At 38.6% G+C, this 138,193-nt stretch overlaps 2 protein-coding genes across 5 annotated transcripts; both read left to right on the top strand.

Moving 5' to 3' along the window:
• Positions 1-16,525: 16,525 nt before the first annotated feature.
• ESP1 (hydroxyproline-rich glycoprotein family protein) lies at positions 16,526-117,738 on the top strand. 4 transcript variants are annotated; one of them, XM_089403469.1, is made up of 9 exons: positions 16,526-16,889; positions 17,015-17,095; positions 61,806-62,014; positions 62,109-62,186; positions 115,496-115,534; positions 115,630-116,217; positions 116,414-116,509; positions 116,612-117,040; positions 117,145-117,738. In XM_089403469.1, exons 3-9 carry the CDS (start codon positions 61,832-61,834, stop codon positions 117,280-117,282), a joined length of 1,551 nt encoding a protein of 516 aa, XP_089259595.1. In that variant the 5' UTR covers positions 16,526-16,889; positions 17,015-17,095; positions 61,806-61,831; the 3' UTR covers positions 117,283-117,738. The 4 variants fall into 4 exon arrangements, with proteins under 4 accessions (XP_089259595.1, XP_089259597.1, XP_089259596.1 ...); XM_089403471.1 differs by having other exon boundaries at positions 16,527-16,889; positions 61,757-62,014; positions 116,456-116,509; XM_089403470.1 differs by having other exon boundaries at positions 16,527-16,889; positions 61,757-62,014; positions 116,417-116,509.
• On the top strand, positions 43,997-44,911 carry LOC149203504 (uncharacterized). Its single transcript, XM_089400202.1, has 2 exons — positions 43,997-44,129; positions 44,246-44,911. The coding sequence occupies exons 1-2, from the start codon at positions 44,005-44,007 to the stop codon at positions 44,715-44,717; spliced, it is 597 nt and encodes a 198-aa protein (XP_089256328.1). The 5' UTR covers positions 43,997-44,004; the 3' UTR covers positions 44,718-44,911.
• Positions 117,739-138,193: the final 20,455 nt, after the last annotated feature.

Here is a 138,193-nt window from a genome sequence, read left to right as displayed (position 1 = left end):
TCCCAATATTTTATCAGCTCCAATATTAATACTGGCTCCTCCCTTGGGAACTTTGGATATATTCTGAGCCATGAACGGAATAGCTTTTTTACATAAACGCCAGATTTTTTATGAGTCTCTGTTGGGAATATCAAGATCTAGCAATTGCTGTCTGGGGAAGTTCAAGTATTTAATCTCCAGTACCCTTTTCCACCAGGCAGAAAGACCATTTCTAAGCCTCCAAGAAATCTTCCCTCCAAAGGCTAGGTTTAGAAATTTTGGGGATCTAATTCCAATACCTCCTCTGTCCTGGGATTGAATGACCTGTTTCCAATTGACTAAATTGAATTTCTTTTTGTCGTTTTTCCCTCCCTGCCAGAGGAATTGGCAGAGGATAACTTCCATTTTGTAATGAAAGGAAGCTGGAGCTTGGTATAGAGAGAAACGATATAGGGGAAGAGAAGAAATACCTGATTTAAGAAGGATGAGGCGGCCTGCTGGGTTGAGCCAAACAGATCCCCATTGCTGCACTTTCCGCTTCACCTTGTCAATGATGATGTCCCAAGTTTCTGCCTTCAAAGGTCCTAGACTCACTGGCATGCCCAGGTAAGAGAAATGAGTCCACTCATAGTTGCAAGGGACTCCAAATATATTTGCAATATTGTGAATGACCTGATTTGTTGCATTCCATCCATAAATACAGCTTTTCAACTGGTTGACCAAACCGCCAGAATACCTCATAAATTTGTCTAAAAGAGTCTTGAATCTCCTTGCTATAGTGGTGGAGGCTCCTCCAATTAGCAAAGTGTCATCGACAAACTGTGAGTGGTTGATATTCTTGACTCCATTCCCAAATTTGATTCCAGTGATGAGACCCACCCTTTTGTTGAAGTCCAAAGCTTGACTAAAGGATTCAGCCATAAGAATAAAAAGATAAGGAGAAAGAGGGCAATCCTGTCTGAGACCTCGGGAGGATTGAAAAGCTTCACCCGGTCTACCATTAACCAGAGGGGAAATCCAGGGCCCAGAGATGCAAGCAGTGATGAGGCTAATAAAGGGCGACTCAAAACCCATCTTTTTTAAGACAGCTATAAGGTAGGAATGCCTAACTCTGTCAAAGGCGTTGGCAAGGTCAAGCTTGAGGATAAACCCTTTCTCCTTTCTAGAGAGGCTCGAATGAATGGCTTCTTGAACTAGGAGAATGGAATCAGTTATTTGTCTGTTGGCCAAGAACCCTCCTTGGTTTTCTGAAATCAGAGAGGGGAGGAGGGGTTTAAGGCGAGAGGCTAAGATTTTGGACAAAATCTTGTAGGAGGAATTGCAGAGGGAAATGGGTCGAAACCGAGAAAAGGAAGTGGGCCGATTTTCTTTAGGGATGAGAGCAAGATAAGTGGCATTGGTATATCCTCCTATTTTACCCTTTCGCTGGATCCATCTGATCATTTTTGTCAAATCCTTTTTGATTAGTCCCTAGAACGCCCTATAGAAGCAAATGGGAAATCCATCAGGGCCAGGAGCCTTATCAGGTTGGAGAGTCCAAATCGTTCTTCTGATTTCCTCCTCATCAATTTCCTTATTCAGGCTGTCAGTCATTTCCTTGGTGATTCCATTGGGTAAATATTGAAGAAAATCAGCATAATCCTCTTCTCCCTTTTTTTTTTCAGTTAGAAGTTCTCTGTAATGCTCTGTGGAAGCCTTTCTAATGGCCTCTTGGGTGATTTTCTGATTGCCCTCAGCATCTAAAATAGAGCTTACGTTGTTCCTGATTTTTCGTGTCGTGGCCTGTTTGTGAAAAAAGGTTGTATTCTTATCGCCACCTTACAACCAGAGTTGCCTTGACTTTAATCGCCATTTTAATTCTTCTTCTCTATTTATATGACACAGCTATGTATTGTTGAAAATGCAACAATATGATGGAGCTTAGTGGAAAGGAGTCGCCTTCACTAAGTGGGCCCGTAGGCAAATTATGGCGCAAAGTCTATTTTTAGACATATGGATCATGGTCTATGAGTTGCATGATGCTGTTTATGGATGATTGGTCATGTTGGGAAAAATAGATGGACTTCTATTTTTGGTTCACAGCGGAGTGATCAGAGTCTATTTTTAGACTGCCAAGCTAAAAATAGAAACAGTCAAATATTATTAGCCCTTAGTAATATTTGGACTCTAAACATTATCTTATTCTCTTGGAGCACTTTAGTTTGAGCTACAGATGTGGCACATGCAGCTGTTAGAAGGAAATACACTTTTCTTGTGAGTCAGTTGAGCTATTGCATGCAGGACATCAGTTGGAACTCATGCATGTGAGTTCTGTGGAGTTGGATGTGGAGTTGATGGAGTTGTGTTCAGTTTGACTTTGTTAAACTAGTTGTAATTAGTCTAACTACAAATAGACTAGTGATGAGTGATGTGAATTAATTGATTAAATTAATTCACTAATTATTAACTCATAATGCAACTGAAGAATACATCAGTTAACTCAGTGCATGTACAGTTCAGTGGAGACAGGTGTTAGAGGATGAGATTGCTATCAGTTGTGACTATAGTTGTGCATGAGGATTTGCACAAGCAATGTATTGAGTATGCCCATGAGGATTGCACAACATATGCCCAGTAGAATAGTCTATGCTCACGTGATTTCCAGTGTGAGTGATTTTCACAAGGTAAATAGGAGTTTGGATCAACCATTCATCATTCATTCTCTTGCAGGGTTGTGCAGTGGAGGCAGGCAAAGCAGTGGAGGAGATTTGAGCAGTGATTAATCAGATCTGAGCTAGTTTTGTGTGTAACAGGTGGAGATAGTGCTGGATACTTGTGAGGAGTATTGTACTATGTAATGTTACATGTTCTCAATCATTAATATACAAATAGTGTGGGGTTTTCAGCTGTAAGCTTTCCCCGGTTACATACTGTGTTAATGTGTGCATGCGATTGATGTTTCATTGTTTTTAATGCTGCTAAATTGATGATCAACGTAGAGGAGATTATGTATTGTGCATGTATTCTGCAATAGTGTATAATCAGGATAATCTCTGTGAATAAGTGTTTATTATCAAAATTTCTACATGGTATCAAAGCTAGATGATTTGTAGAAAAAGTTTCTACATGGTATCGGAGCTGTTGATCATCCGATCTATTATTCAGAAAGTGTTTACATTTTATTTCTTCAGGCAGAGTCTGTAATCGGGCCAGGTAGCTTCTGGATTCATCCTTCTTTTGGAAGGTGAGATATCCGGTGAATGCCCATACAATCAATCTCTGTACGAGAAATACTTTGTTCTCACGAATTTTAGATCAGAGGCAGTTGAGTTTGGAGATGGTGGAATTCGAATTTGTAGCAGTGTTTTCTTGGTATCAACGTGGCAATGTCTTTCAACGGATTGCGATTGGAGTATGCTCTTGAGGGCAGCTCGAACTATATTGCATGGAAGGACAGGATGGAGGCAGTGTTGGATGATAACGGGCTGAAGGAGTTCATAGAGGCTGATGTCCCAAAGCCTATTGATACTGCGTAAGTTGATGCTTGGCAAAAGAAGACAGCAAAGTGTCGAAGGATTCTGTTGGAGGGCGTGAAGGATCACATTGTGTCCAGCCTGCATGGAAAGGCTTCTCCATACTTGATGTGGAAAGCGTTGACAGATCTATTCCAAAGCAAGAGCGATCAGAGGAAGCTGGCGCTCAAAGATAAACTCAGAAACATCAAATGTGAGAAGGGAGACAGTATGCCCAAGTATCTCACGAAGTTCACCCAGTGCCGGGATGAGTTGGGAAGTGTGGGGGTGACTGTCGATGATGAGGACTTGGTGAGCTTGGCTCTCCTTGGTCTTCCGAAGAGTTGGCATTCCTATCAGGACTCTGTCAATGGTCGGGAGAAATTGCCATGATGGGAGAGACTTTGGTCGGATCTTGTGCAAGAGGAGATCAGACGGAGCACCAGAGACAGTTCTTCATCCATGCATGATGAGGAGAACTGTGCCTTAGCGAGTAAGGCGAAGAAGGGGAAGGAGAAGGGTTCTCTTTCTGAATCCAGTTCTTCCAATGATGGGAAGAAGGTTGACAAGTCGAAGGTGAGATGCTTTCGTTGTCATGAGTTGGGTCATTATGCTACTAATTGCCTAAAGAAGAAATCCAAGAAGGGATCTGGGGAAGGATCTGAAGGTGAGGCACTTGCTTCACAGTTCGAGTTGGATTTCACACTCTTCGCATGCATGGTTTCATCCATGGTGGGAAGTGGTTGGTTTCTTGACAATGGAGCTTCTTTCCACATGACCAGTGACAAAAGTTTGTTCAGTACTTTGGAGGAGAAAGATCTCTAGATACTCATAGGGATGGGTAATGATGAGAAGTATAGTGTCTTAGGTGTAGGCACGGTTATTTTTCAGAGGGAGCATGGAGATCGCCTTACCTTGACCGATGTCAAGTATGTACCAAGGACTGAAGAGAAACTTGGTGTCGATCGCAATGCTGGAAGATAGAGGCTATGATGTAGTCTTCAGTAAGGGAAAGGTTTTCCTTAGACACATCATCACTAGACAAGTGAAGCAGATTGGTTCACGGGTCAAGAACCTGTATGCTCTTGAGGTTCAAGATGCATGCAAAGCCTTGAGCAACGAGGCAACTGATGGAGACTTGGTGGTTGGGAGGGAGCGTATATTACCGCTCAACATGCAGAGCCAGAAGAAGTCTCAGACAATTGTGGAGGAACCATGATTGGTGCAGCAACTTCAGGAGGTTGTGGAGCAGCCACAACAAGGGAAGCTGAGAGGAGATCGAGTAGAGACATCTACTCATGCAGAGACCTCCAGTAGGGGGAAACTTCGAGCCAGTTGGGCTGAGGGATCGCATGCAGCCATACCTCCAGGTAGGAGGTGGGGTGATGTGGATTGATCGTCCCAAGGAGGAGGGGCAGGATCCTTGAGGTACCCAACCTCTTGGATGAGACCTTGCTACAAGAGCCCTGATGTGGAGTAGCAGGAACTAACTGATTGGGTAGAGACAGATGCGGATGGAGCAGCAGAGAGAGACAATGTAGGGAATCCCAGGATAGCGCATAACTAGCAGGCTACAACAATGCGAGAGGCACAAGTGTTTTACACAGTGCTAAGTGGCACAGAGAAGTGTGCAATGGTGCGAGATGCATGGAGATGTTGCAGTAGCGCAGATGTCAGAGAGGGAGCACTTGTCAGTAGCAGGTAGAGCTTTAGCATCAGAGTATGTTCCTAGCCCAACAGAGTGGTCAGTTGGGAGTGTTTTTGTTCCAAGTGTTGTTGGAGCAAGTGGATCGGGCAAATGTGTTGCATGCAGAACATTCCAGAGTTGCAGGATAGGGTTGCAAATAATCCATATCTTGTTGAGAGGGAGTGTTGAAAATGCAACAAGATGATGGAGCTTAGTGGAAAGGAGTCGCCTTCACTAAGTGGGCCCGCAGGCAAATTATGGCGCAAAGTCTATTTTTAGACATATGGATCATGGTCTATGAGTTGCAGGATGCTGTTTATGGATGATTGGTCATGTTGGGAAAAATAGATGGACTTCTATTTTTGGTTCACAGCGGAGTGATCAGAGTCTATTTTTAGACTGCCAGGCTAAAAATAGAAACAGTCAAATATTATTAGCCCTTAGTAATATTTGGACTCTAAACATTATCTTATTCTCTTGGAGCACTTCAGTTTGAGCTACAGATGTGGCACATGCAGCTGTTAGAAGGAAATACGCTTTTCTTGTGAGTCAGTTGAGCTATTGCATGCATGACATCAGTTAGAACTCATGCATGTGAGTTATGTGGAGTTGGATGTGGAGTTGATGGAGTTGTGTTCAGTTTGACTTTGTTAAACTAGTTGTAATTAGACTAACCGCAAATAGACTAGTGATGAGTGATGTGAATTAATTGATTAAATTAATTCACTAATTATTAACTCATAATGCAACTGAAGAATACATCAGTTAACTCAGTGCATGTACAGTTCAGTGGAGACAGGTGTTAGAGGTTGAGATTGCTATCAGTTGTGACTATAGTTGTGCACGAGGATTTGCACAAGTAATGTATTGAGTATGCCCATGAGGATTGCACAACATATGACCAGTAGAATAGCCTGTGCTCACGTGATTTCAAATGTGAGTGATTTTCACAAGGTAAATAGGAGTTTGGATCAGCCATTCATCATTCATTCTCTTGCAGGGTTGTGTAGTGGAGGCAGGCAAAGCAGTGGAGGAGATTTGAGCAGTGATTGATCAGATCTGAGCTAGTTTTGTGTGTAACAGGTGGAGATAGTGCTGGATACTTGTGAGGAGTATTGTACTATATAATGTTACATGTTCTCAATCATTAATATACAGATAGTGTGGGGTTTTCAGCTGTAAGCTTTCCCCGGGTTACATATTGTGTTAATGTGTGCATGCGATTAATGTTTCATTGTTTTTAATGCTGCTAAATTGATGATCAACGTAGAGGAGATTATGTATTGTGCATGTATTCTGCAATAGTGTATAATCAGGATAATCTATGTGAATAAGTGTTTATTATTCAAAATTTCTACATGTATAAAGAACGCTTTCTTGTTCCTTATTCTCCTGAGAGAGGCCATGCTCTTCTGTCGTTCTTTGGATGCTGTCTAATTCATTCTTGATTTTCTTTTTGGTCTCCTCAGGTTTGTTATAATTAGATTTGTCCCATCCTTTGATAGCATGCTTGGTTCTTCTTTGTTTGGTTTCCCATATGAAACCAGGAGAGCCTTCAACGTGCTGATTCCAAGTTCCCTGAACAATTTCTTTGACAGCTGGAACACAATTCCAGAGGGGACTGTATTTAAACGGGATGGGCCCAAGGGGGCAGTGGGTTTCCAGAGTGAGGGTTATGGGATAGTGGTCAGAGGCTGAAGAGGAAAGGATGCTAGCATATCCCACTGAGAAGGAAGAAAGAAATGAAACATTAATTAAAAACCTATCCAGCCTTTCCATTATGTTACCAATGCCTAGCCTGCGGTTGCTCCAAGTATACCTGCGGTTTTTTGGTGCAACGTCCACTAGTTCATGGTCTTGAATGATATTTTCCAAATGGCTTCTGAAGGGATCAGGTGAAAAGCAACCTCCCCGTTTTTCGTTGGCATGTAAAATAAGATTAAAATCGCCTGCCACAATAATATTAGAGTTTATTTCACCATCGATGCTAGCCTTAAGATCATCCCAACAGCATTCCTTTTCTCTGTAGTGGTTGGGGGCGTAAACATTATAAATGATTACAGTTTGGTTGTCTATTCTATTTTCCAGAACAGCTCTGATCCAATGCTAATGAAGATTTACTAATGTGCAGTTCCATTTACATGATCCCAAAGAGTGGCAATTCCTTCGGATGCTCCTCTTGAATCACTGGTACAGCCTTTGTACTACTTATGTTGATCTATTATTCCTCTCATTTCTTGCTGGTCTTGCTTTGTCTCTTGAATCAATAAAATTTCTAGTTTTTCACTGTGTATAAGTTCTCTGAGGGCTGAAACTTTGGAGGGGTGCCCTAATCCCCTGCTATTCCAAGACAGAATTTTCATCATTAGGTATTGGGTGTACGGAGAGGTGCTCACCTCTCTTGATCTTTGTGATTTGTCTCTTTCTCATGATGCCCTAGGATGAAAGATTCTATAGGGGTTTGAGTGCCCATGGCTATGTCTTTCTGTGCATTCTCGTCTCTATGCTGCTTGGCCGATTTTCTACCAGGTCCAGGTTTCTTGTAAGAGTCGCTAGAAGTTCCATGGTCTTTAGAGGAGCTTCTGGTAAGCCTGGTAAGAGGGGGGTCTAGAGAAGCTTGAGATGGGATAACCAAGGGGGGAGAAGGTTCAGAAGCTTCGGAAAGGATCAAGGGAGAGAGAGGGATCCACGGAAGGAGGTTCAGGGGGAGATAAGACTAGAAAGGGGTTAGATGAAGAGGGGAGGGGCGGATCAGGAGGGGGGTGGGCAGACAAGAGAGGGGAGGATGAAGAGGGACGAGATGCAGTGGGAACAGGAGGGCCAGATTCAAGGGGGGCTTTGGACGAAGAGGCAGACTTCTTCTTTTTGACAGTTTCCCATTGGTCTTCTTGATCGTCGTTCTCTGCATCAACAAGTTTAGAACATCGATTGGCAAAGTGGTCGTATTCGTGACATACCTTACATTTAAATGGTATCTGCTCGTAGTCCAGCTGCTGGATATGGCTCCACTCGTCCACTTTCAGTTTTATAGCTTCAGGGAGTCCTTTGCCAAGGTCCACTTCGACACAAATCCTCGCACAGGCCTGCATGTTTTCTTTCGGTTCGCTGCGATCAATATATTTGCTGACTGTGTTCCCAATGGCACGCACAGATTCATCTCCCCAGCAGTGGAGTGGGAGATGGGGGAGACGGACCCAAACCGGAACAACACTGGGGACATCCAGTTCAGGGTCAAAGTCTGGGGTCCATTTGTTGAGGTACAGGCCCCTGGAGTCCATGAAATAGGGCCCATTTCTGAAAATTAAATCCTTATCCTCTTTGGATTCAAAGTGGAATGTGAAATACCCTTTCCCACAAAACTTGATGGAGATTTTCCCTTGAATTTTGTCAGACCAATTTCTTTCTACCCATCTTTGAACAGTTTTTGGAGAAGGCCAGAGGCCTGTAAATTGACCTATAAGACCTTTTTCAGCAAGAGACAAAGCGGCCATGCGGGGCAAGACTGGAGGTAACTGAACTTCTTGAAGCACATCCAACTTCTTAACAAATTTAGAGAGAGTTGGCTGGGGGCGTTGTGGTGGAAGAGATTTCACAAGATCTGAAAAGGCACGTTGTGGATCAACCCCCTCCGAAGGAGGATTTGGAGGGGCCATGGCAGGAGGCCGAGGCCCAGGTGGCCGTGAAGCAGGAACAGCGAGCGCAGCAGCAGGTTCTCATAGGGGAGCGCGCGCGGTCTAGCAAATTCCAGAAGAAGTATTTTTCACCTTTGTTCTTCTTTGGCCATGTTGTTTCCCTTTTCTTTTCTTGTTAGCCATATTATGACAATTTGTCTTGAAATGTTCACATTCTTGACAACCATAACATTGTATCTTTGATAAGTTTTTCTTCTTCTTAGAGGAAGAGCATCCCTTCTTGTGTTGAGGTCCAAACTTCTTCTTTCCCTTGTTCTTGAAGCGAACTGCAAGGGCTTGAACTTCTTCATCTTGACGATCTCTGGTCATCAGTCTTGCTTCTTCTTGAGCACATGATGTCCATAATTGCTCAAATGAAGGAGCTTCTTTCCAACTGCTTATGCTTGCTACAAATGCACCCCATGGTCTAGGAAGACCATTGAATTGTGTAGTCACAAGTTCTTGATCGGAAATAAATTCTCCAATAGCTGAAATTTGATCTTTGATTTGTAAAATCCTTACGAAGTATAAAGCCACAGTGTCATCATTAATCATATTTGTATTATGGAGCTCATTCTTCAAACTCGTGGACTGACCAACATTCTTGATAGTGTATAGATTTGTTAGGGCATCATATATCTTCTTAGAGGTATCGTGCTTTGCAGTGTAGGGAATGAGATGATCTCTAATGGAATCCACTATTAGACTAATGGCAATAATATAATTCTCCTTGAATTTCTCTTTTCCAAATGCATCAGTCGGGTCAATAGTCTTTCCTATCACAATACCCAACACTTTATTTTTAACAAGAATAAGATCTATTCTGACTTTCCAAGATCTAAATTTTGATATTCGCTCTAGTTTGTTTTCAAATTTCATGGAGGAAGCCATATGTTCCAATGTACAAGAAGGAATTTAATAAAATTCTCTCTCTAGGGTTTCTGCAAAAGTGATCTCAATGTACCTTCCTTTCATCACCAAAGCTCTGATACCATGTTGATTTTCTAGTGCAATTAAGGTTAGCACAATATTTATGAAATTATGATATTTAGTTTTGACTTAGATCTTCTTTTAATTTATTTCAATGTATCATTCAACAATTATACTTCAGAAATTCAATAGTAAAGAACAATAAATTAGTTGGGATCATGATGCACAAAAAGAGAGACAAGATTTACCCGGGAAAACCCACTATGGGGAAAAACCCAACAACCTTTTCAATAGAGAAATTCTTCTTGTTCAATAAGAGACACACCTATACCTATGGTCAAACCTAGCCTTATCCTCCAAGCCAAGTCACCCAAACTGATCCTACACTTCGTTCTGCCTACCTAACCCATAAATTTTACCCTCCCAGGAACTGTCTAGTAGCCCAGAATTTCGGTCCCCAGTAACCTAGAAAATTTCGGCCCCCCAGTAATAGAATGCCTAGAAACAATACAAGTCACAGAGAGACTTATATCCACATGTGCGAGTTGATGAGAAAAGAGAGAGATAAACTCAACTTTCTTTTTTTTGTCCTTCTTCATCCTTCTTGACCTCCTTTGCTTGCCTATAAGTTGTCTTGAGTGAGGAGTGTGAATTGCCCAAATGAGGAGTTCGAGCTACATTTATATAGCAGTCTGTGTAGGGTGAATGGACGTGTCTCTTGGCTAGGACCGACTTGAATTGGAGGGAAGCCCACTTGTCACTTTTGGAGCAAAAAAATAATAATTAATTTTTTTTTTACATATTTTAAAAGTCACAATGGGACTTTGACTTAAGATAAATTTTCCTTTGACTCAAGCATTTATAAATATGCTTTACAATGATAAATACAATTACATCAAGTTACCAAAAGTACATTATGAAGACTGGCCATAGTTACAAATTCAACAACACATGGAATGTGAAAAGTCACTAGAAAGCCCTAAAGTCGTGTAGAAGCTCAATGTCACATAAATGTTCAAAAGTCACATGGGAAGCCCAAGAGTCATGAGGGAGGTAGAGAGTCACCTCATTTGTTATAAATACACCCTCATAGCTCAAGCAAAGGAATTTTCACCTTGGCTTCTCAAGCTAGGCATACGAGAGAAGATCATCCTTTTGAGGAGAAAGTGGTGGCTTAACATTCTACTATTGGAGGCAATGGTGTATCATTGTAATGGGGTATCTTGGGACTTTCACTTAATGATTTGAAGCTCTTAGAGTTGGTGCACTTTCATGCATATGTCATGAATGATTGTAAAACTATTCTTTCATTATTTCCAGTGTACACTTATGTTTCTAGATACTAATGAAAATTAACTATTTCTTTGGCTTTTGTATGCATCTTTGAATTGTGCGTCTCTTGCTTTCATGATCATTATTTCTTTGTGAACTATTTCACAATACAATTAATGATTCTTTTAGATATATGTGTGTGTTTCTATTAGGATAATACTATTACTTTTCTTCTAAAGACTCACTTTCTCTTCCCTTCCATAAAATAACCTTTATACACTTTGCAATTGAATAGTTCACAACGCTGAATTGCTTACTCATCTCAAAAATATATGCGTACTCTCTTATGTTGTGTATTGTAGCCAAGGAAAATCATGAACAATATGGAAGCCAAGCCTATTCCCTAGATGGGGCTCCTACTCCAAATGGTGTGAGGTCTAATTGTGACTTCATATCAGGGATGCCCCTTATATATTAGCAGTTTCTAGTACCTTCAACATTATGGCGCTAGAAGGAGGGAAGCCTTTTTATGGCTGGTAATTCACCACATTCACATAAATAACCTTCTATTCAAGGTAGCAATTGTTCGAGTCCAACTCCAACTCATACATATGAGAAAGGAGAGTCATCTCACCAAGGTCCGGGTTGTGCCTATGAAGTCACTTACGAGCAATTCCACACAATTTGACCTATTACTCGTCAATTTGATAGAGCTCTTGGATTACTTCCTGTCACATCCATTCTTCCTTGTAAGCAATCAAAGAAAGAGACAATCGGTTGTGGTGTTAGTTTCTTCATTGGAGGAATTGGTTACCACAACCCTTGAAGATTTAGCTAACTCCTTTGAAGAATATCTTCATCAAGGGGACATTCCACCACCTATTGGGGAAAATTTGGAGGGAGACAGGGACGATTTTCACTTTTCCGATGACAAACAACTGAGGGATAACGAACAACTAAACGATAACAAAAAAATTGAATAGTGAAGTAGAAGACTCTTCAGAATTGGAGGGTGAAGAGGAGGAAAATGAAGACATGGTTGATGACCAATTGGATTGGATGGCCCAAGGGCCTCTTACTCTTTCGGGAAACCTTCATCACCTACCAAAGTACCCAGAAAAGTCGCTTACAAAGTATGATCCATAAAAGAAAGCAAAGGTTGAAGATCACATTAATGACTTTTACTTACACCTAAGGATGTTATGGGTAAATTTTGATGATGTTTCTTGTTGATTATTTATGTATACTCTTGAGGGTATAACATTAGTTTGGTACCATAACCTTTCACCAAATTCAATCCATAATTGGAGGGAGTTTAAACAGTTGTTCTTATAAAAGTTTGTTGATGATAAAACTCCTGTTGTGTTACTTAAAGAACTCATAAAGATTAAGGTGGGGGATAAAGAAAAGGTTAAGGATTTGTATGAAATATTTACACGTATTTTGAACAAGTTCCCCATTGGTGTGCAACCTCATGATTCAATCATTAAGGTTTATTCTATTACTACCTCACCCACTAACATTTCCATTTTTGTGAAACGAGATGCGAAGGAAACTTTGGCTCTTAATTTTGCAGAAGTAATTATTGTTGAAAAGGACTTAAGGTCTATTGGAGTCATTGTTGATCAGGAAGATTCAAAGGGCTTTAAGAACATTAGAAAAAAGTCTTAAACCTTTTCCGCAAAAACTAAAGAGAAAAATAATTTTGACATGGAAAGCTTGACTAAGTCCTTGAATTTGTTAACCAACAAAGTATCTGAACTCAAAAGGAAGTCAAGTGAGGCTTCTACTAATAATAAGTCCTTTATGCTGCAATTTCAGAAGAACATTAATCAACTGAACAAGTTTGCACAAAGCTCTACTATTGTATTTAATGTTGAAAACCCGGGCATGGATAATTATTGTGCCTTTCATCAAGAAGCACATTCTAAGAAAGCATGCCCATAATGGAAACATAACATGAATGCTCTGGTTGCCAATGTCATAGAAATTTTGTCAGCAGAAGAGCATTTAGAGTAGACTCAAGAGATTGATGAACCAACCTCGACAGAGGAAAACACAAGTGTTGGTGATTCAATTTTCACATTTGATCTTATTCTGAATAATGATCGACAAGGTGCTAGTGAATGCCCAGTGGGTGAAGCTCTAATTCAACAACATACTAAGCAATATAATTTGAGGAGCAAAGGATTGGTGCCTAAGCAAGATGGGAGGAAACAACTGTTGAGATTTTTTTACCACCAAGCAATCCTGCTCAGAGCTCGTAGACCAAATTCGAAAGCACTCAACCTCAAAAAAATGCTTTTGGGAATAATAAGAACAAGTTTGTCACTCCTGAGGTATATAACGATGTTTCACCACCTACCACTTTAGCACACCCAACCAAGGATGAATACATTGAGTATAACATCATCGAGAATATGAAGAAGGCTCGTATTCATATCTCCATTTATGAGTTAGCAAAATTGGCAGGCCAACATGAGTTGATCATACAAGAATTTACATCTCAACCTCCATCAAGTAAGACACTTCTTGCTTCCCAAGCCTCGTTTTGTAAGTCTCCCACTATTCTTGAATTGTTAGTTAATGTTGCTAATTTAAATTCCAGATCTACTTGCCCACCTTTTCTTTTGACTTTTGAAATTTTCAATTATAATGTCCATAATTTCCTTGTTGATTATGGTGCATTTGTGAATGTTATGCTTTTATTTGTTGCAAAGAAAATTAATGCGAAATGGGAAAACACTAAAACCAAAATCATACAATTAGATAGATCTCTAATGGAAGCAATTGGTAAACTAAAAAATGTTATAATTAGTTTATCTTTTGAACATAGAGTTCACAAATGTATTGATATTGTCACTGTGGTCATTCATGAAGCTTATGGATTGCTTTTAAGTATAGATTGGTTTAGAAAGTTGCACGGATACTTTTCTACTCACTGGTCGCATTTGTGGCTTCCTTATAAGGGCAAGAATAATCATATTCGAGTTGAAAGTGAACCTTTTTGAATGATACCTTTATGGTACTTGAGGCACACAACAAGTTGTTAGCTTTGCATAAGCCATCTTCATAAAATGTTTTTTAGAAGTTGATCACGGATGTTATCTTGCGCAACCGTCTGCTTTACCACCAGATACATAGTTGGAACTCCTTCCTTACAATCTAATGAAAATGTGCAGGCCAAAGGGCGAATTGGATGCCAAAATGGAATGAAAAAAATTATAGTTGTAGGCGCTACAAAATGATTTAGTAGCGCTCTTTTAAAATCATGTAGGCACTACGAAATGATTTCCTAGCGCCTTCAAAAAACTTTGTTTTCAGACTTTTGGGAAGGTGAAGCGACTTGCCCTCTTCAACTCGACTATCGTGGACTTGGCACATCTCCCAACTTAGGGTGTTCTCTTCTCGCATCTCCTCGTTAATGGTTACAATCTCGCTCACCAATGGTCTGCGTTCCAACCAAAATGGGTGTGTCACATTGCTTGCAAAAAAACAGGGGCGTTGTGCGATAGTTGAAGGTTACAACAAATGAAACACACATAGATAACCACAACTCTAAGTCTAATTATGACAAGCATGTAACATCACAGAGATGGTCACAACAAATTCTGAAATGTAAATAAATGCACACTCAGTTCGATTGGAACCAGAAGGGGAGAAAAACACATATTTATGAATATTACACAATTTCATAATTTTTCTTTCATTTACCTCAACATACATGCTTGAAGGCAGGAGAAGAGAGACCCTCCTCCCCATTCAATGCCTCTTTTATTCACAACTTAAGAAAATGGTTCGTTTCTCCTTCCCTCCAAATGAAGGAAGTCGAAAAGACATTAGTGAGCTGGAAAATAACTCCCAAAATATAACTTTTCAACTTACTCCAATTCTACATTTGCATTAAGTATTTGGACTTCTAACAAAAATATAACAAAATCAATTTGTGAGCTTAACATGTGGCCAGTGCACCACATTGTCAAGCTCTGCTCCATTTCTTCATCTCGAGCTCGGTCTAATGCTTTTGCATCAAACTCCCCAGGAAGGAAACCTCATGAGCTCCTGCTTATAAGGTCATCTACACAACAACCTGCCTTCTGTAGAGCTGCAATGCTCACCCATGTAGAATCCTCCATCAAACTGTCCTTCACTTCACAAAAAATTCTAGATACTCCTTTCCCTGGTGTGCTTTGCAACTTTGGTGTCTAAGATTCTCTCAGCCTCTAGATCCTTTGTCATAAACATCTGCTTAATCCAACTCTGTTCACTAACTTCTCCACTACTCTCGTTTGATGTAGGTGCACCTTCATCGACAACTCGATAGGGGTACAAATCAACCACATTGAAATTGGTAAGATACCTATGCCCATAGGTAACTCCAATTCATAAAGCATTTGTAGAAAATTTTCTGAGTATCCTGCTATATTCCATAATCATAAATTCTATATTCAATAACATTAAACTCCATTATTAATTAACACAATATTAAAAACAAAAGGTTTTAGTTTAAATTTACATAAATTTAATTTCTTGTAACATCAAATTTATAAATAATAACAATTTAATTTTTAAATCACAATTTATCTAATCTTAATGACCTATAATCATCATAAATTTTATATTTAATAACATTAAACTCCATTATTAATTAACATAATATTACAAAATGTTTAGTTTAATTTTACATAAATTTAATTTCTTGTAACATCAAATTTATAAATTTAATTTTAAACTCACATTTTTTTAAAGCTTTGGTAGGACTACATCTTTATCATGTCCAACTTCTCATGGGGATAGCACAAAATTTGAACCCAAAACTTCTGGTTCGGTGAGACTTCATTTAAATTGGCATTGGCAATTAAGCTATTCCAAGCAGACAATTTTAAAGTCATAATTAATCTAATCTTATTTACAAAATAAGAACTTAATCTTATTTCTGAACTAGACTTCTGTGATTCATAATGATTAATAAAAACTCTTTCTAAATAATTATATAATTTTTTTCTCAAGTCAACGTTTAGAACCCTCTACTAAACTTCATCATCAAAACATTACAAAAGTTTATGAATACACCTATTCTCTTCCCTCTTAATTTAAAATTATTATTATCCAATTTTAAGGTCATGGCCAACCCAGACACCAAATTGGTGTACAAGACCCCTTTGTTTGTGGCGCAGGTGACCCACTTCCATGTGGAGCGATTTGAATACTAAGTCTACAAAGACATACATGCGTACATACTCTACCCATGTAGTTTTGAACTTATGACCTCTTAAAAAAAATACATGCTTTAAACTATAAAACCCACTCAAAAACACAAATTGTAAAAAAAACACAAATGCTTAAAATAAAAAAATTGAAAAATAAATATTAAAAAAATCATTTATTTAAAACATTAAAAATAAAAAATAAAATCAGAAAATAACTGTTGATATTTATTTATTAATATTTTTTTTTGGGTTAACAAAGGAGGGACAAAAACTTTTGACATTCAATGAGATTGGATTACCATGTGACATAGCTTGGGCGGGTTTGTATTTAAGGGGAGGCAAATTCTCTTGTTCCCTATTGCTCCTCCATGGCTTCGGCGGGTTTGTGCTTCGTCTAAGCTTCTTCGTGGTTTCGCAGTCGCTGCGGCATATTTCGTTGCCTGAAGGAAGAACGATATTAAACCACGGAGAAATTTTAGTAACTTGCCTGCAGAAGAGCCAATAGTTCTGTCTTTCGTTAAAGAAAGCATAGATATAGACTTCCGTGGACTGGTTCGTTGTGACTTCTTGGTCTGGTTCTGGATATGGTTGGGGAGTGACTATTGCTTGAATTTCACTATTGGCAATTTGAAAGAGATAACTCGTTGAAGTGAGAAATCTAGTTTCATTATGGTTTAGTTTCCTTCTTGGATATTTATCGGAAAAACAAATTTTATTTTATTTTTTTCCTTCATAAAATAACAAATGTGTGTGTTGAAACGCATGTATGTGCAGGGGTGTGGTCCTTGGTCAATGCGATTGTCAAGGGAGGGAGTTCAGAGGTTTCTGTTTGCATAGGTGTCTTCTTCCTTCGAGGTAAATGGTGTTCATGTTCGCTGTTGGCATTGTATTAATTTCCGCTTTCCATTGAGAATTTAGTCCTTCTTTGTGGATTTGGAATAGCAGTTTTTTTTGGTCCAGAAAAAGGGTGTTGTTGTTCAATTTTTTTTAGTGCCTTATATGCATCTGTGTATGGATATTCCTGACGGATTAGAGGAAGACTGAAAACCCCTTGATATATAGAGAGGCCAAAAACACGAGAGATGTAGAGGCAGAAAAATGTAAACCCTAATTGACGCGAAAAGATACAAGTCGCGGAAGTAATGAGGAGTTCTTTGGTTAATATAGCATTCAGAACAATGGTTTTCTTACATGGCTTCAGAGACATCGTGATCAACACTTGGAATTTGGATGGCCATGTTTACTTTTGACCTTGTATTGATAGGTGTTTTGTAGTAAGATTTAGCTTTTTTTGGCTGGATTTATATTACTAGTTTTGCTGTCAATCATGTCGGTTTCTGTTCCAATTATTTTGTTGGTAGCATGTTTATGGATAGTATTTTGGGGGCTTATACAGCGCTCTCATTGAACAACTCTGCTTTGAATTTTCCATCCAGTTGGTCTGATATTCTTGTTCTATTAGTTAGCTGCTTATTTACCTTTTCGTGAAGATTTAGATTAACATGTTTCTAAAAAGGGAAAAGGACTTGTTTAATAATTTCCAGTTAGCATTTTTGCAAATGTAGATAGTCTTGATAGCTTATAGCAATTAGATGCTTGCTGCAATAGCATCTTTGGCCAAAGTACTTAGCGTTTTAGAAACTTCTGCTGCTAACAACTCTTTGATGCATTCTAAAATATCGCTTTTGCGGCAATATTTGTGCTGAATAAGTGTTAAAATAAGCCTTTGATGCTACAATAGTATGCATTGTCAAAATCCTTAGGGTGATCGAAACTTCTGTTGTTAGTAGTCCTCCGACAGCTTTAAATTATGCCTGTCAAAACAATTTGTGTGTTTAATAATCATTAAATTAATCATTTCAGCGCTATTGTTCTTTAGCCTTACGGATTGTCCATGGTCACTGAGGTTATTCTATTAATGGGTGCTTTGCAGTGAGTTTATTTTTTTGTAAATTTAGGTTCACAGTTTCATTGTTAAAAATTGCACTTGTGCTTTGATTGTTTTTTCATCGTTAGCATCTCTCCAGATATTGATAGTCCAAATGAGTTAGGGACAGCCAGAACTGTGTTTCAATAATATGTGTAGCAAAAATGCTTAGGCTTTGGGGGACTTTGCATCCTAGCAGTGCTTTGGTTCTTGGAGAAAAATAATTGCATTTATAACAGTAGTTTTTTTTGGATGGTTTCGTAGTCTCTGTAGCCAGCAGTTGGAATTTTTATGTCCATGTTTGCTTTTGTCATTGTATTGATAGGTGCTGTGCAATAAGATTCTAATGCTTCTTTGCATGAATTTTGATTGCTGCCTTTGCTGTAAAAATATGTACGTGTGCTTCAATTACTTTGTTCCTATTATGTCTATAGATAGGCTCTTGGGGGCTTTCCTAGGATTTCTTGTTTGTGCTCAGAATCTTTGATTAAATGCCTTTAGTGTTTTCATTAAGTGCTATTAAATACTCACCGTTTAATAATTTTGAGTTCGCATTTGTACAAATATAACTAGTCTTTATAGCTCAGGCTGAGTAGGTACTTGCTACAATAGTGTCTCTTGCAAAAATTCTTGGGATTTTAGAAACTTTTGCTGCGGGATGTTCTTTGTTTCCTTCAACAAAAGTGTCATTTGAAATAATATGTGTTCAATATTTATCATAAATAAGTGGGAAAGTGATTTCATGGCGATATACCTATTATGGTGAGAGGATGGACACCCAATTACCAGGGCATGGATTGGAGATACCAACCAATATGAAGGGCAATCTGCAGTGGATGGCCCTGACCAACAGCAAGTGTGGAAGAAGCAGTGTTATTGGAATCGGTTGATCTGATCTGTTTTGGGGCAAGACCAATTCGAACTGGCCCTCTGAACCGAAAAAGACCAGTTTGGTACCAAACCGATTGATTTTGTCATTGAACTGGTTGGTTCGGTACCGAACCGATCTGGAGACCGGTTCCATTGGTTCACAAGGCCTGTTGCCGCACACTACTCTAACCCCCCCCCCCCCCCCCCCAAAGCTATTTAAACACGTCCAACCCCTTTATTTCACTCACACTATTCATTCGAGTCTCTTGCAATTCTTGAGCTGAGTTCGGTGAGGAGAATTCAGAGAGTTTTTTGCAGGGTTGTTCTGAGGGAGGTTTTTTGCAGAATTGAAGAGTTGATTGGAGTCTTGGAGAGTTGTTGGAGAATGTGTTTGAGCGTATACACACTAAGAAGAGGAACCGTTTGGAGCAAAAACGGTTAAATGACATGGTTTTTGTTCAATACAACCTTAGGTTGAGGCGCAACCAATTGTTGAATAAAACCCCTGAATCAAGCAACATTGTCTTGGGTGACTTTGATCCAACATCAGAATGGGTTGTGGAGAGTCAAGCACCAACATTTGACAATGAAGACCTTTCTTGGTTGGACTTGGACCCACCTCCACAGGATGCAGAGGCAGATATATCAGAAGCACCAGTAGCAGCTTCAGGGCCAGGGGAATCAAGCCATAATCCCATTGCAGACTTGGATGCTACTCATTCTTCAAATGAGGATGAGGAGGATGATCAGGAATCAGATGATGATTGATGATTTGATCATTGATTTGTTGTAGCTCATTCTTCAAATGAGGATGAGGAGGATGATCAGGAATCAGATGATAATTCTGATGATGATTGATGATTTGATCATTGATTTGCTATAGCTGTAGCTTGTAGTATTGTAGGCTGTACTATAATACTATGATCTATCATGTTATTATGGACTATAAAGGCCTTTTAGAGCCTGTTTCTTGATGTTTGTAACATTTTTGGTTCAACGATGTTTTGCACTAAGTGCTATTTTGGTTATATGCACTATTACTTGCTATATAAATGAGTACTTTTGCATATTTGTGTAAATGGGTTGGATTCATATGGATGCACATGAATATATTTGTTTTTTTTTGAATATGAATATTTTATGTGTTTTTGGTAAATCAATTTTTTTGTTTTTGTTTTTGTTTTGTTTTGTTCAGTTTCGGTCCGGTTCCCGGTCCACAAGGTTTTTCGGTTTGATGACAGGTTCAGTTCTGATAACATTGGGAAGAAGTGATAGATTCTTTAAAGCAGGAAAAAGTGGATTTTGGGAATCATGCCCACCGCCAGCAAAACCTAGTGGCAGAGAGAACAGAATCACAGACATCCAGAACATTGCTACTTAGCAAGATAAATTAGCTAGACAGGCTAAAGAGACCAAGGGAAAGTTTATGAAACAAATATAAACAATCACAAACACATGTATTTTTTCCCCTCGAATTTTCTGAGATGAGCATGAACAATCATACATGGAAGTTTTTTTTCAAGAATGCAAGTTTTCATTTTTTTTTGTTATTTCTAGAAGGGTCACACACAAAATTTATGTTAGAATTTTTTGGGAGTTTTTGTAAATAGTTTGGCCTGGAAACAGTGTGTTATTGATCCCAATTATAAATTATTCAGCTTAGCTGTTGATAAGTTATCCATAATTTTGATTTCTTACTCTGAGTTGTTGATTATTGAAGGCAGGGGAAATCAAATAAGGTATAACTTGGCAGAGATAGTTGCCTAAGTAATAAAATTATGGAAATTCCAGTGATTCAGGAGTTTAGGAATTTGAGAGATCCAGGAATTGATCTGAAGTTGGGGCTTTGGGATTTCAACTCGATGGAATACCTGCAAGATTCGGTAATTGCAATGCTGGGAAGTTACTGAAGAAGTTTTTTGTCATATTTTTGTTGTTAGCCAACTCAATCTTTTAGCATCAAGAGGGTTTGTTGCAAGGTTAATTAACTATTTTCAGTTAGAGATAGTTAGGTATGTGGGTAACAAAACTACCTAATGAATGGTATAAAGGGAAGCACTTCCATTATGTTAAATGACTGCGTAGAATAATATTTTATACATTCTACCTATAATATATCATGCATTCATCTTCTCGACAAAGACCAAATCCTTGTGGGGTTGCTAGCTCCACTTGTTAGTGAAATTCCTTAACAATTGACCACCAAGTAGTTTATGACTATTTTGCTTCTTGTGTCCCCACAAATTATATTCAAGAATCTGTAACAATCTTAGAATTTTTTGAGTGCCCACAAACAAAACATGATGTACATCTAATTGCCACATGCTTGTAGTCAAAGTTTTGCTGTTATGTCTTTTCAGTCATCTTTAATTGGATTTCCTCAAGTATACTAAATTTGCAAAGTCCACTTCAACACACAATCGAACATAATCTATAACATGTGTTTTAATATTTTAAGGGGAACATGAATGAATCTTCCTTGTAATGCTAGCAATGAATGTTAGGTAGGTTGTGGGTTCCTCAACAAAGACAAACTTCACAATGGAAAATCCATAAGCACATGGATAGATGTAAGTGTCTTCCTTAATAACGGGTTCTCGACTAAGTTGCACTGATACGGGGTTTGAAATGGATACGACAAATTTTCAAAAAATCTGGATACAATATGACAGGAAACGACATATATATATATATATATATATATATATATATATATATATATATATATATATATATATATATAGAATCTAGATTAGATCTAAAGACTAAAAATACATAATCAATTATCATCTATGATCTGCTGTGTTGCACGGGTACCCGCACCCGGGGGTGGGGTTCTCGAACCCGTCCCGGGTTCCCGCACCCAAGTCCCGGATTCGGGTACGGGTTCTTCTCAGACGCACCCAGAAGAACCGGGTTCTTCTGTGAAGAACCGGGTTCTTCAAAAAAAAAAATTGGGTTCTTAGCCTTTGACGGGTTCTTGGGTTCTTGGGTTCTTCGGGTGCTTGGGTTCTTGGGTTCTTCAGGTTCTTCGGGTTCTTCAAGTTGGGTTCTTCGGGGTTCTTTGGGTTCTTCATTAAAAAACTAATGGGTTCTTCAATAAAAAAAATAATTTTTTTTTATTGAAACAATGAAATTTAAAAAATAAGTTAAAACACCCTAAATCTTAAAGGCAAATATCATATATGAAATATCAAATATCTGATAGACTTAGTCAGATACCGTGATACGCTATACTCATTGTTCTTGGCGGCAGAGCACCGCGACATACCAGTTTCGCAGCAGTGGGCAGCTTCAGCGTGGACCGTGGGCAGCGTCCGGCAGCAGTGGGCAGTGGACCGTGCAGCTTCAACGGCAGTGGACGGTATTTACAAGTTCTTTGTAGAGTCTAGGCCCGTGTTCTCTGTTTTCAGTATAGGGTTTTCTAAAACATGCAAACAGACTCTTTTTCTATGGTAGAATCTTTGAAAGGCAGATGATATATTTTTTATAACGTATTTGATTTGTTTTAATCGAGAGGGGAAATAGAAGTAGAACTTCCAAATTCTGCGATAAAACATTTTACACAACTATATAAAATTATTCAATAGATCAAATTTACAACATAAATCGCCAGATTTGCTCTGCGGCTAAGCCCATAAGGAAATTTTCAGGCTTAATATCTCGATGAAGGAAACTCTTTGAATGCACATATTCAATCCTATTAATCTGCAAATCGAAGTAGTAAAGAAGATAGTTTCAATTCATTTCATGAAATATTTCCATGGCCTCCTATATTTTACTGATACTTCTCTTGGTGAACACCTGACTCAATGGCTAGTGCTACTGGTTTACTGTAAAAAAACTGAACTAAGGAGAGATCCCAAATTAACCAGGAATACCAGGACTGAATAGAGATATCTAAGTGGTTGATGCACACCCTTCAAGTCACATTATTTGCAGCCTTATATGTTTCAGTTTTGGGCTGTAGATAGTTTATTAAACAACATCTACCAATGCCACAGATCACAGTATTTGCAAATGTTCCCAGGCAAACGTATTCAATAAAGTTTGATTTCATAAATGGATTTAATAATAAATACAGCAAACAAAATCACAACTTAAATTTAGGAAGAATAAGCATCATGCAAGAATATACGTGGATCTATATCTAATTTTTTAGAATGTGGGAAATCGCTACTTGAAAGTGGAGAAAGTGAAGCACCAAACAATCACTAAGTTATCAAAACAAAACTATAAAATGAATGATTTGTTCAAAGCAATAAAGCTTTAGGATTAGACGCCCATCAGTTGATCAACAAGCATCAAAACAGTCTTCAATGAGAATTCCCTACTGCAGTAATTAAATAAATCCTCGAGACTTGGTCCAAGTATATCTAGGACCATCACATTAAAATCACCTTCAACACTACACAGTAAAATCGAAATCCGTGATTACAACCCACCAGTATAATCGTAATAACAGATCTGAGATTATATTAGAATTTAGAAGGAATTGGGTTCTGGTTAGAAGTTAGAACAGCTAGTTGTATTGTATCTTCTTTGTAGAGAAAAGGGTATGCCTTCTACAGCCATCTCTTAGTTCTGTTTCTGGCATTCTGCCATATATTACCATCCCACAGTGAAGTAATTCACCCACAAGACTGTGGGAGTGATTAGTTGCCGTTGGAGTGATTACTGATAAATTTTGAAATTTCAATGTCAATGTTGAATGTTCAATGATGTGCAATGTTTAAATGATTATCATTAAAGTTTTCTTGTTTAAAGTTGAAAAAATATACAAATTCAAATTTCACATATATTATTAATTATAAATTATAAATTTATAAAATATAATTATTAAAATTTAATATTATTATATTACCCGACGAACCCACACACCCTGTTTCCAAAAATGCCATCCCCATCCTCGCACCCACGTTTCCTGGCAACATAGATGATCTGTCATGATTCATCATCATCAATTCAACATAAACATTGTCATCATCATTAATGATTATTATAACATTCATGATTCAACATATCATCAAGTTTTTGTTTCAAATTTCAAATTTCAATCATCAAGTTATCAACATGACAAGTTACAACTTACAACGTCATTACCAAAATTAATAATGCATACTACATAGTACAAAGTACAAAATTAACTATGACTGGCAGTCTACTATCATTATTCATAATTCATAATTCATATGGTTGTTCAAAAGTTTAAAAGTTAAAACACCATCATAAATTACTATCATCAAATATCTCTTCCTTCATGCCACTAAAAAGTTCCACATCCTCTCCAGAAGTAGGACTGGGAACATTGCTGCGATGTCCACTTGAAGATCCACCTATTGGTGACTCCGCATCAAACAAATTCATAGGAGACATGGCATTCAATGTCATATCTAAGCCATGCAACTCTGGTTCCACGTCCCATAATTTGGTGGGCCCAAATTTGTATTCATCTCTCTTGTGTGACAGAAGGCGAAGGTTTGAATGAACATACACTAGTTCCTCAACTTGATCTTTTGAGTCGACTTGAGCTTTTGAGGAGAGTCAACTTGAATTCTTGATGATTCCGACTTGACTAGTAGAAGGCTGATTTCACTTTTGGAGCCAAAAACTATAATTTCAAAATTTTCAAATTTCTTTGTTTTTCAAAGTTCAAATGGGACTTGACACAAATTTTCTTTTTTTTGACTGTTAACACTTAAAATATGCTTTACAAATAAATTTATGACTCAAATATACATTATGAAGATTGACTATAGTTACAAAAATCAACACTCTCTCTTAATTAGGGAGGTATTCATAATGACCATCTAGATGTTTCATGTTGATAGAATTTCTCTAAGAAATGGTTATATCAAATCATCATCATCATCATGATCAACATCCACTAGTGGCCATATCTGGGGTGGTACCAAACCCATAGCATACAACATACCAGGACTCACTCCTCTGGAGTGATTGATCCTCAAATCCCAAGGTCTCTCACAAGGCCAAAATGCTGAGATCTCAATTGGCAAGCACTCACTCATCCTTCCTAGTGAGCACTTTGGGCCAAGACCTCACTCAACCCTTCCTTGGTTGGTGATCGAATCTAAATGTTGAAAGGACCTCACTACACCCATATTGGTGTGTGATTAGGTCTAGATGCTGAAGGACCTCACTACACCCTTCCCTAGTGTGTGATCGGGTCCATGACCTCACTACACCCTTCCTGGTGTGTGTTTGGGTCCAAATATTGATAGGCGTCATTACACCCTTCTTGGTGTGTGTTTGGGTCCAAATATTGATAGACCTCATTACACCCTTTCCTGGTGTGTGATTGGGTCCAGACTTTACTCAACCCTTCATGGTGAGTAATCGAGTCTCCTCTGAGAGGCAATCACTCAACCCTGCTTGGTGAGCACTCTGGGCCTCTTAGACCATTCTCCCCATCAGAAGAATGTTCATCCATGCTAGTATCAAAACAACACTCCCTCTCAATGAGACATGTAATCTCCACAAGCCCTAGCTTGTCTCTAAATTACACGAACTTCTCTCTGGGCAACGACTTCGTCAAAACATCAACTGTTTGCTCATTGGTGGAGTTGTATTCGAGCCTTATCGCTTACCTTTGTACCATGTCATGGATTGTGTGGTGCTTGATCTCAAGGTGCCTCATGCTGTCACCTGCACCTGATCAATCAATTTGTAAGTTGCAGTGATACTACTTCATAACTTGTCGACCAAGTTGCAATATACTCTACCATTGAGTGTAGCAGATTTCTGCTTCTTGCTCGTTCAAAAGATCATAATGGAGCCCAAACTAAAGCAATATACAAACTCTCTCTTTCTTCAACACTCCTTGCCGAATTTAAATTCTTGCAGCTGTACTTCTCTGTTTGAGACACCTCTCAAACTATAAATGACTGTGCCATGACCAACTATAGCATGCTGGTGCTTCAACACATGTTAAGCTAAATGCCTTGGCTCAACCATAAAATGATGTGCTTCCTTCATTTGATCCAGTATCTTGATTACATAGGATACCCTAATTGGGTATTCTTTCTTAAGCAGATCTTACCATGGCAATGTTGATTTGCTCCCTCTGACACTAATGCTATCAACTATCTAGTCAAGATCTTTCATCTTGAATTCAACTCCTTCTGAGGCTAAGCAAGGGCGTTCCTGGAGAAGCCTTGACTTCTCCTTCTAGAGGAAATTTTCTGGTCAATGCAACTTCTTGACACATGCTCTTTTGCCTTCGTCAAAGAACAATTCATTTAGGATTAACCTTGATCCATTAATCCACTTGCATCAAATTTGAGGAGCCTGTAGAAAGCCTTCTTTCTGTAGCGTAAGATTTCTTCATATACCTCACAACTTGGGGTAGCTCTCACGTACACTTCTATTTCATTAGAGAAGATGATCTCTACATCCATCTGATGTAATAACAAAAATCATATAGACAATAAACTTTTAACAAGGTGTACCTAACAAAATGTCCCTTAATAGCCTTCTCCATCTTACTGAGGTAATCCTTTGCTTTGTACTTCTTGCTATCCAATCATCCTTTGTCTTGGCATAGATCAAGGCATTCTGCTTCCTCTGAGTCGAGATCTCGTCTAGTGCAATATCTCTCATCACAAACAGTCTCTTTGTCACAAATTTGTTTTTTTCTTCCATCTGCTGCCAAAGCCTTGGTAGCCTTATTATATACTTGCAACCCTCACTAGGAGGCCATGGAAGAACAATTACAACCAAGCAGAATATACAAAGACAATAGACTAATAGGAAAAGAACAACAACAATAATAATCAGGCAAGATACAAAAATACTTATCTTTTGAAAACATGCTTGCTTCCTCTTGGTCTTGCAAATCAAGACCAAATCTAGGGTTTGAGAACCCTAGAATATTTTAAGACTTTCAGTCTTCAAACCCTAGTACTTTACATATTCTTGCAATTCTATGATATTTGCAAGATTCCTCCTTTTCACATTCAAATGTTCAGAGATCAAGATAAAAAATATCAATTTTTTACTATTTCCACCTCAAGAGCTTATAACAATAAACTACTCATCTTTCTTCAAGACAAAGATCCATTTTTCAAATTTCACTGTAAGGAACAGGCTTCAAGATTTAGCACCCATAATTTACAGCGTGGATTTTAGAATTAATATTCTGCAATACTTCATCATTTACTTCCAGGAACTTTTTACTGTTCAAGATCCCCTTTTTTGATATATGACATCAGAATTGTATCCAATGACCATTCAAGGAGCCTTGCAAAAACTTCTCTGCCTTCAATTAGTAAAATATGATATATTGAACTACTTGAAAGATGACTCAACATCTTTTAGTGACGTGACTTAATAGAGCAAGGTTTAATGTGTTCAAGATCCCCTTTTTTGATATATGACATCAGAATTGTATCCAATGACCATTCAAGGAGCCTTGCAAAAACTTCTCTGCCTTCAATTAGTAAAATATGATATATTGAACTACTTGAAAGATGACTCAACATCTTTTAGTGACGTGACTTAATAGAGCAAGGTTTAATGTCTTGCTTTTGAGCATACACACATAACTTACTCTTAGACATTACTTTGTCTTTTGAAACATCATAAATACTTGAGTGAGTGATTCCTTTCAACATAACAGTGTTTGACGATTCCCTCAGTGGGTTTTTTAGACTGCAGGGAATTAAGATTTAATCTTACTGCCATTGATCTGGAGATCACTGGTTTTTGTTGCTTTCCTTAGTGTAATTAGGGTTAGTACAATATTTTTGAAATTCTGATAATTACTTTTGATGTAGATTTTCTTTTAGCTTATTCCAATATATCATTCAACAATTATACTTCATAAATTCAACCATAAAGAATAGTAGATAATAGAGATCACAATACCCAAGAGACGACAAGATTTACTCTGGGATAACCCACTATGGGGAAAAACCCAACAACCTTTTCTAATAAAGAAATTCTTCTTGTTAAATGAGAGACACACCTAGACCTATGGTCAAATCTAGTCTTCTCCTCCAAGTCAAGTCACCCAATTTGATCCTCACTTTGCTCTTGATCTTGCACTTCAGAATTTCGGCCTTCCTGCACCAGCCAATTGCCCCAAATTCCGACCTTGCAATAGTTGCCCTAGTAACCCAAAAATTTTGCCCCCCCTGCAACAATTGCCCTAGAAAAATGCGAGAGAGAGAGAGAGAGGAGAGAGAAAATTTGACCTTCTTTTTCGTCCTTCTTGTCCTTCGCTCACTTGCCCAAAAATGACTTGGGTGAGAGAATATGAATTGCCAAATGGAGGAGCTCGAGCTGCCCTTATATAGTAGTCTGTCTAGGGTGAATGGACGTGTCTCTTGGCTATAGGGCCGACTTGACTTGGAGGGAAGCTGACTTGTCACTTTTGGAGTCAAAATTTTCATTTCAAAAATTCAAATTTACATCTTTAAAAGTCGCAATGGGACTTTGACTCGAAATAAATTTTCTTTTGGCTCAAGCATTTATAAATATTCATTACAATGATAAATACGAGTTCATCAAGTGACCAAATGTACATTATGAAGACCGATCATGGTTACAAATTCAACACTCCCTCTTATCTAGGGAGGTATTCATAATCACTGTCATAGGTGTTCTCAGATTGAACAAATTTCTCTAAAGGAAATTATCCAACATTACCGACATCATCATCTATCATCAACATTTGATAGTGGCTATATCTGGGGTGGTACCAAACCCATGGCAATGTCACCAGCATATCATGTATCACTCCTCCAGAGTGATTGATCCTCAAATCCCTTAGTCTCTACCTAGGCCAAAATGCTGAGACCCTCAACTAACAAGCACTCGCTCACCCTTTCTGGTAGTACTTTGGGCCAAGACCTCAGTCAACTCCTTCTTGGTTGGTGATTCGGTCTAGATCAAGGTTACTTGGGAGCGGGAGCGAAAATGGGGAGCGAGAGCGACATTTTCAAAAGATCCCGGTTTGGGAGCGATTTTTTATATAATATACATTTTTATATATTTTTATATTTTGATGCATATATGTCAACAAAAGCATGTAGAATGATGAATTAGATATAAAAAGCATGAAAAACATAGATTGAATCATATAACAACAACCATCTAGAATTTATATTCTTCATCAACCACGTCCACAAGTTAGTAACATACAACATATTGAGTCTCGTGATTCATCAATCTTAAAGTTTCAAGCTTTCAAAATTCGATATATAACATTTATCATAATTGATCACCAAAGTTGTATTGTACGCTAAGTGCAACCATTACAACAAAGAATATCTAACATGAAATGAAATGAAACAACTTTCAACTTTCACGAACCATCATTTTCATAATTTATTACCAATGAGTTATAATTGCCAACTTCAAACTTAAAACTTAAATTGACATATATTGTTTACAAAAAATATCATAATAAATATGAAAGAGTCAACAATTATTAAAACTACTAGAAACAAGAAAAGACAAGAAAATCTATTATCTACAACTTCCTCTTGCCACGAGAAGTGTCTAATTTCTGAGTAGGTTGTGGCGGTCTTCGAGTCTCCTCCCGCATAGTCGCATGACCAGAACCAGAAGACACATGCCCTCCACTTGAGGATGTAGATGGAGGCAGCGACAAAAAAGGAACAATACTTGGAACTCGAGCACTTGCATTGCTACTGGATGGTGGGGGTGGCATGGTTGTTTTTGCTTCATCATTTCTCATAAGTTTTGCTTCCAATTCTTCAAGATGTATAGTGTCATCCTCCAAATTATCGTCTTTTGGGTGGTTGTCCCAAATTTTATATGTTGGATCCTCATAAGCTTGATCACAATAATGACTCAACAACCTCAAGTTGTAGTGCACATAAACCAAGCTTTCTGCCCGGTTTTCATTGAGTTTGTTTCTTCTCACATTATGTATGACGTTGTAGGTGCTCCAACACCTCTTTGCAGAAGAAGTATTTACAACCTATGAGAGAACTTTTTTTGCCAATTTTGGCAAAAGTCCCATGCCGCCATATGCTTCCCACCATGTGAGAGCATCAAATCTGTCTCTATCTTCCATTGCATGCAAAGAACCAAACAAACCAGTGCAACTGAAGTATCTGCCTAATTTAAGACACAAATTAGCACACTCTTCCTTGTCAGTTACCAACTTGTCTAATGCTTCCTTATATCTTTTAGATACCTCTGGATATGTATGGGGTTTGATCCTAACCCCACCCCCAGGTGCAGGTTGGCCCATCCAAGATGGATAGTAGTATTTTAGCATAAGGATATACGCCCAGGCATGTAGTGGAACATTAAGTTTATTCCACCGTGTACACACACAATTGTGAATCAGTGTATACAAGTTGGGATCATCTTCCTGAACAATATCTTTTATTTGCCCCAACATGGTATCCATTTGCTCATACACCTCCCCAATCACTGGTTTATCTGTATTTGCAAAACGAATCATGCTATAAATGGGCTTGCTCAATTGCAATACTTGCCTCACATGTGCCCAAAATAGACCATCAAGAGCGGTCTCCTCCACTTGCTCAAAAACTTGCTTGTCAGTTGTATTTGTAGCCCTGTCCTTTAATACCTGACAGTGTGGACTTGATAGCATGCTAGCCAATGCTTCTCTTACCTTTAAAAGGTGCTTGAAGGTGAGGTAATAGCTAGCAAATCTAGTCTTCGCAATATTCAACAACTCCAATCTTGAGTGACTACGGAAAACCCATGGGTATTGCTATGTTTTGTAATAAATTATCATTTGTTTGCCTCTCTTGTACGAATCACCAATCCATATATATTGTTGGTTTTTGTCCTTAATAATATCATGCATCAAAAGGTTCATTGTGTGAACCAAACACCTAGACCAAAAATCGCTCCCGGAGTGGTCAAGGAGCAACGACTCCCCTAATTGCTCCCTAAAAACCATGGAGCCTTTTTTTTAAAGGGAGCACACTCCCGACTAGCTCCTGAGCGGAGTGCGAATTGGGAGCGAATTCGTGGGGGGAGGCACTCCTGCGCAACCCTAGTCTAGATGTTGAAAGGACCTCACTCCACCCTACTTTGGTGTGTGATCAGGGTCCAAGACTTGACGCCACCCTTCGGGTGTGTGATCAAGTTCCAGATGCTGAAGGACCTCACTCCACCGTGCCTAGTGTGTGATTTGGGTTTAGGACCTTACTCCATCATTCCGGGTGTGTGATTAGGGTCCTTCTTCAAGAGATACTCACTCAACACTGCCTGTTGAGCACTCTGGGTCCCTTGGACCTAGTCCATCTGTGCTGCAGATATGTCAACACTCCCTCTCATGGAGAGGGGTAATCTCCACGAGCCCCAACTTGTCTTTGAAGTACACAAACTTGTCTCTTGGCAATGACTTCGTCAGAACATGAGCTATTTGCTCATCGGTGGGGATGTACTCGAGCCTTATTGCTCTCCTCTGCACCATGTCACGGATGTAGTGGTACTTGATCTGAATATGTTGCGACTTGTCATGGAACAAGAGATTCTTTGAAAGTTTCACACAACTTTGTTTATCACATATGGAGCTACCAATATGGAGTTGGAGCCTCTTAAATTCTGAAGTTAGTCCCCATGGGAGTCGCCATGGACTTGCAATCCATCATACCGAATCTTTGAAGGATCTCTAACACATACATTCCTTGACCAAGGAAGACTTCACCAAGTTTCTGCCATACTTCTAATCCCAAGTAATAGTGCATCAACCCAAGATTCTTCATGTCGAACTCAAAAGCCAACTACTTCTTGCACTGAATGATAAGAGGCTCGACACCTGTCAGAAACAAGTTATCAACATATAATAGTAAGATCATAGGTGCATTCTTCACAACCTTAAGGTAAAGGGTTGGATCAACTTCGCTCTTGGTACATCTTAGTGTCGTCAGATAGCTGTTGATACGAGCATACCAAGCTCTTGGAGCTTGCTTGAGTCCATACAAGGCCTTTTTCAACTTGCAAACATGAGACTCCTTTCCATATACCTCAAATCCTTGAGGTTGCTCTATGTACACCTCTTCCTCAATTACTCCTTTGAGGAAAATAGTCTTTACATCCATCTGGTGTAGTTCCCATCCCATAGAAGCAACAAGTAAAATGATGGATCTAATGGAGGTGTACCCAACAACTGTAGCAAAAGTCTCATCATAGTCTTCTCCCTCTTCCTGGGAGAATCCCCTAGCCACAAATTGTGCCTTGTATTTGTCAATTCAGAGTTCATTCTTCAAGCTCATTGATTGACCCACATTCTTGATAGTGTAGAGATTCATTAGGGCATCGTACATCTTCTTTGAGGTATCAAGATTTGCAATGTAGGGAACCAAATGATACTTTATGGAGTCTACTATGATGCTCATAACATTGATGTCATCTTCCTTGAACTTCGCTTTTCTTGCATCATCTTCTGGTTTAGTAACCTTCCCTATAACGATATCTAAAACCTTGTTCTTGGCAAGAAGAATGTCTATTCTAACTTTCAAATCTCTGAAGTTTGATGCTCCCTCTAGATTGTTTTCAAATTTTATAAATGTAGCCATAGAAACCAAACTGCAAGAAGAACTTGAATAAAATGCTCGCTAGGGTTTTGTCAAGGTGATCTCAATGTTCCCTTCTTTCTTCACCAAGCTCTAATATCATGTTGAGTTTCTTTGTGCAGTTAGGGTTAGCACAATATTTTTGAAAATCTGATAATTACGATGTAGATCTTCCTTTAGCTTATTACAATATATCATTCAACAATTTCCTTCATAAATTCAACCATAAAGAACAATAGAACAATAGAGATCACAATACACAAGAGAAGACAAGATTTACCCTAGGAAAACTCACTACGGGAAAAACCCAACAACCTTTTCTAATAGAGAACTTCTTCTTAAATGAGAGACACACCTAGACCTATGGTCAAACCTAGTCTTCTTCTCCGAGTCAAGTCATCAAATATGATCCTGCACTTCAGAATTTTGGCCTTGCTGTACTAGCCAGTTGCCCTAGAATTTCGGCCCCTTGCAACAGTTGCCCCAGAAAATGTGAACCACAGAGAGAGAGAGAGAGATTACTTAACATGTGCGAGTTGCTAGAGAGAGAGAGAGTAGAGAGAAAACTCGACCTTCTTTTTTGTCCTTCTTCACCCTTCTTGTCCTTCGCTCACTTGCCCAAAAATTGTCTTGTGTGAGAGAATTCGAATTGCCAAATGGAGGAGCTCGAGCTTCCTTTATTTAGTAGTTTGTCTAGGGTGAATGGATGTGTCTCTTGGCCAGGGCCAACTTGACTTGGAGGGAAGCCAACTTGTCACTTTTGGAGGCAAAATTTTCATTTCAAAAATTCAAATTTACATCTTCAAAAGTCACAATGGGACTTTGACTCAAAATAAATTTTCTTTTGACTCGGGCATTTATAAATATGTTGTACAATGATAATATTTGGCCTTATAGGACTTTGACCTAATAACAACCTTCTTGATTTTAGAGGTTCTAAGATGTTAGGGATTTAGAATTTATAGTAGAATTTCGTCCTTGAATTTGAAAAGGTAGACAATAACTCTTCTTCAAGCAGAGGGATAAGACTTCCTATAGAGGTTGCTCTTACACTAAGCTTTGATACCATGCTGATTTTCTAAGAGTCTTCTTTACTGATAATTTCTTTTGATGATTTAATTCTTTTTCACATTCTTATTCATGATTTTATCATTAAGCAAATTAAACAGAAGACTTCAACCACATAACATATAAGTCAGTAGGATCATAAAGAGACAACCACACAAAGAACACAAAGATTTACCTTGGGAAAACCCACATGGGGAAAAACCCAACAACCTTTTCGATAGAGAATTCTTCAATTCAACAGAGACACATCTAAGTCAACAACTAGGTCAAACCTCGTCCATGGTCCTCCATCCTCTTTGTTAAGTCAATCCGGCCCAAAAACATACTCTGTTCTTGCCTCATAAATTCTTCTCTACTAGTCGTTTGTTGATTGGTTTAGATCCCAGAATTAGCTCCTCTTAGCTGCTTTAGACATATACTACTGCCTTAGAGATATACTATATGCTGCCTCAGAGATAACCTTTCTAGCTGCCTTAGAATAGGCCGAATCACAAAAGAAGAGAACAAAAGCTATGCGAACTGCCATAGATAAACCTTCACTGGACTTAGATATATTTCATGTGCCTCTTGAACTCAAACTTCGTTCTTGCCTCAGACTAGGCCTCTCATACCTCAGATAGATGCCAGATCTTCTTGGCTAGAAGGAGGAGCGAATTAGGCCTTTATATAGCTTTTATTAGAGGCTGAATGGGTGTGTCTATGCTAGAGCCGACTTGAGCTTTTGAGGAGATTTGACTTGAATCCTTGATGAGGCCAACTTGACTAGGAGGAGGTCGATTTCACTTTTGGAGCCAAAAACTTCAATTTCAAAATTTTCATATTTCTTTGTTTTGAAAGCACAAATGGGACTTGACACAAAATATTTTCTTTTGACTCTTAACATTTGAAATATGCTTTACAAATAAATTAATGACTCAAATATACATTATGAAGACCGACCATAGTTACAAAAATCAGCACCAACTTGGCTTGTGATCCATATTAGTATGCCCCAAAACATTAAATGGAAGCACATGATTACAAAAATGGTTAATGTACCTTCAGATGAATGACCCACCTTCCTTTGAGAAGCATGCGAGATGGGAGAGAACACTCATCAAAGCATAGGTGGAGAGCTCTAATGTAAAGCTATCATGTTAATTTTAGATAACAATGGTATGTTCTATGCTTTAGCACAATCTACTTCAATGTTCCTTTAGTAGCCCAATGACAATTTCCAATTATACCTAGTAGCAATCACATTAACTTAAACACATTGATAGTAAATGCAGATTGAACATAAAAACAAGTGCAGAAGACAAGCTAAGGCAAGAAGACACAAGATATGGCGGATGCCAGGGACAAACCCCAATGTGGGGAAACCCTTTGATCAAATCTTCTTATTATTCATCAATAGTCCAACAGAGAGAGTGTACAAATATCAAATTAACTTGCCCAAAAGAGTCTTGTCAAATCAACAGTCAACAACAGTCAACTGCAACCCTAACTAGAAAGTCAACGGTGGGCAAAGTAGCTCCAAAATGTCCTCCAAGCACCTCAATCAACAATAGAAGAATTTGGCCTTTTAAGAGGGTCAAAGTCAGCCCAAGGACAGTTCGATCAACCTAGTCAAACATTGTTGTAATTTTTGCGGTCAAATGTTGAAGTCAATGCTGCAGTCAAACTGTCCCAATCACCTAAAAAATGGTGCCAATCAATGTGGCCTTCATAAATCAGAATTCCACCCTCTAGATTGAAGGCAACACATGGTCAAACAGTCCAAGTCAACGTTGCCCTGTTCCCTGAAAATTTTGGCCTCCAAAACAGTGCAGAAATTCGGCCTCATGCCACACGTGCAAAGAAGAGAGAGGTTCTTTTTGAGGTGTACGAGCCAATCAAGAGAGGAGAGAGATGATGTGATGTGTTGAGATGTTGTCTAAATGAGAGAGAGGTCACTCCTATTTATACACTTCGTTGAGGGTGAGGAGAGACATCCATTGGGCTTCATGAGCCTACATTTCACTGAGGTCCACCTTGACAATTTGTGCATGAGAGAATAAATTCAAAATTCCATTTTTTCTTGTCAGGATGAGATGATCTTTATATCAAAATTGGACCTCTCGAAAAGAGGAATCCAATGCAATAATCATCTCCATTATATGAGCTGTCCTAAGGTGGAATTTGGCCCTAGTTGCCAATTTTAACACTCCCTCTCAACTAGGGAGAATTCCACTTACCAATCCAACTATCATCATGCCATCCTGTACCATTCTTGTCATCACTGCCCTGCTCTGCTCTGATGAACCATGAAGTAATAATGAAAAAGAAGTGATCGAGAGTGAATTATAAGCTCATACCACTCTCCACTGACTAAAGTCAGTCCTTGATCCCATATCAAGTTGTTGAACACCATGCATCCTAGTCACAGGGAGTAAGATAGTACACGATGCGTCCATCGGTAGTGCTATGGTCCCTAGCCATCTTTTCCCAACTCATTGGCTAGATGAGAGGTACTTCCCATGAGTCCTTGTCTTTATGGGTAGGATGCGTGTCGAAGCATCAACAGGAGAAGGTGAACCAGTCATCCTATGCATATGTCAGTTGTAGGGGAAGGTGAACCAATCACCCTACATGCATGTGTCTGGGTAGGGGAAGGTGAACCACTCACCCTACACACATGTCAACCATAATGGGGTGTCACAGGGCAAGGTGAACCACTCACCCTGTATCTAGCGCACCACTAGGGGAAGGTGAACCACTCACCCTGTATCTAGTGCACCACTAGGGGAAGGTGAACCACTCACCCTATATTTCGCGCATTGTTTTAGAAATCGGCCGAATAGACTCCGAAACGGCTGAGTCAGACTGAGTCATTGCATGACCGGGTCGACTCAGCGGCCAGCTCGGTTTGGTTGGCTCGGTGGGAGCGGCCGTAATGCGATTTTTTTTCTTTTTTGGTTCTTCTTCTTCTTCTTGTTAACTTGGATTTTTGGGGATCCCAAAGCCCATTCTAATGTCCCTTTGGGATCCATTTCCCTCTCCTAAACCCTATAAAACCTACCCAACCCCTCTCATTTCCTCACAACCATCTCATTGCATTTGAGTGAGAATTTGTGAAGAGTTGTGGAGTTTGTTTTTGGAGCAGTAGCTCGGTAACAACCTGGCCGGCTCAGCCAAGTTCGAGCCAACTCGGCCGACGCGGTGGGAGCGGCCGTAATGTGACTTTTTTTTTTAACTTGGGTTTTTGGGGACACCAAAGCCCATTTTAATGTGCCTTTGGGTTTTTTGGGGTTCATTTCCCTCTCCTAAACCCTATAAAACCTACCCAACCCCTCTCATTTCCTCACAACCATCTCATTGCATTTGAGTGAGAATTTGTGAGGAGTTTGTGAAGAGTTGTGGAGTTTGGTTTTGGAGCAGCAGTGAGGAGTCTTGGGCAAGCATTGGAGCAGGAGTGAGGAGCTTGTTGGGCAACCATTGGAGGCAATGCTATTTTTTTGTTTTCATTTTCAGATTTTTTTCCTTTCATTTCCAAGTCAAAAAATGGCACCTAGAGTGAAAGATGCTGCTTGGGCATATGTTGAAATGGTTGATAGTCAAATGCATTGCAAATTTTTCCATAGAAAAATTAAGGGTCATCCTGGGGGCATTAATAGGCCGAAACAACACTTGGCAGGGATTAGAGGCCAAATTACTCCATGTGAATAACCACAAATTGGGGAATTAGGAAGGAGTTGTTAAATAGCTTTGAGAAGTTTAAAGAAGAAAAGGCTAGGCAAAAAGAAATAGAGGTTGAAATTAGGAGGAAGAGGAGTATACAAAAAATGATGGCTACCAACCCCCATTTGATTTTGAGGGTTCTTCTTCTATCCCTTGTACTGATGCATCCAACCCCTTCCGATATGTTCCTCCCTCTTTGGAGTCTATTCAAGAAAAGGGTAAGGGTAAAATGAAAAAGAAGGGTGATGTGAATATCAAAAGTTATTTCATTGTCACACCCTCCTCTCCATCAGATGCACATGGTCCTGAAGCTAGCAGAACTTTGCAGCCCATTTTAGAAGACCATTGGAAGAAAGAATTGAGGGAGACTGCTTGTGATTACATATGTAGATGGCGATATGATGCTGATATCCCCTTCAATGCTTCTCGTTCACCATATTATGAGCCTATGTTTGATGCCATATTTGCTGCTAGAAAAGGCTTCAAAGGCCCTACTATGCATGAGATAAGGGGGTACTGTTTGCAGAAAGAAATTTCCTCCATTAATGAGTATTTGAAAGATTTCAAAGACTCATGGGCAAGAACAAGATGTACCATCATAATGTATAAAGTGTTTTTCGGAATAAGTCACATTGAAGATTTGGGTCGACGCATTTCGAACCAACAAGTGTGGTTCATTTTTAGGACACGATCTACAGTGTACCATCATGTCAGCTGGATGGATTGATCAAAGGAACCGTACCATCATAAAATTTCTTATCTTCTGCCCACAGGGAACCATGTTTCTAAAATCAGTTGATGCATTTGATAGGGTGAACGATGGACAATTGTTGCTTCAGCTATTGGATGAGGTTGTTGAGGAGGTGGGGGTGGCTAATGTTGTTCAAGTCATCACAGATGATGCCTCTAACTATGCGCTGCACATTGCATAGACCTCATGCTTGAGGATATTGGCAAATTAGATTGGGTAAAAAACACTGTAGATCATGCCAAAAGCATAGCAAAATTTATCTACAATCAATCATGGATTTTGAGCCTTATGAGGAGACACACAGGGGGCAGAGATATTATTAGGTCCGCCATCACTAGATTTGCTACTCATTTTTTGACATTGCAATCTATGCTTTCACAACATAGAAACTTGCAAAAGCAGTGATGAATGGAATCAAAGTTAGTGGTCTCTCAAACAGGAAGGCAAAGAATTGAAAAAGAAAGTTAATGAAGAAGTATTTTGGAGAAAGGCAGCAGAGATTGTGAAGGTTGCTGAGCCACTGGTTAAGGTGTTGCGGTTGGTGGATGGGGAAAGATTGGCTATGGGCTTCATTTATGAGGCTATGGATCAAGCAAAGGAGCAAATAAAGAGGGCTTACAAGGATAAAGTGGCTAAGTATGAGCCCATTTGGGCAATCATTGATGAAAGATGGAATAATCAACTCCATCGCCCTATACAGGCAGCTGGGTATTTTTTGAACCCACGATATCATTATAAAGCTCAGGCGGCAGGAGATTTTAGTGGGGAGGTTAGAGATGGATTGATTGACTGCATTGATCACATGATCCCATTGGAGTGTGATCAGCTGGAGATACACCGACAGATCGCAACCTTCAACAAAACCAGAGGTACCTTTGGGAAGAACCTAACAAAGATTGCAAGGGAAGCAGATGAGCCAGGTAAACAAAAATCTCAATTTTCAAATTCTTAATACTTATTTTGTTAAATCGTTTATAATTTGAAAGTTGGATATAATTTGTAATTTTGTTGAGCTAACTCATTACACTATGTTTTTTGCAGCACAATGGTGGGAGGCTTTTGGTAGCCATTGTCCTCAATTGCAAAAGTTTGCAATTCATATTTTGATTCAAACTTGCAGTGCTATTGGGTGTGAGTGCAATTGGTCTATCTTTGAGAGGATTCACACGAAGAAGAGAAACTGTTTGGATAAAAACCGGTTAAATGATTTAGTCTATGTCCAATACAACCTTCGGCTTAGACGCAACCAATTGCTGAACAAAAGATCTGATTCAGATCCCATTGTGTTGGAAGATATCAATCCAACATCAGATTGGCTTAGTGGAGAGTCATCCAGTAGAGTTTGCTTCTGATGAGGAACTTGATTTGGATTTACAGACGGTGGCATCACTTGAACAGAATGTTCAGTTGAATGCAAATCCACTTGTACCAGCCTCAGGCTCATCCCTAAGTCCTCTAGTTGCAGGCGCTTCCTCTGCTCAGCCACGACAGGAGCGCATATCTTGTCTATCTCAGCGTGCAGCTGCTACACAGCCTGCTAGTGCTATTCTACAGTTGCAGTTGGAGATGATGATGAGGAGGAGCCATGGGTTTCCCTGTCTGACTCTGATTCAGAGGTTGAGCCAGATGATGTTAGCTTCTCTAGCAGTAGCTAGTAGTACTAGTCAGTGGTGACTAGTGATGTTTCATAGTTTACTTTTGTTGTAGAGGCCATTTCTAGCCTCCTTGGTTATGTGCTTTTGTTTTGATCTCTATATCATCATCATGTATGTATTGGACAATGCACTGGGTGCCATTTTTATATAATGGATATATTTATGAGCCTACTTTGATCATATGTTGTCTTCTATCTATATTCTAAAGCTTTGTGTTTGGAAACATGAATGAAAATCTTTAAAATTATGTTTTTTTTAATAAAAAAAAAATATTTAATGTATTTTTTACAATGACCGAGTCATTGAAATCAAACCGGCCGAGTCGATATGGAGTCGGAGTTGGAGTTTTAAAACATTGATCTAGCGCACCACTAGGGGAAGGTGAACCACTCACCCTATGGTCGCTCATAGCTCAAAGAAGTACCCCAAGCCCCAGGAGCTCCCAGAGCTAAGTGTCCAACTCATACGAGACCCTCATAGGAGGGTCTTTTCATGACTCCAAGTCTCTCTCGAAAGGTTAAGAATTTGACCTTCCCCAAAGGCTTCGTGAGAATGTCTGCGACTTGCTCATCTGTTCTAATGTGTTGGAGCCTTATTGCTCCCCGTTGTACCATATCCCAGATAAAGTGGTACCTGATATCAATGTGCTTGGAGCGGTTGTGGAACACAGGACTCTCTGATAGGCGAATCACACTCTGGTTGTTGCGAAAGATCACAATGGTATCCAACATGTGCTTAAATAACTCACTGAAGAGCTTCCTTAACCAAACAACTTCACAACAGGCCTTACTCGCAGCAATGTATTCGGCCTCGACGGTGCTTAGTGCAATTGATTTCCGCTTCTTGCTCATCTAAGATATAAAAGTAGACCCCAAAGAGGAGCAACACCCAGGCATGCTCTTACGATCCACAACACCGCTTGCCCAATTAGCATCAGAATATCTATGTAGCCTCAAATTTCCAGTAGTGTATCTCAATCCATAGTGGATTGTGCCCCGGAGATATCTCAAGAGATTCTTAGCAGCAATCCCATGAATGTGATGAGGCTTGACCATATATTGACTCAACGCATTCACAGTGAAGCATATGTTAGGACGAGAGTTGACCAAGAACATCAGGGCTCCCACAAGGTGATGATACTTGATACGGTTTGCTAATCCGGGCCTAGCATCATTTCCACATAGCTTCTTAAAGTTGAGTTCCATCAGAGTCATCACGGACTTGCAATCCACCATCCCACATCTCTCAAGTAGCTTCACAATGTATTTTCCTTGAGAAAGGAAAATTTCACCTGGCTTTTGCCATACCTCTAGCCCTAGGAAATAATGCATCAATCCTAAGTCCTTCATCTCGAACTCGGAAGCCAACTCCCTCTTGCTTTGATGAATGAGAGGGTCCTCACCTGTCAGAAGGAGATCATCCACATAAAGGACCAAAATGAGAGGTCTGTCCTTCTCAAACTTGAAGTATAGGTTCGGGTCAGCAGCACTCCTTGTAAATCCCAACTTCATAAGATAGCTATCGATCTCCTCATACCAAGCCCTAGGGGCTTGCTTCAACCTACATACATGTGTCTCATGATCTTGAACCTCGAACTCTTCGGGTTGTTCCACATCAGTGTTGTGAAAATCGCGATTTTTTCCCTCTTCTGATAAAATCGCGATAATTAAACGAAAAAATTGCCGAGAATTTTGTTGTTGTTGTTGTTGTTTTTGTTTTTGTTTGTTTGTTTGTTGTTGTTTATACTCCGATTTTTATTGAAAAAATCGCGATAAAAACGAAAAAAATCGCCGGGGGTCGCGACATCATAGTTTTATAACATTTTTTTGGGTTTTTTCATGAGCTCATTTGGACAGTTGCGCATGGAGGGAGGAGGAGCTCTTGGAGACCAAGCTGAAGAGGGTTTTTTTCCAAATCTAAGTGCTAAGAGGAGAAAATCAAGAGGAGACCACCGATTTCTCCATAGAAATGGTATGTGGATTAATTTTTTTTTGTTTTCATTGTTTAAAAACATTGTTTTTGTATGTTTTTCATTGTTTTTGGTTGGGAAACTTGGTATGGGCACCATTTTTCTTTTGTTTTCATTGTTTTTAAAGAATTTTTTGTATTTCTTCATTGTTTTGGGTTGGGTAACTTGGTATGACTATGGGAACCATTTTTTTTTTTTTTTCGAAACATTGTTTATGTTTTTTTCATTGTTTTTGCCATTTGGTTGGGTAACTTGGGTTTGGAATGGTTGGGTAATTTGTGTTAGGTTGGGTTATGGGTAACTTGGATTTTCATTGTACAATCATCAATGTAAAAATTAAAAATTAAAATACTAAATTGTAATTTGTAAATTTGTAACTTGTAATTTTGTAAATGCTAAATTGTAATCCTAATCCTTATTTTCCCATAGGTTCACAACTGCACCGAAACACCATTCAAGACTTCAAGTTTGCAACTTCAAAGTTCAAAAACAAACATGCCAAGGAAATTGGATCCTTTCTTGGAATATGGTGTACCTGATTCTCCGAATGATAGAGTAAACTTGAGTTGCAAGTTGTGTGGCCACCCTATGTCCGGGGGGGTGTACAGGTTGAAGTTTCACCTTGCAAAAATCCTTAGACATGATGTGGGGCCTTGTACAAATACAACTCCTGAACTTATCCAAAGAGCCATGAGAGCATTGGAAACTTTAGAGCAGACTAGAGAGGCCAAAGAAGAACTCAAAAGGCAACTAAAAAGGTCAGCTGAAGGAAGTGGGCCAAGTGGCACTGGTTCTACTGTAGCATCAACCAATCCGGTAGCTGCATCATCATTTTTTGTTCCTCGAACCACACCTGGTTCACAGCCATCTATCGGTTCAATGCTAAAAAGAACTGAGAAAGAACAAGCTGACAAGTTGCTGGCAAAATTTCTCCTCTGGAGTGATATTCCTTTCAACATTGTAAGGAATAATCCATTTTTCCAACCTACTGTTGATGCTATTGCCAGTGTTGGCCCGGGGTACAAAATCCTTTCTTATCATGATTTCAGAGGCCGGATTCTTCAAAATGAAAAGCGTGACTGCACCCAAAGATTGGAGGATTTTAGGGCATCATGGGCACAAACAGGATGCACTGTTATGTCAGATGGTTGGACTGACCAAAAGGGGAGAATCCTTATAAACTTCTTGGTTAGTTGTCCCAAGGGGACTATGTTTATCAAATCTGTTGATGCATCTGCACAAATCAAAGATGCAAGAACTTTATGTGATTTGCTGGATGTGTTTATTTTGGAGGTGGGTGAACAACATGTTGTCCAAGTCATAATGGACAATGCTGCAAATTATGTTGCTGCTGGTAGGATGCTTATGGACAAGCATCCTACTTTGTTTTGGACACCTTGTGTTGCCCATTGTATTGATTTGATGTTAGAGGACATAGGGAAAATTCCCTTTGTCAAAGATATTGTTGACTCATCAAAAAGCATTACAAAATTTATATATAATCATACATCTGTGCTTAGCTTGATGAGAAGATTCACCAACAACAAAGAGTTGGTGCGCCCCGCCATTACACGGTTTGCCACCAGTTTCATATCTCTTCAATCCCTCTTGATTTCTATGTGGGATGTGAAGAGAATGTTTCTTTCAGAGGAGTGGCGTGCTTTGCCAATGAGCCGCAAACCAGAAGGAGAGGCCGTATGCAGACTAGTTTCATACCAGGAAGACTTCTGGGCGGGAGTGCAGGAGGTGTGCGCTGTTACTGAACCTTTGGTAAAGGTTCTTCGGTTGGTTGATGGTGAGAAGCCCGCAATGGGCTATTTGTATGAAGCCATGGACAGGGCCAAAGAAGCCATTCGGGCCTACTATGATGATAAGGGAGATGATGGGTTTTAGAAACAACTCCTTCTATGGGGAGTGATTGATGAGCGATGGAACAACACACTCCATCGTCCCATTCATGCTGCTGGGTTTTTCCTGAACCTTGCATTTTCTTATGCATGTGGGTTTGATTTTGATGCTGAGATCATGGATGGATTCTTATCCTGTGTCCAGAAGATGGTGCGATCTCCAGAACAACGTATAGAGATCTCTAAACAAATTGAGACATATAGGATGGCAGGTGGCACATTTGGCTTTGAGATGGCTATCAATGATAGGATGATTAAAATGCCAGGTATTTTTTAGTTTGTAACTTTGTTTCAAATTTCATTGTCTCTTCAAATTCCATTTTTTTCTTATGTTTATTTAAAATTTTGTTGTAGATGCATGGTGGAAAATGTATGGTGGCAGGGTACCCCTTCTGCAAAAGCTTGCCATTCGCATCCTCAGCCAAACATGTAGCTCCTCAGGATGTGAGCGCAACTGGAGTGTATTTGAAAAAATACACAAGAAGCGCAATAGGTTAAATTTTAACACTTAAACATTTAAAATATTGCAAATATCCAAATAAATTTTTGAATTCATTAAACAATATTTTTTTTATAATTATTAATTATTATTTCATGATCTTTGTACAGGTTGGAGTCCCAACGACTTAATGACATGGTTTACGTCTACTACAATCTTCGATTGTGGGTGAGGCAACTTGAGAGGACACCTGATGTGGATGCCATCTCATTGGATGGGATTGACACCACTGCTGCATGGAGGGTTGAGGCCGAGAGGCCTCTCATGGAGTCTGCTGATGATTGGTTAGTGCAGGATGTAGTGGAGGGGGAGGAGGAGGAGGAGCAGGAGGAGGAGCAGGTGGAGGAGGAGGAGGAGGAGGAGGAGGAACAGGAGGAGGAGGTGACACCGCCTGCCCGGGCTACCACTGCCACCAGTAGAGGATGTGGTCTACCTCCTATAGCTCCTACTTCTAGTTCTTCAGCTTCTAGAGCACATCAGACTCCACTGCCATCTCCACCAGCACGGGCACCAGCATCTACATCTAGAGGGAAAGGGAAAGCTGTGGCATTTTCTCGCAAGAGGGGCAGAGGAAATCAATAGGATTAGACTTTCATTTTATTGTATATGACATTATGACATGATGAGATACATTATCATATTTTTTGTTGATATTTTGAGGCTGAGTTGGGACTCAGGAGTCAGGACTTACTATTCAGGACATGATTCAATGTTATGTGTGATTTTAGCGCTAGAAATGATATTAAACATCTTATATATTAGTTTTTTTTATCATATTTATGTGTCAATGTATTTATTTTATGTTGTAGATGGTTTAGATATTAAAAAAATTGAAAAAAAATGAAAAAAATGAATATTTTTGTACCAAACGATTATTTCCCGATTATTTCTGATAATTTCCTGATAATTTCCTGATAATTCCGATTTTTTTCCGATTTTTTCCCCGCGTCGATTTAATCCCGATAACGATTAATGCAACATTGTTCCACATAGACTTCCTTCTTAAGCGAACCATGCAAGAAGGCAGTTTTGACTTCCACCTGGTGTAGGTTCCATCCTTGCGAAGCAACAAGGTCTATAATCGAACTAATGGTGGTATATTGGGCAACTGGTGCAAATATCTCATCATAGTCTACTCCTTCCTTTTGAGAGAAGCCTCAAGCTACAAATCTGGCCTTGAACTTTTCAGCACTTCCATCAACTCCATGTTTGAACTTGTAGAGTCATTTGGAAGTGACCACAGACTTGTCCTTGGGTCTAGGAATCACATCCCAGACATCATTCTTCATGATCGACTCATACTCCTCGTTCATCACATCCTTTCAAACTTGTTGCTTCATAGCTTCTTCGAATGTGCAAGGCTCAGATTGTACAATGGTACTCATGGCAGCTACCTTGGTTACTTATTCGACTTCTTGCTTTCACGAAATGTCCCCTTCGGTACGCTATGTTTCTCAGCATCTTCAAGAATATCTTTGAGCTACAAAGGTCTTTTTCTTGAAGTAGAGGGCTCACTAGGAGGTAGATCAATGGGATCCATTGGACCTTCCACATCGGGCATCAGTTCATCAGACAGAGGTTCATTCTACTTTTCTGCATCAACATCATCATTGTCCTTCCTAGGGATAGGAAGATCTTGGATCTTTTTAAGAGCAAAATCTTCATTGAAAGTGACATTAGGACTTAATTCCACTTCCCCTTGACCAAGCACATAGATTCTATATGCCTTTGAAGTTTCATTGTAGCCCACAAACATTCCTTTCTTCCCAGATGCATCTAGTTTGTTCCTTTTCTCTTTCGGTACATGAAAATATACGGGACAACCAAAATTTCTAAAATGAGAAACATTAGGTTTCTTACTGGTGAAAACTTCTTCGGGTGTCTTAAAGTCCAAAGCTTGATGTGGGCATCTGTTTTGGACATACACAGCAGTGTTGGCAGCTTCTCCCCATAAGAACTTCGGAAGACCTTGATCATGTAGCATAGCACAGGTGGCTTCTATGATAGTACGATTCTTCCTTTTGGCAAAACCATTTTGTTTAGGAGTATACGTAGTAGTGGTCGTGCCAACTTCTACACAATAGTCTTTGAATTCATTTGACTCATATTCGGTCCCATTATCTCTCAATATTTTGATCTTCTTCCCTGTTTGATTCTCGACCAAGGCTTTGAAAGAGCGGAACCATTTGAATACTTCATCCTTCTTCTTTAAGAAATAGGTTCATGTTTTGCGAGAGAAGTCATCCACAAAAATAACATAGTACAAACATCCACCCAAAGATGTCACGGGCAACATACCTGATAAATCAGAATGGACCAATTGAAGAATATTGATGGTTTGAGTTTCACTTGAGGGGAATGGCCCCCTTGTATATTTTCCAGCTTCACATCCTTGACAAACACCTTCATGATTTAAGTTGAATTCGGGCATACCTGTGACCATCTTCCTTACATCAGGTAAGGCTTTGAAATGAAGGTGAGCAAATCTCCGGTGCCATAATTTAGATTGAAGAGAAGTATCACAAGTCATTGCTCCCAACGAAATTCCTCCAACCTAATAAATACCTTCAACCCTGAATCCAAGAGTGAATGCATCTCTTGGGTTCCTTTTCCAAACACGAACCTTCCCATCAATAAATGTCACCTTAAAACCTTTATCTTCCATCGCAGAAATAGAAACCAAGTTCTTTTTCAGATCAGGTACATATAACACTTCTTGTAAGTGGAGGGTTTGACCTTGATTTAAATGAAGAGTAACAGTCCCAATTCCTTTCACGGGCTAAGCGGCATTATCCCCAAGTATAATGTCCATGTTTGTCTTCTTTTCAACCAAGTTTGAGAGGGCCTCCATGTACCTAGTGAAGTGCCTTGAGGCACAACTATCAATCAATCAATGATCTAATATGTATGGAGGAGAGGCGGTGGTGAGGGCAAAGATAAGATAAAATTCTTTTTGCTTTACAACATTAACTTCTTCATACCTCGAGTTTCTCGACTTCTTGGGAGGGCGACCATTTCCATTTCGAGCAGCGGTAGCATTCCTCTTTCCTTTGTTGTTGAACCTGTTGTTCCTTTGATTTCCATTGTGCTTGAAGTTGTTGTTATTGTTGTCCTTCTTGTGAGGACACGCTAGCAAAGTGGCCAAACTTGTTACAATTGAAGCATCTTCCTTTTCTTCCTTCCTTGAATCCGGACTTGAACTCTTGTCCTTGATTCCTTGGACCAACATTGTTCCTCCTCTAAGAATGAGCGGAGAAGGAGGTAGGATTGTTTCCATTTGAGGGCTTGTCTCTTTCCATCATCCTTATTTATCTTGAGTGCATCTATCCAATAATTCATCAAATCTTGGAATCCTGTCATTGTTGAGGATGGTAGTGTTGAACACATCCCCATTCTCTTGTAAGGCCGCCAAGTGCAATAAGTGTGAGCTCCATGTCACCAATGACTTCTCCAATAGATAGGAGATCATTCTTGATCTCGATAATCCTCATGAAGTAGGATTGGATGGATCCTCCTCTATCCATCTTGATGTCTTTCAACTTGTTCTTGAGAAAGAGAACTTGATTTTCATTATTTACTTTGAACATCTCAACCAGCTTGTCATACATCTCCTTAGATGTTTCTAAATAAAAAATATAGGCAACCAAAGTCTTGTGAATAGAATCAACAATAATTTTCTTAGCTTTAACCTCACCTTTCTTCTACTTTGCTTGTGCAGCTGTGGATGCATATGAAGGAGGCTCTGATATTCTTCCTTTGACATAGTCCATGGCATCATTTCTTCCAATGTCAAATCTATGGTCATCTTCCATGCATGATAGTCGGATTTGTCCTTAAGTTTGTCCTCGGATTTGAAGAAAGATGTAGTCGTCATTGGGACTAGTTCCCAGCCCTTGTCCAACATCTTCTCTTAGTGATTGCTTTGCTTCACTCTTGCTTGGGCTTTGTCTTCACCTGAGCTCTAATACCATGTTAATTTTAGATAACAATGGTATGTTCTATGCTTTAGCACAATTTACTTCAATGTTCCTTTAGTAGCCTAATGACAATTTCCAATTATATCTAGTAACAATCACATTAACTTAAACACATTAATAGTAAATGCAGATAGAACATAAAAACAAGTGCAGAAGACAAGCCAAGACAAGAGGACATAAGATATGGCGGGATGTTAGGGACAAACCTCAATGTGGGGAAACCCTTTGATCAAATCTTCTTATTATTCTTGAATCTTCAATAGTTCAACACAGAGAGAGAGAGTACAAATATCAAATTAACTTGCCCAAAACAATCCTGTCAAATCAACAGTCAACAATAGTCAACTGCAGCCCTAACCAGAAAGTCAACGATGGTCAAAGTAGCTCCAAAATGTCCTCCAAGCAGCTCAGTCAACAACAGAAGAATTCGATCTTCCAACAGGGTCAAAGTCAACCCAAAAAAATTTGGTCAACCTAGTCAAACACTACTGTAATTTTTGTGGTCAAAGGCTGAAGTCAAAGCAGTCAAATTGTCCCAATCAGCTCGAAAATCGTGCCAATCAATGAGGCCTTCATAAATCAGAATTTTGCCCTCTAGATTGAAGTCAACACATGGTCATACAGTCCAAGTCAATGTTGGTCAACGCTGTTTTGTTCCCTGAAAATTTCAGCCTCCAAAATAGTCTAGAAATTCGGCCTCGTGCCACACATGCGAAGAAGAGAGGTTGTTCTTGAACTGTACGAATCAATCAAGAGAGGAGAGAGATGATGTGATGTGTTGAGATGATGTCCAAATGAGAGAGAGGCCACTCCTTTTTATACACTTCGTTTAGGGTGAGGAGACACATCCATTGGGTTTCATGAGCCTACATTTGACTAAGGCCCACCTTGGGAATTTGTGCATGAGAAAGAATAAATTCAAAATTCCATTTCTGCTTGTCAGAGTGAGATGATCTTTATATCAAAATTGGACCTCTTGAAAAGAGGAATCCAATGCAATAATCATCTCCATCATATGAGCTGTCCTAAGGTGGAATTTGGCCCTAGTTGCCAATTTTAACCAGTGTTTTTAAAACCGGAACCGGTGACCGGACCGGTCCACCTAATGAACCGGTTTACCGACCGGAACCGGTCTAACCGGGATTGGTTTGGTCTAAACGAACCGGTTTTAGAAAAATACATTAAATAATTATTTTTTAATGAAAAAAACTATTTTTAAGATTTAAAACCATGATTCCAAGCCAATAGAGACAAAATATGCAAAGATTGCTCATTGATATACCATGTAAAGCCTTAAAGGTGAATATATCAAAATGGCACCGAGTGCAATACATATCATCGACAAAATACATAAGCAATGAGGCTCTAAATGGCCACTAGAGTGCAAAAATAAAGCCTACAAACTATGGGGCCAGTGGCCTACTACAAGACTTCAGTCTAGACTCTAGACTCTACATATATGATAATAGTAATACTATAATAGTGATCAACATTATCACTTGAAGTTGAAACTTCTCATGAGTCTCAGTCATCATGATCAAACTCAGTTGGTTGAGTCTCGACTCCCAAACTGTGTAGCCACAAACTTCTCTATTGGTTCAGTGACTTGAGTCTCAAACTTCTGAAGGTATTCTGCCCTAATATGCCCTATTATTTCATTTGGTGCTCCACATGGCTTTACATGGCCTCCTATCCCAGCCAAGTGTTGCTTGAACCTGTTAATACCCCCTCCTTGAATGGATTTTTGGCAATATTTGCAGATCATTTTGCCATCAATCATATCACAATGAGCCCATGCAGTATCTTCGGCTTTTGGAGGCATGATGACTCCCTGGATGGTAGATCATAGAAGTGAGAAGTTTATAACACAAAAAAAAAATTCATGGACAGCAGACTCAAATGAGGAATTATCAAGTGCAAATCCTTACCTGGAAATGCAAACTAGCTCCCTTAGCCTCCTCTTGAAGATGGCAACTCCACTGACAGCTACACACTTTCTCCAAAATAGCTCCAACTCCAACTCCAAGATGACTACTTCAGCATAAACTCCACACTCTCCAAGCTCACAAACAAACTCACAAACACTCACAAACACTCCAAATCAGTTGTGTGAGACAAATGAGAGTGAGAGGGGTCTCTTATAGCTTGGAGAGGGCCTTTTTGGAGGGAAAATACCTTTCCCTCCCCCCCAAAACCCCTAAACCACAAACTGCCTGCGCTTTTTCATAAGTTACGGTGGGCTTGCCATAAACCGGCCGGTTTAGGACGGAACCGGCCGGTTTGCTACAAACCGGCCGGTTCCGTCCTAAACCAGCCGGTTTTGACCGGTTAGGGCTAATTTTCGGTCACAAGGCAGAGTTAACCGGGTTTTTAGGCCGGTTCCGACCGGCAGGCCAGCTAACCGGCCGGTTGGACCGGTAACCGGTTTTTGTGAGCGGTTTTAAAAACTATGATTTTAACATACCTGCAAGTAATCATAGTGTTGTTTGCTATTCGGCAAATGAGGAGAACAAATTTCTCCTATGGGTTACCCACTTTTGGTGAGTAACATGGCTCATGTGTTATAAACCTGGGAGGATGTTCATTTGGAGGAGCTTCAATGGCGAAGTGGCTAACAAAGAAGGGAAGGTAAGCAACATATTATTTATGCTCTATTTATTGTGGTCAATGTCAAAGGTGAAGAGAAGACAATTAGGGAGGGTGATGACAAAACTTCTACGACGTAGTATGATGCTCTTATAGTGAAAGAAAAATACGAATTTTGAGTTTGTAGGTTGCTAAAGTGTGGAACAAGTGAGTTTAGTGAACAACCCAAATTCTACATCAAGGGTAGAATGGCCAAACTCTTCAACTGAGATTGACTATATGCCTAGTGTAATCCAAGTGGCCATCCAACAAGGCCATCTTAGAAATGCTCTTGGTCTTGAGAATTTTTGGGTATTGAACTTTAGATGCATTTTTTGGTGCTTTCCCATACATTATTAACTCCAAATACACACAAGCTCAATGAGTCGACTCAATCTTTTAATTTTCTTTCGAACAAACTAAGGAAGAGCTGAAGCAGCCAAATGAGTGAAAAGTTATATTTAACAAGGATCCTCTTTTTTTGGACAACTTAGATTTGTCCATCTTAGCATTCCTACTTAGCCTTGGTTTTGTGTTAGTGTTGGGGTTTTTGCATGTTAGGGATTTTTGTACCTCTTGGGGTTTTTATTAGCAATTTTTGAAAATCTAGTTTTTGCCTTTTGTTATGTGCCTTTTTTTTTCGAATGAACATAGTGGACACATCTCTTTCTTAGAGATAAGCTACCACCATTCTAGCTAGTGTATTGCTTTGCATATTTTAGTGTTTTTACTTATTCATTAATAGAGGTTGGCTTTCATTGTATTATTGTGCCCTTTGAGCCTAATTATTGGGCCTCAAACTAATTGAGCCTAGTGAAGATTTCCCTTAGTGACCTTAGCGACTTCCCATGGAGGACGAAAAGAAAGACAATGAACAAGAGATTCTAGCAAGACGTTGCTTGAGGAAGCCCTTGCGTAATAGAGGAATGAGATGACAAATGATTTTGCTTAGATCCTTCAATGAACCCTTGCAAATAGGAGTCACTTTGGAGGTATGGTGCCTTTGTAGGTACATACTAAGTTTGTCATTCCTTTGTTTGAAGGCAACATGGACACAAATGCTTTAGAGAAATGACTAAGTCTACTAGAGGGTTATTACTCTGTTCAAGATTTTTCCAATAGTGAAAAGATCTCTGTACTCCTTAAACCCCTTTCTTAGGTCAAATATTGGTGGGACATTTTATTGTGTGCAACATGTTGAAGATGAATCTCAAGCATATGGGCTAGGACCCACTTGGTTGGCTTTTGTTGATGCCCTCAAAGAGTTCTATCCTACTACAATGACCAGTACATGAGATGTACAAATTTGTGCTAGGAGAAGTATTGGGTGGTGTCAAAGTACACCAATACCTTCCATACCTTGTGTTTGAAGTTTTTTATCAAGGACTTTGAATGGCACTTGGTTTTAAAATACCATAGTGGCCTACATAAATACTTCCAAACAAAAATGTAGTTTTTGGATATTTCTTCATTTGGAGTCAATAATATGCTGTCAAGATTGAGCAAAAGTTTTGATAGAAAGGGTAAGAGAGTTCGGGTCTACAAATTAGCCACAACAAAAGAATGGTAAGGATGATGCTAATTGGTATAACAAAGGATAGAGAGAGGATAACCAATCTCAAGACAACTAGTCCCAGCCGCATGCAAAGAATATTTGTGGGAAGTCAAAGGACATTGGAAAGTGGTGTGAGATCCACAAAAGCCCTTGGCACAACACAAAGGAATGTGACTCCAAACGATCGTTGTTGGGCGAGTTGAAAGCCTGAGAATTGGACTTTGGTTGGGACTCTAATTTTCTGTTATAAGTGAAAACATATCATCAACATAGAGACCATTGTTATCATTACTATTGCAAAGGTCCAACCCAAGGAACTAGAGGAGCCTTCGGAAGGTTAGTACTTCTTTTACTCACAAATGTGGGTGAAGAAGACTTTGCTACATTTCATTGTTGACAACATCTAGAAGAACTCGATCTTGATAGAGGTTGTCAAGAAGTTGAAGCTACAATGATGCCACACCCTTGACCACACAACATTGTGTTGATTTTTGTGTAGCATTTGGAGGTATTCCCGCATGCCCAAGTCGGCCTAGAAGAATTATGAAGAATTAAAATAAACTTTTATTTTTATTTTTGAATGACAGGTTGGGCCAGGAGGGTGAAGGGACGTGTCCCTTGGGTTATTTCACCCCATTCGACTAGTGTATATAGATGATGCGACATCTCCTTTTTCTCCAACCAAGCAAGTTTCTTGGACAGCCATATGTCTGGAGAAAAGGAGGATGAGTCGACTGTTTTGAAAGAGCTGTTTCTCTCTGTTTGACTGAGTTTGACTCGAGCTGATTGAACTATTTTAGGCCAAGTTTGATCAGGGCTGACTGAGCTGCAGGAGGGTCGCACTTGCGCAGAAATTTGACTGCAGTCAGTCACAAGACCGAAATTTGACTGTAGTTAACTGCAATTGACAGCAGTCAACCACAGTTGACCGCAATTGACTGCAGGAGCCACAGGGCTGAAGTTTGACCACAGGCTGACTGTTTGACTAGCACTGACTTATGAGCATTTTGGCTGTTTTATTTGCATCAACCTGCTGCTACTTTGACCAGGTTTTGACTGGTATTTGGAAATGTACTTGGCACAGATTTTTAGACAAATTGTTGATTTGTAAACCTCGCTGAAGATTAATTTCTCTTAAGAAAAGTTGCTGGGTTTTCTCCCAAGGTTTGGTTGCCTAGGGTAAAATATTGTCTCTATTGTGCATGACTGTCTTTCTTTGATATTTACTGTTTCTGCTGCATTTACTGTTGATATTTTTCTATGTATAGTTGCTCAATGATATCAGTGGCATGAGATAAATTGATTGAAGTCTGAAGATCATTAGGTAGTAATTATCAGATCAGAAACTTGTTTTCTACTTCCACCTTGTAGAAAATTCAACACATTGGTTGGTTCAGCTAGGGATGAGACATTCACATCAATGAGCAATGTGACCTGCATTACAACATCAAGCCCTCCAAAGATGAGGTAATGTGTGATGTTACCTTGAAATTTGTTATGTTCTTTTACAACAACGTGTAAGCGTCATTTGTTTAGGAGTCCAGGCCCTGTAGTGTCATTGTTACTTTAGCAGGTCAGCTCTATAGGATACTAGAGGTGGCTTAGACTGTTGTAGTCTCTCTGATCACAACAAAGCAATGCATGGAAGTAATTTCTCAAATTGGGATATTTGTTCTCTTCATGGCTTGGTTGGAAGGATACCGAAAGATCTTTCTGATTGCTAAGGTCTCTATATGGGGTCTATTTACACAGCAGAAGCAAGTGGACAAGATGGCAGAAAAATCTAGAGATAGTTTTTCAACAAGATTGATTTGAACTCAAGTTATCACTAGGTGCCAATCAAGCAAACTGATGTGTGGTTGGACATGGCTTTAGTTGACTAATGCTTCAACAATGTTCTTGACAATGATGGGTGACCGTGATATCTTGCAACCATTCACTGACTAATGCTTCAACAATGTTCATGAGGGTGATGGGTGATATCTTGCAACCATTCACCAATTATTGTGGTCATATATTTGGACAATATTCTTACTTTCAGTAGAACATTGGAGGAGTATTCGAAGCACATTCACCATGTGCTTAGCACCTTGTGGCAACACTAGTTATATGCCAATTTGGAGAAGCTCTCATTTGACATGCAGAGAATTTAGTATGCAGGACAAATCATGAATCGCTGTGGCATGCTTGTGGATATTCTTTCACAATTCTGGATTTTCTTCTTTCTAGAAGGCAACAAAACATCTAGAAAAACATCGCTTTAGTCTTTCTAGTCTAGATAACAGTTTGAGGAGACGGTGTGATTCCCTTTCAATGAACTTTATTTGAAAATTTTGATACTCAATTAAGTAATCGTTGGTCTTTGAATAATCTAGTATTTTTTGGTCACAACCTTCATTATATGCTTCTTTCCTCTGTTTCCGTACGTGAATTGTTGTACATTGGCCCTAAACTCAAAAAAGACTTGCAGGTAATATTTGATGTATGGTACATTGTCCATTTGGACATTACTCATTCATTACGTCCAAGGTTAATTTAGTAAGTGCTTATATCCTGTGATCACATTAGGATCTTTTTTCTGTAGTCTTCATCTTTGTGCTCGTACTTTGGGGAGGCGGGGGTGGCATCTATGACACATATATATTTTTCCCATTAGGTATATTTATGGCATTTTTTGTAATATTGCAGCTTAGCTAACCCTCAGTGTCATTGTGTTAATATTTATGACAGTAGGAACTGGGAAGATAATTCTTAACGTACACATGAAAGTCCTTTTAATGCAGGCTTGGAATTGGCCTTGTTCAGTCTAATGCTAGACTGGAAATTGATTTTAATGTAGAAATTTCTGTTTTCCCACCCCGGTTTTCAGTTTCACCTTATTTCTCCCATGTAGTTAAATGCCCTTTTCCATAACCATACATTTAACACGCTGGAAAAAATAAATTTGCTGAAAACACAAATTCTGGAAATTTTACAGAACGCTGGAAATTGCAGAAATAAAAATCAGCAGTAATAAACAGCCATTAAAACACATTTAAACACTGAGATTTTTGGTCAATGTGACCCTGGAAAAACCCCCTACAACTCTTGGGGAAAACCAGTTCGAGAGCTCTTCTTTGTTTCTGAAAATGCCTTTTTCACAGTGAGAAATATTCAGCAAAAAAATCATCAAGCAAATTTACAACTTATCTCTTTTCCCATGCCTCCCAGCAAACTGGAAATTACAGCAAACAGGACAGCAATAAATGCTGTATGGCCTCCTCGATTTTTGTGCCCACTTTCAGCATTAAATGCTGTTGTACAGCCAGCATTAACTGCGTTGTACGAACTACAATAAATGCGCTGTACGGCCCTCGTTTTGCATGCAGAAAAATCAACAAACTGCTCGATTTTTGTGCAAACCACTCCTCGAAAATCATGCCAAAATCTGCCTTTCACTGTGTGCTGAACCAGTTGTACAAATCTGCTCAATTGCTGCCTTGGAATGTGTGCCAAGCTGCTGTCTCCTTCTCCTCCCTGCTCAGAAATCTCCCTTGCTCTCTTGCTCTCCTTCTCTCAATCTGCTCATGAAAGAATTAATGACCTTTTCCTCCTTTTCCTCCATTAATCTAACCCCAAGTGACTTTTGGGTGATCCAAGTGACTTTTGGGTGATCCCTAAATCCAATGGCTGAAATAGATTGAGATCTAAGGGCTGAGATTAAATGCTCATTTAAATCTCACTTTCTATTTTTTAATTCACCCCACTTTAATAAAGACCCACTTAGTCATTTATTTCCAAAGTCACTTTTCCTTTCTAATTTTTCATTGACTTTATAAAAGTCACTTTAAAATTAGACTTAGTAACTTTATCACTTAAAGTCACTTTTAAATTAGATTTAACTTTATAAAAATTATAAAGTTACTTTAGGAGAAAAATTAAATTCTTTTGGACACTTTTCCCTAGGCCAAAGATCAAAGCCTAAGGGAACCACCTGTCCTCCAGTACCAAATTTCAACACTCCCTCTTACCGAGGAAGGTGTTCCTCACCACACCCATCTTGTCTCTGAAGTAGACATGCTTGCCCCGTGGTAAGGCTTTGGTAAGAATATCTGCAAGCTGCTCATCAGTGGAAATATACTCAAGCTTCACAACTCCCTTTTGAACAGTCTCTGATGAAATGATATCTGATCCAGATATGCTTTGACCTGTCATGAAATACTGGATTCTCCGTGAGTTTAATGCAACTCTGATTATCACAGTAAATCACTGAAGGTCTCAACGGCTGACCAAATAAGCCAAACAAAATCTTGCGAAGCCAAATAACCTCACAACTAGCTAGACTGGCTGCCATATACTCTGCTTTCGCTGAACTCAGTGCTACTGACTGCTGCTTCCGGCTGAACCATGACACTACTGCTGAACCCAACCCAAAACAACACCCTGAAGTGCTCTTCCTATCAGAAGCACAACCTGCCCAATCAGAATCAGTGTATCCTGCCAATCTCACTCCATCTCCCTGCCTGTAGTCCAGACCATAATCCACTGTCCCCTGCAAGTATGTATCTATCCTGGAGTACCAAGCTCTGGGAGCTTGCTTCAGGCCATAAAGGGCCTTCTTCAGTCTACACACATGGGACTCCTTCCCATGCACCTCAAAGCCCTGTGGCTGTTCAATGTACACCTCCTCCTGTATGAAGCCATTGAGAAATGCAGTCTTCACATCCATCTGGTGGATCTTCCAACCCATCTCTGCTGCTATCAATATAATGGAGCGGATCGAAGTATATCGAGCCACGGGAGCGAAGGTCTCTTCATAATCAACTCCCTCTACCTGGGAGAACCCTCTAGCCACAAACCTTGCTTTGAATTTCTCAATGCTGCCATCTGCAGCATGCTTTACCTTGTAAAGCCATCTGGAAGTAACCACGGATTTGCCCTCAGGCCTTGGCACCACCTCCCGAACATCATTCTTCATGATAGAAGAATACTCCTCCTGCATGGCCTCTCTCCAGACCTGCTGGCTAGCTGCCTCCTCATAGCTAGAAGGCTCAGAGTCAAGGATGCTGGTAACCATCGCCATATAGCTACAAAACCTCTCAGGTGGTCTACTCTCTCTGACCGGCCTCTTCGGCTCAGCAACAGATGTGGCATCTCTCAAGGTGTCCTGAAGCCACTTGGGCTTTCTCTTCCCTGAGCATGCTTCTCCCATAGGAGAATGAAACTCCTCCTCCTCATCACCATCAGTAGCCTGAACTCCTGACTGTCTGTCTGCTGTCCTCCTGCCTGCACCTGAACCTGTAGAAGCTGAGGTACCGTGTGAACTGTCCATCAGTGGACTCCCTAGTGAACTGCTCTGTGAACTGCTTTGCATGCTGCCCGGAGCACCACCCCTCTGGCTCGACGAGCCACTGCTCACTGACGGACCTGACATCCTCATAGATGTACCTTCGGATCCTCTTGATCCCTGCCCACTGGATCCCTGCGACTGACTCAACTGCTGCTGAGGGTCTGGCTGATCCAGATACTCTAACTCCCGTGACCTCCTAAAGGCCCTGACCTCCTCGAACTTCACATCCCGTCTGACAACAACTCTCCTCTGTGCAGGAATGTAAATCCGAAAGGCCTTTGAGGTCTCACTGTAGCCCACAAAGATACCCTTCTCTGCGGTGGGCTCTAGTTTGGTCCTCTTCTCCTTGGGTATATAGGAGTATGTAATGCATCCAAAGATATGAAGATGACCAATATCAGGCTTCTTCCCAGAGAAAGCCTCCTCCAGAGTCATGTGCCCCAAGGCACGATGCGGACTCCTGTTCTGCAAGTAAACAGCTGTGTTGCAGGCCTCTGCCCACAAGAACAATGGCAACCCCTGATCATGTAACATGGCTTTGGCAGCCCCTATGATGGATCTGTTCTTCCTTTCCGCAACCCCGTTCTGCTGGGGGTTGTAAGGAATAGTGAACTCCCTCCTAATGCCTGCCTCCGCACAATAATCAACAAACTCTCCAAGGGTGTACTCTCCTCCATTGTTCGACCTCAGGGACTTGATCTTCCGACCTATCTGTGTCTCCACAAGAGCTCTGAACTCCTGAAACCGCTTGAAGACCTCACTCTTGGTCTTCAAAAAATAAATCCAGGTCCTCCTGGAGTGATCATCAATGAATAAAACATAGTACTCATATCCACTCAAGGAAACATGAGACATCCGACCGCTCACATCAAAATGAATCAAATCAAGTATCCCAGTCGCTCTGCTGTCACTGCTGGGAAAAGGGGATTTGGCAAACTTGCCCATCGCATAACCTCTGCAAGTATCAAAGTGATTAGTACTGAAATCTGGCACACTTGTAGTGATCTCCCGCAATGTCCTCAAGGCTCCATGATACATATGTCCCATCCTGCGGTGCCAAATCTCACACAGCTCAGAACTGCTAGCTCTGTTGTCGGTACTACTGCTCAATGCCAAAAGGGGCTGGAATGCAAACTTGTACACCTTTGCATGGCATACACCTATCACTCTAGCTGAATCAGGTGGAGTGCCCCTGGGATACATCAACACCTGTCCTCCCTTGAACAGTACCTCATATCCTCTGTCCTCCAAAGCTGAGACGGATATGAGGTTCTTCCTCATCCCTGGCACATAAAGAACATCTGACACTTTCAAGGGAGGTTTGGACTCCCTCTGAAATGTCAATGTCTCAACCTCGACTTCTCTAACAACTCTATCATCACCGAGTACTACCTCTATATCAGTGCCACTCTCTGAAAGCTCTGAGAAGTACTCACGGACTCCTGTCATATGACGTGAAACCCCACTGTCCACATACCAGATACCTGAAGATGCTCCGCTAATTGAGGGAAAAGCATGCTCCCTCTGAACTTGTGTGGCAGGTGATCCTGCACTAGAGGACTCACACGTAGTGAACGCAAACTCCCGGTCAAAACGACCTGCAAAGTCCTCAATCTCTGCTGAAGCTGCCACGTCCTGGTTCTTCCCCTTCTTCTTCTTCTTCTTCGGACACACAACTGCATAGTGTCCCATATTTTGACAATTCCAACACTTCACTTTGGAATAGTCCTTCTATGTGTTCCCTTGTTTACCTTTACCTTTGCCTTTGCCCCCACCACTGCTTGTGGAAGCCTGCTTCTTCCCTTTGCCTTTCTTGCCTCCTGCCACCAGTGCTACATCCTCATCCTGCTCAACTGGCTTGGCTGCCCCAAGCTGACCTTTCCTGATCTCTGTTTGAATGCAATCATCCCAAAACCTCTCCCATGTGGGAAGGGTCTCACGTGCACAAACCCCATCAGCGAAGTTCAACCATGAACGGGGGAGGCCATTCAGTGCAATCCGCACCAACTCAGTGGGTGGAATGGCCTCTCCAATCGTTGCCAACTCATCTCTCACATTAGTAATCTTTGTGAGATATCCAGCTGCACTATCATTACCCATCTTAATGTTCTTCAACATCTCCTTCATGACCATCTTCCGGCTCTCATTGGTACTCTGGTAGAGATTGGACAATGCTGTCCACATCTCATGGGCATTGCTCTTTCCTCTCACATGAGGAATGCAATGGTCTTTGATTCCGTCTAGAATCAACCCCTTACCCTTGTTGTTCTTTTTATTATAAGCTGTCAACTGAGTAGCATCAGTAGGCACAACAACAGGGTTCTGTGTGGTATGCACCATGATATCCCAGACTTCTGCCTCCTCAAAGATACTCTGCATTCTCTCCTTCCAAACGCTGTAATTTGTATGCCCATCCAACCTATCCTCCACCCTCAATCCCAATGACATCCTGCTGTCCTAAAACTGAAAAATAGCACTGCTGTAGTAAAAATAAAACTACTGTTTATGAAAAAAATCAGCTTGCTGGAATTTTCTGAGTGAAAAATCAGCAGCTGTAATTTTTCCTTTTGCTGTCCCAAACTGTCCTTCAGCACTCAACCTCTGATACCATGTAGAAATTTCTGTTTTCCCACCCCGGTTTTCAGTTTCACCTTATTTTTCCCATGTAGTTAAATGCCCTTTCCCATAACCATACATTTAACAAGCTGGAAAAAATAAATTCGCTGAAAACACAAATTCTGGAAATTTTACAGAATGCTGGAAATTGCAGAAATAAAAATCAGCAGTAATAAATAGCCATTAAAACACATTTAAACACTGAGATTTTTGGTCAATGTGACCCTGGAAAAACCCCCTACAACTCTTGGGGAAAACCAATTCGAGAGCTCTTTTTTATTTCTGAAAATGCCTTTTTCACAGTGAGAAATATTTAGCAAAAAAATCAGCAAGCAAATTTACAACTTATCTCTTTTCCCATGCCTCACAGCAAATTGGAAATTACAGCAAACAGGACAACAATAAATGCTGTACGGCCTCCTCGATTTTTGTGCCCACTTTCAGCATTAAATGCTGTTGTACGGACTGCAATAAATGCGCTGTACGACCCTCGTTTTGCGTGCAGAAAAATGAACAAACTACTCGATTTTTGTGCAAACCACTCCTCGAAAATCGTGCCAAAATCTGCCTTTCACTGTGTGCTGAACCAGCTGTACAAATCTGCTCAACTGCTGCCTTGGAATGTGTGCCAAGCTGCTGTCTCCTTCTCCTCCCTGCTCAGAAATCTTCCTTGCTCTCTTGCTCTCCTTCTCTCAATCTGCTCATGAAAGAATTAATGACCTTTTCCTCCTTTTCCTCCTTTAATCTAACCCCAAGTGACTTTTGGGTGATCCCTAAATCCAATGGCTGAAATAGATTGAGATCTAAGGGCTGAGATTAAATGCTCATTTAAATCTCACTTTCTATTTTTTAATTCACTCCACTTTAATAAAGACCCACTTAGTCATTTATTTCCGAAGTCACTTTTCCTTTCTAATTTTTCATTGACTTTATAAAAGTCACTTTAAAATTAGACTTAGTAACTTTATCACTTAAAGTCACTTTTAAATTAGATTTAACTTTATAAAAATTATAAAGTTACTTTAGAAGAAAAATTAAATTCTTTTTGACACTTTTCCCTAGGCCAAAGATCAAAGCCTAAGGGGACCACTTGTCCTCCGGTACCAAATTTCAACATTTAATTAGCTCTTAGTTTACTTTTCTTAGATGGGGCACAAGGTCCTGTCTCTCCCATGCCTATGCAGATGGAACATGATTTTGCATTTCAGAGCCCCACTAGCCTCTTTTGGTTATTTGTGGACATCAAATTATGTTTTCCTTTAGTCCTTCCTTCTTGTGTTTTTTGTCTAATAATATTCTTTGCACTATAGAACTGAGGTTTGCTGAAAGTCATTGTTGAGGCCTGGTTTTGGCCTTATTTTCTGATAAATATATTTAGTTGTATTCCACGTGGTCACTAGGTGTAACTATCTGCATTCCAGACTCTCTTGGCTAGATTTTAGGACTTGTGTTTTTGGTGCTTTTGATTCTTTTATGAACAGTGAAACTGACTAAAGTTGATTATTATCATTGCTGGCAGTTAGGAGCAAGTAGAAGTATTGGAAGCTTTCAAGGATCATCGTTGGAAGCTTTCGAACAGCAGGAACTGTCAGCAATGGCAGGAGCTTTTGGAGGCCCGTATGCCTCTATGGCAGGTCAAAATCAAAATGCAGGACAGATAAATGGCCAGTCAAATCCCAGTGGAAATAGTGCCAGTGCAGCTGGTAACCGCTCTTTCACCTCTCACATAGCTGGCATGTCAAAACCCCAGCTTTATGACCTTATGTCTCAAATGAAGGTACAATTACTTCAAGATTTAACATCTTGTTTGATATGCATTCAAGCATTTTCAGCTTAGTCATCATTTCATTTACATATCTCTATGTTTGCAGGTTCTAATTGAACAAAATGAACAACAAGCTCGCCAGATTTTGGTTGCAAATCCAGCAATGACAAAAACTCTATTTCAGGTTCTCTTTACCAAGGATAACCTGAATCGGTGCTTGATTTTATGTGTTACTTAATCATAAGCTCCTTCCTCTTCGGGATACTTCGGTGCAAATGAATATTTCGTGAATATTTCTATGAACTCAACAGTGATTTCATTTTCAAAGTTTAATGTCACTACTATAACTTTAAGTATATATGTTTCTACACTTGGGAAGGTTTTCTGATTTTAATGTAGCTCCTTGTTTTTGTTTGATAAAATGCTGGTTCCTGCAAATATGGAATGAGGCAACCCTTTGCCTATCACTATAAAAGGATAAAGTATCTAAATCAGTTTGGTTTGTTGGACATGTGTCAAGTCCCTTTGTTGATGGAGGGAATCCAACTTTGGGAGGTCAAACACCTTCTGTCACACACCCACAGGGGCTCTACACCTGTGTGGTTTGAACCTGGGTCTGATTCTTTGAGATTGAGAATATTTGAAGGAATATATTAGATTTTACCTTGGTTGAACTTATTATCATTTTATTTGGTATAAAGTATCTTTCAATACTAGTAAGTATCATTTCTTCTGGTTGATATTATTTTATAAAATGCAATGGCTTTCTTCCTTGGAAAAAAAGGACGTGCTGATAGTATATTAAGAATGATGAACTGATTGCAATCAGGTGAATGTTTCTGCATGCCACCATCAACTATGACCTGCACAGTTATATCACCTAGTATGCTCATTGAGGGATAAGGACCAAACCAAGGCTGTTGGAAGTGGGAGTGGAAGCAGCATTTTTCAGGTTATTGGGAGTGGAAGCACTGTTTTTCAAAGCCTCTTGGAGTGGAACATTCTGTGGGCATTTTTAATATAATATATTTTGATGCATATATTAAAAAACATGCAAAATTTTTAAATAGGTTCAGAGAACATGAAAACATGGATTTAACTACTGGGTTAATAATGATCAGTAAAGTGCCAACCATTTAGTACACATAGAACATCAATCATCTAACAGATATGACTTATAACATTGGCATGGAATGATCAACAATGCATCAACCTTCAAGTTTCAACATAACATTTGTGGTCAATAGATATTCAACTGTAAGAGATAACATCAACCACAGAATGAATTTTAGCATCATATTCAATATCAAAGACTTGTAAGATACAATCAGCAGTTGGTTCAAACTTCGAAGATCAAACTTAAATTGTCATACGAAATAGGCCGTAATAGTGATAAAGTACTCTAAATTCTAAAAACTAAATTCTATAGTGAAAAAAGGCAAATAAATCGAGTATATACTAAGCTTTTCTCTTACCACAAGAAATTGTTAATTGCTTTTCCCAAGATTTATGAATAAGAGTAGGAGTAAGTGGAGGTGCTTGTGGAACATGACCAGGAGCTACAAGACCCCCATGCAGTGTTGGAGGTTGTGATGCCAAAGGCAATGCTGCTGCATCTAGAACCTTGTTGGTGGTATCTTTGCTGGATGATGTACCCAAAAGTTCACCTTCCAAGTGCTCTAAAACTTTGGATCCATCCTCCAAATTAGCCTTCTTTGTAATGTTGTTCCAAGTCATACATGTTTTGTCATTATTCACTGCCTCACAATAATGGGACAACAACCTCAAGTTGTGGTGCACATAAACCGAGCTTTTTGGTTGGTTTACATTCACTGTGTTTCTCTTCATGTTGTGGATGAAGTTGTTGGTGCTCTGTGTTAATTTTGGTAGCTCGGGGACAAATTCCCTCCTTTGGACAATCTTCCTCATCAAGGAAGACCCCTACTAGCCCTTGGAAGAATTTAATTTGGTTAAGGAAAAATATAATTGTTTGGTCTGCGAGAAATTCGTTTGCATAGGTCTGAAATTGTAGGGTCTGAGCTTGCACGTATGGATTAGGGTTTTTGGTTCGCAGTTGCAGGGTTGACACAAGATATTTTCGGCTGCAACCACACACACGCAAGCCTCTGCGTGCGACTGGAACGTTTCAACCGCACGCATATCTCTCTCTCTTTGTGCGACTGGAAACTAGGGTTTCATTTCATCAGTTGACCACAGATTTTGTTAGTTGACTGTAGATGTTGATTGTTGACTACAAGCTTTTGAATCATGATTTTGTCTAGTATTATTGCTGGGTTCATATTTGGGATATGGTTTGGTTATTTTTGTCAAATAGTCTTGTGAATGAAGAAATTGATTATTGTACTCTCTATACTGAACATTTTATGAAATCTAATAAGAAGAAGAATTTGAAAGGATTTTCCCCCTTGTGGGGGTTTTCCCTGGTCTTCAACCAATCCTGGTATCTCTATGTGTGAATGCTTTTCTTCTATTGTTCCTTTATGTTCCGTTGCATTGATGATGATGATATTGTTCTTTTTGTATAATTGCTTATGTTGTTAATGATGTTATGATGCCGTGGGTTGAATTAAATATGTAAATGATGAAATCCAATTATCTAAAGCAAAGAACAATATGGCCTTAAGGAAAATTAGCATGATATTAGATTTGGGTTGAAGAAAAGTCATTGAGATCACCCTTGAGAAGACACTTTCGATGGAAGCAAGAGAAGTTGGAGGAGACCTAAAAGAAGGCTAGGGTTTGCAAGAAACCTTGGGATAAAATAAAGGCTTGAGTTTTGTAGTTTTGAAGCCTTAGCATGATCAATGAGAAGCTATTCTAGCACTTGTGACAGATTTAAGCGTAACCCTAGTTGGGCTAACCTCAATTAGGCCTAGTTATTGATGAAGTTGATGGAAATATTGAAGGCAACATTGTTACATGGATAATAGACAATATCATCTCTTGAAGGCTGATTGAAGGGAGAGCTGATTTGATTGTTGCTTTGAGAGCTGATTTGATTACTTTTTTGTGATTCTATTCTTGTTTAGGATTATTGATTTGAGTATTGCTTCCTGCATGCATATTTGAGTATAAGTATACTTCTAACATCTAGATGGGATGTGAAAAGTAGATCCTTCTTGACGATCATCAAATGTACAGGAAAAGGGAGCCAGTGCAAGAAGAAAAGCGCTGGTGTTGCAAAAGGAAAGAAGTACCCGAGAAAAGTTTTTGAAAGTTTTCAAAGTAGCGTCCGAAGATTATAATACATAAAGACAAATAAGTATTACAAGTTGCAAAGGTATATGAATACATAAAAAGTATGTGTAAGCTGCAATATTGGATGGCAAGGTAAGCCTTAAGGTATGATGAAAATACCACCTTGATAAATGATTCATGTATGCATATGGAAGTAAGTTTGATTTATGATACATTGTGAAATTTGGAGAATCCTCGAATTACTACTGCAACAAATTGATAGTACTTCTCCTTCTTGTTAATCCATGCAAGTTATTTACTGTGTTCTACTATAAATATCGAAGTAAATACAACTGCAGCCTTCACAATTCTAAATAATATGTAGAAACAAGAATTTGAGCAAGAAAGAAATAAAACACAAGTGACACTGTTATTTTTGGACCAATGTCCCCAGAAAAACCCAATGTGGGAAAACCGATGCAGCGACTGAGGGTTTGTATTATTAAGCAGTGATTTTTGAATACAATCTTTGGATGCCTTGTTGGCTATCCAATACAGAGAATTTGACTCTCAGAGAGATGAGTGAGATAGACCTCACACTATCACTGACGATCTAACACTGATCCAACCACTGAACGGCTAGCCCCTCCTTTCGCTGATCTATTGCCTCCGGAACTTCTACTTTTTGCCCTCTCGGTCTCACACCCTGACTTTTGGCTCTGGAACTTGATTCTCCAGCGAATTTCAGATCTCCTCTCAGGCTCTACACTGCCTCTGCGTGGCTCTGCGCCGCCTCTTCTAGATATCTCTCTGCCTTCTTTGCGATGTATCCTGGGTCATGAAACTCTCCAACCAGAAACTATCTCTGCCCCTCACTGCAAGAAATCACTTCGATCACTTCTCTGGCAATTGCTGCGCTGCTCTCTTTAGAAATTGATCTCATGATCTCTTACTCGATGTGTCTTCCAAATGCCCATCAAGCCTCGTTGAGAACCAATGACCCATATTAGATTCTAATTAATGGCCCATATCATTTTGGCTTGATCCTCGTCTTCTTCTAGAAGTTACACCCCCAGTTTAATTAATACCTTTTATTTAATTTCCTGAGTGTAGACTTAGTCATCCATTAAAAATAATTAATTATTTTAATAAAAATGTCTCTCGGTGGAATTTCCCAAAACAATTTCTGGGTATTTTGGAACACGTGTCTTAGCCTCCCTGCAAATTTTGAGGCTTAAAGCACATCCGATGCTACCATAAATCAACATACATGTGATATATTGGTGCACTTGATATTTAGCAAGTATTTTACATTTTAGACATGATGGATTTCCTGAAGCATGCTAGATACATTGATTTTGATATATGGAAACTTGATACTATTGATAATTCTTGTGATAAGCATGGTAACCTTGATGATAAAAGTATAATAGTATGATTGATATTTGGCAAGTATTTTACATTTTAGACATGATGGATTTCTTGAAGCAGTCTAGATACCTTGATTTTGATATATGGAAACTTGATACTATTGATAATACTAGTGATAAGCATGGTAACCTTGATGATAAAAGTATAACAGTACGATTGATATTCAGAGTCTTCTTGTTGACCTTGGTTAGGTATAAGCTTAGTAATTTTGACCATGTGACAAAATTGGATGCTTTGACTTGTTGGTTGAATAATATGATAAAGAAGTGATGTTTTGATTATAATTTGTGTACACTTGTCAGCTGCTCTAACTGTGACACTAACCTTTGATGAATATTTGATGACATGTCGATACGTAACAATGAAGCGATTGATGATGATTTGTTATGATTATGATGAATATATGTTTAAGAACCTGATATAGTTTAACTCCATGATCTAACAATTTTTCTGATGCATAACAATATTATAATAGATAGGTTGATGCCTTGATGAATGTTGATTGAAGTAGCTTTCCATACAGAGAGAGAAACTCTCTGTATTCTAACACCTGTTATTATTTGCGAATGACTCTTGATTGTTGAAGCAAGGTTTCTAGACATGATTAACGATCTGATGTTGTTGAAGAAGTTTTGGCAAGTTTTGTTTTGAGCAGAGAAGGTTTGTCCTAGTTCAAGCCCCAACCGCTAGGAGAAAGGCTTAAGAGTGCGGTTATAGGCCTCCTAGCCGCACAGAAGAAGGCCTATGGGTGCGACTGAGCTTGTAGGATACAAAAATTGAAACCTTATGCATAAAACCGTAAGCGCATTGGAAGTATGACAAACCTACAGTCGTGAAGCGCATGATAGAAAGTTCTATGGACAAAAAATGAGCTGTAAGATCTACATACCGTTTGACTTGTTGCAAGGATCAAAGTGAAGGTTGTTTGATAGCAAGACCTCTTTAGAATATGTGAAGTAACCTACCTTTAGGAATCTATTCTTACTTATGTTGCAGGGCTAGAACATCATCGCTAATAGAATCTTGAGGAGAATTTCATAATTGAGATGATTACTATATTATGTAGAGATATTTATGTTGCAGAGAATGTGAATGTCTTATTTCATACTCTGTTTGCAGTGGTCTGCATATCAATATGTTATTTGTCTTGATTTGATCATTGGAGCTAGTATATGACAATACTATGGTAAAAATTGTAAGGGTTTGACAAAGATTTGACATGTTGGTTTGAATTAATATAGATAAGCAATATTGACATGATGACTGACAATTCATAGATATGATTTGGGTTATGGATTGATTGAATTCATAGTGATAAGAAGTTAGGGTTTTGATCAGATTTTGCAATGATGATTTGCCTTGATGTGGCATGATAATATGGGCATAGTAACTCTCAATGATTAATATTGGTATTCAATATTGATTCTGTATTGGCATCATTAACATTGGCACATTGGTTGAAGTGTAAACAGTTGTGATTCAGTATGCAATGATCTCACAATGAATGGATGGAACTTATATGACTTATCCTTGGTGTATGCATTTACATCTAGGGACATAAATGATTCATATTATGATCATGAGGATGGCTTGATAAAGTTTGGCTTGATATTGCTTGGTAAATGACAATTGTTGACATGACAATAGATAAGGTTGTAACCTGGTATTTTGGTGTGAGCTCTACCTGGCACCTGGTCTAAAGAGTTTGACAGTGATATTAGCAGGAACTTTTATGGCTTTGATTTGACATTTAAGGCTTGATAAGCAGACTTGGTTAATTTGATTGCACAATATTGATTTGTTTAAGGCTGAGTATATTGATTTGGTCAATGTTATGTTTGCAGAAAGCATTGTATGGTTTGAAGCAAGCTTCTCAACCCTGGTATGTCTACATTGACAATAACCTAGTAAAGCCTGGAAGATGTGCCGATCTGAACCTCTACTTCAAAGTGGTCTAAGGTATGCCTTTGATTTTGGTTTTATATGTTGATGATTTATTCTTGGCAGGTAATGAGCCTCTGATGATCAAAGTAAGAGGGAGTTGGCCTTTGAGATCGAGATGGAAGACCTTGGCATGATGCACTACTTTATGGGTTTAGAAGTTTGGAAAATGAAAAGATGTCGTGAAGTTATTTGGCATGATGGAATGCAAATCCTTGGACATGCTGATGGAATTGAATTTCAAGAAGTTATGCAGAGATATTGCTGAACCCGACTTGGCAATTGACAATTGATTGAGATATTGATGTTTCTTGTGAACACCCGCCTGGATATATGCTTTATAGTGAACACCTTGCATATAATTTAAGTTGCTGCGAAGCACATTTTGAAATATCTGCATGGGACGATCAATCTTGGTCCAAGATGTACTATAGGAGATGTATGATTGCATGGATGCATTAATGCTGATTGGCTTGGAAACACTAAGATGAACACATTTTGGGCGCTGCTTTTCGGCCATGATATCTTGGATGAACAAGAAATAGAAGTTTGTAGCTTTAAGCACAATTGAGGTTGAGTACATTGTTGCTAGCATGGCTATTTGCGAGACAGTTTGGTTAAGGAAGCTCTTTAGAGAGCTGAATAGAGTTTCTAGATATGGTAGTGATATATTGTGGCAATAAGGGTTCGATTAGATTGGCAAAGAATCCCATACATATAGCTGGGATAGAGATATCTCCATAGATTGAGACAGTGCTTGTTAAGTTATGGTATGTTCTATGCTTAGTGCAATTTACTTCAATTTCTTCTTATTAGCCCAATGTCAGTTTCACTGTTCAGCAATCACATTAACATAAAGTAAAATGCTGATAGAACATAAATAAATCGACGGAAGACAAGCGAAGACAAGAGACACCAAATGTGGCGGCTAGCCAGGGACAAACCCCAATGTGGGGAAACCCTTTGATCAATTCTTCTATAATCTTCAATAATTCAGCAGAGAGAGAGAGATAGTACAAATATACAATTCTGTAATTTTATTACAGCAGCAGCAAAACCCTAACCAGCAAAGTCAAAGCTGGTCAAACAAGTCAGAATTGACCTCCAATCAGCTTGGTCAATATCCCAATCAACTCGGCCTCCAACAACAAGAAGAGGCAGCCCAAAACAGTCCGAAAACTCAGTCAAACGAAGGTCAACATAAGTCAACCTGCAGCGAGCAATTAGGGCAGTCAACACTGGTCAAACCTGAGGTCAGATCACCTCGGTTTGTGTGCCAAAATCTGTGGCCTGCCAAGGAGAAGCAACCACACCAAATCCGCAGTCCAAGAGGAGTCCACGCTGGTCAACACTGGTCAAAGTGTCTTTCTGCAGCCCTGGTCAAACTCGGTCAATGCAACCCTAGCCAGAAATCACTTCGTCCTTCCACACGTGTGAGAGAGATGCTGCTCCTAGATGTGTACCCAATCAAATAAGGAGAGAGAAGAATGTGAGATGAGAGATGAGTGAATAATGCCACAAGGTGTCTTCTATTTATATGAATCGTTGAGGATGTGTGCCACACATTTTGTTGCTGGCCGACCTTGACAAATTGTCAAGTATATACAAATAAATTCATATCTCCATAAATACATGTCGGAATTGGATGATCGTTAGATCAATCCTACACCTCTCGACGAGAGGAATCCAAGAAAAATATCAACTGCCATAAATAAGATGACCCACATGGAGTTTGGCCCTAGTTGCCAATTTTAACAGTGTTGCTGTATGAGATAAGCTTAGGCTTGTGGTTGCTGCCTCCATGAGAGGAAGGATTAATAAGGTATCTGTTTATGACATGTATTTACTCTTAACATGATATTTGGTTTGGTGTTTTGTATGAACAGGAAAACAAAGGACTATTGCTCGAAAGAATTGCATAAAGCAGTATGATTAAAGCCTTTTGTGAGTTATTTAAGTTGGTACCAGATATGAGCACATTGATATGTTTCCGATTTACTGAGAGAACACGAATTGATGGATGTGATCCTCTTGAGTAAGGATTTGGGCTGATCGAGGACACCAAGCTAGCTCTTCCCCCTTGTCTGAGTTCCCAGGGTGAGGAATTGAGACGAAGAGCTCCTGGGGTTGAGGGATCTTTGGACAATAGGGTATTGCCCCTATCTATCACTATCTTGGTCTAGTAGAGTATACCCCAGTTGGCATCATACCAACAAGTCGGGCTTGTTGGGATTGTAACTCCCCATCTAATCAACAAGTTGAGAAAGCTCAGGTGTGTGTGATCCTTACCTTTGGTAAGTTGGTATCTCACCTAAGCTCGATTATGATGCAGGTCTTCTACCACATGACTCTTGAGGGTCAATGTTGGGGTGAGAGTGCCCCATAGGACCTTCCCCATTGTCATAGACATGAGGTGAGAGTGTCCCATAGGACCTTCCTCATTGTCAGTGGATTTCGGGTTGATATGAGCTCCCCGATGTGGTTCTAGGTTGAGCAAGGCTCTTTGATGTTGCTTAGGATTGAGATAAGCTCTCTGATGTTATTGAGGGTGGTATATTGGGCTCCCCTCCGATGTCAAATTCTTCTTCTCTTAGATTCGAGAGTGTTCAAGCATATAAGCAAAGACAAGTAGAAATAAGAAGAGATAAGTAGAGATGAGCAAAGATGAGCAGAGACGAGCAGAGATGAGCCAAGACATGCAGTGACAACATTTGTTGGCAAGATACATGTGATGGGACATATGTTGTAGTCGACAATTTCTCCCTAGGTGAGAGGAGTGTTAATTTTGTTAGCTCAAGGACAAATTCCCTCCTTTGGACAATCTTCCTCATCAAGGAAGACCCCTACTAGCCCTTGGAAGAATTTAATTTGGTTAAGGAAAAATATATTTTAATATGGAAACCCACATGTGCACAAAAAGGACAGGTTGGCCCAAAAGGAAATTGGACACCCTTGGATAGCTATAAATACAAGTCAAGTGACCCTCATTTGGAGATCACCAATCATTCTTCTTTCTTTGGTTGGGCACACATTAGTTTGAAATTGGTTTGCGGGGAATTCTCTTGCACAAGTCCGAAATTGCAGGGTCCGAGCTCACACTATGGATTAGGGTTTTTGGTTCGCCACCTCAAGGTTGCTATAGGATATTTTCGGCTACAGCCGCACGGACGCAAGCCTCTGTGTGTCGCTGGAATGTTTCAATCGCATGCATATCTCTGTGTGTGCGAAACTAGAGTTTCATTTCATTAGTTGGCCGCAGATTTTGTCAGTTGACCGTTGATGTTGACAATTGACCGCAAGATTCTGAATCATGATTTTGTCTAGTATTATTGTTGGATTCATCTCTAGGATATGGTTTGGTTATTTTTGCTGGATAGTCTTGTGAATGAAGAAACGAATTATAATACTCTCTCGTTGCTGAACATTTTATGATAATCTAATAATAAGAAGAATTTGAAAGGGTTTCCCCCCTTGTGGGGTTTTCCCCTGGTCTTCGACCAATCCTAGTGTATCTATGTGTGGATGCTTTTCTTCTATTGTTCCTTTATGTTCCACTGCATTGAGGATGGTGATATTGTTCTTTCTGTATAATTGCATATGTTTCTATTGATGTTATGATGCTGTGGGGTGATTTAAATATGTAAACGATGAAATGCAATAGAGCCCTAAGGAAAATTAACACTCCGACACCTCTGGTAGAAGAAATGTTAACAATTTGTGAAAGCCTCCTCACCACCAATTTATGCAGAAGCGTGGTAGAGGAACCATATATGTTCCAACATTTGATAGGATTCAACCTATCTCAATCTTTAGTTGCATGTAGATTAGCAAGACTCCATGTTCACTAATGTACTTGCTCAATTTGCTTTGAACTTGACCACTTCATTAGGGACGAAGTCGTCTATTGCAAGGTACCTTTGGATCTGTGTTTATGCTCTCTTTATTCCACCTCTACGTGTTGGTTTGGCCAACCAAAATGGAGAATAATATGTGGGTGTAAGGACATATGCTAAGGCATGGAGTGGAAAATTAAGATATTCCCAACTTTAGACCACATGTTTATGAATATGATCATACAAGATCACATCTCTTGGTTGAGCAATGTCTTTGATTTTCCTTGTCCATTTGCTCATACACCTCCCTAATCATTAACCGATTTGTATTTAGCATTCAGGGGCATAACATACCTGTCTTTGTGCTTGATACAAGGCACCAATTCGCTTTGGATTTGTCAGAATTTGATAGATGAAAAAATGTTGAGATGTCAATTTGCATTTGCTCAAATTGAAATTTTGAGTATTTGAGTAGATTTGGAGTTTTGGAAGTAGTCCAACATTGTAATTTGCAATTGTTGTAATCAAATTTTTGCATTGAACTGAAAATTTCGACCAGATTTTGTTTGAATTAGGAAGGAAAAACCACCAGAATAGCCGGGTGATATGATAGCCCTATTACACACAAAAACTGGGTGATCCTTAAGAGAATTTTTTCTCCTATTCATCTCTTCCAATCAGCAACCAACAACCCCTAAGCGCCACCTTGTAGTTGATGTGATGTGTTGTTCATATCTCCACCACCTACATTGGTCATATGTCCCCTCGCCCATTTTTCAAGTTCACATGTTGCAAGGTGGGCTTCTGGTCAAGGGTACTTAATTCATTTTGCATTCAGGTGCTTATGCTTGTTTGTATTTTGGGCATTTGGCATGAATTATGGGGTGACTAGGAAGAACAAATGGTCTTGGCCATAGTCTTGTTTCCTCACCTTAAATAGGGGGTTAATTTTCTATCCTAGTCCAGTAGGACCACCCTTAATGGCCTATCGCTTTAGGAAGGGGCACAACTTGGGAATCCATGATTGAGATAATGTGTTCCATCTTTCCCTTTTCCATACTTATCACTCCCTTGTGTACATTACGAGCCCACTGGGATTTAGCACACCCCCTTCCCCTTTTCCACATATCTAGGTCGGGCTTGGAAATTTCACCCTGGGATGTTGATGCAACTAAAAGAAATGGAAAAAACATATCATGGCCACAAGTAAGAAACAAAAGGAAAGAAAATTATAAAATGCAAAAGATGGTTGGGACATTAACATTAGTACATGAGCAAAAGCCAAGCATGAGCTTATGGCCATCACCTGGTTCCTAGGCCAATGTTTCCCTTCCACATCATTGAAAGGAACCCTTGCCTGTCTCAACCATTGGTGGGCGATTAATTGCCCCACCACTAAGGGTTTAACCACTATTACACATCATTCAAAGCATGCTGTAATTTCCTAGAGCTTCAGTCAATAATATAAAGAAAAATCAAGAAAAAACAAAAGGCAATAAGAGGGGTGGAAAAACAAAGGTTGGGGTAACTCATGCATCCATGATTGCTCCCTCACATATGTATGCCCAGAATGTGGAATTCCTCATCATTTCTACCCCTGTGACCATGGCATTGGGTCCTGAGACCCCTTTCCCCTTCTTTCCATCATTGTTCACATGACACCTATCAATTGAAGGGAGGAATGAGGACATGCCACTTCCCTTTGGGGTTTGGAAACACTTAATAGGGTCGCCTATTGGCCATTCCTACTTAGGGAGGTAACACCATTACATGACTAAGTCCCCAATTTTGGAAAAGGAACCTTGTATGAAGTGTCACATTGCCCATTACTTGCAAGCTTGGTTCACTTAGATGCAAAAATGATTAAATGTATCCGATGATATAAGTTGAAGCACTAGATATTGTGTGTGATTGGCGGGTGGTTTCATTATGGGTTGGCCAACTTAACTAGGGTCCAAGTTCACTAGAGGATCATATTGACACCCATAGGTGCTGCGTTGAGAGCCATGGGTCCCTAAACAGTGATAAAGCATCATTTGCACTCATGGGCACCTTTAGCAGCCCAAAGCTTTTGCACTTTGCCTTTGGTGATCAATCTAAAACCTTATCCATTTTCTCTCTCTAAAATTTCAGTCCTTAGAAGGGTAGAGGAAAAACTATGGCTTGGAGCAAAATTCTAGGGGGGGGTGGTTGGAGTTTTGAGAGCCTAAACATCAAGTTTACTTGATTTGCCACAAAATCTTTTAATTTGGTAGGCATCCACTCAAATTTCATCCATAAATTCTCTTGCCCTATGTGTTTCCCTAGGAGGGAAACCCTAGTCTTCATTCTCTCAACTTAGGGGCTTTCTTGAGGGTTTCATGAGCCTTGGGGTAGCTGATTTTCATTGTAAGAAACCCTTTCCTTCTGGTCTTGACCTTGGGAAAACCTATTTTCATCAGAAAACCTCAAATCCCTTGGTCTTGAAGCTCGTTTTCTAGAGCTTTTCTTTGAGAGCGATTTTCTTCTTTGAAGCCTTGAACCATTATTGTGCCTCTATCTTGAATGAGCTCTAGTAGGGTCACTTTCTACCTTATCCTTGGCTTATCTATTTTAAGTGATCTCTTTCTCCTACCGGTACTCCTCCCATCGGTGAAAATCCGTAAAGAGCAGGGGGTTTTGGCTAAGGTGACATAGGGCCTCTACCCCATTGTTTATAACTACCGATCTTGTGCCCAAAATTGACCATTAAGAATGGTGTCCACCTTCTGAAGTTAATGTTTATCATATGTGGATGTAGTCTTATCATTCAATCCTTGCTATGAATCACTCGAGACCATTGCTGTTAGGATTGGATTAGTCATCTTGTAATGACCCGCCTATAGTTACACACAAAATGTGAATATTAACTTACATACGAGGCATCCATATGATAGCTACATATGCATGAACCACATGTATTCCACTACTATACCCACTGGCGAATATTAAATTTTTTGATTATCGAAATAAGTTCTTGAACTCACCAGGGTATAATAAATATACCGATTAGGGCATTTTTATATGTACAGTATATATATATATATATATATATATATATATATATATATAACTAATCTTTTAAATAAAAAATATATATATTTATATATAAAATAAGATAATGGAATATATAAATTAAAATTTAACTAATTTAGAATTAATTAAATTAAATAAAAGAAATTAATTAAAAGTTTACATAAAGTAATTTATTTTAACATATGAACCAAAACAATTTAATTAAATTACAAATTAAAAGTTAATAAAATACTGCCTAGTCCTAAAAGTGAGTCAATTAAATTAAAATAAAAGAGGACTGCCTCCATCTAAAAGAAGGAAGGGCCGAGAAGATAGTGGGAGAATGACAACAAGAAGGAATGGAAGCGGTGGAGGAAGGAGGCAAACAACAAGGAGTTTAAGAGGCGGTGAAATTAAACATATAAGGCAGTGAAGAAGGCCATAACATGGGAGGTATTTTTGGGGAAAAATTGACAGAGAGACAGTAGGAAATTCTCACAGTGTTACTGATAGAAAGCATTCTGAGCTCAATTGTTCTTGAAGTTTTGGGCATGGGGGCTAGAGTACCTCGAATTTGAAGTACTTTGGAGTTGGGTACTGAAATTGTGCTCAGTTTGGCAGGGAGGTTTTGGTCGTTTTGGTAACAGAACCGGGAGCGAGAGCCACTGCAGAGCAAAGACACCTTCAACCACAAAACTCTAGGTTGGTACTTAGCATAAAATTGTTAAATTCTATACATATATTACATAGCAGTATATTCTAAAAGTAATATTGGTCATACCTTGTTAAATTCCTAATTTAGGGTTTCTTAAATTGTTCATCAAACCAATCGACCTCAAAAATGTGAACTGGATTGGACCGGATAAAAACCAGACCAAAAAACGGTCCACCAAAAATACATAAATTATTCAGTTTTGAAAAAAACCATATATATTCATGTGCATCCATATGAATCCAAACCATTATATACACATGCACAATTTTTCGTACATATAGCAAATAAAGGTGCATATAACCAAAATAACATCGAGTGCAATGCATATCTAAACCAAACATACATAACCAAGAGGCTCTAAATGGCCTCTAGAGTTCAAAATAAATTATGCTACAACAAATAACTACTTATCAACAAAATCATTGCCTATATCGGGTTCCTCATCATCGATATCACTATCTAAGCATTGAGATAATTTAGAAAAAAAGCTTAACATGTTGAATCAATTATTTTATTTGAGTGATGGGAACATTTTTACTAGGGTCATGATAGAGGAGTTCAAGAAGCAATGTCACTAACATCGAGGTACAAAGGGTTTGGTGCTCTTGATTAAATGCTAGTTCCATACTGTCATACATTATATAATCCAATGGAAATGTTGCAACACAACAAACCTTGAATTCATAAAAATTGTTAAGTTTGTCGAATTTTGAATGGGATCTAAAATTTTACTTTCTCGATCTGAAATCTAATGAGGTTGGAGCTAGTGTTGCACATATCGCAATAATATCGAAATTATTGCCAAAATTCAAGTTGCCAATAATATTGCCATAAATTATCGCGATAATTTGCCTTGTTGAAATTATTGCAATTCAAAGGGAAATTATCACTATGTTGCTGGAAATAATGATATAAAGTTCAGATTTGGGTTTTTGAGGGTCATTTTCGGTTTTTCTTGTGCCGAGATTGAGCTTTAAGGGTACTATGAGTCTTGTGACCATTTCCATCAAGTAAAGAAGGGAAAATCCATAGTTTTCTTTGTTATCAGTTGAGCATTTTTGCAGTAGAGATCTACTCCAGTATACCATATCCATATTTCCAAGTATGCAATTTTTTTTTGCCTTCCTTTTCTTTTTTTTCCAAGATTAGTATAAGTTTAGATTCTGCCTCTTCTTACACTTTTTTAATGAGAGATTTAATACTTATATCATTGTAATATTTAATTGCAACACTCTTGAGTTTTCTGTGGATTTGGATTTTGGATTTCCTCATTTTTTGTGTTGTAGATCCAAATTTAAAATTTTAATCAAAGCTCTACAAAATTGCAAAGCCATTGGACCAAATGTTGGAGTATGACGAACCGTGTGAGGGTGATAATCGAACAAAGTTGAGTTGCAAGCTTATGTGGAATGGAAATGTTTGGTGGAATCACCTCTTGAAATACCAACTTGCCAAAATCCTAGGGCATGAAGTGGATATTTTCCCTATAGCTACCCTAGACATTGTTCTTTTCGTAAAGAACTCAATTCTTGATGCTGCTAGAAAGAGAGATTAGAGGGAGGAACTAAGGAATTGCATGAGAACCACAAGCTTCTCAAGGGTGAGGGAAACCTAATCCTTGGCCACACCTTCTTAGTGCATTATGAATTATGATTATAGTAGATGCCTCATGATCATCTCTTGAGATACATTTGTTTTTGTTAGAATTCCATGCACCGCTACTCTAGTCTATATGCTTTAGCTAGAAAAGATAAACACACTGAAAATGCCTAACTTAAAAAAGAAAACTTTTACACAATGGAGTATATCAAAAATTAGATCAATGCGCTAGACACACAATTTAATGCCCAAAACTAATTTCTTTTTATTCTTTCAATAAGAAAAATTAGGGCTCCTGTACCAGGGAAAGTGGCCCCTTACAATCCTTCGTAAAGACCAAATACACAAAGAAGAACTTATAGTTGTTTTGTCTCTTTAAACAACTGTCTTAGGGCACCTTGCACACATTGCGCAGGTTAGCCGTTTTGCTAGGTCACTTTGGCACCTTTCATATGCCTAATGGCCCTCCTTCCTTAGATGCCTAACTCCTTTTAGTTTGTTGTTCAAACCTGCACTAGTTGCTGCTCCTTTATTTTAGTAGGTGAACCAAACATTCTGATGTAGGAGCATGCAACACCCTTAGGCAAAGGGAGGAATCCAAAGCGGAGCGAAGAGGAGTATGTGGACCAGGCGAGCAAAACAAGGAAAAATCTGTTTTAAAACATATTTAAAGATGGAAGCGATAAGTCTCTCAAAGGCTTGATCTAAATGTAATCTGCCATGTGTTATATGCATGCATGTAATGAGAGCTTTAAGGGCTTTTTGTTAGAGGGTTGATCAGATCCTTCCGTGATCTGATCCAACAGTGCTTCCTTATATATATATGTGATTGAACCTGCGTGTTCAAGTAGATAGAGAGTAATATAGGATAGAACTCATGTAATAGAAAGTGACCACAGTGTAGTCGAGAGGAGAGCTGTGCTAAGGTTGAAATGCCTTAGCTTATATACCGTTCTGTATATAATAATATATAAATGTGTTTAAGTGTTGAAATTGTGCGTTTATGTGTCTGTGGGTTTCCGCGCGCATATATATTTCAGTTATGTTGTATATACCCGTGAATATGTGTAAATGGCTTGAAGCCAGCGTTTATAAATATGTTCATATGTTGCAGGTTGATCAACCATCGATCACGAGAAGGATCGATGGCGACCCAGAGATACAAATGGAAGTTATGCATGAATGGCAGAGACGGTGGCGGAGCTGTGTTTTAACACAGAATTCCTTCAAATGGCGGATAAATCAAGTTAAAGGGAAAACTTGCCAGAATGCCCTGGAACCGTTGGATCTAAAGGATCAACGGTCCAGATCCTTTATCTCATCGGCATAACTCTTATCGAGTTATTGGAACGGGCAGTTGAATCATAGCGATAGCGATATGCGATTAAATCGCAACCGTTAGATCGATGGTCCATATCGATAGCTTGAGTGTGATTGGCGATCGCATATCAGAGCGGCCAAGGGCTTGGACAATGGAATAGTAAAGGCCGATACGCCGATGGCGATATCGCCAATAAAGCCAATCGGCGATCAGAGGTCGGGTTGATCGCTTGTCGGAGTTCGAAGGTCGGAGTTGGAACAGGATTGCGGAAAGCGAAGGAGCGGACCCGCCGATAGTATGAACATGGGTTTACTATTATTTGAAGTCCGGTATGTATGCTTGGAGCGGGGTTTCTTTGTAAATCCCGTGTTTCAATGTTTTCCAATAGTTTGAAGACTCGGGGTTTTTAAAGGAAATCTCGATACACTTGTGGCTCTGATAATGTATATGGTTCTGGGCATTTTAAAGGAGAGCCCGATAATTTTGAATGGTCCATGGTTAAAGGCTTAGTGCCTAAAGAACGCTTCCGATAGGCTTTGTGGGCCATAACCCACAGGCCTTAGGATCAATATTTAAAGGAAGTGGGATTTTGGTTAACCCCAAAGGCCGTTTTCATCACATTCAAACCAAAATATGTTAGGGTACATATCCATAGTGATTGCTTCCACTACTTTACGGTTAGTAGCATTGTAGGTGATGATTTGAATGACATTGTATTGCTCAATCTCTTGAATAGTTTTAATTAAGGGTTCTACATTATTAATACTGGTCTTGTACAAATTTGAGTATTCATGGGTTGAAAGGAAGTATGCACCAGTGGTGGACACATCAAGAAAATTTATTAGTGGTATCACATTCAAACCAAAATATGTTAGGGTACATATCCGTAGTGATTGCTTCCACTGCTTTACGGTTAGTAGCATTGTAGGTGATGATTTGAATGACATTGTATTGCTCAATCTCTTGAATAGTTTTAATTAAGGGTTCTACATTATTAATACTGGTCTTGTACAAATTTGAGTATTCATGGGTTGAAAGGAAGTATGCACTAGTGGTGGACACATCAAGAAAATTTATTAGTGGTATGCTTTTAATATTTGTCCATCCATAGGATACAATGGATGCCCCATATTTGATCCAACCATTTGTAAATTTGTTCTGAAGCATTATGGATTGTTTTCTCTTTTAAGTCCCATGGTGTTGGCTTTGTCATACTCAAAGCTCCTATATCCTCGTGAATATTTATTAATGGCATGCCTTTAACATTTGTCCAACCATTAGTTACAATTTCAACCCCATATTCTGTCCAATCATCTGTAAATTGTTCTGAAGCATCTTGGAATTTGTCTCTTTCCCTATTAAGTTCCATGGTTCTAGCCTTGTCATACTTGGGGCTCCTATATCCTTTAGGGGAAATGTTGATGGCTTGTGCCATTTCTTTCCAATATAATGAGCAAAGGACATTGAATGACACATACATAGAGAACCTTGAACACTTTTGCATCCACAACATCCCTACAACCTTGTTCAAGGAAATCTATTTTTGTTCTATGCCTTGAATGCATGGGTGAGAATCCAATGGCGTTGGGGGATGGGGATAAACCATTGAACATTTTATGTAAGCTTGATGACTCATATTCAACCTTTGATTTTTTGTATTGTTTTGTGCTTTTTCCTCTTTCCTTTTGTATTTGCTTCTTTTGTTGTCACTTTATTATAGGTTTTGATTCCTATACCTTTCTTTTCTTCACATGGCATAATCGCATAGACATGTTTCCTCACATAGATTATATGGACATGTGTAAGTTGAATGTAACGATGGTTTCCTTCAATCTCCATTTCAAGCTCTCACATATATGCTTCTCAACAACTAACAAAAGTCCATTCATTACCCTAGCAAAGATGACCGAAATGAGAAATAAAATGAGTAGCAAATGAAGTGGACGAGTGTATTAATCCATCAAGGAACCCTAGACATGAGTTTACCTTTTGGAGCCTTTCCTTGGTAACAACAAGCACTTAAATACAAAAAAAATTGCCTTGGTTCACTAGATTGACAAGTTAGTGCTCAAGGAGGGTTTTTCAAGACTTGGGAATGCTTCGAGAGAAATGTCACCCACCCAGGTGGGTATCCCTTAGGAGAAAATTTTCTCCTATTTGTTTAGCTTGCCAACTAGCAACCTTGATGATCCATAGATAGTATGCCTCAGAGCTTTCCAAATATGCCTTGGTTAGTGCTTTCTATCATTTGGCTTACTTCTCGAAGAAAGGTGGGTCTTCTATTGGAAGATACACTAACCATTTTTGTAATCATGTGATTCCATTTAAGGGCATACTAGTATGAATCACAAGTTGAGTTGGATGATTCACTGCTCTTGATTGTATCCTTGTTTCCACACTTGGTTGTTATCCCTTGCCTCTAGTCTAGTGTGACTTTCCTTGAGGCTTTTTCTTGAGTATTTCTTTCCATTGTCCAGGAGGGGCATAAATAGGAGGCATTGATTGATGTGGTGTGCCCATGGTAATCCATACTTATTACCTTCCACCTGTTCCATTCTTTGGGTCAATAGTCATTTTTCATTGGTCTGGCACCCTTTATCCTCATTTTTGAGTAAGGGCTCAGAAACTTTTCCCTTAAAAGAGGTTGATGTAGTGGAACGAATGTTAAAAACATACATAGCCACAAAGGAAAGAAAATGTAAAATGTAAAAGATGGATGGGAAACTTGACAGTAGCCAAAGGCCTAGCTTGAATTCTACCCCCTCATTGGCTCTCACCCATTTCTTGGCATATCATGATCTATCTAAATGAAAGAACTAATGAATTCCCAAGCCAGATGATCAAGGAACAACTACACCTTAAAGGGGTATTGGAATACATTAAGCAAGCTTGTAACTTGTTGGAACTCAGAAGTCTTCCTTGGCTTTGGGAGGAAACTTACTGAGGTAACTTTCAAACTGCTTTGAGATTGAAAGTTGGCCCTTCAATCTAGAGAGGGATTTCTCCTTAACTCTACTACTCAAGGTCACTGTAGCAACAGGTTACTAATACGCTCATTGGCCAGATTTGATTGGTAACAAATGAATTTGGTTTGGAAAGGAAAGAAAAGGGACCATTGGGCACGGAGTCTTTGACAGAAAAATATATCTTGTTAAAATTGGCAACTAGGGCCAAATTCCACCTTGGGACAACTCATATGATGGAGATGATTATTGCATTGGATTCCTCTTTTTAAGAGGTCCAATTTTGATATAAAGATCATCTCATTTAGACAAGCAAAAGTGGAATTTTGAATTTATTCTCTCATGCACAAATTGTGAAGGTCAGCCTCAGTCAAATGTGGGCTCAAGAAGCTCAATGGATGTGTCTCCTCACCCCCAATGAATTGTATAAATAGGAGTGACCTCTCTCCTCATTTGGACATCACTCGCACACATCATTCTTCTCTCTCTTCTCTTGATTGGTTCGTACAGCGTGGGCAACCTCTCTCTCTCTCTCTCCCACGTGTGGCATACAAGGACGAAAATTTCAGGGACAAGTATAGGTTAAAATTTCAGAGAACAAACCTGCGTTGATGAACGTTGACCAGGGGTTGTTTGACCATCTTTGATTGCATCTTTCTGGGCAGATTTCCTATTTCTTGAGGTATTTGGGGCAGTTTGACCTGCATTGACCGCAACACTGTGTGACCGCAACATTTACTGAAGTTTGTCCGAATTTGATTGAGGATGGGTGGACTGTTTTGGGTTGAATTTGACCCTATTTGAAGGTTGAATTGCACTGTTGTTGACCGAGCTGGTTGGAGGAAGTTTTGTCGATGATTTCACCAACGTTGACTTTCTGGTTAGGGCTGCAGTTGACTGTTGATTTTGTCAGGGCTGTTTTCACTGTGTATTGGGCAAGTAAATTTGATCTATGTACTCTCTCTATTTGCTGAACTATTGAATAATAATAAGAAGATTTGATGAAAGGGTTTTCCCCACAGTGGGTGTTTTCCCTGACATTCGCCAAATCCTGTGTCCTCTTGTCTTGGCTTGTCTTCTTCTCATGTTTTTATGTTCTATCTACATTTACTGTCAATGTGACTACTAGTGGAAATAATTGAAATTGTCATTGCGCTGCTAATGGAACATTGAAGTAAATTGTGCTAAGGCAGTGCTAAAGCATAGAACATACCATTGTTTGCTAAAATTAACATATCTACTAGTCACAAGTTATATGAATAACTCTAACAGAGGCAAGATAGCTTATGGTTTCTTAGACAAATCATCATCAAGGTATGGTAGGAGACTGTAGAAAATAAATATAAAAAAACAGAGCAGTATGATTTCTGCAAATGATATCTAAGCTGAAAAACACATAAGTGCTTTGAATAACATGAATTTGAGCATTCAATAAGAATTCCAATTCATAAAGCTTTATTCAAACACTGAAGATTTAATGATCAAAGTTTTGACTAAGGAGAAAATAAACACAGTAGAAAAATGGACAGGAAACCATTCACACATGAATCTCTGGAAATTGCACATGTAACACTACTTATAGAAAACTATATTGATATACAAAAAATATACACAAGGTTTGTCTTTTTCAAAAAATTCCCAACCCTTTACAATTACAAAAGCATTCATTAAATATGCCAAATTACAAGGGCCTATTTTTCCAAAACTGTGATAGGTGTGTAAAAACTGAAGGAGGTTTTTGTTAATGGGTCCATTCTTGACGAAAACCTCTTTTGGTTGTCAAAAATTTTCGTTTCCATCTGTTTGAAAACCGTGCTCGAAGTTACTGTGTTTTACAGAAAAAAACAGTGTAAAACAAAGTGCTGCCAAATAATCTGTCAACGATTTCGTTTAAAATCTTTGAACCAATGTTGACAAAATATCTGTGAGTGCTCTTGAATTGTTTGTGAAAAATTTCATACAACTGCTCTCAAGCATTACCCCTGAAAGTAAACTGTGATAACAATTGGCTCCAACGGGGATGCTATCACCTTGAGAGGCAACAAGAACCCTCGTAGACCAGGTACCTAATCCATTGGGCCGATCCCAAGCTTTGAAACCTGCTCATTCCGAGACCTGTGACTTATTTGGTTGAAACTAACCCAATAATGCAAACCATTGCTTTACAAACTGAAATCTAAATTCCAAATTGCAAGCTTATTCAATACATCCTACTCTAATAGCTGAAAACAATTGTTGTATCAAGTGATACAAAATTGCTAATTCAACCAATCAAGCAACTGGATACTTGACTGAAGCATGCTTTGAGTGTCTCCAAGCATAAATAAAAATTGTAAATGTGACAACTCAACCCATCATCTGAAACTAATCCCTATGCTCATGAATATCGTAAGAATGATATCCTGTGATGGTTCTAACATAAATGCAAAAGGGTCTTCAAAAAGCTTTTGTTGATTAGCAAGAAGAAAAAAGTAACCATAATCTTTAGATATTGCTCCTTGTTCAAGTTTTCCATTGTAAACTTCAGGATCATTCCCCAGTGAGAAAGAAATAGTCTGGTTATCATTGTTCTTATCTAGGAGGAAAAACTTTGAATATCCTTGGTGTTGAAAAAAAATGTGTAACTAGGTTCGGTCTTCATAAGTATGAAATGTATTCTTGTAAATATAAAATGGAAAATAAATTATTATTGTTATTGGAGCATGGGCTTCATACCCAAGTTCTTTTATTTTATAGGTCAAGCACCCATTAAGTGCTTCTGGGATTTGTCCTAGGTAGAAGAGTCATTATCATATATGGAAGGCCCTATGGGTGCATTGTAAATTGTAAAGAAAAAATTATTTTGTCTTGAAAGTGTTAAAATACCTCCAAGATCAAGTCGACTTAATGAGTTGTCAAGTTGACCTACATGAAGAGCCACATCCACCCTTGAAGAAGCCTATATGTAAGAGGAACTCGTCCTCCATTTGGATCATCTCACTCTCTCATCTCTTAGTCGAAGAAGGAAGTGCGAAGAAGGAGAAATCGGAAGTGCGAATAAGAGGAAGTCGAAGAAGTCAAGTTTTCCATAGTAAACTTTAGGATCATTCCCCAATGAGAAAGAAATAGTCTGGTTATCATTGTTCTTATCTAGGAGGAAAAACTTTGAATATCCTTGGTGTTGAAAAAAAAATGTGTAACTAGGTTCGATCTTCATAAGTATGAAATGCATTCTTGTAAATATAAAATGGAAAAGAAATTATTATTATTATTGGAGCATGGGTTTCATGCTCAAGTTCTTTTATTTTATACGTCAAGCACCCATTTAGTGCTTCTCGGATTTGTCCTAGGTAGAACAGTCATTATCATATATGGAAGACCCTATGGGCGCATTGTAAATTGTAAAGAAAAAATTATTTTGTCTTGAAAGTGTCAAAATACCTCCAAGATCAAGTTGACTTAATGAGCTGTCAAGTCGGCCTACATGAAGAGCCACATCCACCCTTGAAGAAGTCTATATATAAGAGGAACTCATCCTCCATTTGGATCATCTCACTCTCTCATCTCTTAGTCGAAGAAGGAAGTGCGAAGAAGGAGAAATCAAAGAAGGAAGTGCGAAGAAGTCGAAGTGTTTCTGGGCCTTATCTATTCTTCTGGGAAGATCAAAGTTAGGGTTTTTGTGATGGATCTTCTGGAATTCGATTTTGGAAGCAGAAGAGAAGGGAAGTAAAGCGAAGGTCTCTCAGGGCACCTTACTAGCCCTAGGACTCAAGTCAAGGCAAGCGAAGTTAAGAGGGAGGCTATTAGAGGGAGATCGAAGTCTCCTAGAGAAGCAACAACAGTTGTAGTAGTTGTGGGGGAGCATAATTTCGGATCCACGGGGAGGTCGAAGATATTGCAACAGGAGGTCGTGGTAGACTTGATCTTGGAGGGTATTTGTTTGAGTCTAGGTCATGGTGTTCATCAATTGAAAGATCTGAAAGATAAAAAAGAGATTTACGGGTTTTCCCCTCAAGAGGAGGGGTTTTGGCCCGGGCTTGCAGCCTATATACTGTGTCACTGTTCTTACTATTTTGGTAGCTGTTTGATGTATTGCACATTGGAACAATAACAAACAAAGCTAATAAGTAAAAGGTAACACAAACAATTATCAAGTTAAGAGAATTAACATATTCATTGCCCTATTGAATTCTCAACACTTGGAAGCTTTCAAGAGGAATGACCACATCATGTTCTACAAGAATGTTCAAAGTTAACTCTTCATATGATTCAACAAGAATATCATTTTGGCTTTTCATAATTTCTGAATCTGCAACTTCAAGGGGTGAAATTTTTTGAATAGCATCTTTATTTTGATTTGAAGGTTCATTGCTAATTGAAAACTCATTTTCTACAAGAAGAATTAATTTTGGACTATTAACCCTACGTCTGAGATCATAGTGCTTGTGAAAGTCAGCCGTTGCAACCTCATATCCTTTTTAATACTGTTCTGAATGAATCAATAATGCTTCATCTACTCTTGACTCATCCTCTTCTTGTTGTTGATAATAGGAATTTTCAGACGAATTGGTCTGATGGGACAGGTCTTGGGACATTTTTTATGCTTCTTGTTCTATCTCAATTTCTTCAACAAGCATCTCTAAACAATTAATTCTGTCCTCTAGATTAAAGATGTTGTGTGAGTCTAAAAAGGAAATAAAGCAGAATGAATATCTTTGTACCATTCATCATTAGAAAACATACCAGTCCATTCTCTAAAATCCTGAAGAGAAACAAGTTCTGCAACTTACCCTGTCATCTTGACTGATGAAGCAACTGGATCAACAACTGAGCTCGTCATCCTGGAACCAATGGAGTCACTAGTCAAATTTTTGAGCAATGAATCCTTTTGAGAGTGGAGTCAGCATGATACTTTGAATTATGGATTTTGCAAAATGGAGTCGCCATGTGAATGATACACAACTTCTTTGTGTCTGACCCTTGTTCACCATCAATGATCATAATTAGTCTTTTGTTGTCTTTCCTAGGGATGATTTGACCTTCGTTCCCTGGCAATGATGCCAAGATGTTATATCTCAAAAGTTTTCCTTGGTTGTGGAGGGAAACTCATTGATGTAACCTTCGAATCGCTTTGAGATTGAAAGCTGGCCCTTCAATTTGGAGAGGGATTTCTCTTTAACTCTACTGCTCAAGGTCACTGTAGCAGCAGGTTACTAATACGCTCAATGGCCAGATTTGATTGGTAACAAAAAAAGATACCTGTTAGTCACATGTTATATGAACATCTCTAATAGAGGCAAGATATCTTATGGTTTCTTAGACAAATCGCCATCAAGGAATGGTAGGAGACCGCAGAAAATAATTATAAAAAAATAGAACAGTCTGATTTCTGCAAATGATATCTAAGCTTAAAAACACATAAGTGCTTTGAATAACATGAAAATGAGCATTCAGTAGGAATTCTAATTCACAAAGCTTTATTCAAACACTGAAGATTTAATGATCAAAGTTTTGACTAAGGAGAAAATAAACACAGTCGAAAAATGAACAGGAAACCATTCACACATGAATCTCTGAAAATTTCACATGTAACACTGCTTATGGCAAATTATATTGATATAAAAAAGTATACACATGGTCTGTCTTTTTCAAAAATTCCCAACCCTTTACAATTACAAAAGCATTCATTAAATAGGCCAAATTACGAGGGCCTGTTTTTCCAAAAAATAAAATACCTTTTTGCAATAAATGAATAACAAAAATAACATCAATCTCTCTAACTGATAATCAAATAATGAACAAAATAAATCAAAGTTGAATCTATTGCAAAGGCTTTGAATAGGGGGTTGCTGGTGGATATTATTGGACTGATCTCTGCCTTGGAAAGCTTAACCTTCATCAAAACCTTTGAATATGGTCTTTATCCTGAAAGTTTGGGATCTGATTGCCATTTATTGTCATTTAACCACCTTCAAATCTGGGAGAGATTGATTCCTAGTTTTATGCCTCAGTATACGGAAACAAATTTCTGTCTTTAGAATGCTCGATTTATTTGATGCCATCAGTTGATTTGATGCCCAGGTTGAATTGATGAGGTGGCTCATCACAACTGTCCATGAGCTTTTTCTAGTGAATTCCTGAAAAATAGGCTTCTAAAAACCATTTGAATCTCCAAAAACGTGATAGTTGTGGAAAAACTGAAAGAGGTTTTTGTTAATGGGTCTATTCCCGACAAAATCCTCTTTTGGTTTTCAAAAATTCGTTTCCATCTGTTTGGAAACCGCGCCCGAAGTTACTGTCTTTTATAGAAAAAACTAGTGTAAAACAAAGTGCTGCTGAATAATATGTCAGCGATTTTGTTTAAAATCTTTGAGCCAACGCTGACAAAATATTTGTCAGCACTCCTGAATTTTTTTGAAAAACTTCAAACAACTGCTCTCAGCCATTACCCCTGAAGGTAAACTGTGATAACATAACCCAAGCTATGCAAGAAAGAGAAGGAAGAATCGTTGAAGTAAAAGGTGCACCAAAGAGGTGGTAAAAATTGGCGGAGGAAAGGGGTAACTTTAGGTCCCATGATTGCCCCCTCTTCACATCATTACACTCAAGATGGTTGGAACTTGGACCTTCCTTAGTTGGTACCATGACTATGGCATCTTCAATAAAGTCCATCCCTTCCATGTCCACTTTACTCACATGCACTTATTGATTGATGGGTCGACTTAGGAATTGTTCCTTCCCTTAGGGTTGGAAGCACCTAATAGGGCCTTGGGATTGCCCTCCCATACCTAAGTGTGGTAACTTGTTTACAAATCATTAGCTAGAAAGACATTTGAAGGCAATGCTTGTGATGTACTTTTGTGCCTTTAGGATTAGGTATGGTACACCATGATACTTTTATGGTTTCTTTACCTAATGATGATGATCTCACTTGATTTTGAGGGTATGTATTAGATGTGTCTCCCTAGGTACATTTGATATCCTTTGATGGATGGCTTGGCACTTCTCAACACCTTGATGAGGACGTCTAGCCCAACATGGGAGCACTTATGAACCTTGGAGCCACAACAGACCACACTGAAATGAGTGTTGGCCATTGAGGTGGCCCAACATCTATGTATGACCTTCCACACCTCAAAAGTTGAAATGCTGCACAAAGAAGCTAAAATGTGACTAGGATTGATAATGTACTTGAGAGGGCCCAAGACACCCCTAGGTTGGCCTTGCACCTTTTTGATGGGCATTGCCTTGTTCCAAAACCTTGTTGAGGATGATGATGACTTGATCCTTTTAAAGGGATAATAGACTCCTTGATGTTGACATCATGTCCTAGGGTTGCAATGTCACCCTTGCGTGCCATAGGGTGATGATGTGGGCTTGATGATGACATGTGGTTGAAGAGTTGGACTTAGAGGATGCAACTTTTTATGTTGATGAGATGACTTGGAGTGAGTTGCATTCAGACCACTTCTAGCTCATTGCTTGATTGGGATACTCACCTTTGGAGAATGACATCATGCTTGGAGAGCCTTTTCTCCCACGCATATGGAGTAAAAGGAGGCATTTTTTTATGTTTTATCATTCTGAGAGCTATCTTCTAGGTTGGCTTGTGATCTATGGAACTTGTGAGCACTTCAAGTCAAGTTTTTAGGGGTTTATTGCTTATTAATGGAAATTCGACTTGGTTACCCTGCTATAAATAAAGGGGAGTCAAATTCCTTGGATTGTCACACAGTCATATCTTTCTCTTGCAAAGACTGTGCACTAGTACTCTCATTTTCTTGGACACAATGGATCACTAAGGTAGTGGATTTGTCTTGGGGAGGATATTTATTACATGGAGAAACTTTTTTTGGATTGATGAAAAGATGCTTGGACGTATGGTGTAAGTTTATTGCTATTTTCTTCCGTTTTGCTATGATTGTTGGATTAGGGTTTTATTGAGCCTTCTTATTAAATTGCGATATCTTTTATGAACTCTAATTCTTTCATATGCAAATTTTTTAATCAAGTATCCATCCAAAAAATTAGATTGCATTCCTTGACCTTAAATCTCCTCTTAGTGAAAGTTGCTAGGGTTTAATCAAGAACGAGTTTTCTGTCTCCCTCTCCATCCAAGGTCTTCTACCTTTGACTTTGTTGTTTTGACTCAATATACCCAATTGATCAAAGGCACTAGTCTATGTGTGTTTATAATGGTAAATTTTTTTCTCTTTCTTATGTTATGGTAAACTATGGTTAGGGTTTGACAAAATCTGATCTTAGTAGCTTAAATTAACCTATATGTTATTGTCCTAGAATCAAGGTTTGCATCTATTAATTTTAGAAGGCAAAAATTATCATTTCATGCATTTTTTACCCATGATTCTATGGCTAACGTCTAGGGTTTGCTAGCTGTTTTGTGCATTTTCAGCCATTAGAAACCCTGTGTAACCTATCTCATGTTTACTTTTTCAATAGCCTTGGATATTTTGTTGATGGCATCATTAATAGGTTATTTTTCATTTGCTGTCCTAAATTTGCATTTTGTAAAAATGTACCTACATCAAACTCTAATTTCTAACAACAATCTTTTGGTTGATGGTGGCATGTAAGAAAACTATCTTGCAAATCTAGAAGACTTATATAATCCTCCTCCTAAGCTAGAGCTAGTGGTTTTCTCATACCCATCATCTCATTTTCATCCTAAGCCTTTCTTTATTGAATACCTTTCTTGGTTGTATAAACTAACAAGCACCTTAAAGGTCAATTGGTCTAGGAATCCCTGATTTATTTGCCTCAGAGTCTTGTTGGGGAAGGAGCCTCCCTTGTGGGGATAATATCTGACCACAAAACAACAGGGGAGAAGTTACTAAGGTGACAGTGGTGGCCAATCCCATTGTTTCCCTAGACGTAGAGTGCTCAGTGAGGCTTTGCTAGGCTGCTAGATTTTGTGATAACAAGCACCTTAAATAGATTGGGAGTGTTCTCCCAAGAAATGCTCTTAAGAGAGAGATCAAAAAGCATGCTTTGGAGGGTGCTTCTAGATTGCTCCCTCTTGGAGCATGCTTCAAGAGTGAAGCTGGGGGTTTGCTCCCTTGCAGTGTAGGACCAACTACAAAACCATGGCAAAAATGCATTTTGCATATTTTAGTATTTTTTTAATTTCTTACAACATTGTTAATATTATTTTCATTTGAGTGCTTTATGTTTGAGCTCTCTTACAACATTCATGTCTTCATCTTGGCCATTTTTGTAGTTGACATGTCCTTTTTATTTGCAACATTACTAACAATGAAACCCAAATTGTTAACTTACTTGCGCTTGTACTCCAAGTTTGACCAATTTTGCACACATAAGATATCCTCTCGAGTTTTATTTTTATTTTTATTTTCAAGTCAGTGTCTATTCTATTAATATTTATAGAGAAAAGTATGTATAGTATCTCTAAAGGTAAGGCTAGTGTTGCACGACTCGTACTCGTATAAGACTCATCTGGCTATTGACTTGACAACTTGTATAATAATCGGGAATGACTTGTATAAGACTCGACAAAATACAGACTCTTTCCATTTTCCCTGTCCCTCCACCTAATCTTAAAAAAAGAAAGAAAAATCGAAATTTGCTACTAGGGACGAGTCTTATACGGGTCCGTACAAATTTGACACGAGTGGTATACGAGTCAACGGGTCAACGTGAGTCTTATGCGAGTCAACATGGGTAAGGGTCTTATGTGTGATGAGAGTGACTCATTTTGGCATATGACTCATTAAGACTCGTGAGTCTAGAAGGGTCTTATAAGGATCATGCTTCACTGGGTAAGGCATCGAAAATCCAGACTCACCACTCAGTGTGAAAGGCGAATGAGGAGAGGATTTTTCATTAGTTACATTTCCTTGAAATAATGGGCCGTATGGGGAAAGGAAAGTCTACTACGGAGCAAAAGCTAGGTTGTCAACCCACTATTATTAAGAAAACTAGCATCATCCATAAACTAATAATCATTAGCTAAAGTGTGCTGAAATTTGGCATCTCAAGGAGAAATTCCCTCCTCTGGGAAGCCCTCCTCACTCTTTGGAGACCCTACTAGCCCTTGGAAGATTTTAATTTGCATAAGGAAAAATATTATTTTTAATATGAAAACCACATCTGCACAAAAGTACAAAGTCGGCATGGGCAAGGAAATTCGACCTCCTAGGGTACATATAAATAGACCTCCTGTCACATCACTTGGAGGCATCACATCACATCTTCTCTTGATTGGTTCATATATCTTTGAAATTGCAGGTCCGAGTTCACATGTGCGAAGGGAAGGAAGACATTTTTGTTTGGTTTGTTGACTTTACGTTTTGAGCCTTTGACTAGTGTTGAATTTTGGGACTTTGGGCATGGTTTGACTTGGGATTTTGAATCTGGTTTTGGAGGCTGAATTCAGGAGCAAGGAAGACGAATTTTTCTGGGCACTTTGCCCACATTTGATTGCAGATTTGAGGTAGCCTTTGAATGCAGGGTTGACTTTGATGTTGACTGATTTTGAGGTAGAATTTTGGGACTATTTTGATCAAATTTGATTGAGGGAAAGAGGCCGAATTTTTTGATGCCTTGATTGAACTTTATGAAGCATCTTTGATCAGTAACCATTGACCAATTAGGGTAGATTTCACTGTTGTTGACTTGGACCAGAGTTTGTAGTTTGACTTTTGACTATATTTGAATTTTTTTGGCTCATCTTTGATTGGATATCGAATGATTAGTTTGGATAGTCAAGGCTTTGACCTTTGACTCATTGTTGACATACTTGGACATTGTATCTCTCTGCTGAACATTTGATGACAATCTAATAAAAGAAGAATTTGAAAAGGGTTTTCCCCCTTGTGAGGTTTTTCCTTGGTCGTTGACCAAACCACTGTGTCTCTATTGTTCTTGGTTATCTTGTATTGTTCATTTGATTTACTGTTCTATCTACAATTGCTTATTGTTGCTAGAGGATTGAAATATATTGGAAATTGATTGCTAATTGAAGAAGAATTGGAACAAGTGATTGTGTTAAGCACAAAACACTAGAAAATTAACATGGTATCAGAGCTAAGGTGAAGACAAGCCCAAGGAGACAAGAGCAATCACCTTTGAAGGAATCTGATTTGAAGGAGCTTATTTGACTTGGTCAAGATGTCTACCTCATACTTCAAGATTGAAGAGAAGCTAAATGACTCATCTAACTATGCTGTTTGGAGAACCAGGTTGGATGTGACTTTGGATGAGAATGATGTTTTGGAATATGTTGAAGGCAAGGTACCTGAGCCACCGGAGAACGCCTCTGCTGCTATCAAAGCCACGTACAAGAAAGGTGAGATCAAAGCTAAGAAGTTCATTATTGATTCATTGAGAGATCATTTGATTGTTTATATTTCAAAGTTGAAGAAATCCAAGGAAATGTATGATAAGTTTGTTGGGATGTACGAAGTCAACAATTTGAATCATATTCTATCCTTGAAGAATCAACTCAAGGACACCAAGAAGAATAAGGGAGAGACTGTGCGGTCATACTTCATGAGGATATCCCAACTCAAGGATTAATTGTTGTTTGTAGGAGAAGTCACTTCTAATAGAAAATTGGTTCTAATTGCACTCATAGGTCTTCCATCTATTTGGGAGACATTTATTACTATTATTAGCAACAATAACAAGTTCCCGATGTTTGATGTGCTCATTGGTAATTGCACTCAAGAAGAGACCAGTATGATTTATAGAGGAAGGATTCAAAAGCATGAAGAAGGAGAACCCTCTACATTTGCTGCTCAAGCTAAGAAGAAGAAAGGAAGAGGAGGTCCATTTAATTCAAAAAGGCCTGCCCCTGAATCTAGGGATTCTAATAGAAGATTTAAAAGTGACAAAATTGAATGCTTCAATTGCCACAAGCATGGTCACTATGCCCAAGACTGTTCGGAAAAGAGAAGTGCTCCAAGGTCCTACAACAACAATCGTGGCTACAACAAAAACAAGTTTAATGACATAAGAAGAAGAGAAGCTCCAACTGACCGAGAAGGTCACCGTCCTCAAAAGAGATCAAGGAACTCAAAGTATGGAAATAATGCTGCTATTTCTCAATCTGAATATTTTCTTATTTCTGCTCTTTCTGGCTCCTCTCCTCTAGATTCATTTGATAGTTGGTTGGTAGATAGTGGGGCCTCTAGACACTTCATTGAGTATCGTGAAGTCCTCTCAAACATGGTTTAGAGGGAGACAAATTTGAAGATCATTCTTGGGGACAATTCTACCTAGCTTATGAAGGGCTTTGGTTCTGTTTCATTTCACTTGGATTATGGAGAAACTATACATCTACAGGATGTTCTATATGTGTTGGGATGAAAAGAATTTGGTATCTATATTTGCCTTGGAGGACTAGGGCATGAAGGTTGCTTTTATAAAAGGAATGGTTCTTACTTGGCCTATTTAGTCTAGCTTGCGAGATGCCTTCACTTTGGGTTCAAGAATTGAAGGCCTTTATAAAGTCAATGGAAGACCAATCCGGGCATTGTTCATGATAGTAATCATCAATGTGAATTGTGGCACCATAGATTCGCTCACCTTCACTATGAAGCTTTACCTAAGGTGAGTAGGATGGTTTTTGGAATGCCCGAGATTCAAGCAAATCATGATGGGGTTTGTCTGGGATGTGCAAGTGGAAAGAAGGCGAGGGGACCATTCCCTTCTAGCACGAGCAGTAAGAGTGGTATTCTTCAACTCATTCATTTTGATCTATGTGGACCTATGCCAGTGAAATCCCTTGGTGGGCTATCTATATTACATAATCTTTGTGGATGACTACTCTCACAAGACATGTATATTCTTCTTGAAACACAAAGATGAAGCATTTGATATGTTCAAGGACTTTAAGGTGCTGATAGAAAATCAAAGGAGAAAAGAATCTAAGTTTTCTGGTTCAATGGAGGGGAATTCATTTCAAATGAGTTCATTGACTTTTGCAAGAAAGCAAGAATCAAGGAGACTATTGTACCTTACAACCTCGAACAAAATGGAGTAGCTGAAAGAAAGAATAGGACAATCATGGAAGTTGCCCGAGCAATGTTGCATGATAAAAAATTGCCAAAGTTTCTATGGGGTGACACTGCTAATACAACGATCTATGTTCAAAATATGACGATTCCTCATCAAGCCTTGGGTGATAGGTCTCCCAAAGAAGTTTTCACATGTGTAAAGCTCGATGTTGAACATTTGAAGATCTTTGGCTGCCCCGTCTACTTTCATGTGCCTAAGGACAAGAGGAACAAGCTGGAAGCTTCTGGAAAGAAATGTATGTTTTTTGGATATTGTGAAAATTCTAAAGCTTATAGAATATATGTGCTTAGTTAAAGGAATACAAAGCTTAGCAGGGATGTGACATTTGATGAAGATGTTGCCTCTGGGAAAGAAGGGACACTCCTCCCCTGCCAATGTTGAAAAGAAGGATGATGCCGTGGATATTCTAGAACACTCTTTTATGCTTGGGCTTGAGCTTGATGTTGTTGATGATCCCATGGAAGCTATGGACCCCTTGGATCCTCCTCCATGTGAACCCTATTGCCAGGAAGATATCACTTTGGCTTTGTGATACTTTACAAGCTACTGAGAGATATGTTGCTACCAGGGGCACCTTCGGGGAAAGTAAGAAGCCATGTCGATATCACAGATATGTTGTGGCTATGAGCAACATCATACGGGCTGAACCACACACCTTTGAGAAGCAGTGAAAGAGTAGGTATGGAAAGATGCTATGGCCAAAGAGTATGAATCTATAATGAAGAGTGATGTATGGGAAGTGGTTCTGAGACTTGAAGGAAAGTTTGTTGTGAGTTCAAAATGGTTGTACAAGATCAAGCATGGAGCATATGGAAGTATCAAGAAATATAAGGCGAGGTTTGTGGCTAGAGGTTTATCCCAGAAAGAGGGAGGGGACTATGATAATATATTTGGACTAGTTGCCTGCTATACTACTATTTTATCTGTTGTTTCCCTTGCTGCTAGCCAAGTATGGATTCTTCACTAGATGGATGTGAAGATTGCGTTTCCACATGGCATACTCTAGGAAGAAGCATGTGTTGAGCAACCACAGGGATTTGAAGTACAAGACAAGAAGACTCATGTGTGCAGGCTGAAGAAGGCACTTTATGGATTTGAAGCAAGCCCTTAGGGATTGGGATGCCCGCATTGATAACTACCTGATGAAGTTTGGTTTTATGAGAAGCAATGTTGACCTGAACCTCTACTTCAAAGTTGTCCATGGTAGGCCCTTAATTTTGGTTTTGTATGTTGATGACTTATTCTTACCAGGTGGAGAGCCTCTGATTCTCGAGTGTAAGAGGGAGCTAGGCTCCAAATTTGAGATGAAAGATCTTGGATTGGTGCATTACTTCCTGGGCCTAGAGTTGTGGTAGAGGCTTGGTGAGATTTTCCTTTCACAAGGGAAATATGTTGTGAAATTGTGGGAAATATTTGGTATGGTAGAATGCAAATCCGTGGCCACACTGATGGAGATGAACTTCAAGAAGTTATGTGGAGAAGCTGCAGTACCTGATCTAGCAAATCCTACTGAGTATTAAGAATTGATTGGGGCACTAATGTTTCTTGTGAATGCTCAATCGGACATATGCTTTGTAGTTAACACTCTGAGTCAATTTATCACTGAGACTTTGCATGCACTTTGGGTTGCTGCTAAGCACGTGCTCAGATATTTACATGGGACGATTAATCTTGGACTAAGATATACTGCCAGAGATGTGAGGCTTCATGGTTACACTGATGTTGACTGGGCCAAAAATGTTATTGATAGGAAGATCAATCGAGTTGTTGTTTTAGCCTTAGATTTGCCATGGTATCTTGGATGAGTAGGAAGAAGAAGTCCGTTGCCCTTAACACGACTGAGGTAGAGTATATTGTAGGTAGCATGGCTAGCTGTGAGGCAGTATGATTGAGGAAGCTCTTTGGAGAGCTGTTTGAGTAGGTTTTGGATACGAGAGGGTTATATTGCGACAACAACAGCAGGATCCATTTGGTGGAGAATTCCGTGTTTCACAACAAGTCCAAGCACATTGATATTAGATACCACTACATCTGAGATATGGTGTAGAGAGGAGTAGTGAGACTCCATCACATTTCGACTAATGAGCAAATAACATATATTCTTACAAAGGCTTTGCCGAAAGGGAAGTTCTTGGTCTTTAGAGAGCAACTTGGACAGATGGATGTGACCCTCCCGGAAAGGATCACCACTGATCGAGAACAATGAACTATGCTCTTCCCCCCCATTTGAACTCCCATGGAGAGGAATTGAATCAGAGAGCTCCTGGGGTTGGGGAACTTTGGACAATAGGATGTGTGATCCTTGTCACTTATGGCAAGTAGAGGTATCTTGCCTATTGTCACTATAGGGCGTGTGTGATCCTTGTCATCTATGACAAGTCAAGGTATCCTCCCCTTGACAGAGTATACCCTAGTATGCATCCTATCCACAAACAGGGCTTGTTGGGATTGCCACCCATTTGGCCAATGGGTGAGGAGAGACTTGGGTGTGTGTGATCCTTACCACTGGTAAGTAGAGGTATCCTCCCCAAGTGAAAGGATGCTGGTGTTCTACCACTTGACTCTTAAGGGTCAAAGTGGGAAGGATCAATAGACAATGGGATAGTGTGTGATCCTTACCTCTCATGTTAAGTGGTATCTTGCCTATTGTCCTTGGATATAAGGTGGTAGATTTATCTCCCCTATGATGATTCTTCTATTTTAGATTCAAGAGTGTTCAACAGATGAGCAAAGATGAGCATGGATGAGCAAAAATGAGATATGCCATGATTTAGCGATGACGATGATGAGACATTTGAGATGAAATTTTTGATGCAGTCGAAAATTCCTCCCTAGCTGAGAGGGAGTGTTGAAATTTGGCAGCTTAGGGAGAAATTCCCAGGTCTGTTTTGGAGGCTGAATTCAAGAGCAAGGAGGACAAAAAATTTTGGGCACATTGATCACATTTGAACGCAAAATTGAGTCAACATTTGACCATAGGGTTCACTTTGACTGAATTTGAGGCAAAATTTTGGGATTTTTTTGACCAAGTTTGTCTCAGGGAAAAAGGCCGAACTTTTTGATGCCTTGAATGAACTTTTTGGAGCAGCTTTGACCGATGACCATTGACTAGTTAGGGCAGATTTGACTGCTATTGACTTGTGACCAAAATTTGTGGATTTGACTTTTGACCATATTTAACTTTTTGGGCTCATCTTTGATTAGATATTGGATGATCAATTTGGATAATCAAGGCTTTGACCTTTGTCTCATTGTTGACATACTTGGACATTGTATCACTCTGTTGAACAATTGATGACAATCTAATAAAAGAAGAATTTGAAAAGGATTTTCCCCCTTGTGGGGTTTTACCTTGGTCTTTGACCAAACTATTGTGTCTCTTTTGTTCTTGGCTGTCTTCTATTGTGCATTTGATTTACTGTTCTATCTACAATTGCTTATTGTTGCTGGAAGATTGAATTATATTGGAAATTGATTGCTAATTGAAGAAGAATTGGAATAAGTGATTGTGTTAAGCATAGAACACTGGGAAATTAACAAAGGGGTTAGCTCAATCAGTTTTTGTGAATTTTGTTGGGAATTTGATTAGTTTCTAAGTTTTATGCTAGCAAGTGCCGAAATTGTATCCCCTTGGTTAAGTGTGCTAGTCTATGTTGATAGACTTACTAGGGATGCCATCGACGAATGTGGGGAAACATCCCTTGCATTTTTTTTCATGAATTTTCCCTTTGAAGAAAAAATTAACATTCATAAAAGTCCATAAACTTAGTGCTAAGATATTGGAAAGCATAAAAATAGAATGAGATGGAGCAAGCCCAAGAGTCATTCCTAGCAATCAATATCTCAGTGGTTGGGTTTGGAAGGGGGTCCTTGCTTTCATTACAACAACATCCACAATACCCCTATGTCTTGATTTGAGCTTAGAGCGCCATTAATAAAAGTATCATACTTGTTTTCGAATTTCTCAATCAATGTTGCTTGCAATCATTTCCTTCACATGCCAATATACATCCATAATTTTGGCATACTTGGAATCTCATCCTTAGGAGTGCCTTGGGTCAATGATGACTACACCTACCATAACATCCACCTCTTTCTCTAATTCGTTTTTGCTTGAGATTGGTTTCCATAATATCCACTTGCTTCTTGCTTCTTTGTGCTTCTCCACTTAATAACCCTTAACAATAGGCTTTAGTATATCTAATTGCTTGGATATGTTCACTTGAATCCCTCCATTTGTTGGCTAACCACTTTGCTCATTGACATCCTTGTTCGTAGGAGCTTTGAAGACCTAATTGAGGTAGTAAATAATCAAATATTCTTCTCATCTTGACCTTTTGCAAGATTTATATCCTATTTAATGTTTGTGATCTACATTTCATTGTAGTTGACCATTTGGAGTTGCATCTTGACTCATGTAATGTGCACATTGTTTATGGAATGAAAGGAGTGAACTGCCTTACTCAATTTGTCTCGAAAACCCCAAACCTTCTATAAATAGATGTTAAGCTCCAAGAGAATTGGTGATGGCATGATTTGGCATTTCTCCACGAGGAACTTCTCTCTAGGTGAAGCACATGATCCTTGAATAACCCCCATTACACTGAAATGATTTTCATCACTTGCTTCTTGTATGGCATGTTGTTGTTTACATCCCTAGCCCCCCAATCAAGTGTTTGGTGTCCATTTTTGGGTTCTAAGTCAATTTTTTTTAGATTATTGAGGTCTAGATCTTCCCATCTTAGATACATTCTCTCATCATTTGATTGCACTCCTTAATTGTCATACTTGTTTGCTAGTTTGTTGGCTTATATTTTGATATAGGATGGAATGATGATAGGGATGTTTCTCATGGTTAAGGCAGTGGATTCAAGAAAATAGATATGTGCTAGTTCTTAGAGATCTTCTAAGAATGGGTCATGTATAGAATGTTGGTCATTACATTTGTTAGAAGTTGCAAGACACCTTCAATAATGAGCTTTTCCTTGGATTAGATCCTACTCAAAGGATCACGTCTTTCTTCCTGGTCCTCCTAATGGATAGGGATACCAAGAGATAGTCAAACAATAGTAATATTCTATCCCCTTGATTAGTCAAAACTTTTAGGGGCAATCCAATCCCTCCTCGTAGAGTTTTTGATTTAGATCATTTGGTGATGTATGTTAGACTAGCAAACAACCTTCCTCCTCTAAATCTCGACAATGGGGCACATCCTTCAAATAGAGAAATGACTCTTGTACAACTTTTCTCTTACCCAACTAGTCCTCTATCTTTGCTTCAACCTCAAATGGTAGGGTAGTTTCTTCATGTTAGGACAACCTCCCCTATTTTTCAAGTAGTATGCATTTGGAGCCATGAGGTTGGCTTGTTGTAAAGACTCTTCTAGAGCAATGTTTTCCTGATTGGTTTTTAACCATTATAGTTTAGATACTACATATTAGCTTTGCTTTTGCTTCTATAAGAGTGGTCTTACCACTTCTACTTTGTATAGAGTTAGACACTTTTGTTTTGCATTGCCCCATTGAACTATTTTTGTTCATCTATTGGACATCAATAAACTTGTCTTGTCTTATCTTTTGTATCTTTCCAAACTTGTTCTAAATGGAAATTTGAAGGCCTTTTTTCCATGGCTTGAAGCTTCATAGAGTTGTTGATATCAAGGCCCCTAAATCTTGTATAAGCTCGAAGAATATCTCCCATCTCAGTTTTAAAGACTTTCCCAATTCCAATAGGTATAGGGTTTCCTTCGGAGGCTCCATCAAAATTTAACTTTACGAAGGGTTTGCTTCCAAGCCATTAGAGAAATAGTTCTTGAACTGGCTTCTCCTTGTTGGATAGGGAGCTTAAGTCAATGTCCCAAGATGGGTGGATTATTCTTTCATGGTTTGGACAAGTTTGCCCTTTGCTTGTGATTATGATGCACATATTACTTCACACAAGTTGTTTCCTATGGTTAGCTGAATGTTCCTCTCCTCTCTCTTTTGATACTTGAAGATGGTTGCTTTTGTTCCATATAGTCCATAAGAGAAAACTTTGGAAAGGTTTTTGCCTTCATTCTTCTAGAGTGGCTATGGTATTTTGTTTGTTTATAATAAATCATTTGAAGTATTTCCCTCCTTTACCCCATAAGTTGGTAGCTAGTTTGCATTGATTAAAAAACTGCACTGCACTCCCATAGGCTTGTGCACTCATTTGAAAAATAGATGGGCCCTTGAAACCTTCCCTTGAAACCTCTCCTCTTTAGTTTGTCTTGGATTAGGACCTTCTTTCTTGCAAGTAAACAAAATAAGGTTGTGATCTTTGGCTACACTGAAAGGTTCTAAATGAGATTCTAGATCTGCCTTGGCTCCTCTCCTTATGTGTTTAGCACAAATGAGTAGGGGCATCCTCCTTGGTGCCTCCACCGGAGGATGTCGACACCTTTTTCCCTAAACAAATGATTTTGTATTTTTGAGATGACTAAATGGCGTTATGAATCGCTTGAGTGATTCCTACTGGCCAAGTTTTAGGGGGTCTCTAGGTTCTCCAAGGTTTTTCCTTTTGATGATCAACCCAATAGTTCTTGATAGTCCTCTAGTGATTAATGGAGTTATTCTCTCTAGCCATTAGAGCTCGAGGTTCCCACTCCATTTGATGTTATGTTTCTAGGAGTCTTTTTAGAAAAGGGTTGAGTCTTCGCCCTTACCTCTGAGAAGCTATGTTGTGGGACCAAATCTTTAATCCATTAGGATATTTCTAGTACCTCCCATCCTTGTTATGCTATCCTTTGCAATGCCATGCACATATTTGCCCCATAAATCGTTCGTTCCTTCTAGCAATCTTTGCCAAGTTTCCCTCACAAGGTCCTACTCATGTGTTGGAACTTGGAGGCCTCTTATTCCTAGGCCTTCCAAAGATTTGGATAGACCTTATCCTAGGCGACCAACTACCATTTTTCCCTTTATTCAGCCCTCCCTTGAAGTGGGCATGTTGGAGGATTTTTATGGCTTTGATAATTTTAGGAGCAATCAATGCCGGGAAAGGATATATAGGCATGGGTTAAGGACTAATTTGATTACTGTTACATCCTGCATACCATATCTGATTTATATTCCCAGCAATATTTTATACCCAGTAATTAATTAGCCCAATAAATTAATTTTCAGAAATTACTTTTAAAAAAAATGCAGCAGAAGCACAATTAGAAAATCAATTATATTGCAGAAATTTTAAAACCTTCCAATTTATCCTTCATTTCTATTACTCAGAATAAATAAGGGCTCCCTTACAGGTAAAATTGTCCACAGAAAATTACAAAATTTATACAGCAAATGGAACCTGGAAATCTCATCCCCCTGCCCCCCAGCCCTATGGAATACTCAGCGCCTGGAAAATTTCAGCCCTTGGAAAATTCAGCTTCCCCAGTCTGCAATTCTGCCTGTTCTCTCCTAACCTCATACGGTCTGTGCACTAGGTGAACCTCTTGTCCTCATCTAAGCTGTGACTCGTACAACCCCCTGTGTACGTCTCCAAGCTAGATCTCACCCCCCTGCAAATTTGACCTTCAAAGATCTTGGCCTCCACAGGTTTCCTCTCTTCGGTATTTTCTGTTGCAACATTTCCTTCTCCTGAGCCCTTAGACTCCCACTTGTCACTTGATAAAATCACTCTCTCAATGATCAATGTGTCTTCCTCATCTCCTTAAGCTTTCTTTAATAATTTCTCATTGAGTGAGATCCCTAATCCTAATTTCATAAGTGATGGATGGCTAGGATCAGATCCTAACCCACTTGAGTTCAATGGTAGAGATTAGATCTAATTCACTAAAATGAGTAATTCACTTTTCTTTACTCTTTAGAAAACCTTAGCCCAATAGCCAATATTAATTAATTAATCAATCAATCAACGTGCTTTTCTTAAGTTAGACTCAGGAAAGAATCATAAAAGTCACTTAATTGATAAATTAGGCAAGTACCTAGAGGGGCTTTGGACAACTTTTGCATGAGTGACACTTAGCCTATTGAGAAGCACCCGTCCGAGCTATAATCATCAACAGTTAGGAAGACTCACCTTGTTAGAGAGAGAAAGTGAAATGTCCATCCTTCAATTTTCTAGTTTAACTTGCCAAGAAATTCTCCCCATGAGACATTCTTTCCTGCTTGAGATTTTCCATGGTTGATTGGTCTGCCTGAGGCCTCTAAGAAGGTGTCCATCCATTTCCTTGGCCTCTACGTTCGTTTCACCCATTAACATGGTATTGTCCACAAATTGTAGATGAGTGAGAGCATCACCGTTTTGGGTGATCTTGATCCCTTTCAGTTGTCCTTGATCTTTTGCTTTTACCAGACTTAGTCTCAGCCTCTCTCACCTTTCTTTATTCTTCCGTCACTTCCTAAACATCCTTTACCATGGTCTGCCAAAAACCGTGGAAGAAGTCTGTAGTGAAACCATCTAGACCAAGTTACCAACAGACTTCCTTGTCACCATTTCCTTTATCACAAGCCCAACTTTTTCAAGTCTATAGTTCTCATTAAGCAGGTACTTTGGTCATCATATACTAATCTAGATATTTTCTGAGTGGTGTTCGTGATTGATTCCTTTCTTCCCATTGAGTTCCCACTATAGGTTCGAGTACAAGGTTGCTGAAGTAATTTCAAATTTCCTGCTCTATGTTAGTGTGGGTCTCCAGCTTCTCCCATTTCTCCTGGTTTTTTTGGAGAGAGAGAATGCTATTGTTGTTTTGCCTGTTTATGGTAGTGTGGTGGAAGAAACTAGTATTCCATTTCCCTTCCTTGAGCCACCTAAGTCCCGATGTTGGGTTCCATATAGTCTCCTCCCGCTGTTCTCTCCTGTGCAGGTTCTCCTGCAGCTGAGCCTCCAAAGAGCATAGAGCCTTTGTCATTCCATTGTTTGTTATATCATGTTGAAGCCCTGTCATCTTATGTTCCATATTGTTTTGGAAGATATTCCAGAAAACCTGTGTTCCAGATTTTAAGCTTGGGTTTTATGTTATTTTACTTGTGTTAAAGTTGGAGCATTTTGGTAACTTTTGTTCTTCCAATCTCTTCCCACCATTGTCTAATCATGTTTTGTAAGTATGGATGGGACAATTAGAACCTTCTGAAGCAAAGGGGAATGGGCTTAGGTATGTCAAGGGATTTTGTCTAGTTGTTTGACACTATTCTAGGCAGAACCTTAGCTTCCAGGTTCTTTCCTCTGCCCACAAAGGATTTGGAAACCAGTAATTGATGTAAATGAACTACTATCTACTGTTGGCATCCTATTTTATTATTCCTAGTGTGACATCCATTAGTAGTTATCACATTTAATAATATTAGATCCTCTATGATCTCTTTGAATCTGTTGCTTTCCTTGTCAAGCCTGCGAGTTCCTCAATTCTTTCCACGAGAGAATTGATCAGGTTGAAATCTCCATCTATAATCCATCGTTCCAGCTGAAGGGTCCTTCCCATAGCATGTAATGAATCAAAAAGGTCCTTTATATTATATTTGTAGGATCATAGACATTAGTGATGATTCCACTCTCCTTTGATCCTATTTTCCTGAAGTTTCTTGCAATGAATCCCACAAGCAGTTGGATCCCATAGAAAGATTTGAGCTGTGTTCTAAAGGATTTCCATTCCTCTATAGACATCCATTCCAAATCGATTTTGTTATTGTTTTCATTTTCTCCTCACTACATTTCGTTGCCTTGGATGCACATGATATCTGTGATTTCCTTCATAATCTTGTTTTTGAGAAATATCTGCTTCCCTTTTGCATTCAAGATGTGTATTTTCCAGGTTCATGTTAAGTTTGATTGCTATCGAGGAGGTAACTCTCTATCGGGGCTTTCGATTTTCCTGAGACAATTAAGAGAGCTCCTTTTCCTGTACTTTTTTGTTTTCTAGTTTTTAAAGTTTTTTCTCTTGCTTATTTTTGTATTTTTGCTTTTGGGGTTTGAGAATATTGGATTTGATACCAAGGTTGTCTCTGTTCTTAAAATTGATCATTCTCTTCCATCTCGCCTTTCCCCTTTATCAATTCCATGTGTAGTTGCCTTAACTGCTCCTGTGGTAGAATTTCATTGTAGTCATTGCCATATTTTTCCATGGGCACACGTGTTAACATGTGTCATTTGCACATCCTTCTCTAGATCATTGGTTTTCTCTTTCAATCCATCTGAGTATCCCTCTTCTTTCATTGCCAACTCTTCCTGCATCTCCTTACCCTGTTCTATTCTTGCATTTGGTGATGTCTCTGTGTGCTGATCTTCCATTTTCCTTCTCCTGGTCTCTGTTTCTATTCCTTGCTTGGTTCCTTTCGCTTTGTCATCTGATTTGATGCTCATAGGTTGAGGTTCCTGTGTTAAAATTTCACTCCAAATCCTCTGTGAATAATTTACTTATGATCTCAAGTAAAATTACTTGCTGAAATTTAATTTTAAACAGAGAATTTCAGAACATAGAATTATCACACAATCGCTGGAAAAATAAATCAGTGGAAGTAAAAATAAATTTACAAATACACAACTAAATTTTCTTCCCTTCAAATTAGTTTTTCATTAAATTATTCCAAAATTACAAGGGCTTCCCACACTAGGAAAACTCACCCACTGAGAAAGATAAACCCACAGCAACCTGCTGGCTGTACGGCATGGCCATACGGTCGTCCTGCACCCTCTTCTGCTTGCGGCCTGCTGTCTGTATAGTGTATGGCTGAGTATGGCTCTAATGGAAATCGTATGCTGAGTTCTCGGCTGAATCGTATGGCCTCTCTTCTTCTCCTGGCCCCTTCACCCAAATCATATGGCTTCTCTCTGCTGAATCAGACCTCCACTAATTTGCTGAGATCAATTTCCTGCTGCACTCCTGTTTCCCTTCTCTCCTAGCTTGCACACTGAGCAATATCTTTGTCATTCTGTGCAATTAACTGTATCTGTCACTGTGTCATTTTCTCTTTTACCTTGCCTTCCTATAATTTTGAGTTAATGACTAAGTCTCCACAACTCTAATCACTCATTGAGATTAAATCCCAATCTCACTAGGGTGGAGATTTATCTAAATGACCAGTGTAATTAAATTACACTTTATTAGACTTTTCATAACTTAAAATTAAAAGGCTCTTCACTTTAATAATTTACTTTAATAAAGTGAATTATAAACTAGAAAGGACTTTAGACAACTTCATGAACGTTTAACACAACCTGTGCAGAAGTTCCTGTCCAAGCTACAATCATCAACATCCTGTTCAGAGGATTCTTTTGACTTCATCCATGAGACATGTGACTTTTGCCACTGATTGTTCTCACCATTCTCTCTGTTGTCTATTTATAAAGTGTTGAAACTGTTTTCATTCTGCACTGAGCTTTTGGGTGCCTTTTGAGTTGGTTTTTTTGTTAGGTTGGCATTTGCTCTGGACTTTCTTGAAGCCATGGTTGTCTGTTTCCTCTAGCTTTTTTTGGGTATGTTATCGAGGGAACCATCTCAGAAGAGGTGTCTCTGCTCATTGCATTCACAGCATCTGAAAAGAACGTGCTTATAGTCAGTTTAGGGTTTGAACACATTCAACACCTTGGAAATTTATTCGTATTGAGTCAGGGTGAGCAACTGAAATATTTATATAGATGCAGATGCAGGAATAGGAGGTATGCTCACCCTGTTTTGTTACTTCTGAGGTTTTGACAAAGTTGGGGAGCATGTTGGCTACCCTTTCCATTGTTTCGTCATAAATTAACTCTTGTGGCAGTGAGTACATATATATCCAGAGTCCAGACTCTCTTGCGGCAGTGAGTACTTGTGTATCCAGAGTCCAGACTGACTCTTGCAGCAGTGAGTACTTATGTATCCATAGTCCAGGCTGACTCTTGTGGCAGTGAGTACTTTTGAATCCAGAGTCCAGCCTGGCTTGGGTGAAGCTATCCTTTGGGCTGATTCTATCTGTCAAATACCTCTGATGTAAGCCCACTGAGTTGAAGAAGCAAGGCCCATTTTCAAAGATTATGTCTGTCTTTGATATTGGTGAAGAGGTGCTTCATAACAGGGGTTCTCAGCTGTCATTTCTAGGTAGCTGCCTTTCGTTTTAGCTTCTTTGTTTCATGTTCAATTCTCTACCTGAGGCTTTGTTGGCTCAGCTCTTTTGCTGGTGTGTAATGTTCCCTACTAATAATAAAAATAAGAAATAATAAATAATATAATATAATATTAAAATATAAGAAAATAAATGATAAACAATAAAGAAAAGATACTAATAGTAAATAAATAATAAATAATGAAGAAAATATAATAATAATAAATAAATAAAATAATAAATAACAATACTAGAGTTCTAAATAAATATAAATAAAAATAAACTGTAAAAATAAGTAAAGTTAACAAAAACTAAAATAAAATAAGAAAGAGTTAAATTAAGAGAACTATAAAAATAGTAAAAATAAGTAAAGTTATCAAAAAGTAAAAAAGAATAAAATAAGAAAGAATTATATTAAGAGAATTACTAAATTAAGTTAAACTTAAAATAAAGAAATAAAAGTTGCATGTTGACACATGGAGTGTGTGCATGCAGTTACCCTTCCAATGTTTGCTCTATTTAATAGACAGTGAGGAAGATGAGAGATCATTCCATCATCCATTCTCTTGGGAGAAAAGTGTGGTGAGACAAAGGATTCCCTAGCAGTAGTATGTTGATTGAGGGCTCAGGGTGACCAGTGGTAGAAAGATTATATGCAGCTGAGCCTACTGTTGGGTGGAGAGTCGTCCCCAAAAATTTGTTGCGGTTAGCAGGATTCAAATAGCGTTCAACTCCGAAATCACAAGTAAGGGATATCATCGCCGCAGGTAAGTTGTCTCTACTCATATTTCCGAAATTCGATGCTAAATAGTTGATAAATTGTGTGTTGATTATAAATCGCAAGACATCCAATAAAACTAGAACGATCTGGGGCATATCCCTCATTAGCCGAGTGATTGGGTTGTACTGGTTGCGTTAACATGACGTGTGTTGATTTTTTCTGTAAATTCCTCCTTATTCTTCCCATGAACTTCATAGTGCATGCCCATAACATAAGTCAAGTTTGTTCTTGATTTATGAACACCAACACATTATATAAAGTGCATCAAATGGTGATATCACCCCCCTTCTAGGCAAATTATAAGTTGCCCCTTCTTCTTCCCCATCTTTATTTTTCAAGATTATATTGTGACTATGAGTTTAATTTATCCTCCTCCTTCTGAGTTGGTTGTGGTTACAAGGATACCATTCATTTTTCTCATTAGAAAACATGCAACTAATTAGATTAATTACGCGATTTATAATCAACACACAATTTATCAACTATTTAACATTGAATTTCGAAAATATGAGTAGAGACAACTTATCTGCGACGATATCCCTTACTTGTGATTTCGGAGTTGAACGCTATTTGAATCTTGCTAACCGCAACAAAGTTTTGGGGATGACTCTCCACCCAACCGTAGGCTCAATTGCATATAATCTTTTTACAATTGGCCACCCCCGAGCCCTCAATCAACATACTACTGCCAGGGAATCTTTTGTCTCACCACACTTTTCTCCCAAGAGAATGGAATGATGGAATGATCTCTCATCTTCCTCACCGTCTATTAAATAGAGCAAACATTGGAAGGGGAACCGCAAGCACACACTCCATGTGTCAACATCAATGTTTTAAAACTCCGACTCGAACTCCAACTCGGCCGAGAGTCGACTCTGACTCCGACTCGGTATCGACTCGGTCGGCTCGATTTCAATGACTCAGTCGTTATAAAAAATACATTAAATATATATTTTTTATAAAAACACATAATTTTAAAGATTTTCATTCATGTTTCCAAACACACAACATTAGAATATAGATAGAAGACAACATATGATCAAAGTAGGCTCATGAATATATCCATTATATTAAAATGGCACCCAGTGCACTGTCCAATACGTACATGATGATGATATAGAGATCAAAACAAAAACACATAACCAAGGAGGCTAGAAATGGGCTCTACAACAAAAGTCTGTGACCAGTACTACTGGCTACTGCTAGAGTTGCCAACATCATCTGGCTCAAAGCGGGAGCGAAAGCGGGGAGCGAGAGCGAAACGGGAGCGGGAGCGACAATTTCGGAAGCTCCCAGTTTGGGAGCGAATCCCAGAGGAGTTCGACAACCAATGTCACTAACATTAAGGTACATAGAGGGATTGGTGCTCTTGATTAAATTCGAGTTCCATACCCTAATACATGACAAAATTCAATGGCAGCATTGCAATCCCCCAATCCTGAAATCCTGAAAAATCGATAAATCTGCTGGATTTTGAATGAAATCTAAAATTCTACTTTCTCCATATGAAATCCAATGAGGCCGGAACCACTCTCAAACATCCTGAGTCATTTCATGGTAATGTTAAAAATTTAAGTAAAAGGATGAAAATGAAGATTAAGGAGAATTGCACTTTTACTTTAAGAATTTAACATTACCATGAATAGCATAGCCTTAGTAGGGAAATATGATCAAATACTAGGGTTTGGGAAAGGGGAATGGACCCCAAAGACTAGCAAACTAATTCATAAACCCCTTTGGAGTCCCCCACACTTAGAAAAATTAAAAAAAAATAAAAAAAGGCGTGTTTTTATGGTTCATTGGGCACTGTCAGCTACCCGACCGAGTAGTTACGGATCCGATCGAGTCGGCTGAGTTATGACTGACTCGGCCGATCGAACCAAATTTCCTGCCGGGTTGAAATTTTTTTCCTGGCTCGGACCAACTCAGCCAACCGAACCGAATTTTCTCCCGGATTGAAATTTTTTTTTCGGCTCGGACCAACTTAGCCGAGTCGGTTCCGAGTCGGCCGGATCTTAAAACAATGGTCAACATGCAATTTTTATTTCTTTATTTTAAGTTTAACTTAATTTATTAATTCTCTTAATATAATTATTTCTTATTTTATTCCTTTTTACTTGTTGATAACTTTACTTATTTTTACTATTTTTATAGTTCTCTTAATTTAACTCTTTCTTATTTTATATTTCAGAGTTGAACGCTATTTGAATTTTGCTAATGGCAACAAAGTTTTGGGGATGACTCTCCACCCAACCATAGACTCAGCTGCATATAATCTTTCTACAACTGGCCACCCCCGAGCCTTCAATCAACATACTACTGCCAGGAAATCCTTTGTCTCACCACACTTTTCTCCCAAGAAAATGGATGATGGAATGATCTCTCATCTTCCTCACCGTCTATTAAATAGAGCAAACATTGGAAGGGGAACCGCATGCGCACACTCCATTTGTCAATATGCAACTTTTATTTTTTTATTTTAAACTTAATTTAATAATTCTCTTAATCATAGTTTTAAAAACCGCTCAGAAAAACCGGTAACCGGTCAAACCGGCTGGTTAGCTAGCTGGCCGGTCCGAACCGGCCTAAAAACCCGGTCAGACCGTTCATTTGCCCGATTTTTGGCCTTAACCGGTGAAAATCGGCCGGTTTAGGACGGAACCGGCCGGTTTGTAACAAACCGGCCGGTTTTGTCCTAAACCGGCCGGTTTTGTCCTAAACCGGCCGGTTTTAGGCACAACCACCATAAAGTTAAAAAAACATGTTTTTGACTGTGTTTGAGGGGTTTTGGGGGGGGACTAAGGGTGTTTCAACCCTAACAATGTTGGCAATTAATGGTAATGTTAAATTCTTAAAGTAAAAGTGACATTTCCTTTAATTTTCATTTTCATCCTTTTACTTAAATTTTTAACATTACCATGAAATGACTCAGGATGTTTGAGAGTGGTTTCGACCTCATTGGATTTCATATGGAGAAACTAGAATTTTAGATTTCACTCAAAATTCAGCAGACTTAATGGTTTTCAGGATTTCATGGTTTGGGGGTAAACAATAAATGCAATTAGAGCTCCAAATGATAAGAAAAACTCCTGATCTAGATCCCATTGTGTTGGACGATATTGATCCAACATCAGAATGGGTGGAGGAGACTGAAGAACCTGTGTTTGAGGCTGATTTTGATATCGACATGGCTTTGGCGGGGGATGAAGCAGATTATGTGGTGGCATCAGAACCAGGATCAATAGCGGCATCAAGGAAAGGCAAGGAACCAATGGAAGGCACTAGTCATGCAGGTCGACAAACTCGTGCTTCCATTAGGTCCACTTCTATTGTCATTGGTGGCATTGATACTGAGGTTGCAGATCAAGCTGAGGCATCCTCAGACTCTGAACCAGATGATGTCTATGTAGCTCCTGATGATGATCTTGTGTCTACTACTAGTAGTGGTAATGAACTTGATGATTGATCATGTGTATACTGTAGACTTGTAGTAGGCCAATGGCCTCATAGCTTGCAGCAATGTTTTTGGACTTTATAGGCCATTTAGAGCCTCATTTGTTATGTATTTTGCTATTTTGGTGATGATATGTATTGCACTCGGTGCCATTTTGATGTATTCACCTTTACATGGTATATAAATGAGCAAACTTTGCATATTTTGTCTCTATTGGCTTGGAATCATGGTTTTACATCTTAAAAATAGTTTTGTTTCATTAAAATTTAATTATTTAATGTATTTTTTTAAAACCGGTTCGTTTAGACCAAACCAGTGCCGGTTAGACCAGTTCCGGTCGGTAAGCCGGTTCATTAGGTGGACCGGTCCGGTCACCGGTTCCGGTTATAAAAACATTGCTCTTAATATAATTCTTTCTTATTTTATTCCTTTTTACTTTTTGATAACTTTACATATTTTTACTATTTTTATAGTTCTCTTAATTTAACTCACTCTTATTTTATTTTAGTTTTTGTTAACTTTACTTGTTTTTACTATTTTTACAGTTTATTTTTATTTAGAACTCTAGTATTGTTATTTATTATTTTATTTATTTATTATTATTATATTTTCTTCATTATTTATTATTTATTTACTATTAGTATCTTTTCTTTATTGTTTATCATTTATTTTGTTATATTTTAATATTATATTATATTATTTATTATTTTTATTATTATTAGGGGACATTACATGGTGCCTGCCACAAGTATTTCTTGAAGGAGAACGATGGGGAGGATGGCTTGCCTCCTCCTTAGAAGCCCTTGCTTCCAATGTCTGATCTGCTAATTGCAAATAGAAAACTCTAGTTTCACTCTCTGATCCCACTCACTGTAGAGTCCAAGTTACTAAATTCACTGAGAAATTTATCTTTGTTTGTAAGGAAGAGTCCCAAACATTCATGGGCTATTCCCTTGAGTGACTTTCTGGTTTTTTTTTTTCTGTCTCTGTTGGATTCTCCCTTTCCTACATTTATTTTGGGCTTATTAGTATTTTACATCAAGTGAAATTTTCACTGAAAGTTGACCTTAAAAGTGTGGACAAATTTGTATGGTTGTTGTTTCTTGTTTCTTTTTTTTTATTCAACCTCATTCATTACATATTAAAGTGTGTTCCTTCCACAAAATAGTAGTGCCTGAAAAATCGTTGCTTCTAGTCAAGAATCCTTGCCATGTATGTTTACTACTTGTCACTGGGGATCTGTTTATGGTCATTGGTTATAGCCAATAAGAGGCAACCAACCACAAGGATAACAATGTTTTTTAATTTTAGCATGGCAGACTGACTTTAGTTTCTGGTTGCTTTGATTTGTTAGTGTTTTATGGTCTTTTTTTATTGCATAACTGTCACACGGGGGCTGTGGTGTCATCGTCACCAATTCCATGATATGTGACATTCTTAAGAGCGTAGTGTTTGGGGCCCAATTCTCTCAGAGAACATTTCAGACACTACTGTTTGTCTAAAGTGGAAACTCAAATACCTGTCATAACCTACAACTGTTTGGATCTGCTGACTTGTAAAAACTTATTTCTTTTGATTTTAGTTATTTAATGGAACTAAGTGAGCAGGGCGTGATGAGGGTATGCATTTGTTGAGGGCAAATAAGAATTGACTTCTTTTTTTTTCTGTCCATGTTTGTATCACAAAAACTCTGTTGGCTCTTCACTTTTTCTGGGAAAAATAATTTCGTAATGCCTGAATATCAAATATATGCCTCCTGAGTCCTATATCTTGCCAGCCTTTTGTTCTCTTAACTGGTAGAAACCTTGTCAGAGACATTCTGCAACACTGAAACCTTCTAACTCGACTGCAGTTTCTGATGCATCTATTGTAGGCAGAACAACATTCAGGACAATACTTTCTTTGTTTCCTTTTTCATAGTATTTCTCTATTGTCATTTCATGACTTGGCATTCTGAGTAAGTTTGCATATGGAATCATTGTGACAGAATACCCAACATGAATAGTGTAAATAAGTTAATAACTAAACTGATATGGTTCAGTTCTAACACGGTAACATAAGACAGCCAAATATAGTATTGATCCTGGTTTAGTTACCTTGATTGTCTCCCTTTTTGCCTCTCCTTTTCTGTTTGCTCCTGTCTTGAGTATTGCATTCTTGTTTATCAGAAAATAGAGTGTTTTTCTGTTGCTTTAGGCCCCTGGCAAATGCCCCATCTTTATTTGTCTTGAACATGTTGCTGAAGTAGTTTGATCTTGCAAGCGAAAATATCTTTATATAATCACTCTTTTGACTTTTATTAGTTTGGCCATTTTTATGCTTTCCCACCACTATTTTCAGTGGGTCAAGTGTGGTTAGGAAAACACAAACATACTCTCTCCCTTAATCCACAAGGCTTTAAGAAGTTAGATCGTATATCTAAAAAGTGCAACTATTTAGTTGTCCTTATGGACAAGGAGATTAATGAATCATTGCTTTTGGGTGCAGGTTGCATACAGCCTTCCTTTTGAGTCCTATTGCATTATGCTTTTCTTTGTTCTATTATACCACATCATTTGCATAGATTAGGAGTACATGGATATATTGATGAATGTTTGTATGCGGTAAACTGGTCTGGTCATCTTTCCAGTTCCATCTCTTTTTCCAACTGCATACTAAAATAGTCTGCTTGCATAGCATGATCCTTGTGGGTCCATAGGATATGAATTTTCTAGCTCCACAGGTGCCAAGAGACTTCATTGCATTGCCAAATTTCTCCAATGATAAACTCTGGCATAAGTTATAACAACTCATCTAATTGTATTTACAGGGACAATGAGCTTGTGTAGCATGATGCTTGTGGGTCCGGAAGACATGAGATTTCTAGTACTAGAGGGCCCAAAGAGCCTACATTGCATGCCAGGACAGGTCAACTAGGCACAAAGATCAGTCCAATGATACAGAAACAACCTTAAGTATATAGTGACTTTATATGTTGCATCAGATGTTTGATATATCAAATATGTCAATACTAGTGCATGCATGTGTATGATCTCCACTAACTTTTGGGGATGCAGGACGAACTCCCTAAATTTCAGAGGATGTGATAGGGGGCACTGGGGTCCTCGAGATATGGGGCATTTCTATCTCAAAGTTCAACCAAGTTTTGGGGATGCAGGGAGTGGGGACCCCAAAATTTCAGACGATGTCATAGAGGACACTGGGGTGTTTGAGAAACGGGAACCTATCCCAATTATTAAATATATATAAAAAAGACAACAAATTCTAGATATAAAAAGGCTCAAGGGTTTAAACTTTAGATTTACCAGTGGCTAGTTTGGTTCCAGGAGGTTGCCAGTTTGAATCCCCCCTCCCTGGGTTAGGTGCACTAGTCTATGCTGATGGGTTTTCTAAGATTGCCATGATTTCAAAGAGCAGTACAAAAGGTTTGTGGGTTATGGCTGTCCGCTTCAAGGACTGACCTAATTTGTTCGAGTAATAGGTCGTTCACATCTAGACATTGACGTGGAAGGATTAGTCTGATTCATGCAAAATCCCGGCTTATGCATTTCACCATTTGCACAGTTGTTTTGACTGCCAGTGGGTGATTCACTTGGCTGCCTTGCAGTTTATAAGATTTATCAAAATTTGGGAGTCGCTCTCCACCTCTAGGTGGCTGAGACCTCTTACCTGGCCAAGTTTGAGCCTTGTAGCAAGGCTTCTGCTTATGCATATGCTTGATTGTTTGTGTTTTCTACATTGTAGCTAGAGTATGCTAATTGCATCTTCTCTTTGTTGTCTCAGATTATTTCCTCACAACCATTTGGGCCTGTATTGCCTCTTGATGCTTCATCTATGTTGAGCTTGGAATAGTTTTGTTTGTGTGATTCAGTTATACTGCTTGTCAGTTGTGTCATTCTCCCTGCCATTAGCGGAAACACATTATTGGTACTTCACCAGTAGTGTATGTTTTCTCGGTAGGAAATATTGGTACTCTTAAACTGAGGTTGCAAATTTCTATTCTTCTATTTGCTCAACTCTCCTACTCTATAGGGTAGTTGTGTGATTTATGGTTTTTTTCTCTTCTAGAGGTACAAATGCATCTTCGTCTGAAATGCCTGCTGGTTGTGTTAAGAGCTATATTTATTTTTGTGTTACAGGCACAGATAATGCTTGGTATGTTGCGGCCTCCACAAGTGGTATTTTCTTGTTTCACTTCCAATACATTTATAATTAGTTATTTTAAGCATGTGATTAATATGATGTTATGTTATTTTTGTCTGGGGGCTTCCAGATGCCTAACATCCAGCAGTCTCTAAGTCAGCCTCCTCAACCGGTGCAAGTAGGGCCTCAGGGGCAGATTCAACCCAGACCACAGGGTCAGATGAATTCAGTACAAAGTCAAGTACCACCTAGGCAGCCAACACAGATGCAAGTTGGGCAGCATGGTCAGATGCCAATGATACCACAGTCTCAGCCTCAAAGCACTGCAATGCAACCATCTATACAGCGGCCTTTATCCATACCTCAGCCTCAGATGCAAGCTCCCCAACAATCTCAGGCTCATTTGCCTCTTCAACCAGCATCCCAATCTATGCAACAACCACCACAAGGTCGGAGTTTGTCAATGCATCCTCCCATTCATTCTGCTCCCCAGAATCTGCCAATGCAGCCTCAAGTTCCTACTGTTCTCTCAGGTCAGCCTCAACAGTCTTTCAACCAGTCAACTACTGGACTACATCAACCAGTGCAACCACCATTGCCACAACAGCCAAGGCCTCCTATGCAACCACCTCCACATCAGTTGCAGAATCAGCCAACTCAGAGTTTGGGCTTTCAATCAATTGTTCAACAGCAATCACAGTCGCAAGCATTGTTTCAGGTATAGTTTCTAGATATTGCATTACAGATTGCATCTCTGGAAGAGCTTGTGAAATTATATCTATAATGATGATCTGCTTTTATGAAAATTTATATTCTAATAAGACTTGAGGAATGCGATTCTGTTTATAAAGAAGATTTTCAACGGCCCTTATGCTCATACTTCAACAAAATTTTCTGGGATGTTCAATTTGTAGCAGCCAGGAAGCGGTCAAACTAACATGGGTGTTCCATTTCAGCCACATGCCCAACCTCCATTGCCAAGTCAGCCACCTCCACAGCAACTATATCAGGTAATAAGGGGTTTATAACTTTATTCTCATTGTGAGCTCAATCAGAACATTCATCTTGTTGGTATGCTCTAACATAATTCTTTTATTCCCTTATACCTACAGATGAATCCAGGCAGTGCAGTTGGCCCTGTTTCACATGCAGGCCCAGATATAAGTGGTCAAGGCTTAGGGCATGGCAACCTGTCAAATGTGGGCCATGGAATCCAACCTGGTCGGGGGCCTAATATGGGTCAAGGCTTGAGTAGCATGGGGCCTACTGTATCATGGCAACCCGTTCCTCCAGAAAGTGCTGCCAATACTGTTAGTGGAGTTCCACATTCAACCATTCCACCAGGGATGGGAGGGCCCATGAGTTTAAGTGGGGGTATGATTGCAGGCATGACTGATTCTGCTGGACAATCTACTGGGCCTCTTGGAACTGGAATGAATACAGGACTACTGGACATGGGAGGATCTAATATGGTTCGTTCCCAAGGTCTGAATGAGATGCAAACTCAAGCACTGCCACAGCAGCAGCAACTAGTTTCTCATGTGAGTCATACTGTAAAGTATCATCTAGTTCTTTTATTGATAGGTCAAAATGATATCCTTTGCTACAGTACTAACACAATGGTCATTGTGTGATTTCGATGCAGCTATCATATGATCAGGAAAAAGTTTTATTGCAACAAGTGATGAGTCTTACCCCTGAACAAATTAGTTGCTTACCTGAGGAACACAGGCAGCAAGTTTTTCAGCTGCAGCAAATGTTCCGTGGATCTCAAGGCAACTGATCCTTTCACCGCACTATACCCTTAATAACGAGCCTGCCTGGGATTAACATGCCAGTATTTCTTTACTTGTTACATTGTTGTAGACTGGAGGGTCTGATCCTTGATTTTTCAAAATTGTGATAGGATATGGTGCACGATTTAATTGTACAATGTTCTCAATATGGATCGCTCTTCGGTGAAGGCAGGTGTTAATCATAAGAATACAATATTGTAGAAATAGAGGAGTTGCTTATGGCTACGCCAGTGTATACTTCAATGTTACAATTGATTGGGAATATGCAAAAATGCTCCCACACATCTTTTCTCAAATGACTTCTTGTTGCCTCTTGCATAATATTGCCACTGCTGTGGCTGAGAGGGCTTCTCATTCTTTTTCTTTCTATTTTGTAGCGAACAAGTTTTAAGAAAAAATTCTGTGCAAAGAGACAGAATAACTTCGCAAAATTATTTTCTAAAGTGAAGAGTCTATTTCTATGGTTTGATCAGAGTGCATAAATCTAGACATGTTAGACTACACATTATATATTTTTGGGAGGCAAGAATCTGTCTCTTACACAATTATACATATTATTTTCTTGTTTGCATTCAGTCACTCAGCATTTGCAATAATATTGGCCATCATTAAATGTCAACTGTACTAAGTGATATTCACTATATAAGACAATAAAATAATGCAATTCGATACTTTAGTATATTGGTCGTTTGTCTGTTCAAGAGACTTTTGGACAGTATGTGACAACAGGAGTAAATGTTATCTCAACTATGAAGTTGGCCTTAAAAGGCTTCACTGACTGATCACTGGTATTATCCATGAGCAAGATCCTAATATTCTGAGTTCAAGATGAAAATACAGTCATTGTGCTGAGTAGTGGTTCTTTGTTTTCTAAGGTTTCCCCTATCAGACCACCTTTTGTTACTCTTCTGTGATAGTCACTTGTATCTCTGAGTTACCTCGACGCTCCTGCATTATATTTGTGACTGGCTGCATTTTTTAGTGCCATTAAGCTCTTCTTCTGGTCAGCTGTGGATATTTGAAAGTATTATCATATTGACGGTCAGTAGTTCATTACATTTCTTTTGCATTATATTTGTGGCTGGCTGCATTTTCTAGTGCCATTAAGCTCTTCTTTTGGTTAACTGTGGATATTTGAAAATATTATCTTATTGATGGTCAGTAGTTCATTACATTTTCTTTTGGTCACCTATGGATAAAGCACCATCTTATTGACGGTCAGTTTCCAATTGCATTTCTAAATGCTTTAATGCCTGTATGCCTCTTGAAAAGGGAAATTGGCTTTTTTACGTACACTGCACTGGCTTAAATCTACTTTCAACAATATCGAAACGTTGTTTGACTGTGTAAGAGGGCTTTCAACAATTTCTGAGCGTTGTTTAATTTGGATAAAGTTTCTACATCTTTCAAGGGTGATTCCATTCATGGTATATCATATTATCTTGTTGGTAAACCAAACTGGTTTTGCAATTTAAGACTTTGTAAAGTTCAAAGATTATCAGCGAGGCAAAAAGGCTATGCACGAGGTTTAACAGTTAATGCACCTGAGAGTTCCTTCTACTTTTCCCACTGGAGTTTTTTTCCCTTTTTCAGAACCTACAGAAAGTTGTGCATTGAATCTACTGTTACCATGCATCCACCTAATTTGCGATGTAGAATGATTTGCAATAGTAGAATTAATCTTAATCACTTTAAGGCCCTTGCAGATGTGGCGATATAGATTGAAATGCTTCTGTACTTTTTAAATTATTGTTGGAAATATAACTAGGATTAAGCTGTGAAAAATTATTGTTGGAAATATATCAAGGATTAATTCAAATGCATCAACTTCATTGATGCTATGAAAAACTAAAATACTCAGTTTGACGGGCCTTTAAAAGTTCATGGTGTTTTGTTTATTGATTTTGTTTTATACTTTAGAATAATGCTTTACCTTGTTCTTCATGGTAACGAAGAAGATTCAAATGTATGAACTTCATTGATGCTATGAAAAACTAAAATACTCAGTTTGACGGGCCTTTAAAAGGGAGTTGTCTTTAAAGAGATTTTTTGGAAGCTTTTCCGGTGGGTTTTTCCAGTCAAATCCGGCAGCAATTTATTGAAATCGCAAGTTTGATAGCTAATTTCTGCACAATCAAAGCGTCCCAGGCGTTTTTCAGGGTGCTAAATCCAAATATGCAGTTAAAAAACCATTTTAAATAATGAAAATCAAGATTTAACCTCAATTTTTTCCGCCGGATTCCGTCACCGGAATCTCCAAAAAGTCGCACTAAAGACAACTCCCTTTAAAAATTCATAGTGTTTAGTTTATTTATTTAGTTTTATTATTTTAGAGTAATGTTTTGTCTCCTCCACGGTAAAGAAGAAGATTTCATAATACATCATTCATTGGTGAAAAAGATACGTTTTTCATAATTATTTATGATGATTTAATACCTCTGTGGTAATGAATGATTTATAAAATTTCGATGTTTATTGGTTGGGAAAAAATATTTAGATGTTGGGAAAAAGCTTATATCCATTTATTCATTTCAAGGTTCTAATTTGAGAAAATTTCTCAGGTATAATGGAAAGTTGTTATTAGTTATAACAAATGGTTTAAGATGATTATTACATTTATTATTTATTTTATTTATTTATTCACTTACTTATTTATTCATTTATTTACTTATTTACTTACTCACTTATTTATTTATTTAGTTATTTAGTTATTTACTTACTCACTCACTTATCCGGGAACCAAGATGTCATAAAAAGGCCAGCATTACCCCAGAACCATGGTCCCTCGCTTAATGCATATTCTGTCCTTTATGGTATCGAATTTGACAATAAAAAATCCCTTTGAACAGAGATGGAGATCGCAGTTTTCTGCCCATATGGAGTAAATCCATTGACTAAGGGCTTCCGGTTTAGGCCAAAAACCATTAAACTTGCATATCACTACTTTAATTAAATAATCAGCATGTATTTCATTTACCTCAGGAATGGCGATTGTTAATGTAGGATTTTGTGTTGTCTGCTCGACAATGTAGGCCCCTGGGGTTGTAGCTTGTTGTTCTGCTTGCACTTGAGGTTCCCTCTTCCCTTTTACTGCATCTTTGAAGGAAGCGGGTCCCTTTGAGCTTGTGCCGGAACAGCGTCCACGAAGCCTTGAGCTAAGACAGATGGTTGAGTCATTGCCTATACCGTATTCTTTTAGCTTGCGATCTTCTTGCAATACTTTCGCTGTGTAGAGCAGGAGTTGTTTGCATGGTGGGATTCCAGTCCTTTCTTGTATCCTTTGTTTTGAGTGTTTTTGTCTCCTCCCATTTCCTTATCTTGATGCATATTGTGTTCCCTCCCATGGATCTGATGAAGAGAGTACTTTTTCTTCCTTCGAGCATATCCGATGCGGTGCTTCGGGCTCCAATGTTGGAATGTTTTGCAGATCCGGCCCAATCATCGCATCTCTCTGTTGCCAACTCCGTTCTATGATCTGGGGCTGTGATCTAGAGCTGGAAGGAGACTTTTTGTTATCAGACATTTAGATCTGGGTTTGATGTAGACTGATTTGTTTATTGATCATCAAATCCATTTGGTCAGTGGTGGATCTGAGGTTTTTCACTGCATTCTATTTGCCATTCTGTTCTTCTTCAACACATTTGGCTTGTAGTTCCTGCCAGTGGGATATTCTGGCAGTTGTATACCCCCAAATCTGTGCTGCATGTTGCGATCCATGGCCGAAAGGAGGCTGTTGGTGAGCAGGCCGCACTTCCCATAAACAATCACGCGTTTCCCCTTCCGGCGAGATAGCCGCTCTCTTGTCTTTACCCTTGTGGACTGTTGGTTGATAGAACCCAGGGTCTAGCCTTACGGTAGATCTATGTATTGCACCGTAAAAATCGCCCTGTTTCAGGAGGAAAGAGCGTACCCTTGACCTGAATGGGGGTCGATTCTCCGCAGTGTATTACCCTCTGGTTCGAGACAGCCAAGTTATTGATATCAACTCAGATTCATCAAACCCATCTGTCGGTTCCTGTGGAGGCTTCGTTCTGTTCCATTATAGCCCCATTCTTTGGTTGGCAGTGCTTCAGCAACACTCATCTCTGTTCCAGATGCCCACGTGAAGAGGAAAAATCCCGTAATCAGGGCAGGGTATTTGACTTCATAACTCTACGATGACTTCTCTATCCCCAAAGGGACAATGCTTTCGTCTTCATCATTCGCTACCGCAGAGCACACTGTCGAGGGCATGATCCGCGGGTGTCTCGAAAGCAAAACCAACCCATTTAAGCCGATCGATGATTTACCAGCTATAAGCTCCGACAGAGGAGCCATAGCATGCAACAGATCTGGCCGGGTTTCCACCTCCAAGCTTCTTAGCAACCTTATCTTCAGCAAAAAATAAGAAAACCCTACTCTCGACGGTGCAACATAAGCCAACGATAGTCGTGTGGATTCAGGGTTTTTGGTTTTGGTTTAAGGACCATCTAGACTCTTCAGAGTCAAACGATTCTTGCAAAATGATCTGTCTCAGGGATAATGGCAAGGTTAGGAACTGTTTTGAAAGACATTCTAGACAAAACTCATAATGATAGTTACTACAGACTGTGACATACGTGACTCTGCTAGACTTGACATGACTGCACTGGCTTGTAGAAGCTTCAAGCTGGTGAAGAGGTCTGAACATCTTGATCTCTTTGATTTCTTGAGCACCTTCTCTGGTAAGCATGTCAGCAAGATAATTTTCTACACTAGACTTGTAAACAATATCAAAATCAAAACCCTCAAGCCATAGTGCCCACCTCAGCACTCTGGTACTGCCTTGTTCTAACAATCTTTTGTTTGCCAGCATCTGTTTCATATGCTTTAAGTCTGTTCTGACAATAAATTTAACACTTTTCAAGAACAAGTGAAATCTCTTTATACCTCTCTTTACTGCAAGTATTTCCTTATGAGATGAAAGATACTTTTCTCTGTATCATCAAAAGATCCTGAGGAATAGGCACAAACCAGTTCTTTTCTTCCATGTTTTTGTAACAAAATTGCAGCCCAAGTGTGATAAGAAGCATCTGTCTCAAGTATAAAAGGAAGATTAGTATCAGGAAGCTTAAGTTTTGGCAAATCATTAAGCTTACTCTTAATAATAATTACTGCTGCTGTCATCTCATCTGTCCAACTGACAGCTTTCCTCTTTAGTCTGTTCAACAGTGTCTGTGTCTTCTGATTGCTTAGCATAAAAATTCCTTATGTAATTCAGACATCCAAGAAATCTCTGCAGTGTTTTCACATCAGTAATAATATCAGGAAATTTCAATAGATGGGTTAGCACATGTGGCTGAAGTTCTATATGTCCTTTTTCTATGTGTAAACCCAAGTAGTCAATCTTCACTTTCCTAATTTGAAAATTTTCCTCTGTATCTGAAAGTACCAAGTCATGCTTATATACAAGTTGGTAGAACTGTTCTAAATGGATCTTGTGCATATTTACATCTCTACTAAATACAAGCAAATCATCAATATATATAATAATGTACTCTACCCCACCAAAAATGTCTTCCATTCTTTTTTGGAATTCAGATGAAGCATTTTTCAAACCAAAGGGCATCACAATCCATTGACATTGGCCATGAGGAACAATGAAAGCTGTTTTATATCTGTCAGCAGGAATAATACCAATCTGCCAAAATCCACTTTTAAGATCAAACTTGCTAAACACATTAGCATTAGCAATCTTAGCAAGTAACAGTGCCTTGTTAGGCAGAGGATATCGAATAGGAAGAAGAGCATCATTCAATGCTTTATAATTAATCACAAGTCTTTTCTTACCTCTTTTCTGCTCCCTATGCTTATTGACATAAAAAGTAGGGCAAGCCCAAGGGCTTTTACAAGGTTTAATAAGCTTTTGTTCTAACAGCTGTTCAATTTTTGCTTTGCACAATTCTTGCTCTTTCGGACTCATATGATTTGCACTAGCTTTTTGTGGCCTAGGAAGATATCCTTCTTTGTAAGGTAGTGCAACAAAATACTTTTCCCGTACCCAAAAGACATCTGGCCTACTGGAAGTACAATTTGCACGAAGCCTATCAGAAATTTGTTGCAAAGTTTTGGGACCATGTAACTTTGCATTTTTGACAATCTTATTAATCTTGGTCAGATCTTGTAGACTATACTGGAGAGGATCCTCATCTTCAGGCTGCACATTGATTTTGTAGTCACTGGAAGCAGGGACTATGATAGGACCAACAGTGGTGGAGAATATAACATAATCTTGCCCAAAAGTGACTGGCAAATATTTCTTCAGAAAATCTTGTCCTAACAAAATGTTAGCACCAGTATCAAAACTATACAAAGTGACAAAAACCTGTACATCATTTAAGAAAATGGGAAATTTAGGAGCTATGTGACCTATTTCCATTAAATCACCAGTGATAGCCCTGAATTGGAGTTTAGTAGGCTGCCAATAATAATGTGGAATGGCTTTGTATTTGCAGCAGCTACTCATAGCACTAGAATCTATTTGAGCATCCAAAGTATAAGGTTTAATGCTAGGGATTTTAATTCTGATTGGAATAACCACTCTATCTCCAATGCCCATAACATTAAACAGCTCAACATTTTTCTTTGGGGATATCTCTTCAATAACTAAAACATTTTTCATCAGTAAACTTGTTAATTTAGAATTACAATCATCATAATCAGAAATAAGTAAATGAAGTTTGGATGACAACTGTATCATTTCTGCCCTTGTATGATGAATTGAAGATTCCAAATCTGTGATCCTTTTCTTGAGAGCATCAATTGGATTCATACCTGGAGATACGGAAATATGCAAAGGTCTGAACATTGAATCAAACTCTCTTTCGATGAATTCATCCTCATCTCTTTCTTCTTCTGAAAATCTTTCTTTCTTTTTAGATGGCAGTGGTTTCTCAAGATTCTCAAGTTTTTCAGTCAATCTTCTTCTTGCTATAAACTGGACTGGATCTAATTGTGCGAGATCAGCTTTGACTGCTACAATCTTTGCTTGTATATCTCCTGAAGATTTTAAACTGAACATTTTAATATTAGGAATGAATGTTTCATCAGAATCAGATGATCCTGAATCAATTGTCAATTTCCTGATTTCAGGAATTTCATTTTTTGAAGATTCTGAAGAAGAACTTGAAACTTCAAAATATTCTCCCTCAGAGTGAGATATGAGATCCCAATCTTGCGGATCGTGGATTGTCGAAAAGATATTCATTACCTTCATCTGCTTCCTATCTTTTCTTTCTCTGCAAGTGTTAACATAATGACCTTCTTTACCACAAATAAAACACAACTTTTTTAGAAGGTTTTGATCTTTTCCTAAATACTACCCTTTTTCTTTTAAATGATCTTTTGGAAGGAAAGTACTTTTTCTTCCTAGGAAAGTATTTATCATTCTTGCAAGAGCAAGACTTGTCAAACTTTGTCTTTTTAGAAACCTTTCTTTCGCTTTTCTTATGACAACCAAAATTATAGGTTTCTTTGAAATTATTGCAAAGCTTTGTGCTAAAGTGCATCTGTTTGGAAAAATTCTTCTTAGCTTTGCTTTCTGCACATTCTTTCTACAAAATTGTGACAATCATTTGGTGAATAGCTGCAAATGATTGTCCTTCCAAATTCACTTTATGATCTGCTATGTACTGATTAATGAGATCAGGAATTTTACCAGGCCTAGACTGAATGTAATACCTCAGATAGGCAACATTCTGTGGATCACTAGCTTGATACAGAAGTTTCTGCATAACACAAAAATACTGTTGCAAATAATCAATGTTGCATAATTTCTGGGAGAGAAATAGCTGTGAATGATGGGCTGAGTCTTCAGGGACTAATCCAACAAATTCATGTTTTAAAGCTTCAAACAATGCTCTTAATGGATTAGTACTATGTTCAACTATTTGATCTTTCTCTTCTTCTGCAAGCCTTTCCCACCATTGCTTTAGTATGCCAGTAAAAGAACATACAATTTGAGTGACTATATCAGACCATGGTGCTTTGGTTTAAGCTTTTCTCTGTAGTGCCCAAGCATGGACATTATGCAATACAACAATCACTTCATTATAATCAAGGCAATCAATATTTACTAACAATGAATTTCCATAGCCTCTGGAAGCAGGATTGTCTAATCTTACAGATGTAGATTGTAGATTTTTAGTATATCTACTGAACGGGTTTGATGCTGATGCTTGAAGTGCAGAGGTATCCCAAACACCTCTTTTTCCTTTGTTAGAATAGAAAAAGGAATCACTTCTATCTCTTTTAGAACTTGGTTCACCTTGTGATTGTTGACCAGTTACTCCTGACATGGCCATTATTGTAGGAGCAGATGATTGGCCATTTTGTTTCATTAAAGAACTAAGGCTGACATAGTTCTTTGGAAATCTTAGACTTTCAACAAAAGGAAGATCAGCTAGTATATTCTTCATCAACTCTGTTTTTTCTCTAGCTAGATTGATTCCTTTTTGGATTTTCTCTAGTCTGACTTTATCTATATTCTCTACCCCCTTAAAAAAATATGCTTCGATTCATCAGAACTAGAGGAGAATTTCAGCATTGAACTTGAAACATCTACTTCTCTATAATGAGGTGAAAATCAGGAGTGGGGAGTGCATCTTTAAGATGTTCCAAAGACTTGGAGATGATACCCATATTTGACTGAATATTATTTAACTTCTGTGTGTGTGCATCTTGGGTTCCCAATGTCTCAATATAACCAGTGTGCATCTTTTTGATGTGTTCTTTAATTTCTAAAACATCCTGGGCTATATCATCAATATTCTGAAGCATACAAACTATTTGGTAGTTTGTATAATTATGCAACTTTTCATTTTCGTTCTGATCTGGATCAGAAGTTGCTCTCATAGATAACCATTGGAAATCTGCTTTCTTTGTTCCATTGCTAAATGTCCTTCTAGAATTTCCAGATTCTAAATATCTTTCTGGTATTTTTGCAGTGACTTCTGACTGAGCTCTAGGAAGTGAGAAACTTTTAATATCAGGTATAAAGACTTCAGAGCTAGGGGAATCATCAATCTGGAATGTGGAAGATGAATATGGAACGCAGAACTGACAATCATCAGGTTTATGAGAGCCAGACTTTGTATGATCCTCTCTTGGAGCAGAATGTCTTGATGATAAAATTCTGGGAACAGAGGGTATATGTAGATTCCTACCACCCAAAATTGTAGATCTAGGGAAGGATGACATAGATCTAGTAAGTGGAGGAGTGGTAAATTTAAGACCAGAGGATCCGTCAAGATGTTGGATGAGAGACAATTGCGGAGGAACTTTAGATGTTTGCAGTTGAGGATATTTTTGTGAAAGTGGAATATAAGTACTATTCCATTCATCTGGAAGAGTACATTCTGCAAAACCAATCTGTAAGGGAGCAGTGTTACCAGGGCCAACAATAACACCTTCTTTTAAAGCTCTACCAGCTAACTTTGGATTGAGAGGAGGCATGGAGGTAGAGACAAATCTCAGGCATATAGAAGCATGGAGCTGAGCAATCTGTGACTGTGGGGCAACATTAAAACCATAAAACTGAATATAAGCGTTCAAGAATTCATTGATATAAGGGTCTGTCAGTGAAACTTGATATCTGGGGATAACTGATGACTAGACATGGCCATTATTGAGGGGACTTTGGAATCCTCCCAATAAAGCGTCCTTGAAGTTATTCATTTTGGTATCAAGGACACATGTCAAGCATGAAGTATTTAGACCAGGAAGGACTAGTGGATTAATTCCAAATTGTATGATACCTACATGGATATATTTATAACCATTTTCCAAACCCCATTTGATATTTTCTCGCTGTATCAGTGGGATTTGATATACAGACTGGTCAGTGGAAATATGAATATTCACAGATGTAAATCTAAATAACTAAGCAGCTCAAAACTGGAATACAGGCATTTTATAAAGCTTATCAATATCAATCTCTGGCAATGTCCAGTTTGGCTGTGGTTCAAACTCTTGTACTAACACTTTTTCATCATAGAGAACATCTTCATTTCTGGGTTTATTTAAAAACTTATTCAGAAAATACCATCGATTCTTATGAGCTAGAACTATGTCAGCCTTAGTTCTTTAATGAAACAAAATGGCCAATCCTATGCTCCTACAATAATGGCCATGTCAGGAGTAACTGGTGAACAATCACAAGGTGAACCAAGTTCTAAAAGAGATAGAAGTGATTCCTTTTTCTATTCTAACAAAGGAAAAAGAGGTGTTGGGGATACCTATGCACATGAAGCATCAACATCAAGCCCGTTCAGTAGATGTACTGAAAATCTACAATCTACATCTGTAAGATTAGACAATCCTGCTTCCAGAGGCTATGGAAATTCATTGTTAGTAAATATTGATTGCCTTGATTATAATGAAGTGATTGCTGTATTGCATAATGTGCATGCTTGGGCACTACAGAGAAAAGCTGAAACCAAAGCACCATGGTCTAATATAGTCACTCAAATTGTATGGTCTTTTACTGGCATACTAAAGCAATGGTGGGAAAGGCTTGCAGAAGAAGAGAGATCAAATAGTTGAACATAGTACTGATCCATTAAGAGCACTGTTTGAAGCTTTAAAACATGAATTTGTTGGATTAGTCCCTGAAGACTCAGCCCATCATTCACAACTATTTCTCTCCCAGAAATTATGCAACATTGATTATTTGCAAGAGTATTTTTGTGTTATGCAGAAACTTTTGTATCAGGCTAGTGATCCACAGAATGTTGCCTATATGAGGTATTACATTCAGTCTATGCCTGGTAAAATTCCTGATCTCATTAATCAGTACATAGAAGATCATAAAGTGAATTTGGAAGGACAATCATTTGTAGCTATTCACCAAATGATTGTCACAATTTTGCAGAAAGAATGTGCAGAAAGCAAAGCTAAGAAGAATTTTTCCAAACAGATGCACTTTAGCACAAAGCTTTGCAATAATTTCAAAGAAACCTATAATTTTGGTTGTCATAAGAAAAGCGAAAGAAAGGTTTCTAAAAAGACAAAGTTTGACAAGTCTTGCTCTTGCAAGAATGATAAATACTTTCCTAAGAAGAAAAAGTACTTTTCTTCCAAAAGATCATTTAAAAGAAGAAGGGTAGTATTTAGGAAAAGATCAAAACCTTCTAAAAAAGTTGTGTGTTTTATTTGTGGTAAAGAAGGTCATTATGCTAACACTTGCAGAGAAAGAAAAGATAGGACGCAGATGAAGGTAATGAATATCTTTTCGACAATCCACGATCCGCAAGATTTGGATCTCATATCTCACTCTGAGGGAGAATATTTTGAAGTTTCAAGTTCTTCTTCAGAATCTTCAAATAATGAAATTCCTGAAATCAAGAAATTACAATTGATTCAGAATCATCTGATTATGATGAAACATTCATTCCTGATATTAAAATGTTCAGTTTAAAATCTTCAGGAGATATACAAGCAAAGATTGCAGCAGTCAAAGCCGATCTCGCACAGTTAGATCCAATCGAGTTTACAGCAAGAAGAAGATTGACTGAAAAACTTGAGAATCTTGAGAAACAACTGCCATCTAAAAAGAATGAAAGATTTTCAGATGAAGAAAGAGATGAGGATGAATTCATCGAAAGAGAGTTCGATTCAATGTTCAGACCTTTGCAGATTTCCGTATCTCCAGGTATGAATCAAATTGATGCTCTCAAGAAAAAGATCACAGATTTGGAATTTTCAATTCATCATACAAGGTCAGAAATGATACAGTTGTCGTCCAAGCTTCAATTACTTATTTATGATTATGATGATTTTAATTCTAAATTAACAAGTTTACTGATGAAAAATGTTCCAGTTATTGAAGAGATATCCTCAAAGGAAAATTTTGCGCTGTTTAATGTTATGGGCATTGGAGATAGAGTGGTTATTCCAATAAGAATTAAGGTCCCTAGCATTAAACCTTATACTTTGGATGCTCAAATAGATTCTAGTGCTATGAGTAGCTGCGGCAAATACAAAGCCATTCCACATTATTATTGGCAGCCTACTAAACTCCAATTTAGGGCTATCACTGGTGATTTAATGGAAATAGGTCACATAGCTCCTGAATTTCCCATTTTATTAAATGATGTACAGGTTTTTGTCACTTTGTATAGTTTTGATACTGGTGCTGACATTTTGTTAGGACAAGATTTTCTGAAGAAATATTTGCCAGTCACTTTTGAGCAAGATTATGTTATATTCTCCACCACTGTTGGTCCTACCACAGTGCCTGCTTCCAGTGACTACAAAATCAATGTGCAGCCTGAAGATGAGGATCCTCTCCAGTGTAGTCTACAAGATCTGACCAAGATTAATAAGATTGTAAAAAATGCAGAGTTACATGGTCCCAAAACTTTGCAACAGATTTCTGATAGGTTTCATGCAGATTGTACTTCCAGTAGGCCAGATGCCTTTTGGGTACGGGAAAAGTATTTTGTTGCACTACCTTACAAAGAAGGATATGTTCCTAGGCCACAAAAAGCTAGTGCAAATCATATGAGTCCGAAAGAGCAAGAATTGTGCAAAGCAGAAATTGAACAGCTGTTAGAACATAAGCTTATTGAACCTTGTAAGAGCCCTTGGGCTTGCCCTGCTTTTTATGTCAATAAGCACAGTGAGCAGAAAAGAGGTAAGAAAAGACTTGTGATTAATTATAAAGCATTGAATGATGCTCTTCTTCCTATTCGATATCCTCTGCCTAACAAGGAACTGTTACTTGCTAAGATTGCTAATGCTAATGTGTTTAGCAAGTTTGATCTTAAAAGTGGATTTTGGCAAATTGGTATTATTCCTGTTGACAGATATAAAACAACGTTCACTGTTCCTCATGGCCAATATCAATGGACTGTGATGCCCTTTGGTCTGAAAAATGCTCCATCTGAATTCCAAAAAAGAATGGAAGACATTTTTGGTGGGGTAGAGTAAATTATTATATATATTGATGATTTGCTTGTATTTAGTAGAGATGTAAATATGCACAAGGTCCATTTAGAACAGTTCTACCAACTTGTATATAAGCATTCAAGAATTCATTTATATAAGGGTCTGTCAGTGAAACTTGATATCTGGGTATAACTGATGACCAGACAGGGCCATTATTGAGGGGACTTTGGAATCCTACCAATAAAGTGTCATTGAAGTTATTCATTCTGGTATCAAGGACACATGTCAAGCATGAAGTATTTATACCAGGACGGATTAGTGGATTAATTCCAAATTGTATGATACCTATATGGATACATCTATAACCATTTTCCAAACCCCATTTGATATTTTCTAGCTGTATCAGTGGGATTTGATATACAGACTGGCCAGTGGAAATAGGAATATTCATAGATGTAAATCTAAATAACTGAGCAGCTCGAAATTGGAATACAGGGATTTTATGAAGCTTATCAATATCAATCTCTGGCAATGTCCAGTTTCGCTGTGGTTCAAACTCTTGTACTAACACTTTTTCATCATAGAGAACATCTTCATTTCTAGATTTATTTAAAAACTTATTCAGAAAGTACCATCGATTCTTATGAGCTATATTTCTGTCTTTGGGCTTCTGAAGAGAAAACTCATTCATATAACTAGCCATTGAAAGAAAGTATGAGTAAGCACCTGAATAGAGGAGAAACAAAGTCTTTGTGCACCAGGAAAGAAAACACGGTAGTCCTTCGCCTTCACAGCTCTCTACCAGCGCCTTATCGCCAACTTAGATTCGTGGAAAGTAGCTCAGACAAATACAACCCAATGGAAAAACCAGACAGTATCAAATAGCTTGGACAAAGCACCAGATGGCTTTGATACCAAATTTATAACCCAGAATAAAACATGCTCAATTCATATTAACTTCAGGTAATTACAGACATCCAAATATGAGAATAGCACTCCGTGATGCAAGCAGATCGAGAAAACTTCTCGCAGATGCAGAGCAGGGAGACTTAGTCTCAGACAGACTCAAAAGACTCAAACTAACATCACAGACTATAGAGTTAAAACTCCGTCGTGCAAGCAGATCAAGAAAAATTCTCGCAGATGCAGAGCAGGGAGACTTCACTCAGACTCAAACTTCTCAGACTCTCTAAAACTCTCCAAAAAACTCCTGCCCCAAATGAACTTACAATGCTAGTATTTATAATATCCTAGCAGGTCATCCGGTGAAAACTTTTACCGGGAACTTGAAACCAAAAGGATCCAACTTTCGGCTAGAACATCATGCAAGATGTCTATCACGAAAGGACCTTGTACAAAAGTAATGAATAGTTCTAAAGATTCGGGCAAGTGGGGACAACCACTTGTTATCTCATCCCTTGGAGGCTAGGCCATATGGGGACCGAATCATGATATATCTAAAAACGAAAAGATGGCCGGAATCTAGGACATCGGCTCTTTTACTAAAGTAATTACATAGTGGAGATTTTATTCGGACTAAATCCCACGGAAACCAGAAAACAATATATGTACAAATAAAGCAAGATATGGAAGGATATCATCTGAGATGGTCGGAATCTAGGACATCGACTCTTTTACAAAAGTAATTACACAGTGGAGATTTTATTTGGACTAAATCCCACGGAAACCAGAAAACAATATATGTACAAATAAAGCAGGATATGGAAGGATATCATCTGAGTGATCCTTCCAATCAATCACTGTTAGCTCTGTCATCATAATCATGTGCATGAGTATCTGGGACAGATGGATCAATATGAGCAAGTCTGGTTTGGTCAAGTTCTATTAATTCATTAATTAGTTCTTCATTATCTGGAGCAAGCACTTCGTATGGTACATATTCATCTAGCCAATATGGTGCGGCATCTCTGGTACAACAAAAGAATGGAAATGTGTACATGAATGGAGGCCTGTCTTTCTTGTCCACTGATATCAATCCTCTAAATCTTACGGAAAGCTTAAAGGATTCATCTTCTTCATTTGGAATGACAATTGTGTGGCGGTGGATGAACTCAAACTCTATGACATAATCATTCTGGACAGCTACATGCATATCCCAATGGAGAATTCTGACAAATTCAGTAAAAGTCCTATCAAAAATACTTTTAGATCTGGGCAAATACCTAAACATAAATAGCTTAAACCATGGACTCCACCAATTGTCAGCAGGGTCTATAGCTGCTGCATAAAATATGACCTTAACCGAACCATGTATCCTAGCTCTCTGGTGAATAGAGAAATAGTCTGACCATGTCCAGTCAGTATTTTGAATGCATCCAAAATACACAGGATCTGGTTCTCTAGACAATGCATAATAAACACGCCATGGCCTAATCCTATGTGGTAACTCTTTTGTATATGACCATCTAGACTCTTCAAAGTCAAACCATTCTTGCAAAATGATCTGTCTCAGGGATAATGGTAAGGTTAGGAATTGTTTTGAAAGACATTCTAGACAAAACTCATAATGATAGTTACTACAGACTGTGACATACGTGACTCCTCTAGACTTGACATGACTGGACTGGCTTGTAGAAGCTTCAAGCTGGTGAAGAGGTATGAACATCTTGATCTCTTTGATTTCTTGAGCACCTTCTCTGGTAAGCATGTCAGCAAGATAATTTTCTGCACCAGACTTGTAAACAATATCAAAATCAAAACCCTCAAGCCATAGTGCCCACCTCAGCACTCTGGTACTGCCTTGTTCTAACAATCTTTTGTTTGCCAGCATCTGTTTCATATGCTTTAAGTCTGTTCTGACAATAAATTTAACACTTTTCAAGAACAAGTGAAATCTCTTTATTCCTCTCTTTACTGCAAGTATTTCCTTATGAGATGAAGGATACTTTTTCTCTGTATCATCAAAAGATCCTGAGGAATAGGCACAAACCAGTTCTTTTCTTCCATGCTTTTGTAACAAAACTGCAGCCCAAGTGTGATCAGAAGCATCTGTCTCAAGTATAAAAGGAAGATTAGTATCAGGAAGCTTAAGTTTTGGCAAATCATTAAGCTTACTCTTAATACTAATTACTGCTGCTGTCATCTCATCTGTCCAACTGACAACTTTCTTCTTTAGTCTATTCAGCATTATCTTTGTGTCTTCTGATTGCTTAGCATAAAAATTCCTTATGTAATTCAGACATCCAAGAAATCTCTGCAGTGTTTTCACATCAGTAACAATATCAGGAAATTTCAATAGATGGGTTAGCACATGTGGCTGAAGTTCTATATGTCCTTTTTCTATGTGTAAACCCAAGTAGTCAATCTTGACTTTCCCAATTTGAAATTTTTCTTCTGTATCTGAAAGTACCAAGCCATGCTTATATACAAGTTGGTAGAACTGTTCTAAATGGACCTTGTGCATATTTACATCTCTACTAAATACAAGCAAATCATCAATATATATAATAATGTACTCTACCCCACCAAAAATGCCTTCCATTCTTTTTTGGAATTCAGATGGAGCATTTTTCAGACCAAAGGGTTCATATTAACTTCAGGTAATTACAGACATCCAAATATGAGAATAGCACTTCGTGATGCAAGCAGATTGAGAAAACTTCTCGCAGATGCAGAGCAGGGAGACTTAGTCTCAGACAGACTCAAAAGACTCAAACTAACATCACAGACTATAGAGTTAAAACTCCGTGGTGCAAGCAGATCGAGAAAACTTCTCGCAGATGCAGAGCAGGGAGACTTCACTCAGACTCAAACTTCTCAGACTCTCTAAAACTCTCCAAAAAACTCCTGCCCCAAATGAACTTACAATGCTAGTATTTATAATATCCTAGCAGGTCATCCGGTGAAAACTTTTACCGGGAACTTGAAACCAAAAGAATCCAACTTTCGGCTAGAACATCATGCAAGATGTCTATCACGAAAGGACCTTGTACAAAAGTAATGAACAGTTCTAAAGATTCGGGCAAGTGGGGACAACCACTTGTTATCTCATCCCTTGGAGGCTAGGCCATATGGGGACCGAATCATGATATATCTAAAAACGAAAAGATGGCCGGAATCGAGGACATCGGCTCTTTTACTAAAGTAATTACACAGTGGAGATTTTATTCGGACTAAATCCCATGGAAACCAGAAAACAATATATGTACAAATAAAGCAAGATATGGAAGGATATCATCTGAGATGGCCGGAGTCTAGGACATCGGCTCTTTTACAAAAGTAATTACACAGTGGAGATTTTATTTGGACTAAATCCCACGGAAACCAGAAAAAAATATATGTACAAATAAAGAAGGATATGGAAGGATATCATCTGAGTGATCCTTCCAATCAATCATTGTTAGCTCTGTCATCATAATCATGTGCATGAGTATCTGGGATAGCTGGATCAATATGACCAATTCTGGTTTGGTCAAGTTCTATTAATTCCTTAATTAGTTCTTCATTATCTGGAGCAAGCACTTTGTATGGTACAGATTCATCTAGCCAATATGGTGCGGCATCTCTGGTACAACAAAAGAATGGAAATGTGTACATGAATGGAGGCCTGTCTTGCTCGTCCACTGATATCAATCCTCTAAATCTGATGGAAAGCTTAAAGGATTCATCTTCTTCATTTGGAATGACAATTGTGTGGCGGTGGATGAACTCAAACTCTATGACATTATCATTCTGGATAGCTACATGCATTTCCCAATGGAGAATTCTGACAAACTCAGCGAAAGTCCTATCAAAAATACTTGTAGATCTGGGCAAATACCTAAACAAAAATAGCTTAAACCATGGACTCCACCAATTGTCAGCAGGGTCTATAGCTGCTGCATAAAATATGACCTTAACCGAACCATGTATCCTAGCTCTCTGGTGAATAGAGAAATAGTCTAACCATGTCCAGTCAGTGTTTTGAATGCATCCAAAATAAACAGGATCTAGTTCTCTAGACAATGCATAATAAACACGCCATGGCCTAATCCTATATGGTAACTCTTTTGTATATGACCATCTAGACTCTTCAGAGTCAAATCATTTTTGCAAAATGATCTGTCTCAGGCATAATGATAAGGTTAGGAACTGTTTTGAAAGACATTCTAGACAAAACTCATAATGAAAGTTACTACAGACTGTGACATACGTGACTCTGCTAAACTTGACATGACTGGACTGGCTTGTAGAAGCTTCATGCTGGTGAAGAGGTCTGAACATCTTGATCTCTTTGATTTCTTGAGCACCTTCTCTGGTAAGCATGTCAGCAAGATAATTTTCTGCACCAGACTTGTAAACAATATCAAAATCAAAACCCTCAAGCCATAGTGCCCACCTCAGCACTTTGGTGCTGCCTTGTTCTAACAATCTTTTGTTTGCCAGCATCTGTTTCATATGCTTTAAGTCTGTTTTGACAATAAATTTAACACTTTTCAAGAACAAGTGAAATCTCTTTATTCCTCTCTTTACTGCAAGTATTTCCTTATGAGATGAAGGATACTTTTTCTCTGTATCATCAAAAGATCCTGAGGAATAGGCACAAACCAGTTCTTTTCTTCCATGCTTTTGTAACAAAATTGCAGCCCAAGTGTGATCAGAAGCATCTGTCTCAAGTATAAAAGGAAGATTAGTATAAGGAAGCTTAAGTTTTGGCAAATCATTAAGCTTACTCTTAATACTAATTACTGCTGCTGTCATCTCATCTTTCCAACTAACAACTTTCTTCTTTAGTCTGTTCAGCAGTATCTTTGTGTCTTCTGATTGCTTAGACTAAAAATTCCTTATGTAATTCAGACATCCAAGAAATCTATGCAGTGTTTTCACATAAGTAATAATATCAGGAAATTTCAATAGATGGGTTAGCACGTGGCTGAAGTTCTATATGTCCTTTTTCTATGTGTAAACCCAAGTAGTCAATCTTGACTTTCCCAATTTGAAATTTTTCTTCTGTATCTGAAAGTACCAAGCCATGCTTATATACAAGTTGGTAGAACTGTTCTAAATGGACCTTGTGCATATTTACATCTCTACTAAATACAAGCAAATCATCAATATATATAATAATGTACTCTACCCCACCAAAAATGTCTTCCATTCTTTTTTGGAATTGAGATGGAGCATTTTTCAGACCAAAGGGCATCACAATCCATTGATATTGGCCATGAGGAACAATGAAAGCTGTTTTATATCTGTCAGCAGGAATAATACCAATCTGCCAAAATCCACTTTTAAGATCAAACTTGCTAAACACATTAGCATTAGCAATCTTAGCAAGTAATAGTTCCTTGTTAGGCAGAGGATATCGAATAGGAAGAAGAGCATCATTCAATGCGTTATAATTAATCACAAGTCTTTTCTTACCTCTTTTCTGCTCACTGTGCTTATTGACATAAAAAGCAGGGCAAGCCCAAGGGCTCTTACAAGGTTCAATAAGCTCCTGTTCTAACAGCTGTTCAATTTCTGCTTTGCACAATTCTTGCTCTTTCAGACTCATATGATTTGCACTAGCTTTTTGTGGCCTAGGAACATATCCTTCTTTGTAAGGTAGTGCAACAAAATACTTTTCCCCGTACCCAAAAGGCATCTGGCCTACTGGAAGTACAATATGCACGAAGCCTATCAGAAATCTGTTGCAAAGTTTTGGGACCATGTAACTTTGCATTTTTGACAATCTTATTAATCTTGGTCAGATCTTGTAGACTATACTGGAGAGGATCCTCATCTTCAGGCTGCACATTGATTTTGTAGTCACTGGAAGTAGGGACTGTGATAGGACCAACAGTGGTGGAGAATATAACATAATCTTGCCTAAAAGTGACTGGCAAATATTTCTTCAGAAAATCTTGTCCTAACAAAATGTTAGCACCAGTATCAAAACTATACAAAGTGACAAAAACCTGTACATCATTCAAGAAAATGGGAAATTCAGGAGCTATATGACCTATTTCCATTAAATCACCAGTGATAGCTCTGAATTGGAGTTTAGTGGGCTGCCAATAATAATGTGGAATGGCTTTGTATTTGCAACAGCTACTCATAGCACCAGAATCTATTTGAGCATCCAAAGTATAAGGTTTAATGCTAGGGACTTTAATTCTTATTGGAATAACCACTCTATCTCCAATGCCCATAACATTAAACAACTCAACATTTTTCTTTGGGGATATCTCTTCAATAACTGGAACATTTTTCATCAATAAACTTGTTAATTTAGAATTACAATCATCATAATCAGAAATAAGTAATTGAAGCTTGGACGACAACTATATCATTTCTGACCTTGTATGATGAATTGAAGATTCCAAATCTGTGATCTTTTTCTTGAGAGCATCAATTTGATTCATACCTGGAGATACGGAAATCTGCAAAGGTCTGAACATTGAATCGAACTCTCTTTCGATGAATTCATCCTCATCTCTTTCTTCTTCTGAAAATCTTTCTTTCTTTTTAGATGACAGTTGTTTCTCAAGATTCTCAAGTTTTTCAGTCAATCTTCTTCTTGCTGTAAACTGGACTGGATCTAACTGTGCGAGATCAGCTTTGACTGCTGCAATCTTTGCTTGTATATCTCCTGAAGATTTTAAACTGAACATTTTAATATCAGGAATGAATGTTTCATCAGAATCAGATGATTCTGAATCAATTGTTAATTTCCTGATTTCAGGAATTTCATTATCTGAAGATTCTGAAGAAGAACTTGAAACTTCAAAATATTCTCCCTCAGAGTGAGATATGAGATCCCAATCTTGCGGATCGTGGATTGTCGAAAAGATATTCATTACCTTCATCTGCTTCCTATCTTTTCTTTCTCTGCAAGTGTTAGCATAATGACCTTCTTTACCACAAATAAAACACAACTTTTTTAGAAGGTTTTGATCTTTTCCTAAATACTACCTTCTTCCTTTAAATGATCTTCTGGAAGGAAAGTACTTTTTCTTCTTAGGAAAGTATTTATCATTCTTGCAAGAGCAAGACTTGTCAAACTTTGTC

Source organism: Pinus tabuliformis, chromosome 2_1 (assembly GCF_031772625.1).
Source record: "Pinus tabuliformis cultivar Carrire ecotype Pingquan chromosome 2_1, CPIR1, whole genome shotgun sequence".
Taxonomy (NCBI): domain Eukaryota; kingdom Viridiplantae; phylum Streptophyta; class Pinopsida; order Pinales; family Pinaceae; genus Pinus; species Pinus tabuliformis.
This window is presented reverse-complemented; position numbering and strand designations above follow the sequence as displayed.

Bases quoted from the DNA above. Each gene is read 5' to 3' on its own strand.
- LOC149203504 (XM_089400202.1), top strand. From the start codon at position 44,005: ATGTATGGTGGCAGGGTACCCCTTCTGCAAAAGCTTGCCATTCGCATC. The intron at 44,130-44,245 runs GTTAAATTTTAA...ATCTTTGTACAG, and splicing joins ATACACAAGAAGCGCAATAG to GTTGGAGTCCCAACGACTTA.
- ESP1 (XM_089403469.1), top strand. From the start codon at position 61,832: ATGGCAGGAGCTTTTGGAGGCCCGTATGCCTCTATGGCAGGTCAAAAT. The intron at 62,015-62,108 runs GTACAATTACTT...CTATGTTTGCAG, and splicing joins ACCTTATGTCTCAAATGAAG to GTTCTAATTGAACAAAATGA. The intron at 115,535-115,629 runs GTATTTTCTTGT...GGGGGCTTCCAG, and splicing joins TGTTGCGGCCTCCACAAGTG to ATGCCTAACATCCAGCAGTC.